We start from the raw sequence: 128,476 nt of genomic DNA, 5'->3' as shown, positions 1-128,476 counted from the left end.
GAAGCTCAAATTCGTTCTTGAAAAAAATAATTAAAAAAAAAGGTGAAAAAAGGCGGGAATAGAAAACTTTTACTTTAAATATTGTTTGTTTTTGGGATTTTTTTATAATTACGTGCTAATTAGGAAAAAAAACGTGAGTACTGCAAGTGATGAAGATATATATGTTGCACTCCCGATTCAATGAAAATGGAAGCTGAAGCAGCAATTAACAATATTTGCCTGAAAATTCTAAAGAGAGATATTTGAATACTTACGAGTTCATGAAGTGGCGAAAAGAAAAACGAGTAAAGTTTTTATCTGAGACTGTATTCTTAACATACTTTAGTGAGCTATCAAAAAAGCTGCAGCCATCTAGTTTGTGGTGCATTTATTCAATGTTAAAAGCAACTATGAGTACTAAACACGACATCAATATCAAGCTGGGCACATAAGCAAAAAATCAAAGGTTTTTGCAGCGCAAGACGTGAAAACATTCATAAATGAAGCCCCTGATGACATATATTTAGCTGTTAAGGTTCGTAAAATAACAAATCACATAATGGTAATACTTCATCATTTACCTTTTAAATTATTACAATCCTATAAAACATACTTATTTTTATATTTCGCTTGTTTTGGGTGGTTTTTATCTTCGGTATAACTGGCGCATGCCGAGGTATTGAATTGACAAATATAACAATAGAGCACATAGAACAACAAGGTCAGTTGTTAGTAATTAAACTACTGAACACAAAAACTAAAATTGGTCGAACATTTATAGTTCCTCAAGAATTCTCTGAATTCGTACAAAAATACAGAAATCTTCGTCCTGAAAAAGTAAACACCAACCGATTTTTTTTTAAGGCAAATGCTACAAACAAGTTATTGGAAAAAATACCATCAGAAGTATGCCGAAGCAAATCGCAAATTATTTAAAGTTAGCAAACCCGGAATTGTACACAGGTCATCGCTTCCGGAGCACATCGGCTACACTTTTAGCCGATGCTGGGGCTAACTTAACCACTATAAAAAAGCACGGTGGGTGGATATCCAGCAAGGTGGCTGAAGGTTACATTGCAGATTCCATACAAAATAAAAGTAAAATTACCAACCAAATAACGGTCAGCTTTCAAAAAATGAAACATCTTTCTCAAGAGATGATCAGCAACCATCAACTTCTGCTGAAGAAAGCTTCATCCCGTCAGATTTTGTCCATGACCAACAAATTATCAACATACCCAGAAAACACCGGTGCCTAAAATTTGAAAACTGTTCTCATTTCACTATAAATTTTAACAAATAAAAAGATTTGAAAACTGTTCTCATTTCACTATAAATTTTAACAAATAAAGTTTTATTAATGTAATGCCGATTTTTTTCTACATACCTCACAATCGAGATGTAAAGCAGAGTAGTTAGCTCGGGTGTAAGCATCAATTGCACCCTCGAACTATAGGCGCCCTGACTGCGCTCGTTCGCCTAAATAGCCCTTGGCTACTAATCTACTATGATTCACTGACACAAATTCTAACTTTCTGAAATTTTCGTCTTCCTGTCTGTTCAAATGTCTATTTATAACTCGAAGTCATGAAATTGACTCATGGATAGGCATTTATAACGACTCTGTGCTGCCCGTGACTTCGTGCGCATAAAACTTCCTAATCTGAACTTTGGGCATATTTTTGTCACCATATTTGATTGAAATTTACTCTACGACCAGACTTTTTACAATATAGAAATGATTATATATGTAGTGGGTATACTGTCAAAGCCGTGATATTATAATTAAACGATAGACTGTCAATCGACTTCATTTCTTACAATTTAAGGTGGTGTTTTAGTGACTATGTAATGTCACGGGAACACTATAGTGAAAATAATAATATATCTAGGCATATTACAAATGAAGTTAAAATTGTGAGACGTCGAGCGTTCTGATTGGTCAATTTTTCAATGCAACATGCAAAACAATAATAGTATGAATTGGAGCGTGTACGCAATTTTCCATCTGAAATTATTGTTGAAATAGAAGTGAACAAGTGCCGATTCGGTTCTGGCACTCGCCGGCCGCTGCCGCGGCACGCTACGCTCAGCTCGTGCGTTGTGTTCAACAGTCTAAATTTGTTTTTGGGACCTACTACTGAACAAAGACCGACTCAAATGAAATCAAATCAAACATATTTTATTTCATAGGGAAATTATATTACACTTGATATATGTCATTTTTTCATACAGCTCATTCGGAAGGCAGATTTCTTTAGAGATGAACGAGCAAGAAAATCTAAGGTTGCTCTTTTCAAAACAGATTAGATATTACACTTTCTTATTTTCAATTATTTTTACTACTAAATTACAAATAATTTCATTTACAATAAATGCAAAGTGATGCAACAAAAATACAGAAGCCCCAATATCTGCCGTGAAGCAGTAATGTGTAAAAATTACTGTCTTTCCGTCTGAAGGGCGCCGTAGCTAGTGAAACCACTGGGCAAATGAGACTTAACATCTTATGTCTCAAGGTGACGAGCGTATTTGTAGTGCCGAATTTTTGTTTTTTATATGAGAAGAGGCAAACGGGGAAGAGGCTCACGGGATGGGGAAAGGTGAGGCAACTGCCCATAAACATCCGCAACAACAGGTGTGGCAAGAAATGCGTTGCCGGCCTTTAAGGTGCTTATGCTTTTTTCTTGAAGGTCCCTAAGTCGTATCTGTTCGGAAAGATCGCTGCCGGTAGTTGATTCCACAAAGTAGCTGTGCGAGGCAAGAAATTTCGAACAAAACGCGAGGTTGTGGAATGCCAGACGTCTACGTGATGCGGATGGTACTTTGCACGTAATGTCCGGTGGTGGAATTCGGCCGCTAGAATCAATCCCCGTGATAAATGCGATAGAAGATGCAGAGAGAACCCACATCTCTACGCAGTGCTAGAGAATCAAGCCGATCGGAGATGACTTGATCGTCGATGATTCAAGCCGCTCTTCGTTGTATTCGGTCAAATGGAAGAAGCTGGTACTGGGGAGTTGGTTTATTCAAGAATCCTGAGCGGTACTGCATTGTAATGGGCAAGGCGTATCAACTATTATCAGCTGAACGTCATGCTCGTCTCGTCCCTTATTTTCAAAAAAATAACTTAAACATCAAATACTAAATGCCTTACACGAGTAAATCAAACAAATGTAAATTATTTAGTAAAAAACACAAGAGTTATTGTTAATTAGTTGATTACACTAATGTACATAACTAAAAAATAATGACTAATATGATAAAAACAAGATACAGACCAATCAGAAACGGCCTCGTAAACTAACCACCAGTAAAATTGTCAAAATATACCCTTACAATAGCACTAGTGTACCGGCGACATTACAATGTCACTAAAACCAGGCCGTTAAATTGTAAGAAATAAAGTCTTGAATGACAATCTACAAAATTCTACGAAATTGTAATTCTTTACACTTTCTAGAAAAAAATAACCCTTTTTAATTTGAGAATTAACCGTAAGAACATAACATGCTCTGTGTTCTCATGTGTTAGTCGAAGCGGACTCCTAGAAAAAAGCTACATAAAAAATGTACCTAACTGTTGGATTAAACAATTTACAGGATGTTTTGGATTTAAGCTAGCTAGCTGCTACATATTCAAATCCATTACGCTTAAATCCCTGTGTAGATAACGGTAAAAGCCTGTGGGAGCTCAGTTTTGGATTTAACGTGCGCTTGCAAATTGATTTATAATATAAATTGAACAAAATTGTTTTTTATTTTTTGCAGAGCGCCGTCGCTGCTATCACGCTCCTAATGAGATTATATTGTGGGTTAATATTTGCGTCGAGTTGAGAATTATTATAAGCCTATCACGGACTAGAAAAAAAAGAAGGACTCCGCGTCGTGATATTAGCAAGTGAAGCACCTTTATGCTAGTGTGTGTGCGGTTACGGGCTATACCAGCTACACAATTTTTTTTCCCTTAGATAATCATATATCCATAAATACTTTTATATTATTGGTTTTATACTTTTTCACAACGCACAACGGCATTTTTAAAATATTTTATTGCGACGCAAACTGATCTGTCACAGACGATGTCAAATCTCATAATGGCGGTCGATCATTTTCCTGAAATAAAGAGTCTTAAGAATCAGTATTATACAAACAGATATAACGATAGCTAATAACATAATATCAAATTTTTTACCTATGAAGGTTAGGCAGCACTATTATATCTTTAACTGATGAATGTATTTAAAAATATATCCTTTAAATAGTGTGAAGAGGACCAGTGGGACCCTTTCCACAGGATGCTGGCTAGATTATGACCGCAACGGTGCCTTTTTGTGTCATAAAGTAGTAATGTGTAAACATTTTTGTGTTTCGGTCTATGGGGTGCCGTAGCTAATGAAATCAGTGGGTAAATGAGACTTAACATTTATATCTCAAGGTGACGAGCGCAATTGTAGTGCCGCTCAGAATTTTTGGGTAATTCAAGAATCCTGAGAAGCACTTCATTATATTGGGCTGCCAATTTAATTGCCACTAGCTAATCGTCCGGCTCGTCTCATCCCTTAGAGTTAAAAGTGTACAATGTGCCTTGTATTGCCATTAATAATATTTATTAAATATTATTGATAAAAACGAAGTTTTACTTTTAATTGCACAAAACTGTACTGTAGGTCAATTTATACCTAGTCTGGCCATAAATACTGTTACAATTAAAAATAAACATGTTTGGTAATGATTGGCATCCTGTTCGATAACTTTTTTAAAGTCGGTCTCATCCTAAATGTCATTTATTATTTCTTGCAGCAACGATGAAGTTGAAAGCCCTACTCTATGCTCAATTCCAAATAACAGCACGTCGTCAATTGAATGTTGAAGAGCGTCTAAAATTAAAAAGCTTCATAATTATATTCGTTCTGGTGATTATTATACTCTATTTAAAGGCAGAATTAGTTTAGACTACAACAATCCAGGTTATCCTAAAGTGTACTTGTTCATATTAGGCTCACCTACTTCAGTCTAGGCTAAACGGGTTTGTCCTGTCTGTTTAGCTCAGAAAAAATCTTTTATTTTAGAAAAATAAAGTAATGTTGCAATGTGCAAGAAACGGTCTAACTCTAAAAGTAATTTATATGGCAAAACAACGTTTGTCGCGTCAGCTAGTGTAACATAAAAATAACAATATTAAATAAGTAAAAGAAATACCTTTTTTCTCAAAATTTCTTGGCATACTGCCAGATAAATGAGACGGTCTTTAAAAACATGCGGCTTAAGTGTACATAGTTGACATTGTAAACATTGAAGTCGTGACTTCATTGCAGGAAGCATTCTGTGTAAGTACTTAATTAGCTGCTGCTTTCATGGGGCACACGATCCATTACTGCATTATAACTATGGGATCTGTACAACCACATGTAGATGCAAACATGGTCCTGTAAATAGAATTAAATCTTTTCTACTGAGCATGCAATCTACAAAATTACGTTAGAATTTTGTTGGACACTCAGTTGAGATTTATAATATTATCTCAACGAGAGACGAAGATTAGCCTCCGACTGAAAATGTTATCCGAGCTGCCCATCTCAAGATGATGGAGCCAAAAGTCTACGTAATACTGTAGTGTTTATCCTCAGCGATTAGCGAGTCTGTACCCTCTCACAGGCATACCACGGCTCACAGAAGTGGGAACGCTTGGGGATTGGTTGATGCAAACCTTTATAAAAACTCTTACTGCAGTTTCATAATATAATAAAGATTGAGGATTTGGGGAAACACTCTCATAGTTCGTGTGGGATGAATTTATTATTTACATTAAAATGATGACCGAAATAATTATTATAGTCCATAAAGAGGTAACTCCAGGCATGCGTAGTGGCTGACACGTACAACTTTTTTACACGCTTTTTATTAGCTTCACCTGTATGTATGTTTGTTTGTAACCGACTCATTTGGGCATGATTGTGACCTACTTTAAAATTTCGTTCAAGCTTCACAGCTTTATCGAGGACTAATGATAATAAATTAATTTGATAAAATTGTTCCATTTTTCAATTTTCAAAATAAGATCTTTGTTAATTTATGTATTTTTTTCATCTATCGTCAATAAGGAATTGATATTCATTTCAACCATTATATTTTCAACCAAAGCATGTTTTTTAGTTTTTTTTTTTAACTATTTTAATTTAAGTTTTGTGATTCTAATCAGGTTAATTTTAAAATCGACTAATCTCCACCAAATCATTGGAGCTAATTATATACCTCCAAATTATGTACCGCAACTTCATCTGCGTACACATATGACTGACCAAGTAGTGCTCAGAAAACCGTTGTTTCTTAGAACTTGAATAACTTTATATTAAATGAAGATATCGCAATATTTTTTTAGATAACGGCCAAGTGTCGAAGAAATAAAACTTAGAAGACTTAATTGAAATCTATCCAGCAACCTTTTTTGTGGTAAGCGTACAAATGAAAACCTCAATCATTTTATCTTAATATATATAAATTACGTGACACGTTGTTTGTCCGCGATGGACTCCTAAACTAATGAACGGATTTTAATGGGGATTACTGCATGGAGTGCAGTTTGGTCCAACTTGAGAGATAGGATAGTTTTTATTTCGATTTGGGACCCATAATTATTTTTATTTTCAATATTTGTTTTGTATAGACATATTTTCTATGAGAGAATTTAGTGACGCACGGTTTGACAGTACCGCTGTGAAACAATTTCATTATAACAACAGGGAGCATTTTTTATGAAATAATTCGTGACATTTTGAAATATTATTGGCAAATTCCTTTGAAGCAGTATTTTTTTTACTATCTACAGAACGTCTGTCGGGTGAGCTAGTTTACATATATATTTCCATATGTTCCTACAAGTAGATTACTTAGAAATTTATTTTATAATATTTTGTCCGTATTATTATAATGTTGGAGTGTGAAAATCGTTCGACTCTACCTTATCTGTGTTGTGTTTAAAGAAATAACGCAGCACTCTTGAGGAAAATAAAAATATGAGTAAAGTCAGCTCGAGACTCTTGGTATTCTATGACTTTGTTATAAGAATAAGATTTTTTAATTTAAAATTCCGAAGTCTAGGATAAAAAGAAATACCTTAAGAATAAAAATAGAAAGAAATATCTTAAGATCCTAGCTTCTTACATTGTACCCTTTAAGTTGGATAAAGCGTTGAATTCAGATTACATTCTATTTAATTAAAGAAATGAATGCCTTTAAACAGAAATCAAGAGATTCCTTTGAGATTTGTGAAACGATGAAGCTGTAAATGTTGATTTAAAAGAGGGCAATAAGTTTCTTTCCACTTCTTCTTATTAAAGCACAACCTTTTCCGAAGTGGTGGTCAATTAGTAAAATTTTTGACATTCATAAGCGTCATTTCACTACATGAATAGTGATTGATTTTTTAATAAGGCTCCTCTATTAAGACGATTTCTTTGACGACCTACATAGCCCAGTGGTTAGTGACCCAGACTACCGCGCAAGAGGTCCCGGGTTCGAATCCCGGTAGATGCAACCATTTTTATGATGAATTTGAATGTTTGTTTCAGAGTCAATGGATGTTTATAAGTATTTATGTATGTTTAAGTAAGTATACTTTATTCACTATATTGTTGTCTTGTATCCATAGTACAGGTTAAAGTGTGTATCTTATATATATTACATTACTAGCCGATCCCACCCGCTTCGTTGGGCGAATTTTAAAAGGAAATAAATGAAACATTAAAAAAATAAGTAGCCATAAACCATCTAGATTCTAAATTTACCATCAAATGGTGGTAGTTTCATGTCAATACGATCAGTAGTTTAGGCGTGAAAGAGCCTTAAACAGAGACCATATATATAATATATTGAAACTATATAATCACTAAAAAAGAAAAGAAATTAATTAATATTGAGATTCTCAATTGATCATGCCTGTCATTTTATTGTATGTGATCACTGTCGCTCTACCTCACTTGCCTCACAACACCACAGGAATCCCAGCAATGTTGTATTTTAGACAGATTTAAGTGTTTGAAGGTTCTCAAGCCTCAACACTCTGGAAAGCCTGCACAAGAAAGTTCATTCCATATTTTTCTTGTGCAGTATAGTCAGAAAGTTCATTGAGAGGCAAACAGTAAAGGAACGACGCGTGTCAGTCCCACAATTAAAATGACGAGGCCAGCCCTTCTGCATCCGGTACCTTAAACAGGTGACAGCTCTATAAATCTCCGTGGTGTGTTATGAACCATGGTGGCATCGTGGTAAAAGAACTATGAATTTGAAATCCTCTGAAGTTGAAAAAGTCGATGCTAAGCGTGGAGTGGTCTGCCGCGATGCTATTTTCCATTTGTCCTTCTCTAACAGCGTATAGGATCTTCTTAGAAAATATATAAAATAACTCTTTTGGGTTTACCGTTTGCCCGTTACTACACGCTATTTTTCCATGCGAGGATGTTGTAGATCCAGCAGAATTCACTCGTTTGTACTGTCGTGAGACAGCGTTATTCTCCCATAGTAAAAAGCCCTTATTTGCCTCTGACAACACAATCGTTGACAGCCTGAGATCTCCCTATTATTTTTACTCCCTCGAGTTGGTACGGAAAGTAAAATAAATATAGATGTTTTATTTTACTCTATTCCTCCTGATACTTACGGTTGGTATTTAAAAAAAGATGAAATAGCTATTTATTTGTACTTATCTTAACGACAGGTTATCCGAACGCAGTATGAATATATCTACTATTACTTACTACTTGATGTTAACTTGATACCTCATATTATGTGCTTGATATTTGAATAATAATGACTTAATTGATAGAGGGACAACGAAGTTCTCTTAGAAGAGTTTTTTCTTTTCTTGGGGCAATGGGACCCTAAAAGAGACATCCAACTTCGGAAAAAGCCCTGTAATTATCATGTTATTATTTTGGTGGATCAAGAGGGCTGTTTACTTTCCAACGGGTAATCCGTATACATGTTTGGCGCTTCCTCCTTTTCCGTGAAATTATAATAAGAGAAGCGTATAGCGAAACTTGTGGATAAGAATTAGCTTCATGTACTTTGAGCAAAGTTATGACTTAGTTATAGTTCTGACTATATGGTACACAAAATTACGAACTTTGTTAAATATATTGTTACACCGCGTTATATGCTTTATTCGTAGATTTTATTATGTACGAGTTTAATATGAATAATTATCACCAGTAATAAGATTAAAGAAATGTCATTCCAAATGTACCACTCAAAGAAATCTAAGTGAGGTGTAAGAGGTGATATAGCCGCGTTTAAAATATAATTATGTAGAGCACCAAAGAGTAAGTAGTGATTTAGTATTAATCTGAACGGTGGACGTGAAACAATGCGAAAAAAAGGTGTAGTATCTACGCTGTCAAAAGTGAGTGAAGTGTGAAAACTTAAGATTCCTTGCAATATGCACACAATGTTCACTTAACCAATAGCAATGATGTGCTGCGAAGTGGAATCGATTGCTACGTTATAATTGAATGCAACTAGATGGAGAAGAAACGCCACATTTTTATGTTATTGATGTCTTTTGTCAGGCTTACGTGAGACAGCTGCAAGTACGCCTGTGGTTGAACAGCATTAGCTTGTGCATAGCCAGATCTATCGTTACAAGATCCGTACAAATAGACCTATTAAAAAAATTGCTTTGGGAAAAAACATAGTCACAACCAAAGAGAATTTAAACGTTCAAGAGACGGGAGTGACATACAAAATAATGAGAAATGTCGCTTGTATTGTATTCAGGGGTGGGAAAGACGCCTTAAAGTGACGTTTTCTGTTAGTTGGCCCGAAAATGAAAGCTTTGGCAGCTGTCACTCGCTTTGAAACTTTTCAACTTTTCTTTAATTGTGTTACTGCCCACTGGTCATAAAATGGCGGCTACGTCTAGCGTTTGCACATGTATGTGGCTCTCTTGTTCCATTTTGCATATTTACACTACTAAATCTATCCTTTATGTTCTATGTTGTGACAAAATTAGATAACTAACTCTACGCGCAATTTCAACTTGGTAAAAAATTGCAATACCTACATTAAAAAGTAGAGTTAGTTATTTAATTGCTTCAGAACATTAAAAATTAAATTTATAATTTCGAGGTTATATATAGTTATTTTCGGGGCCAATCTCCAGATGGCGCCAGCTTTCAAATAGACAGCTCATAATGCGTAGAGAGGGCTCTCTTTTCCCTATATGTTATTATACTCTTTGATTGTATTGCACTAAATATTGATACCAACATAATCACCTAATGACGTAATATCAGAGCTGCCAATATAATAAATATATAGGGTTGGTACCAATACATAATTTTTATCGATAATTAACTAATATATATATTTAATGTCTAATTTTAAGGTTCTCTTTTGTTAATTTTAATATTGACCTAAGCAAAGTCTAACTAGTTTAAACTAAGGGATACGTTTTAGTTATCTCAAAGAAAAAAACAATTAACGTAATTAATATTTTATTAATAGTTTTTTTTTGCGTTGTAGTTTCGGTTTGGACAGTCTTTCATTTTCTCTGAGGGTCCTGAATCTGAAATTATAACAGAATACATATTAGCAGAAGTTAGTAAACCCTAATTTTAAGGCTTTAAATATTTATTTGTACATCATAACCACAATATAATATAATGAAAAGGATGTCAAAGGTAATAAACTTATTAATCAAAAATATAGATACCAGAGATGAATTAAATCAATACTCTATCACTTTTAATCACTTTAAGCATTCTTTATTAGCATATGATTTGTTCATAAGTGCTTACCTTTCTTTATCCAATAAGAATTTAGCCATGAAAATTCTCTTACTCCCATGTGAAGCCAGATTTTAAACCACATATTTAACACATTTTATTACATGGTATAATAGCTTAGAAAGTCTTACGCATTTATTACAAAAAAAAATAAGCACATTACCCTGAATAATACACGAATAAAGTAAAAGAAAACGAAAATTCGTAACAAAAATTATTGTTAACAGTCACTTTTATTTTGAATGAATGGCATGTCACATGACACTCAAACCAAAACAAACAAAAGAGTCGAATATATTATGTTAGAGCGAAACAGCGTTTGCCGCCATTATTTTTAGTGCAATGCCATACATATTCGAGTTTATTAGAGAGTTGCGCCAGGCTGGTCCCAACTATACAGACTGATTTCACGCATTAAAAATTGTAGCTTGTAAGCTGCTAGGTCAAAACAGCCTTGTCTAAATCATTGCATGACAATATAAAGACAAATCTTATATTATGTGGATAACAATAATATAAAGATTACAATATAAGCCAAAATTTAATGCAACTATAAATATCATTAGAGTATTTCCATTTCATAATAAGCATTTTATATGTAGATAAATTTACGTTTTAGCCGACGAAATCTCTACTCGTAAATGTATATATAAGGATTTGATTCTATAAGTGCAATGTCTTTTTCTAATTGTTTTAACTCTTGTTCCATTTTAGTCTTCCGTAGAATTTTCGGGATGGTATCTGTCAGCATTGGCAGTTGCAAGAACGCTTTCTGCATTACTTGCCATTTGTATTTTAAGTCCTGAAAATTAAAGAGAATCTTGAGGAACATCTATAACATTTACAAACTTTAGGTCAAATTATCTAGCCCCAAAGGCATAATAGTCTTTTCTGTGTGCAAAAAACCTTATAAACCCATCTGCGAAAAAAGCTTTTAGACTATTTAAATTTTAAATATCTTTTTAAGTAAATAAAATCTACTGCAAGATTTGACTTCGTCGTTTTGAACAAAGCCAACAGTGTCGTAAATACTGAACGTGTCATATTTATAAGAATCACCAATAATAAACTACCCTCAATATACAGTTTTGAAAACAACAGGAAAATATATATTATTTAAATAGGAGTGCATCAAGCAAGTCAATTAACCATACTCCATATAATATTACGACTGACATACATCAGCTTTAAACATTATTAAAAAAACGAAGTCAACTGCGGTTTCTATGAAAACTTCAGATAAACTTATTCATAAATATGGGCAGATTGGTTTCCTTATTGAATTTCGAACGCAGTATAGCCAGAAATAAAGAAACATATTATAGAAATCTTTAAGAGTATTCTTTTGTCAAAAGGCAATCTGTACAGGATCACACGTGTGATGATAGTTTTTACAAATAAGCTGATCAATAGTTATTAGGTTTGGTGCTAATCTTTAAGTTTTGAAGACCCATATAGCATAGTGATTACTAACCCTGCCTACTGAGCTAGAGGTCCCGGTAGGGGCAAGCTTTTATATGATGAATGTACAATATCCACATTCATCATCATGTTTCCGAGTCATGGATGCTTATAATGTATTTATGTATGTTCGACTATTTATATAGATATACTAGCTGACCCAGCAAACGTTGTATTGCCGATATTAAAATCGCGATACAAAAGTAACTGTTGATCGTAGATGGGTGAAAATTTGAAGTTGTAAACAAATTTAAAAAGAAATTAAAACAAAATTAAAAAAAAAACGTGTGGACCACCCTTAACATTTAGGGGGATGAAAAATAGATGGAATCGGTCAAGCCGTTTCGGAGGAGTTCAATGTTTAACACCATGACACGAGAATATTATATATTAAATATATATCGTATTAAATTTATCGCTGTTTGCACCCATAGCACAGGCTATACCTAGCTTGGAGCAAGGTAATTTATGTAAAAATGTGTCAATCTTAATATATATAAATTACGTGACACGTTGTTTGTCCGCGATGGACTCCTAAAGTAATTAAAGGGGATTACTTCATGGAGTGCAGTTTGGTCCAACTTGAGAGATAGGATAGTTTTTATTTCGATTTGGGACCCATAATTATTTTTATTTTAAATATTTGTTTTGTATGGACATATTTTCTATGGACATATTTTCTATGAGAGAATTTGGTGACAGACGGTTTGACAGTTCCGCTGTGAAACAATTTCATTATAACAACAGGGAGCATTTTTACGAAATAATTCTTGATGTTTTGAAATATTATTGACAATCCTACTAATATTATAAATGTGAAACTTTTGTATGTCTGGATGTATGTTTGAACTTCTTTAACGCAAACACTACTGAATGGATTTTGATGAAACTTTGCAGTAATATAGCTTACACACCAGAATAATATATAGGCTATAATTTATAAAAATATTGTGTGAATTATCTATACATTTAAATAAAATTGGAGTGTCTGTTTGTAATATAGAAATAACCGTTTTTTACTAAATGTATATTATGAATACATATACGGTACATTCACCAAAATAACATTTTTACAATTTTTGTCAGTATGTCTGTCTATTTGTTCCGGCTAATCCGGCGACTTTTATTGGCATGTAGCTGATGTAATAAGGAGTAACTTAGGCTACGTTTATTTTAGAAAAATAAAGCAATGTCGAAGAAACGGTCTAACTCTAAAAATAATTTATATGGCAAAACAACGTTTGCCGGGTCAGGTAGTTTCCTATAAAACAGTATTTTTTTTATTATCTACAGAACAACGTCTGTCGGGGCAGCTAGTATTCTTATTAATTCGCCGACAAATAGCATACCTCTAGAAGTTTTTCCCTTTCTTGCTCGTTTATTAGCTTACACAAGCTTTCTTTGTGTTCTTCTATGTATTTCATTTTTTCAAGATCCTTTTGGATTTTCCGGTTCCTTTTCATTAAATACCCAGGTATTTTACCAAAATCGGGACGCAAACAATATTCCGGCACCTCACCAGACCCCTTTATCTTCTTTATATGGCCGTCTCTAGTGTCAACTAACCTACAAATAAATATGAGGTGTTTACTAATTACAAAATATTTTTATTGAGAAAAGTCGGACCTTAACCTTTTTGTAAGTGATACGCCCTGTACATCACCACGCAGTGCCGCACACGATTCTATTTCTACGATTTGAATATTCTTCAAAATTCTTTTGGACATATCAATTGCGCTCGTAATTTTGCAATATGGCTTATAGTCTAAGTTTTTCCTAAGTCGTTATTATAGTGGACTCAAGTGCGAGCTTAACTTAAGCCTAGTTCGAAATCATGCAATGTTTATAAATACGAACTTCGACTTAACTCGCTAGATAAGTCTTTGTACGCTGTATAGATATCAGCCATCAAATGTTTCGACTCATTAGTCAAGTAAGGGCGCTTATACACGCTATGAATTTTCAGCATGTCCGCTGCAGATAGGACCAATTCATCATGTACACAACAAGAATTTTGTCGAATCTACCCACGAAAACTTCTCGAATATACTGCAGACATGACGAATAGGAACGTGTAAACGATAAAATTGTTTGCAGGCAGTCGTGCTTAGGGTGATGTTATAGACAAGACAGAAACTATCTGAACCCCCTAGCAGGTAAGATTTTTTTCTTCAGCGCCGAAGAAGTGTTTATGTGTAGAAACGACAAGAATTCATGCATAGGCCCGACGACTTTTCTTAACGTGTACAAGCAGCCTAAGAAAGCCAAGCTGAAAGACAATAATGCTGCACAATACAGTTTTACGGTAGACAAAGGCGCCGTTGTAATACCCACTTAGCCGTCATCCTATGCAAAAAAAACCTCCCACTGGTATAATGTGAAAATAGAAGCAGGTACATTAATAGAAATAAAAATACAATCAACTAATCGTGATACTCCTTATCTGTTGAGAAATGATGCATTATGTGTATCTATATTTATAAAAAAAAAATACTTCTTACCTAGGCTGTGGAGGTTTTGCTTTAGTTTTGATGGCCTTTTTTATGTTTTCCACTCTGAAATTTTTCTGAGGCTTATCGGACTTCTTTCCAGGTGGGGGCCGTCGCGGAACTGGTGGCAGAGTTCCTGACACCAAGCACTTATGATCGGATTTCTTTATGGGCTGACCAATCCCTTCACCCTTTTTTAGAAAATCCTCAGGTTTTTTTAAAGGTACTTCTGCATAACCGAAGTCGAAACGAGTTTGAGGTGTTTTCGTTTCTTTCAATTGTCTTTCTAATTTTGACTCATATCTATAAATGTTGTAGTATTATGTAGTTTTCAATGGAAACACAAAGTAGTACTTTAAAAATTATCATAAAAATATTTTTTGTGTGTGTTAAAGTGTTGGTAAGTTTACATATAAATACCTTATATTAGTATATAGGTAATATATAGAATTATTTTTAGTTTAATGAGACAAGCATGAATTTTAACTCGATATTTAAATTAATAGTTATACATGCACTTTAAAAACGAGCAGCACCAATAAATAATTTACCACCTTAATTTATATTAAGTACGTGTACCATAATCAACCGTTTTGAGACACGTTCAACTGTTTGAATTAGATAAATTGCGATCTTGTGAAATTGTTATACTTGTATCTAAAGTAAAAAAAAATTGATTCGTACATATATAACAGCAGAGTAATGGACGAAATCTACTTTTTGCTTGAGGATATTTCGTATTAATAATATAATTATAACACCAATTGGAAGTTACATGAAATAAAACGAAACAACAGAATCGTATAAAATTATATTATATGCCTATATAAATTTTAAATATTATTTATATTTTGTTACTAAGATCATCATTCCTTGAGTCATTATTTAAAAAAAAAAGAGTTTTAGAACAATTAAGTAAATACATCACAGATTAAGATTATATTTAAATGATAATAGATTGCTTTCTAAAGTACAGCAATCTAATAATCTCATTAATCTGTATTATCATTAACTAGCTGACCCGGCAAACGTTGTTTTGCCATATAAAGTATAATTCACGCGATAGTTTTATAAGTAGTAAAATATTGCCTATATTATAGCCTGTACATCATTTTGTTCTATTGTTAATAGTTTTTGCAGCGCACGCAAAAATAGGTTTTCGATTTTACACCTTGTGTTACAAAATAGCAATTTTATTACGGATCTCTAATTTTGAAAAAACATAGCCTATAGCCTTCCTCGATAAATGGACTACCCAACACTGAAAGAATCATTCAAATCGGAACAGTAGTACCAGAGATTAGCGCGTTCAAACAAACAAACAAACAAACAAACAAACAAACAAACAAACAAACAAACACTGCAGCTTTATATATTAGTATAGATTTAACTTAGATTTTAAGTACCCACTCATTATTTTACACTTATAATTTGTCCGAATAGAGGAGAGAACACGTAGCCTCTACTATTAATATAAATTAAGCTTTTAATGTATTTAGCAAATTGGTAAAAATTTTAATTGCCCCTGTGTAAGAAATTGTTTCGTTGCAAACATTACAGAACCTGTCCAGAGTTGCAGAAATTATATTATATGGACTAATTTTGCTGTAGTTAAATAATGCGCGAATTACACTGTTCTTTTTTAATTTTGTTGAAATATGAAACGCTACAAGTAATTTGAATGTTCTTCCTCTTTAATGTTTGCATTCCTTTTGTCATTATCTTTTGTAACCACCTTGTAAGTTTATGCACTGCATACGTCATAGTTGCCTCTTTTGGCACGTGAATTCCTATATTTACTATTTTTTAAATATGCATAAAATCTATATAAATAAAAATTAATTGCTATTCGTTAGTCTCGCTAAAACTCGAGAACATAAATATTGGTCTTGAATTATTTCTGGAAGTCCAGAGAAGGTTTAAAAGGTGAATAAATATTAATATGCTCGGAATTAAAATATAAAAACGACAATTTTGTTTTTCCATCGATGTGTCCCCCGCCGTTTAGAAATCAAATTGAAAGAATAGCTTAAAATGAATAACTAATTAGAATTTATATCTGTCTCTCTCAGGAGGTAAAAAAATAATTTTATATACAGAACAACGTCTGTCAGGTCAGCTAGTACTTAATAGAAATACGGGTTTTCTCAACTCATCTTCAACGTAGACAGAATGATACTTATATAATAATAATACCTAATTTTAATATCTTCAAATTCAAAGTAAAATAACCTTTATTAAGCTTAAAAAAGCGCTTTTGAAACGCCCACTATAAATATTTCTTTTAAATTACTACCTTATTAATAAATAAAATAAATACTAATCTACTACTACAACTAATAACCATATAATGTTCGGAAAAAGTAGAGTTCGTGAGGAGAACACGCAAGAAACTCAACGACCACTCATTTCAATCAAATAGAGTATTTTACAATGGCTGTAATATAGATAACGTTCAAATAATATCAAATATTTCACAGAAAGTAACAAAGAATAAACTGTATAAATATATTATTATCGTATATTGGATGCATCAACCTTGAATCAAGCTTGAATTCATTGTTTGTGTAAGGATGCTTCGTGAACATGATGGTCGTGATTACTGTCACAATTAGTAATCGCAAATACAATGATTTATTAATTATAATACTTCTTATGTAACTTTTGTGAATCCTTGTGGTAGAAGTAGCGATAGAATAGAAGATTAAGCATCCCGCAATATCCCAAGAGAAATTTAACAACACCATCGATTTTGTGACAGTGTACAAAAATATATTATTCCATATCAGAAACACGTACTTTTATTACTATTTTAAAAGTAGTGAACGTTCGTGAAATATTTACCCCGTATTAGGGGTTTAGTTTATTTTTTAGACAATACTTAGTATTTTTTCTATTGAGGAACTTACGACTAACTTTGTTTCATCAAGTCAATTACCTTGGTGTTTTAGGTGGGTCCGGAGGAGGTTTATCTAAAATTGTGTATATAACTTCATCGTGTTGAACGATTTGAACAACAGACATATCTTATTAATAATAAATGTTGTTTAAATGAAAATAAGCAATACTATGCATGGAAGTAAAATCAGAGTTGTTTATTTGGTTGCTATGGCTCTAAGCAAGCATAGAGTATAATTATTAGGTACCTTTGCAACTCTCGTTTAATAAATTTATTTATAATACCATTTTGATAAACTACCCAGACTGTTGATCGTAGGTTATAACTATTCTGCATGGAATTAGGTATATTATCTTATATTTGTAATATCTAAACTAATATTATAAAGAGGAAACATATTTTGTCTTTTTGTATGCATGTTTGCAATGGGTACACAAAGACTACTCAACCGATTTCAAAAATTCTTTCACCATTAGAAAGCTGCATCTTCACTGAATGACACTATTTTATATTTTAAATTAATAGGGATCCCTACAATTCGATTCAATTTACAATGAATGAGTAATTCAATTCATCTGACATACACAGTCGACGCCCGGCATAATATTCAAGGAGATTTTCTTCTTAGTCTTTATGATATGAAAAATATCATTAATTACCGCTTTTGGCTTTTCGTCTTTTTCTTTTTTATAGCTTAACACTAGGCCCTAAATCAGAAATGTAGAATCGTATTGGCAGTTGGCAACACGCTTTACGTAAGTCGTGGAAAAGCAATTGCGGTTAAATTTTCACGCTTTTTCTCTTTTATTGCCTTCAATTTACCCAGACTTTTTGTTTAAGATGTCACGACGGATAATAAAGGTGTAAATGGCTCGGATAGATTTTAATTTCTGCTAACAAGTAAAGAACAAGTTTCTTTTGCAAATTTCACGTTTTACTCGCATTTTCTATTTCGTTTAAATTCACAGGACGACTTCTGAATAATAATCTGATGATAAAAATATGATAAATACAAAAATGTATTATACCTACTTTAAAAAAAATTCGGTGCATGCTGTGTATTTTAATAATAATATATTGGCACACTCTTTCACAAAATACATAAATATAAATAAACATCGATGAGTCGGAAAGAATAATTCATATATATAATAGGTGCCTAAATCTCTTCAAACTTGTAGCACCACAGTCTAACTTCTATAGTATATGTTTTATTTTGCAATATTTTCCTATAAATATTTTAATACCAAAGTTTGTATTCCGGTTTATATTTTAAACAGTATTTGATTATATTGTTGGTAAACATCTCACCGTCTCACGGTGGGAACACTGTTCACACTTTATTATCTTACAGTTAGAATATTAACACTACAGAAGTAGCGTCGGTAACTTTATAACAAAAAGGACAAGCGATATACAACTTAGGCTGATATAGAACGGAACAAAGCTATTGATCTTGACTCTCTATCGCGTAAATCGTATCGGTTAGCTTACGAATAGTATTTCTGTGATATTGAGTTTTTGTGAATTTTTCATTTCGTTCAAAGTTATAAAAGTTTACACTATAGTTGGGTTAGTAATCACGGACTAGTCAAAAAGAAGGACTTTCTCATTTACGTACATTAAACAACATACTACATAGTTTTACACATAAAAAATAAATAAACATAACAAAGACTATAAATACATGTGAATAAAAGTTAAATAACAAGACAATATATATTTTCTGATCATAACCATAGGGGTAATAATTTCATAATAATATTCAGACAACACATAAGACTACTCCTGTCACTGGGCTGTATGGGCGTTGCTCAGCTTTGATGATGAAGTTGAACATAGTGTATAAATTCTCTTTGATTGAAGTCAAAATACGCTTGGCGTTGACACTTGACAGTTTTAATATTTTACAGTCCCATTTGTCCATAGTCGGTGATAGTCGCTAAGCTTACTCCAAAGCTTCGGCCTTTGTGATTTTTAATTTAAATAATATCAATTTTTTAATTTTACTTCTTGTTTCTTTCTGCTTTTAAGTTTGTTGATGTGTGAAAGCTTTAGACTTAACAGTGAAAAATGTAGTCCAAAATGAAAACCTTATGCAACTTGGATCAATAATAATATTTTCGTAATATTGAATGTAATGTAAAAATAAATGGTTTTTGTCAGCTATGTGACCGTGATATATTAAGTGCATTAGTTCATACATTATTTCTATATAACCATATCATTGGAATCTGTAATTCTATCTATTCGTTACTTATATGCGCAGTTCCGCGTCGCGATGTTATCCAGTCATTTGCGACGTCGTATTGACGATATATGTATAGCATACAACTGCATTCGTATTGGGAGTCGCCCTTTGTCTAGTATTGATGCACTTGATCATATAGAAAAGCTTGAAGGTTGCTTAAAATCACTACCAACGAAATCAAAGGTCGTAATATGCGGTGGAGGAATGATGGGGGCTGCAGTAGCCTATCATTTATCAAAGCGTGGTTGGGGTGCAAATACAATTCTCATTGAGAGAGAAAGGTCAGTAACAGTTACGATATTCGTGTTAGAGTAATCTAAACTATATAATATAATAAAAAAAAAAAAATTGTGTGTTAATGTTTTCACACAAAAACTACCAATTTCAATAATTCTTTAACTATTAGAAAGCTGCATCTTCACTGAATGGCATAAGCTATAATAGGGATCCCTAATAAAAATTCAATAATATAACCCAAGGTGTGAAAAAATTTGTCATAAAAAATCTGTCATTGCATGTGCTGCGGTAACTATTGATCTTAGAACAAAAAAATGTTCTACAATATCATATAACATATCAATATCTACGAAAAAGTTTGCAATACCATATGTCCAATTACTGTAGTCCAATTATGCTGCTATAACTGCCCTTTTACATTTTAAAAGTTCATATAAGTGCAGACAATAATCAAACCATATCATTCATACCTCTGTATTAATCCTTATCCTAAAATACTTTTTTAATTATATTATTATTTTATATTTTTATATTATTAAAATCGGACATTCGATTTAAAAGATATGTATAACAAATTTATAAATGTCAATCTAAAGAAAATAATAAAATTATAACTAAGTAAAATAATACTTTTATGTTAAACAAAAATAAATCTACAGACTGACATAGTAGATTTTCCACTACGAGAATGTCAGTCAATAATAATTTTTTTCGGATTCATTCATGAGATTACATCTGTATTTGTTAGTACAATTTGCAAACTTACAAAATTGTGTTAGTAATAAGTTATTAAATCACATATTTAGAAAATAAATAAAATAACAGGCTGGTCCGGGTAGACTTCCCTATGATTACGGTAAATTAATATATGATTGCATGCAGCCGTATCCAACAGACCAGCATTGGGGAGTCCCACCGGTCCGACAGCGTACGCAATATGGTGTTGGGACTGTCGCACATGAGGTGCATGGTAGAAGCGCACCGCTTGCGCATGATGGCCGCAAAGCCATCTGTGTGAGCTGCCGCGAATATAGCGGAGGCGCTGCAGTCCCGTCAGCACCTGGAACACGTTATTGTATTGAACACGCAGATTGCTGTATGTCCGCAGTGTATAGTTAACCCATAGGCTGCAGGTGTAAAATGACTGACAGTACAAATTAAAAAGCGCAACTTTAACAGTGTCTGTGCATCGTGAAAACCTACGGGCCAACATGTTGCATCGGACAGACAGCGATTTGCGCTCACAATTTCTCAGCAGCCTTTGTAAAGCACCAATCGATGGGCTCAGCAGCATCATATTGTCTGCGTAGCTGATATTGTTCACGCACACTCCATCAATATATATATAGACCCTCACCGCTGGAGCTGCTGAGCTCATTAATCAGTCGGTTGACATACAAGGCTGAAGAGCTTGGGAGAGGTCAGCCACCCTGCCTCACCCCGCATTCCAGCCAGTTCTCCTCCGAGGCAGAGCCTGCCCATCTTACGTAGTTCTTTTGCTTCTTATACCAATGCATAAATAATAGCACAATTTCCCTAATTACAGAAGTTTTGATGGCGAGTATAGCACTCTCGGTGGAAAGCCTGGGCCTGACCCAGGCATTTACCCCTCACCATGCCTCTAATCACCGCACTTCACACACACTTCCTCCTCAGTAAAATTAACACTGCACTCACTACCATCCTCAGCATCAGGCTCCTGCCGCGCTGGTCCCAGAGGAGAGTGCACCCTGAACTGGTGGGAGAACATAGTGGCAATGTCCCTAGGCTCGTGCACTCCCACCACGCTAATGTAACTATATAATGATTCATAAATTAAATCATTTATTTGGATTTTTGTTGTGGTTTGGTCACATAAATGCAGTTCCCTGGTCTGAGACCCAGTGATCATGGTAAATATTGATCCTATAATTATATGTTTCACACCTATAATTTTCCAATAGGGTTGGTGCAGGAAGCAGGTGGCATTCATCAGGTTTAGTTGGGGCATTTAAACCATCTCTAGCTCAAGTGAAAATTGCTCAGTCATCAATTCAACTTTTAAAAGATCTTGAAGCTAAAGGTAGACCAACAGGATGGAAGCAATGTGGATCTCTCTTATTAGCAAGAAAAAGAGACAGAATGACTGTATATAGGCGTATGAAAAGTCAATCAGTGTAAGTAACATAATCATTGTATTTATACATTCAAAAAGTAAATACAGTTCAAAATACTGTCCCTTGAAAAATTTTCAAAACCAAAAGTGCTATACACTTTTTTCATAAATTTATTTTCTCAGATAGATCTTGGGGTATTCCTTGTGAACTTGTTAATCCTAAAAGATGTCAAGAAATATGGCCAATGCTGAATGTTGATGATATCCTTGGTGGCCTATGGATACCCGGAGATGGAGTTGGTGATCCTTATTTATTCTGTATGTCAATGATGAGAGAAGCAGTTGAGAATGGTAACTTAAGTTTTTGTGTGACTTAATTTGCCCTATTTATTTCTAGGGTACCCTTACAAGAATTATGTAAATATATCCTACAGATAATTCTATAAGTTTAAGTATACCTAGGTTTACCAGGGTATAACTAGTATTAGCCAAACCTTTTGAGTAAAGTCCGAAAATTAAATCAACTTATTATGTATTTGATGTTGTATGTACTTTGTAACTTATTATGAATTTGATGTTGTATGTACATCTAAATCTACCCAACACTGGCTCAGTGATATTAGAATAATTTGTGGAAAAACGAATGACATTGTTAATATCTATCATAAATCTTAATATGATTAATCTTAAAATGTAAAAGTGAACTTTGGACTTTAGCCACACCCCAACTCATGGTGGAAGGGGTACAGGGTAGGTGGATGGTTAAATGGGCTTCTACTTGGCCTTTTAAGCAACCTAATTAATTATAATTAGAATACAACTACTATTCTTACTATACTTTGTAATGCAACACCTAACATTTGCAGGTGTTGGGTGCACCTCAATGTGTACCCAACACCTGCAAACCTTATACAAATTAATGTTGCTTATATTTTCGAACTTTAAATAAAATGCATGGGTAATGTTAGTTATAACAGAGTGTAAGTTTATTTAATCTTCTAGCATAACCCAGAATGAATATATAATAAATCATTCTACACAGCCATCTAGACAGAGTAATCAATAAAGGCCTCACCTTCCCTAAAGGCCGGCAACAATCCTGTGAATTCTCTGGTGTTGCAAGAGAATGTGGGTGGTGGTGATCACTTAACACCAGGTGATCCGTACACTCATTTGTCTTCCTATTTCATAAAAAAAATCATGTAATAGGTGTGGGGGTGAGGAAACCATATTATGTTCTGGCCTCAGTTGGCAAAGAAAATGTTTTAAAGGACTACCATGTCACAATGGATTAATATATATATATTGATTAAGGTAGAAGCCACTTGTGTCATTTTAAATTGTATGTCATCATTTGCTATAAATGCGGAAATAATTTATCATCCATTTGACAACCACATGATAAAAAGATATTTTAAATTAGACTAACAATAACTCACATTTAGTTAAAGTGGAATATCTTATCTTAATATATATAAATCTCGTGTCACAATCTTTGTCCTCAATGGACTCCTAACCTAATGAACGGATTTTAATGGTGATTAATTCATGGAGTGCAGTTTGGTCCAACTTGAGAGATAGGGTAGTTTTTATTTCGATTTGGGACCCATAAATATTTTTATTTTCAATATATGTTTTGTATGGACATATTTTCTATGAGAGAATTTAGTGACGCACGGTTTGACAGTTCCGCTGTGAAACAATTTCATTCTAACAACAGGGAGCATATTTACGAAATAATTTTTGATGTTTTGAAATATAAAACAGTTGTTTTTTTACTATCTACAGAACAACGTCCGTCGGGGCAGCTAGTAATATATATAAATTACGTGACACGTTGTTTGTCCGCGATGGACTCCTAAACTAATGAACGGATTTTAATGGGGATTACTTCATGGAGTGCAGCTTGGGCCAACTTGAGAGATAGGATAGTTTTTATTTCGATTTGGGACCCATAATTATTTTTATTTTCAATATTTGTTTCGTATGGGTATATTTTCTATGAGAGAATTTAGTGACGGAAGGTATTACAGTTCCGCTGTAATATAATTTCATTATAACAATAGGGAGGAATCTTGATGTTTTGAAATATTATTGGCAAATTCCTATAAAACAGCAGCTTCCTTCAATGTTCCATATACCGAAGAGTAAAAGCTGTAAATATTTTGTCATCATCATTTGCCCTTCCATCTGTCAAGTATATCTATTAATTTGAATTTTCCCATAATATGTCAATGTCACTGTTGACATTTACCACAAGTTCAAACACATGAGTTGTACTGGATATCCCCTTTCTTTATAATGTACTTAGAGTATTATTTACGAAACCAATCTCACAGCATAAGATTATAATTGAAAATAATCATTTGGTTTAATTACAAGTGTGTTCAAATGTGAACCAGATACACTGTTAGCACCTACAAGATAGTGTTTATTTTTTATTTATTAAATTAGATTTACCAACACTGACAATTGCCTGCCTTTACGTACTAGTTCTAGGTTGTTTATTCTAATTAGGTACATTTAACATTTTAAAAAAGAACAGTTTAAGTAACTTGAATATTAATTCTAATATAAATAAAAGTAGAATTAATAAGTACTTAACTATTTAACAATCTAACACAAAGTATTATCTATCGTGGTCGTAATTTTTTCTAAAACTTTTTTTCTATTATGGCCTAAATGTGTTATGAAAAATGTAAATGTCATGATCGTTGATATCGTTAAATGTTTTAGATATTCTATTAAAAGGACTCAATTGTTTCACATTTATTCTAGACTGCCTGACCCGACAGACGTTGTTCTGTATATAATAAATAAAATAATGTTTGTATATGAAATTGTCAATAATATATCATAACATCAAAAATTACTTCGTAAAATATGCACCCTGCTGTCGTAATGAAATTGTTTCACAGCAGAACTGTCAAACCGTGCGTCAATAAATTCTCTCATAGAAATTATGTATGGACACATCAAAGGAAAAATAAATTTGTTGTTTTTATTTAATTTAGCAGCGTTTTCATATTTATTCACCTTTTAAACCTTCTCTAGACTTCCACAAATAATTCAAGACCAAAATTAGCCAAATCGGTCCAGCCGTTCTCGAGTTTTAGCGAGACGAACGAACATCAATTCATTTTTATATATATAGATATAGATTAACTATTTAGAAATAATCTTATAACACATGTTATTGAAATGCTGTATGACTTTTTCTGTTAAATATGAGACAGCTGATCAATGTCGGCCATGTTTTTTGCTATAGAGGGCTTAATATACGTTTATAGAAGGCTACTATAAGTCACGCCAGCTTTATCAAAGAGATAATGAGCGTTTGAGCTCTTATATGTAATTATGAATACCATTTTTTAACTAGCATCTATTAACGATCTTCTAAACCACCGATAAGTCATTATGAATAAGACCGTTAGCTAGTCTTTATCGACCCTTAATAAATGTAAACATAATGAACACAGGTGTAGGTGTCATGGAAGAATGTTCAGTAACGGGAGTCCACTCAAAGGATGGACTGGTGTGTGGTGTTGAAACAACTCAAGGTTCCATTGAGTGTCAGTATTTTGTTAACTGTGCTGGATTTTGGGCACGTCAGGTATGTGAAAGATGACCTCATTTTGGAAACAGTTCTAGTTCCCTTTGTTTCCAAATAATATTTCGATGACCCATATAGCCCAGTGGATAACTGGTTAATGACCCTGCCTACTGAGCTAGAAATCCCGGGTTGGAATCTCGGTAGGTGCAAAAATTTATATGATGAATATGGATGTTTGTTCCTAGTCTTGGATGTTTATAAATATTTATGTATGTTATAGTATGTTATAGTATGTATATTGTATTAATATAAAAAATATATTGTTGTCTTGTAGTACAGGCTATGCCTAGTTTGGTGCTAGATAATTTGTGTAGCAGTGTCATTTTTTTTTTTTCACTTCAAGACTATAATTTTATATGTTAATAGGTGGGACAATTGGCAAAACCTCAAGTGAAAGTACCCTTACTACCATGCGAACATTACTACTTACATACTAAACATATCGATAATTTGGACCCAATGACGCCAGGTATTGTAATAATAATCCATTTCATGAAATATAAAAAGCACTTCACTTGCATTAACGTCATATCTCAAATAAGAATATAAAATATTTTATTAACATTTTTAGTTGTTCGTGATCCAGATGGCTACATTTATTTGAGGGAAAGAGATGGCTGTATTTTAGCTGGTGGATTTGAACCTATTGCAAAACCAGTATATGAAGAGGAAAGTGAGTTTTAAATATCTTAAGAAAACTTAGTTAACTTTTGTTCTTTCTCTTTCGCTACAGCATCTTCTCTAGACCATCCGATTTCATGAACATGAAACTCTTTCACCTGAGTGACTTATTGACTCAATGATATGAAGATGTTTTTTATAGATATATTAGATAGTTGGTTGTTAGTGTAAAAATATATTTGGTATCTCACTTATCTTTAAATTAATTTCGGATATAAAATAAGTTGAAATTTGCATAATTATATCTTATATATGACGAGACAAGGCCGTTCACATGGTCAGTATCTTCGTGGTTCACCAATACTGTGGGCGTTGATTACGCCAGCAAGGAACACCAGTGCCGGATTAGCCATATAGCAATTGTAGCAATTGCTTCGGGCTCCTTGCTAAAGGGGGGCCCGCATGTCCCACTCATCTCGGTCTGAGCATAATTTTTTGAGAGAAACTTATTTAGATATTGAATTACTTGACGTGGCGAAAACGTGAAACGTTACAACTTTTCGTACTGAGTTAGACACTCTGTAACTGACTATTTCCAATATATATACCAAGGGCTCATTGAAAGAATTTCCTATGAGCCCCGCGTAAGCTTAATTCGTTACTGACAAACACATTATATTAATGTGCAACAAACGTTTTAATCGTAGAAGTAGGTACCTACACTTCACTAACACAGCAATGCGACACGACCGCCTCGCTCGATAGTTCTTCCCTGACTGCGCTCGGCGCTCGCTCTCGCCCGCACTCGCACCGCATCCCGATTACACCCGAGCCAAAATGAATAATCTTCTTAATTTGTTTCAAGTCGAGAATACAACTCAGAGATGTCTGCCGGACGATTGGGATCACTTCCATGTGCTACTTCAGGAGTTATTGAAGCGAGTGCCAAGTCTGAACCAAGCTGTGTTACATAAATTGTGCAATGGGCTTGAAGCATTTTCACCAGATTGCAAATGGATTGTTGGTGAAGCTCCTGAGGTAAAAAATAAAAATTACTGCTTGAATAACGAACTGGTAGATCAAGCATATATAAGCAATAACAAAGGCAATTTTACTAATTTTGATGAACGAATTGACCGTTTCGGGTTGAACCACAATATGGTCTATTAAAATAAGTGTTACAAGTTCATACTATTTAATCTTGACTACATTTAACATTTAACCAGTTTAAATTGCACTTTAAAAAGAGATGGAGTATAATTGAGTAATAATCTTACATATTATGTTCTCATTTTTACAATATTTTATTGTTTCTAGTAGAACTGAAGAATCTGTGTGTTGATTGATTCTTACAGGTTTAGTTCGGTGCAACCTAACAATCATTTTATTGATTTATCAATGTATATGTCTCGCTGCCTGATTTTGATGAATTTCAGTTGACAACGAAGGTTTTTATTCTTACGTATAAGAAGTTATATTACGTTATATTAAGGAAAGAAGAAATCAAGACTTAAATAAAATACTTTTTGAAGGATTAAAACGCGTGTGTTGTAACTATGTTTTTACATTAGGTTTTTTTGTGTAAATGTTACATTTTTATTATTACTTTACTTAACACAAGTCTTGACCTTATAGAGCACGTTTTCAGGGGGACATTTTATTTAAACGTGTAACAAAGAAAATATTAGAAATCAAGATGACAAGAGATTGTTTTTTCGAAACGTAGAATGCCATGGGTTTAGCTGTAGTTATCAGTTAAATTCGTGACATTCAACGTTTTGCAGACAATGATAACCCCATGAATTGCGACGGAGTTTTTGGAGTGATACTACATCTATTATCTGGGCACTAGCGCCCACTGCAAGTGTGGTCGGAATCAACGACGAAAGATACTAATACGTTTATGTAAAACGTGAGGCCACCCTTGGAAAATACAACTTACTTCCCAATGATGTTTGTACCTAGTTCTGGCCTCAAGAAGATACTGCGGTTGGTAAATGCCGAAGGGCTTGAAAAAAAGTTATGTATAAGCGGAGAAAACAATGACAAACCGAGCCTTGACTTTCAGCCAAACTCTGCACATTGTTGTTAAATTATTTTGCTTGTACAATTAAACTCAATTAAGCAATTATTTGTGTAAGCATGTCTTTTCAACGTGACGATTTTCATTTTTATTTGATTTCGCTATGTGGAATTTTTGTATGTATTTCAAATTGTTATAGAGTGGATTGTTTGTTCTAAACATTATCCCTTATTCATAATAGTCTTCTAACTTAAAGCATTGCTAATTCTCGCTCTGTCTTCTTCTTTTGACCTAAGTCAGAATGAGAAAAAACACTACTAAGCGGCTGTTTAAAGTTAGTGGACCATTATGAATAAGGGGGTACATCAATACGTATTATAAAACAAAGTACTCCGCCACGTCAGTCTGTCAGTCTGTTCATGATAAACTCAAAAAGTACAGCACCGATTTCCATGCTGATTTTACCAATGGATAGCGTGTTTCTCGGGGATGGTTTTAATATATAATTTGTTAAGTTTCTCTCTACAATTGTGTATGCGTTATCGATATTTGTTGGAGATGTCGGAAAAAAATAAGTCGTCTGTTAGCTTTCAACGGAAACGCTGTTAAGACAGCGTTTCCGTTCCCTTTGAAATAAAAGAATATAATGTATGGTGGAATTACGTATCTTATATAGGTTTACAGAAAAATCCGCGAGGGCAATTTTCTATCTCTTAAGGATAACATACTATATCCATTAAAATACTTTAAAAATTGGCAATTATAAAGCGGTATTGCAACAGCTGTTTACACAAATACACATAGTACCTAATCCTTATCATTTTATTATAAAATTCATTCAGAAACACGTTTTTGTTTCATTTTTAACTCATTAACTTTGATTGCATATTTCCGATGGCTTTAGACTACATCATTCCCAAAAACTTACATCATATTTTTTCCTATTGATTACACAGCGTCTGTCAGATCAGCTAGTAAATTATTTAAAAAAAAGTGCCAATGATCTAAAGTTCTATCTTTTTTTTAATTATTTATTAATACGGCTTTAGTCACAATGTCCAACTACATGATCATCCGTCCACTATGTTGTGAGTACATTTTGTGCACCCGTGGACACCAATAGTGACATAGTGTCACCGCCGCAATCCGCGCTCCCCGCCCTGTCCAGCCGCGCACTACGAGCACAAATCCGCAGTAAGAGACGGGACGTTATCGCGAACCCACTACACTCACCCTGATGAAGTCGCAAACCGAAAAAGCCTGAGTAAAGCCGTATTCATAAATAAATTAACAATGGCTGACGAAAGTTTTAATAATTAAAGTTCTATCTTGGTTTATATAGCAAATGTCATGTCATGTGCATATAAATAGTACAGTAAGAATATACTGGATGTAAGAATTCGTAGGTATGTCATGTGCATATAAATAGTACAGTAAGAATATACAGGATGTGAGAATTCGTAGGTATGTCACGTACAGATAAATAGTACAGTAAGAATATACAGGATGTAAGAATTCGTACGTATGTCACGTACAGATAAATAGTACAGTAAGAATATACAGGATGTAAGAATTCGTATGTATGTCACGTACAGATAAATAGTACAGTAAGAATATACAGGATATTAGAATTCGTACGTATGTCTCGTACAGATAAATAGTACAGTAAGAATATACAGGATCTAAGAATTCGTACGTGACATACGTACGAATTCAATGTAAGAATTCGTAGGTATGTCACGTACAGATAAATAGTATAGTAAGAATATACAGGATGTAAGAATTCGTACGTGACATACGTACGAATTCGATGTTGGAATTCGTACGTATGTCACGTACAGATAAATAATACAGTAAGAATATACAGGATTTAAGAATTCATAGGTATGTCACGTCACGTACAGATAAATAGTACAGGGTGTAATCGTTAAGTGTGACCAGGCGATTATTCCGTAACTATTACATATATCGAAAGTACGTTATCTAATCAGTAAAACGACATCAATAACTTTTTCAAAATTAAACGAGAAGTATCCATAATTTTAATAATAAACAAATTTTGTATAAGGCACACATTTCAACAGATGTTTAATTATCACGTGGCGGCTGGTATGAAGACAGTGGGAATTTCAGCGGCCGGGGGAGTAGCCGAGGCAACGGTCGACGAAATTGTTGACGGTTATTCAAAATACGACATGTATGAGTTGGATATAACTCGCTTCCTGGGATTGCATAACAACAAGAGGTTCTTGAGAGACCGTGTCAAAGAGGTGCCAGGTATTAACCAAATTTATTAAAATGAAAAACAAAATAATTTAGATTACTTCGTTACGCTTTTAAGCAACACTAAGGCTGAGATCTATAGAGTTTAGTTAGACTTTGCTCAGACTTTACTTACGTAAAACTTAGCGAAATGTAAGTTTAGCATAAACTTTGATTTCGTTTTTATCAGTGAACATAGAAGTATATCTGACGCTTTAAAATAGCGCAACTAAAACTATACCATTAGTGGGCAGGGCTTACAAAACTGTACCGGCACGCGGATCAGTTCGGTTAGGGGAGTGAGTAAGGTCGGATGGGATTGTAAAAAGAGATAAAAAAAGTTTTTAGTGGTGCAGAAATTATACGATCGTCGTCCCCAGTGGAATTAAAACACTTTACAAAACAATCACATATCTCTCATCGTTAAGGCAGCGATCATGAGAAACGTGTTTGTTCGACCATTTTTTCTGCCACTTACTTTGCAAATCCGACTTCCAGGAAAAAGTCTTTTCATTTTTATTGTAGACTATAACACTCACATACAATGAGGCTTTCTATTGGTATCAGAATTTTCAAAAAAGGTTCAGTAAATCCAGAAATCACCCCCTAACCAATTAACCTTTACCTCTATAATATTAGTATGGATAAATTTTGTGAAATTATACTGTGCACAATGAAAATTAAAATACAGTGTTTTTTTAGGAGTGCACTATGGTTTACCGTATCCCTGGTATGAGTTTGAAACTGGTAGAAATCTGCGTCTATCCCCTATTTACCCAACGCTAAGGGACAATGGTGGAGTTTTTGGACAAGTCATGGGTTATGAGAGGCCAACCTGGTTTGAACCAGTCGGTTAGTATTAAGTATACTTAATAAAATAACTGCTTATTGAGTAGATATTAATGTATGCGTTCCTTGCAAATACTATAGAAATTCTCTTATATAACTTTTCATTGTTAAATAATAAATCAAAATGTCCCAAAACTCGGTATGGATGCCAGACGTCGATATATTACCGGTGGGAGGCTCCTTTGCACCGGATGCCGGCTAGATTATGAGTACCACAACGGCGCCTATTTCTGCCACGAAGCAGTTATGTGTAAGCATTACTGTGTTTCGGTCTGAAGGGCGCCGTAGCTAGTGTAATTACTGAGCAAATGAGACTTGACATCTTATGTCTCAAGGTGACGAGAGCAGTTGTAGTGCCGCTCAGAATTTTTGGGTTTTTCAATAGTCCTGAGCGGCCCTACATTGTAATGGGCAGGGCGTATAAATCATCAGCTGTTCATCTCGTCCCATATTTTCATTATTAAAAATTCTTACATACATAAATATATAAATACATTAATTACACACCTACATAATCCTCATACCATGTTTGCACGTACCCGGATATCGTATGTAATTACATATTTTAGAATGTAAAACTTATTATATGTGTAATGTATAAACAGATAAAGATGCCGAGAAGCCTCTTCCATTCAAAATATCCCACACGAAGACATTTGGAAAGCCGCCGTGGTTTGAGACCGTCCAGAGAGAATATTGGGCATGCAGAGAAGCAGTCGGTCTCGCGGACTATTCGTCGTTTACAAAAATTGATCTACAGGTACGTGTTCCATGTGTGTTATCAACAACGACAAATTCCTTATTCGACAAATCTCGTCAATAAATATATTTCCTTGAAATACCTTTGTTTCGGCTTCATTCGTAGCAGTAGTGAAAAAATAATTAATTCGCAGCTATAGTGTATTTTTTTATACTATGTACGATTTTTTTACGTCCTTTTTACTTGCGACTGTCTCGTTGCAACGTTCCATCCAGAAGGTTGATCTTGTTCTATGTTACGACAAAAGTGTCAACTGTCAAAATTACCAGTTTAAGTTTTGACATTAGGAACTACATGTGGGCTAGATGGGGGGATTTTTGGACCATTTGTTAGTTAGTTAAGTTTAATGAAGTATTTCTTGTTTAATATATATATACCTCCTGAAATCCCCAGCCCCACTCCTCTACTCTCTAATTTTTACTCCTTTTGTACATATGCTAAATAAAATAATATTAATTTATAACTAACACAATAAATGTTTTGTTTAAGTGATATTATCTGTGTTTGTCCATTATAATCTTACAGCATCTATAATTGTTTCAGGTATGATCATTACTATAAACACTGGTAAATATGTTAACACTGAACAAATAACATGCTCTATGCTTGGTGGTCTACTGAAACGTGACATTGGCTGAATTTTGGAGCCCCTGCCACAGATGTAGAAAAAATATTTTGACTTTCAATAAGTGATGTCACATCCTATTTTGAATAGAAATATTTGAATTTCGAATTTGAATAGAATAGAACTTACAATTGAAAACAATATAAATATTACCCAACGCCATAAACATCGAAACCAGCTATAATTAGAAATAGCCGTTTTTACATAATTAGTTTCTCAATGACTAGTTCAACAAAACATTGGCGTGACCCACAGGGCCTTGGGCTGAGATCTAAAAAGCGTACTTAGTCATTGCTCAGACTTTACTTACGTAAAACCTGATAAAACGTGAACTTGACTTTTTCATTGGGCTGTCTTAGCTTAAGCTCGGCATAATTTAAAGTGTCAAATGACTATAAAATCAAAATCAAAGACTATGCTAAGCTTACACTCAGCTTAATTTTACGTAAGTAAAGTCTGAGCAATGGCTAAGTACGCTCTACAGATTTCAACCTAAGACTAGCCGTTCTTGATAGTTTGTCATAAAGATATTAAACTATGCTGTATTGGTACCAAAATGAGAATAGTATAAGATTAAAGAAATCATGTTTTCTTAATAAATTTGTCCTATTTTATTACTAATTACTTTTTCAGTCAAAAGGTAACGAAGTGGTTGAGTTCTTGCAATATTTATGTTCGAATGACGTCGATGTCCCCATTGGTAGTATAATACACACTGGCATGCAAAATGAACGCGGAGGATATGAAAATGATTGCAGCCTTGCCCGATTATCTGATAACCAGTAAGCTTTATTTGTGATCGTAATTGTAAACTTTATATTAATGTGACATTACTTAAGAGGTATTTTTTTACTCAAAATTGATTCCTTTAGAATTATATTTGATGTCACTTCCAACTACCACCGCTTCGGAAATAAATGGCGCTCTGAGAGAGAAGAAACAGCGCAAGAAACTCTCCCAGCATTACTTCTTCGCGCTCTTATTAATAAAATATATACAATTTTATTCACTTATTACTTTCGTGAGACATTATTAACTTTATTTAGTAACTAATCGGTACCAACACCGTTGAACCGCAGATAAAGCCGATGCTAATAAATATAACGTAAGATTTATAGATAATGCATCATTCGGATGCTTGGCTAAGTGGTCCAAACGCTGGGGCGTAATCCTAGAGGCGCGGGTCCGAATCCCGAATCGGACATAGATTTAAAAGCAAGTCTCAAAGAACAAGTAACCGCATGTTTAATGTTCCAGCTACATGATGATAGCACCAACAATTCAGCAGACCAGGTGCAAGGTGTGGATGAAAAGACATTTACCATCCAATGGTTCGGTAACGCTGTCTGATGTTACCTCGATGTATACAGCAATTTGTGTACTGGGACCATTCTCTAGAAGTCTCCTTGCTGAATTAACTGATACGGATCTATCGCCTTCGAACTTTCCCTTCTTTACCTGTAAAGAACTGGATGTTGGCCAAGCGAATGGTATACGAGCGATGAACCTTACTCACACTGGGGAACTTGGATACGTGCTTTATATACCCAATGAGGTAAATATCGCTTGTACTATACAAGTGCTGATCCGGAAAACATTGTTTTTCCATACAAATTAATAGTAATAATATTGACACACTCTTTCTTACACAAAACATCTTGCCCCAAACTAGGCTTAGCTTGTAGTACGGGTACAAAACAACGATATATTTAATACGATATACTTAAACATAATTTATATCCTATTAATATTATAAATGTGAAAGTTTGTATGTCTAGATGTATGTTTGTACTTCTTTAACGCAAAAACTACTGGATGTATTTTGATGAAACTTTACAATAATATAGCTTACACACCAGAATAACTCATAGGCTATTATTTATAAAACTATCGCGCGAATTATACTTTATATGGCAAAACAACGTTTGCCGGGTCACCTAGTAATTAATAAAAATAAACATCCATGACTCGAAAACAAACATTCATATTCATCAAGTAAATGATTGCACCTACCGGAATTCGAACCCGGGACCTCTAGCTCAGTAGGCAGGGTCACTAACCACTGGGCTATAGGGGTCGTCACAATAACTCGTATTAAGTAACCTGTGCCCACTTATTGTATGAATTGTTGAATATATAGTTATTTCTAAGTAAAAAAAAATATACGTTTCGGATAAGTAATCACCATAAATTATGTACCCTTCCCCGAAACACGCTGCCTTATGGTATAAGTATTAAGAAAAAAAAAGGCTCTCTATTTATAAGTGTCAATAACATTTTGTTTGTATACATTTTTGTGATTTTTAATTTTTATGCACGGAAGCTTACTCTGTTTTTAAAGGTAAAAAAATTAAAACTGAATTTCCGATCAAAGATTATGTAGAAGTGTGTTTATATGTTATCAAGTATTTTTCAATAGACCTATTTTTTTTTTATTTGTGAACGGTTATAATGTAACAAACACTAACTATTTTCAACATAACTCTTAAACTGTTAAATATCTGCAACTTTGATTGACAAAATACTATTTATATAAAAACAATCATTAGTATCAATCTGAGAATGCACATTTAAAATAAACGAATACGTAACATTTTGTAACATGAGACATTTAAAATAATTTGGAGCGGTCAGGGTCGATCACTGCTTATGACGTCATCAGGCAGCATTAATATCGCCATAATCTATGAGGATTACCTAACCATATCTTTATATACGTATATGGCAGCACGACTATCTTAATTATGACAGATTTCTTCATAAGCACGAACAGTTTCCTTTCCTGCACGGCACCGCTTCTGTAATTCCTCTGGTGTTGCTGAAGAATATGGGCGACGGTGAACACTTCAAGTGACCCGTAAGCTGGTTGATCCTTCTCTTCAAAAAATTCTAAATCTATCTGTCTCGACCTAGGCACAGTTTCAATAATTTCTTTATTCAAAACGTCTATGGATGATGATTAGTCTTATTAGCCCTATAATTTCACTAGTTATAGCCTTTTAGACCGAAACACAATAATAATTCTTGCCCACTACTGGCTTGGCGGAAAAAAGCAGCTGTGGTACCCAACTTAACCCACAATCAAGCAAATGAGTATATAAAACGGTAATAAATAAAGCTTGCAATTAATAAAACAATACGTGTGTCGCGCTAACCCTGAGATAGTCAACTGACTGTGGCCTGTGCGATCGTCAACCGGTTGTACCCAATTTCGCCGCGTAAACAAGCGGCCAGTGGACACTCGTAGATGCCACGGATCATTGTAGTAGTGCAACCATTTCGCATAGTTGTATGAAGCGTCGCTGTATCGTATTAATTAATCATGGTAAAAATCTTATATTCGAGTCCGGACTACTTTCGTAGTCTGGAAGTAATCCTGAAGGGACATGAGGCCATTAAAGTTAACTATACTTAGTAACCAATTTCTATATAATCCAATAAAGTATATTTTCAGTTCGCATTGCACGTGTATCATCGTCTTATGACGGAGGGTGTAAAATACGGCATCAATCATGTGGGTTACTACGCTACAAGATCGCTTCGTGTCGAGAAATTCTTTGCGTTCTGGGGAAACGATCTGGACACGATGACGACGCCACTTGAGTGTGGGAGAACATGGCGCGTTAAGTTTGATGTACGTATGAAATATGTTATTTTACCCGTGCTTATTCGTTTTTGCGATTACACTTCAGTGCCGGGTTAAGAAAGCGCGGTGCCCATAACAAATTCTTTCAAAGTGCCCTTGATCTATATTGGAATTGTCGATTAACGAGTGTCTGATGTGGATTGCCTTATTAGGATAGTTTGTAAAGTTTCACGTTTTTTGTGACATCAAGTAAATTCAATATACCAACATCTTAATAAGTTTCACTCAAAAAATTAAGTCTAGAGATGAGTGGGTTTTAATATGCACCTTTTCGCACGGGGCCCGTAGCAATTGCTACTCTTCATTTATGAGACTCCATATATTAACCTTGTATGTGTATATAAGAACGGATCTTAAATGTCATGTTTACGTCTGATAATATCATCAGGAAGTCAGCTTGCAAATGGTACTTTTGATATGTGATTTTTGATCATTGCTCCTAAAGGTGGCGACACTATGTGGGTATTATATACCTACATAATAATATACTAACACGTAATGCGGACATTTTGCACACCTTCTTCAGCGCTCGTACGGAACCCGACACGTCGCGGGTTCGAGTCCCGCATCGTTCATAAATTTTGGTTACAAATTTAATCCGTATAAGCAATAGATTTCACCAAAATACCGCCTAATTCTATTAATTAGTCGTATATTTATAGTTAGTCATATTTATGTAATATTTAATAGATTTAAATAACTTTAATCGCATACTCAAACTGCGTGTTAATTATTTTTACTACCCATTATCTCCTATATATTATATCTTCAAATAATGCACAAAGTTGAAATTCTTTTAAATATCTTAATGTGGAATAGGCATATTATATGAAAAGCTTTATAGATACTACGTGGACATAGAAATTCTGAATTACTAATGGGCTAGATCGTTATAATAATTAATATGATATACTTCTTACAGAAAGACATACCGTTCATTGGTCGTGACGCACTTATGCGTCAACGCGATCGTGGCATACATCGCCAGTACGTGCAGTTACTTCTAACTGATCACGACCATGAATTGGACCTGTGGTCGTGGGGAGGTGAACCTATATTTAGAGACGGAAATTATTGTGGACAAACCACCACTACAAGCTACGGTTTCACATTTAAGAACCAGGTAGAAAATTTGAAGTACTCAATTCAATATATAAGATATCTGTATCACTTAAAATAAAAGGAGGTCCCCAACCACCACGTATCAGTGATTTAGATTTTCCGAATTCATGTGTACCTACGTTTATGAGATGCGTAGAGACGTCGCGTCAGTCATCATAGGAAGATACATCTTCTACCGCATTTATCAAGGGGAGTGTTCCGAAGAGAATTCCACCTTCTCACGACACGCCACAAATTAGGATATCATCCCCACCATCTGGATGTGTAGCATTCGCACAAACAAAGCTGTGGAATGAGCTTCCTTGTGCGGTGTTTCCGGGACGACACGACATGGGTACCTTCAAAAAAAGCGAGCGCACCTTCATTAAAGGCCAGCAACGCTCTCTGTAAGTCCTCTGGTGTTGCAAGAGTATGTGGGTGACGGTGATCACTTAACACCACGTGACCCGTGCGCTCGCTTGCCCTCGTTTTCCATAAAAAGAACGTTCATTTCTTCACGTTTACGTTCTTAACTGTCAAGGAAAACATCATGAGAAACTTTTATAATAAAGAAACAGCCTATGTTTTGTCGCGATTTCTAAATAAATTTAAACCTTATTAAAAATAATATTCCACAGGTTTTTTCTTTCTTAAAATATAATAAGTTTTCAGTCTTATATACTATAACTATACATTACATATAAGCATTAGTCTTCTTTTTCCTTTATTTTCTTTTATTACCAACCAATATAATCCAAACGATGAATCAGGACTGTGGCCATTACTTCCGTACAACATTATACTATTGGGTTTTTTTTTCAAAGAGCAAATAAACAAAACTGAGAGAGTTACTTGCACAATTTCTTCACTGCGGTGGACGATAAGAATTATCAGGGAATCGTTTTTTTTAATAAACGGCATTGTTAAGAGTTGTTCAGGGAATATACACAAACCAAGGTCGAAACGTGCCATACGAACTTCACAGTCCTTACATTCGTGAACAGTGATTATTGGAAGGTGTGCCAGTAATAGCCTAAACATATGGTCGGATTTTGTCCGGCGTCGTACTCGGTACGGTCTGGAAGGTAATAATAATTGTTACCAATACATTTACTAACACATATAGAGATCTCTCTGAATTAAATAAATAAATATAAAAATATTATTTTGTGCCATGGAAAATGCGACACACCATCGAATATGATCCGCTACCAGACCGCGTCCGATGGTTCGGCCGTACCAAATCCGATCATGTGTTTAGGCTATAAAAAGTTTCTGTTTTTGCTTACCTCGCATCACATCGTCATTATTTATATGGCCTGGCCTAACTGACTTGTAGTTTATTTTTAAAAATGATTCAATAACTTATATATTGCAGGTTTGTCTTGGGTTTGTTCAGAACTTGGATAAGGATGGCATGCCCCACAAAGTTACTAATGAATACATCCTGAGTGGTCATTATGAAATTGACATTGCTGGAATAAGGTAAGTTATTTGCAGCATCCTGGTGAAATTCCATAGACATGGTAACTTTCACAACACTAAATCATGAAGTTTTTTTTCTTCCACAATTTAATCTATCTACTTATATAAGTTTGTGGTGTGGTCAAATAAAATATCTTATGTAGCAGTGAATTATCCCTCACTGTTATGGAGGTTATGTTAGATAATCCACCTTTAGCCCTATTCTCGTAAAAAAGAATAGGATCGAAGCGATCTTATGTCAAAAATTTAAATTTCGTATTGACGATTCAATTCCGATTGGCATGAAGTTAAGTCCCGATATAGAGAAATTGTGTGTATTCTCGTAACAGGATCAAGCGTCAATTGTTGGGTGATGCGTATTATCCAAAAAATTTGAAGTTTACTTGAGGTGACAACTTGAAACATGAGCATAGTTAACCCTTTAGTTCGTAGTAGAAATATAGAAAATAGAAAAACGTTCTAGGGATATTATATAATACTAGTGCACACGTGAATAAGATCAAAACTTAACGTCAACGATTTTGAAATTATGAGTCCGAATACTATCATGGTAAAGTCACACACAAGGCTTATGCCATATGAGAGTATCTCCCCAAAAAATTTTCGTACAATGGAATATTTACCTAATCATTATTAATAATAATGTTATTATTATACAAATAGCACAGGTTAGGTTCAGGTGGCCCACTGAGCTACAAGTCCGGGTTCGAATCCCTGAGGGTACACACATTTATATGATTAATAAGTAGTACATAGTACACGCACATTATTATATATAAAAAAAGTATTACTGTGATGCTATAGGAATCCTTGTTTGGTTGTAAAATAGTAAGATATATGAATGGCTATACAATGCAAGTTTACTATACTTAAATTAAATAAGTATTTAATTTTCATAGCAAAGGAGAATTATTTATAACTTTTAATGTTATATTTCTGAAGTATTCAACCAATTGTGACTATGTCTAGGAACATGCTGCTTTGAAATGTATTTTGTAATTTTATAATAATATTGACACACTTTTTACATAAATTATCTTGCCCCAAGTTAAGCATATATTATAGCCTGTGTTATGTGTTACAAGACAATGATATAATTGATACAATATACTTACTTAAACATACACAAATTCTTATAAACATACATATAAACATCCATGACTCGGAAACAAACATCCATATTCATCATATAAATGCTCACCTACGGGGATTCGAACTCGGGACCTCTAGCCTAGTAGGTAATTATTTCATTGTTTTCAGATATGCAGCCAAAGTGCACCTACATTCGCCGAATCTCCCAACAAAGTACCCAGACAAAGAGCGCGATGTTTACCAAGCAACAAGAAAACATCTTGAACCCCAGCAATTTTTAGGACGACACTACCAACCTTAAAGGATACTATAATGCAATTAGGGTACTCTTGCACTTGCCACAATTCTGTACTGAGCCTTATTACATCGTTATTAGGGCCATAAACAGATCTATTATACACACCTGAATAATAATATTGTTCACTAATAAAAATAGAATATTCCCTACCAAGTTACCTAACTGAAAATTGCATTTTATGGCTAAAAATATAATTTTGAATTAGGCTATATGTAATCAATCACCTTGCATTTGGCCAAAAAAAAATTCCTGCCATTTGGCATCACGGTGTGTGATAAATAATTTATAGTTTTAACCCTGGTAAAAATACTAAAAAAAAAATCCTTGCAAGCAACACACTCGAAAGATTTACACCCTCGCCTACGGCTCTGGCACAACCCACAGCCTCGTGTACAATGATCAACTTTGCAAGAGTCCTTGATGTGAAGGATGTGGGGCAACCACAACGGTATACTAAATTCATTCGCAAATAAATTTTAACCATTGTAATATGATTAACATATATATTATATTGTTTTTATTTCACTTTTATTATCATTTGAAATTATACTAATTATTTAGGGTCGAAATTATTTTATTCTAAAAGTTTTAATGATTATGAAATGAGATTTAACACTAGTAATATTAAGTACAATTAATAATTTTTATGTGATGAATAGAATCAACAATGGAAAAGTATTATTAGGTTTTTTTGATAATAAATATATATTTTTAATTGGTATATCTTTTAATTATTCCAAAGCTTAACAATTAAAAAGTCCTCACATGGGGTACTTACTGTTTTGAATTCAGAATGGAGCTTGCCGATTTTTAAGGGCTCGTTGTAATTGGCCAGATAAAATGAAAGCTAATCAAATAATTAATGATCACATGACGATCTATACATATAGACAAATCATATAAAAACAAAGCTGTAATTCAACATGCCACAAATTACTCCATATTAAGCTTCTACTGCTAATAGAATAGAGTATAGAACTCCACATTTAGGTACTCCATTTGCTTAAAATATTCTATGTCAATAATGTAAACCATTTATTCAGTCAGATTTGATTCGAATAGTGACAGTTGACATACAACTAAGGAGAAAAATGTGGTTACACTGTCTCTTAAAGTTTAAGCACACTTTTTGCTGTTCCACTATCAGACTTTTCAACTTGATTCCTGCCGCCGAATTTCACCTTCGCACGACACGCCACAAGTTACGATATCATCCCCAACATCTGGTCCTCCACAGTGCGGTTTTCAAGGAGCTTTCTTCCTCGCACTACGAAGCTGTGGAATGAGCTTCCTTGTGCGGTGTTTCCGGGACGATACGACATGGGTACCTTCAAGAAAAGCGCGTACACCTTCCTTAAAGGCCGGCAACGCTGCTGTGATTACTCTGGTGTTGCAAGAGAGTGTGGGCGGCGGTGATCACTTAACACCAGGTGACCCGTACGCTCGTTTGTCCTCCTATTCCATAAAAAAAAAGACTGCAAATGACTTCCTTATATTGTCATTGGATGATCGAGTCATTTCCAAATAGCTTGATTCTTTGGTATTGTGTGATATTGGGAGTCTATCTGCATCTTGTATTCACTGCATAATATATTGTGAGTTGCTCACGTACATCACATTAATAACAGGCGTTCCACATCCGCGTTTTTTGACTAACACAGCTAATGTGGATGGGATCTGCTGGCTGTTCTGTTTTGGAACCATTACACCTTAGAAACCTACAGGCCAAGAGCATACTCTCTCTGATATTAAAGATGTCCATAAATTCAAAGTAAGGGTCCATATTTGGAATTGATCTTCAGATGTTGTATAGTGCAAATTAAACTGACAACCAACAAAATACCAATCTTATGGTATGGTATGGCGAAGTTAAACCACTTACTTGGGTCTATTTTGCATACAGTGTTTGCCAGTCATTCCAACCAGCCCAGCTCCTTCCAGTAGTACACAGAACTTGCTTTGTGAGTACTAATTTTTTAGTTATCATGCGTAGGTATGCTACAACATGGTTCGTCAAGCTCACTGAATGGCATTGCTTGCGGCGGCGTCGAGTGCCGGGTCGTCTCCTTCTCTCAAATATGTGCAAAGGGAATGATAGCTGGTTCATTCGTCAACTTGTGAACGGGTGCTACTTGTGGTGCCAGGTCGACCTGTTATAGTTAATAAATCATTGTATTTGTTGGATGAAATACTAATTGAGAGTAGGTAATCACGACCATGTTCACGAAGCATCCTTAAACAAACAATGAATTCAAGCTCTAAAAGTGGATGCATCCAATATACGATAATTTGTATTTATACAGTTTATTATTTATTACTTTCCCTGAACATAATTAATATATTGGATGCACCTTACAAACTAATTTGTTATGTATATTACAGCCATAGTAAAATACTCTATTTCATTGAAAAGAGTGGCCATTGAGTTTTGTGTATGTTCTTCGCACAACCTCAGTTTTTCCGGTAGATGAGAGTAATTTAAAAGAAATATTTATAGTGAAGATTCAAAAGCGCTTAATTTAAGCCTATTTTAATTAAGTTTATTTGACTTTGACTCCTGGGGTGTTCACAGACTTCTTGGTGCGGTTGGCCATGCTTGCACATTCCAAGTTAACATGAGTGACCGCTTCGTCCTCGGCCAGACAGCCTCTGCACTTAGAACTGTCTGTTACGCCGATAATTAAAAGGTGCTTATTTATAGTGAAGTGTGACCCGTTAGGGTGCCTCATAATTAAGTCAATGTGTCAATCTACAATATCCTACAATATCAATCTTATTAATTAATTTCAACTATTTAAAAAAAAAGAATTCCTATGAACATGATGACAGATTCTTTACCTATAACTTATTGTTAGATATTATTCTTTTGAAGAAATCTTTACTTATTGTTAATCAATCTTTTTATATTAACCTATGACATTATACATATTACAGTTAAGATGGCCTATTGGCATATTTTATACGTTTATTTCATTTAAAATCATTATAATCTCTATTGCTTATTATTATTTACATCAAAACTGGGTCATGTTTTAGAATACTTCATCATTATATCTAACATGCATAATATACTTAATTACAACCTTGTGGTTGTCACCTGATCAACTCTGTTATATTATTTGTATAATATAACAGAGTTGATCAGGTGTTTGTCCTCCACTTCTAAAGAAAAAATATTTGACCATAAGCTAACCTTCGATGTACACATTTCTGATTTACCAATGAATGACTTTGACGATTCAGATTTGTTATAAGAAATTCTCACAATCTATGTAATGAACTTGTTTTGAAATTGCTCTACAACACTCTGGTACAGAGTAAAATAGTGCTCCTAGAGAAAGTGCAAAAAACCTTCCTTAGGTATAAAACAACAACTACTATCCTTTTGTTTATCCAACCACTTTTCTTCTCGGTTGTCTGAGATACAACTCCCATGTTGTACCTCAGACAACTGATAGACAGTAAAATATTACACGCACATATTGATGCTCCTGATCTTCACAACAATCTGTTATTGTTATATATACCTCACAACTATCTCTGTAATCGAAGTCTTAAACTTTTTGTTGTACTTTTTCTCTATCAAGTTGCTCATACCAAACATCCTCTTTATGTTAAACACATTAGTTTTTATGTGTTTTATTATGTATTTTTTAGCTGTCATAATATAAGAATGTAATAAACTAGTTAAATTTATGTCTAAAATTAGTTTAACGGGTCTAACCATACTTTATAAATTAAAACAAAGATCCTATATTTTTTTCTTAATAACTTTATTATTACAATTTCATTTATCATTACAATTAACATGTCTATTTCATATTGGGTCTAACCAATTGACAAATAAATACATCCAAAAATAATATTATCATTATTAAAACTTTATTTTTTTTGTTAACATTGAAAAAAATCCTATTCAACCGCTTTTATTGTATATGAGTGCATAATTATTATTATGTTATTTTAAGATGGATAATTAAAATAGATTTTAGCCTGCTTCTGCTATCATATTTACCTTGTATAAGGTACAGCGATAGTAAGCAGTAAACTATGTTAGTCAAAAATATATTTAAATCAATATTTATAGGTAGAAACTATAATAAATGAGTATCAGGGAAAAATAATAATGCACCAGCATACACTAAAATGTCAGCTTATAATTAACTAGCTGACCCGGCAAACATTGTTTTGCCATATAAAGTATAATTCACCCGATAGTTTTATAAGTAATAAAATATTGCCTATATTATAGCCTGTACATCATTTTGTTCTATTGTCAATAGTTTTTGCAGTGCACGCAAAAATAGGTTTTCACAAAATTTTGTTACAAAATTTTATTACGGATCCCTAATTTTGAAAAAAAAACATAGCCTATAGCCTTCCTCGATAAATGGACTACCCAACACTGAAAGAATCATTCAAATCGGACCAGTAGTACCAGAGATTAGTGCGTTCAAACAAACAAACACTGCAGCTTTATAATATTAGTATAGATTCAGTATGTAAAATATGTATATACAATGTAATATAAACATGTCAACTTATGTTTTTAACAAGTCCACCAATATACTATGTGTTTAATAACACAGCCAGCATTGATTTTGTTGGTTACACCAAACATTTTTAAAATAGTATGAAAATGTTCAGGCTTGAACCACGGAATGTTTATTTCCATCCCATAACCAACATAATTTTACTGCTATATAGACAAAAGATATTTATAATTGCAATAATTCCAATTTGAAAGAAAAAGTACTTGATACAGTTGGTTTTCTTAAATTAGCTTTGTATATATCACAAGGAGATGGAGTAGAAAAATCAAATACTTCTATATTGCTTTCAATTGATTGTCTTAAATATGGTGCCGCAATTGGTCGTAATCGTGCTGATAATACTCTGCCAAACTCAGAACATTTGCCTTTTTTTATTTTCTTTTTCATCAGATGTGACTTAACAGTGATACAGGGCTTTAGAGGATCAGGGTTTTTCTGTTTTTCTTTCTCATCAATAAAATCTGAAAACTTTGGTTGAAAAAGTGACTCAAATGAACTACTGCTACTAAGGGGTTCTTCACATAATGATTTTGGTTTCATCTCAGTACTAGGTGTCTGTAAAGCTTGCATTAGATCAATTACATAATCATCTTTTTCCTGCACTTTCAATTTTTTCATTTCATTATCAAGCTTTTGTAGTTCTTCTTGCTTTTTCTTTTCTTTAGCTTTAAGCATATTTGATACTTGTTCAGCTAACACACTTGTGATGGAACTTTGGCTTATGTTGAATGTTGGAATGGGAAGTCTTGCATTTTGCAAGAGCAAATAACTTTCTGATGAACTAGTTCCATGTTCATTGTTATGGAAGGGTATTTGGAAAGGCCCTTTTGTACTTTCATTTGACTGACTTTCTTTAACACTGGTTTTAGATAAGTGGCTATCTACTAAAGCGAATAATGAAGAATATTCTGAAGAATCAGACATGTTGTCGTCGTCACTAATTTATTAAGTTAATTTAAAAATCTAAATAAACATTGTCATATTTTAGTCAACAACAACCAAAGTTAAATCAATATTTTTTTTTGGGATTTGACCCAGCTAAAACTTAAGTGAATCAACTGAACCAAAGAGAATTTAGACACTACGTTCACGTTGACGGTTGAACTGGTTGGTATCTTTTGTCTGCATTTTTTGACATCTCAGGTGCCTTCAATAGTGTAAATATTGCCGTGCTTTGTGATGAGTTGTGAATGTTAGGGATACCAGGTAAAATAATAAATTGGATGCAATCCTTTTTGACTGACCAAAAAATATATTGTGTAGAATTAAACATTTGTACGGACCACGATTTTCTTCTCTAGGTGTTTGTCAGGGGGCAATATTGTCTCCTTTAATTTTTATTATGTACATAAGACGATTAAACCTCATTTTGGGGCCAAATATAGTAAACCTACAGTATGCAGATGTCTTAGTCGTCTATGTATCGGGAGTTGATCTGATAAATTTAGCTGCTACTATTAATGAAGCACTTGTAAATTCAAATCAATACTTTTATTATCTTAATTTAAATGTAAATCCAACCAAATCAAAAGCCGTTGTGATTGGTCGTAAACGCATCATATTGTCTCCCATTTTATACAATGGCATTCTACTGCCTATTTCATGTGCAAAACTTTCTTGGAAAAAAAATACAGATAATGTTATAATTAAAGCGAATAAAGCTTTTAATGTATTACAATCTTTGTGTGCAACTTTGTGGGGAGAGGACCCTAAAATATTGTTAATTTTGTATAAATCGCTTAATCGTAGTCATTTTGAATATGGCTTTCATTGTTTCGCTGCAGACAGCAAAATTGTTAATAGTCTGGATAAAATACAAAATGAATGTTTGCGTAAGATATTGCGTGCACTTAAAACTAGCTGCTATGCAAATTGAGGCCAAACTTCCTTCTTTATGTATTAGATTTAGTTCAGTTACTTATTTATATTGCAAAATTTTTCTTCTTTTTTTTCAATTTCTTCAAGATTTTAATATTCATTTGAATAATGATATTCTTCCCTGTCAGGCGGGTTCCTTTCGATGTAAATATTCTGCAATTAAAGTTGTCATAGATCCAAATTTAACTTCAAAAGAGGAGGTTCATGTATTATTGTCAGAATGGTGTATTTATAAATTTGTTTATACGGGTGGCGCAAAAAACATTAATAGTGTTTCTTTTGCTATCTACCATCCTGACATTAAGAACGGTATTGGCTTTAAGATTAATAAACATGCCAGTATTTTTACTGCTGAAGCCGTTGCTATTCTTTTTGCTTTAAAACATATTAAGAAACAACATCAACCTAATAAGAAGTGGGTAATACTTAGTAATAGTATGAGTGTTTTAAAAAGTTTGTCAAACAACAAGTGCTTACATCAATTATCTCATTTTTGCTATAAAGGAATTGTGGTTCGAACTATGTTCAATTGATATTAAATTGGATTTCGTTTGGGTTCTGTCCCATATAGGAGTAGCAGGAAACGAAAACGCAGATTTTCTAAGGATCTAGACATTAACATACCATATACAGATATAATAAGTAATCTAAAACAGCGTATCTCTCCTTATTATGACCATTGTAATGAGCAAAAAGATCAGTCTCTGGATAACATCTCTTTTGATTGTCCGTCTTTTGGCATACAGCGCCTTGTGCTGATTGATGAGCTACTAGAAATTTATGGTGCACCCAATATAATCCCGCTCTCAGTAACAGATCTATTAAAGGACACTTCAACTTAAAATATGTCCTTGTATTAATTTGTATGTAGAAGTGTAAATACATCGTGTAATTTGTAAATACATACATCTTAATTAACTTGTAATAGCGCACTTCGTAAACTGAACAGATAATGTAAATAGGTAGGTATTATTCTAAAAAGGCACATTACACTGGATTCGACTTTAAGAAACGGGGGAAATTATAAGACACTATATTACTGGATTTGGACAAAATAAAACGAAAATATGGAAGATATTCTTTAGAGAATAAACATTATCGGAAATGGTGAAATAACTGATGACTTTGACTGGATTGGATTTGATGAAAGAAACAACTGTAGATGTTCGCTATCAAATATACATAATGAGAAAAGGAAAATAGATTTGATGAAAGATGAAATGAGAAAACTTGATTGAACTTAGTGAAAACAAATACAAAATTAAATGAAAATACTCAAGACAAGGCCGTAAGGCTCCTGGCTATATCCTGTTTGCAAGAACGAATTATAAAAAAAAAAAAAAATTGATTAGTGCGTACGAATTGTTTAGTGTTTACGAAGTTACGATAGAGTTTAGAGATTAGAGACGTTTTGACTTTTCTACGCGTTATTTAAAGACGCTAATTTGTGTTTTGTTGTCAGTGTGTATCATTGTAAAGATGCCTCACAAATGTGCATTTGGATGTAAGGCCACAGGTAAGTCTATCTTTATATCTTAAATATGTTTACCCTTTACTATATTACAGAATGATCCAACCAAAATTTCCATTAAATTTTAATATGAAGGTTTTATTATTTGAAACCTTAACGCTACATTATATTTATGCTTGCAATATGCATTCTTGGTCGGGTTTGCATTAGAATTTCGTATACTGAATTTGGGGTAAAAAAACACTGAAGGATTTACTAAACAGTCTAAACTAGAAACGCAAATTTAAAAAAAACTACCTATCTCCGCGGGGTAAAGCCCCTCTGGTTTTCCAACTAAAATGGCAAACACTAATTTCTAATGCCAACCCTGTCTCCAGGCCTCAGCTTTAATTTTAATATATTATGTTATTTGATTGTTTCCCATTGTAAAAGAAACAAAATTGTAAGGAAACAATTGTAAAAGTAATCAACACATTTATTATTTTTTTATTTCAGATGTGGTGATGCATGTCTTTCCGAATCCTGAAAAATATTCTGAACGTTTTAGAGTTTGGGTGAATCTTGTTGGTAAAAATTTAGCAATGTTATCCGATAAGAAGATTTATAAATTAAAGAGGATTTGTGATATCCACTTCGCTAAAGAACATAGAAATCGATATAAACGTCTCAATGTACTGGCAGTACCATCTCTTCATTTGCCAAGTAAGCTTTCACTCTTTTAATTTGATAATCAACCCTACTATAAAATAGCAATTATTTAATGGTAAGGTTATTAAACCCAGAAGAAGCGTAAGCCGCTTTACTGTTATTTAATAAGTACCCTGTTCAACTTTATCAAACTGGTGTAAAACAAACTAGTGCCTATAATTACTCATCTTACAAACCTCTGCTTCTGCAAAGGTGTTTTTCCCAATGCTCTGAAAGAAGCTATTGTTACTCTGGTGCACAAAGGTGGTAATTATAAACCAATATCAGTTCTAACAACATTTACAAAAATCGAAGACATGATCATTAATAAAAGACATCCCTTTATCTTAATAACTACAACATTAGATTATCAGTTCGGTTTTAGACAAAATAAATCTACAGAAGATGCAATAACAGCTTTGAGTACATTAGTAGTTGACCAAATAGATATATGGAAGAAACGCCTCACCATATTCCTTGATCAAAAAAGGCTTTTGACACAGTCTCTGTAGCTATCCTTGAACATAAAGTGGAACATATAGGTATAAGAGGTTCACCTCTTGTACTTTTTAGAGACTACCTATCAAACAGAAAACAGCATACTAAAGTCCCACTTTAGTACTCTAATATTAATTTCTGAATTCCTCAAGGTAGTGGGCCCTTTTTTCACATTTTTTCTCATATATACTAACAACTTACTTAAAGTAAAAATGTAAAATTTTGTGTTGTGTTGCTGATGACACTTCATTGTGTTGCGGGGAAAACCTGGGAATGAAGAAAGGAACCTGGTTGATTTCTGGTTAAACCACAAATATATATTCCAGTCTATTAATAAATCTATGCAACCACCTACATACTTTAAAATATATATATGTATACATAAGTAATAATTAATTAGTCTATTGCTACCATAAACATTAGAAATGAAAATAAAATTATATATATGTATATACAAGATATATAAAAATAAGGATGGATTTTTAAAAAATTTAAGTCATGTTGCTTCTAAATCTTTGCTTAGTTTAATATAAAGTTCTCAGGTACTGTCAATTTTATTTTATTGCAGTCTGGGGTGGTGCCACAAAAACTAAATTCTTAACTGTGGAATGTTCATAGAGAGCCCTTTTAAAAGTGAAATTTTTAAAGCCAAGACTATCATATTGAACAATTATATAAATACTGTGATGTACTATCTGTTAGAATGTGAATTTATATGTTCTTCATGTTACTCTTAAAAGACACAAAATGTTAATACCTAATCCTTCTTACCTTTTAAACAGGAGTAAAGTGACAGTTTACGAAACAATCAGAACATGTATGTAACCTTATAAATGAAAAACTCAAGATCTATACACTTAACAAAGTGGAATGTAGATGAAGTTTAACCACTTGGTTGAAATCTATGAATTATGTTGAAATGGGAGAGCTATTTAACTACACGGAGTAAATTTTTAAGTATACCTTCTTAATAATACAATTAGTAGTGCCTTACGGAAAGTAACAATCTCACACACAACAACACGCACATAGACACATACTCACACACAGACATCCTATTCGTATAATATTTTTCTATTGTTTGTAACAATTTTATAGACTTATTTTGTGATCCCTAGTTTATGGTACTGTTAATAATAATTGATATGGAAGAGTGTGGCCTTCTGGCACAGGTGTTCCTCACTTAATAAAGGGTCACACCTATTATGTTTGTACCATTTTAGTTATTGAAATAAATATTATATGTTTATGTTGCAATAACATGTACTTTTTTTTGCCATCAGCAATCTATTAAAGTATGTTTATTTTGTTCAAAACATAACTTGTTAACTAAAAGAGAGACTCTCTGTAATGTAACACCTATCACATCTCTGATCTCTGTCACTTATGCAAGTCTTCTTCGGTCTAAAATTCAGTTTTTTTTAATTTCCATGTTAAGTTTTTTTTTTTTATTATAGTTTGTTTTGTTATAATTGTAATGTTGTTGGACTACCCATGGAGGAGCCTATTGGAGTTAGACCTTAGTTTTGAGTTTCGCAGAAATGAGAAGGAAGACAAGACTATGCACAGTTCTGGATGTTGTGATGACGAATTGTAACTAAGTACTTTTTGTAGTTACTTGAAATAAAATAAAATAAAATTCATTATCAGTATTGGTAGTAATTTTGACACAAGAAAACCGCAAATCATATTATCATTTTAGGTTTCAAAGTGCAACACATATGGTTCGAGTAAGAGAGACAAACTTTCTCCAGAGTCAACTCTTTCTCACACCGCGGACCACAGACAAATTTCTTTCGTTCTTTCTTCCATAAGCGCCATTTAAACGCCCTTCAGTTATAGGTACTTCATGGCACGAATTTTAGCAATTATTTATTAGTTTAGGTACCTAAACTGAACTGCAACGGAATTGAATAGCTATTTAGAAGTTGATGGTAGGCCTTCAGGTCTATTCTCTTATTAAACATGTAGTCAAGTCTCTCGACATGACAAAAAACTGCTGATATATGGGGCATATCTGTTAAAATAATAAGTTCAATAATTGATGTCATAGCACCATATCTTGCAATAGTATTTAATAATTGTATTAATCGTGGCGTGTTTCCTGACCTTCTGAAACATATTCAAGTCGGGATGCTCTTCTGACCCGAACAACTATCGTCCTGTGTCGGTTTTGCTGACCCTTAGTAAAATTTTTGAAAAAATAATTTTAAGCCAAATGCTTACTTACTTTAACTCTCATAAGTAATTTCATTTGAAACAATTTGGCCCCTAGTAAATAGGGGACGTTCAACAACGGATGCAGGTGTTGTGCTGATCAAGAATATTTTTGATGCCTGGGAGGAATCGCAGAATGCACTTGGCATCTTCTGTGATTTATCTAAGGCTTTTGATTGTGTTCAACATTTAACGCTGGTCAGGAAGCTATACCACTATGGCATAAAAGGAACTGCGCTCGATCTTCTGACTTCATATCTAAACAATAGAATTCAGAGGGTCGACGTGAATGGCAGGAGATCTCCTGGGACTCCTCTCATTATGAGGGTACCACAAGGGTCTATTCTTGGACCGTTCCTCTTCCTTATCTATATAAATGATCTTCCTAATCTTATAGAGAAAAAACATAAGGTAGTATTGTTTGCGGACGACACTTCACTGATTTTCAAAGTGAAAAGAAACCAAGCTATGTATGACGACGTGAACGATATTTTATCTGACATCGTGTACTGGTTTAGTGCTAATAACCTATTGTTAAATAGCAAGAAAACTAAATACATTAAATTTACCATTCCAAATGTCAAAAATGTAAATGCAAATGTTTTATTAAACGGAGAGGTGATAGAACCGGTGGAATCTGCTATATTTCTTGGCATAACTCTAGATTCCAAATTACAATGGGGCCCCCGTATTGAAGGTTTGGCGAACAGACTTAGTTCTGCAGCATACGCGGTTAAAAAGATTAGACAATTAACTGACATAGATACGGTGCGGCTAGTATACTTTAGTTATTTCCATAGTATTGTGTTCTATGGTATATTGCTATGGGGCAACGCTGACGATATTAATACAATATTTGTGCTGCAGAAGAGGGCTATTCGCGCTATTTGTAACCTAGGTCCTAGAGAATCATTGAGAGCAAAATTCAAAGAAATTAACATCTTGACTGTTGCTTCGCAATATATTCTTGATAATGTAATGTATGTTCATAGGCACATAAGTGAATTTGCCAGATACTGTCATAACCATAATGTTAACACCAGGAACAGACATAAACTGATGATGCCCACTACTCGGCTAAGTCGAGCGTCGAGTTAGTAAGTCTTTTGTGGGGCGATGTATATGCTTTTACAACAAGATCCCAGAAAATGTTCAAAACAAAAGTATTACGTTATTCAAAAGAATTGTTAAAAAAAGTTTTTTTTAGGTTACGTAACCTTTAGGTTACTATAACATAAATGACTTTCTTAATGATACCACAGATTGGGAATGGAGTGACCGCTCTCAGGCTATTAAATAATAAGTTTAATTGTACAATATTACTTTGTAAACATATTTATTCGATGAAAAAAAAAGCCCGCTGAGTTTGTTGCGCCCATTCTTCTCAGGTCTGAGGCATTCATTTTGGAATGGGTGGTAGTTTTTTGACTTTCAATAAATGATGTCACATCCTATTTTCAATAAAAATATTTGAATTTGAAGTATTTATTCATAATCATATTACTTTTAGGTACATCCAGAATGCAGCTGTCTGAAACAGCAACTCATACCCAACCTTCCACTTCAGTTCCCATTACTCCAGGTAATTGTTTTAGAACTCATACTTATATGTATGCAATGTGTGTAAATAAATTAAACTTCATTGCATTAATAACTTGATTGCATTAAATGATCTGACATTATGCGTGTAGATGTAGATATATGAATAAATTATGCATATATAATAATATATGATTAAAAGAGTATATTATGTATGTTAAATTTAAGTGAAATTTTACTAAATAAATAGGCACATTTTATCAGTAGCACAGTGACATTGTATAAATTATTAATTGAGTGGCTTCTTTAGCAGTGAATTAAAGCAAATAAAAATGTATTATGCTATTATTTTTTAGGAATACCTGAAATTATAGAGTTGGACAGTGATGACACACTTCCTGAAGCTCCCCTACCTTCGACTTCTGCATCAGGTAATTTGATAAATAGACAAGTGCTCTGTGAACGGCTGGATCACTTGGCGTTGCGTAGAGACGTCGCTTCATTGTGTGTCTTCTACCGCATTTATCACGGGGAGTGTTCCGAAGAGCTGTTTAACCTGATTCCTGCCGCCGAATTCCACCTTCGCACGACACAAGTTAGGATATCATCCTCACCATCTGGATGTGTGGCGGTCCTCCACAGTGCGGTTTTCAAGGAGCTTTCTTCCACGTACTACAAAGCTGTGGAATGACCTTCCTTGTGCTGTGTTTCCGGGACGATACAACATGGGTACCTTCAAAACAAAGCGCGTACACCTTCCTTAAAGGCCGGCAACGCTCCTGTGATTCCTCTGGTGTTGCAAGAAATTGTGGGCGGCGGTGATCACTTAACAACAGGTGACCCGTACGCTCATTTGTCCTCCTATCCCATAAAAAAAAAGACAACAATATTCATCACAGTTTTAAATTAAACAAGCTAAATAAATCGATTTATACTCATACAAAGATAGCAATAGTTTGGCCATTGAAACAGTTTTTCTCAATAATTTTGAGTCTATTTTCTTAATTTTCTGGGTGGGCACATGTCACTAAAAGGAATTGTTGATAAACTGTTCTATTTGATTTTCCAGGAGCAAGTCATTCCACTTCTGCGCATGCAGAAGTTCTGGTAGACCATAACTACAGTGCAATAAGTAGACCCAGACCAAAAAAAACTTATAAAGGTAATTAGTCTGTACAAATAATGAAAGTTGAAGTGTTGGTTTGTGGATTGAAGTGAATATCAAAACAACATTCTTTTATTTGTACAAACCATTTAAGTTAATCCACATAAAAAAATTAAATCAATTTATAATTTGTAAAAAGTACTATTTTTTATAAATTAAAGTTAAAGTTAATTAATGTATGTTATTGTTTTCTGTCAACATTATTACGTTATTGTTGTAATTAAATTAAGTTATTGTTTTCTATCAACATTATTACTAAGCCTTTATTGCTGCTATTAACAATTAATTATTTACATATAAATAATTATTTATTAATAGGGCTTTACTCACGTTTTTGTCGGTGTCAGTACCGACTAGTTTCGGACCATTCGGAAGTTCTTCATCAGGGTGAATGGGGTGGGTTCGCGATAACGTCCCACCTCTTACAGTCTTACAGGACTTCCGAATGATCCGAAACCAATCGGTACCGACACCGACGAAAACGTGAGTAAAGCCGTAATAATAAATAATTAAATAATGACTCGCGAAAGTTTTAATAATTATGTACATATATTTTAATTTAACAGTGTGTCCTATGACAGTTTCTTCCATATTTTCCTGTCCTTTTCTGCTCTAGTTCAAATAGCACTAATTTTCTGGATAGCATCTTCCCATCTCATGACTTGCCTGCCATGTTTCGTTTTTCTTTTTTCATGTCTTGGTTCCCGTTTGGCAGGCAAACCTGGGCTCTTTCTATAAATTAATCATTTATTACTTGCTGCATTTGCAGGTGCTTCTAGAACAAAATTCTTCAGGAACGATTCAATAAGACAACTCCAGATAAAGATCAAAAGCCTTGAAAACGAAGTACAACGTTTACGCAAAAAGACCCACTTATTCAAAGAACGACTGGGTAAAGCTAAAAGATTTCTGAATAGAAAACAATGCATTTAAACAGATATTTGAAAATATGATTAACACACTAAATTGTTCATAAATATACTACAACAAACAAAAAATAACTGTAAAGGAAGACAATACACAATCAAGGAGAAGATAATATTGAGTCTAAAATTGTCCAAAAAGAGCCCTAAAGCTTATATAAATACCTTCCAGTAAAGCAGTGAAAGAGTTACTGGGTCAGATAAAGATAACCGCTGGATTATTATAATTATTTAAAGAATAAAAGTGTGAGCACTAAATGAATTACAGACAGGATAAGTACTCTTTTTTCTGACGAAATGTTAATAAATTCACAAAATTTTTATACGGCTTATAAAGAACAATTAGAAGGTTACTAAAAAACGAAATGTAAATGTAGGTAGGTACAAGTTTTTATGGTGAAAGGCGTCATTGCATATTTTTTGTTGTTGCCTTATCGGCGCCATTTGGTAATAGCCCACTTGTTTTCTTTTCATTACGACATATATGATAAATCTTTTGTATTTAGTTTATTTCTAATACCTTTCTTAAGATGAGGAAAATGTAAAATAAAGGGGATATGTTCCGTTTATTTGTAAATATATTGCACATAATAATATTCATTTACAATTTCGGTTATGGCACCAACATTTTCTGGGCTCTGGTCACACATAGTGTTTGACACTATGAGATTGTGTTTTAAACACTGTTCAAGGACCATCTTAAAAATATTTTTAATCCAATTTGGTAAGGGCTTTGGAAAAAAAAATATGGAATCAACTGCCTCAAATTATTTTGCCGGCTTTCGTCATAAAAAGTAGTACATACATACTCTGCAAATGTATTTGTTGTCAAACAATGAACCGGTCTTGTCTTTAAAATAAGATTATACTAATTGCGATGACGGAACTTAATAAGTATCTAGCCCCTAATAAGTAAGAAAAGCACAAAAATTATTAAAATAAAAATATATTGTAAGTATTAGTGTTTTATTCTATAATATAAGGACAAGCGATATACAACTTACGCTGAGATAGAACGGGACAAAGCCATCGATCTTGCACCTCTATTGTGTAATCCATTTTATTGTTTGCCACAATCAACAATGTCAACTTTGAGGCAAACAAACATTTGATTTTATGTGAATTTTTCATTTCATTCAATATTATAATAGTTAGCACTAAGGCTGGGTATAGTGTATCTTGATGCCAAAGCCATAAGTAGTTAATGAAAAATTATTCCACATGTTCCAACCTATTGCTTTTCATCTAACGTTTTCAATATAATTTGTAACAAGCTCGTATCAACTAAATATATGAAATATTCCTTCCAAAAGTATTGATTTTTATTCATAGTCACCTATTTCCAGTAAATTTGTCGTAATCTAAATAAACTCATAAAACAGTGACAACTAAAATGTTACCATAGCATAGATATAGTTTTACCCAAGTTATGGGGTAATTATTTATTTTAAGCCTTAATTTATTCAATTTTATTAAAATAACAAACAGTGGGTATTTATTATTTTTACTAATAATTTACAAACTTATATTGGTATGAAGTAAGTAAATTAGAACGATATTTGTAAGTTATCCTGTGATTCATCATTAAATAAGGAAAAGGATGTTGGACAATCTGTAGTAAAAAAATAAAATAATCTATTTCAGGTTTCTATTAGATCCAATATTTAAAAAATGGATAAAAGCAACATGACGAACAGATTTATGGGATCCAAATAAACATGCAAGAATTTCTTCAGTCCACATTGATGCGACACAAATAATAACAAAAAATAAAAACGGCTCATACAAGTTGCAATTAGAATTTATTTATGTAAGTGAATAAATTTCCCGCTCTCACCACTCGTCTCGTCACTGTGCACTTGTGCGACACAAGCACATCTCACCTTTACCTATGTATGTAGTTACAAATCTACCTTGGCTGACACTGACTCCAAAAATAACAATAATTTTAGGTAGCCTAATATTTATCATTTCATTTTACTTATGACAACTCTAAAAATAATTTTAAGTTGAGATTATTAATTTGTAGAAGAAGACGCAATTTATTTTTTATTTTTAGTGCATCTTATGTGGTTTTGGAAAAGGTTTTTTGAAGTCGGATGTTTTGTTTGTAAACTAATTTGTCTGAATTATATGTGAAGACCTACTAAACGTGCTGTTCATATGTGACAGCGCTGTTTAATGAATCCAACGAAGTCAGGGACATACTCCTATCTCAATAGAGGAAATCTACCTCGAGGACAAAAGACAAAAAGGATTCAAAAGCGACTTGCGAAGTGTGCAAAAATAGATAGTACGTTACGTCATGGTGCAATGCAGCAACGAACGTAAGCGCATTGCAATATGATTACAGACAGTTAGAAATTCTGCTACAGATAAGGAGTAAAGTAAGTAAGCCGTTAAGAGGTTCCATTGATCATCATATTCGACCAAGACATTTACTTGAGCATAATGACGTTACGGTAGATGACTCAATAGCATTTAAAAAATTCGAGTAGAATTAATTTGCCCATAAAGATTGAGGATTTCTGTTACTTTGTTTTCTGATTGTTGTTACCATAATTAAAACAATCAAACTACCTTTGAAGTATATCCTTTCCAAGAAAATATCCTCAAAATCGGTTGGCATGATATTGAATCATTCATGACGTACACACACTTGATGAAATTTTCAGACCTATATGGTTTTCTCATGAATGGCATTGTAAGAACTAGACCAAATTAAAATGGGACCGGACCACACGGGAACCCCATCTTTCAAATAAAAAAGGATCATCAAAACTGGTCAGACGAAAGTTCTGAGGTAACAAACATAAAAAGAAATACCGTCGATTTGAGAATCTCCTACTTTTTTTTATGGAATAGGAGGACAAATGAGCGTACGGGTCGCCTAGTGTTAAGTGATCTGATCTTGCAACACCAGAGGAATCACAGGAGTTCCGGAAACACCGCACAAGGAAGCTCATTCCACAGCTTTGTAGTACGTGGAAGTAAGCTCTGTGAGGACCGCCACACATCCAGATGGTGGGGATGATATCCTAACTTGTGGTGTGTCGTGCGAAGGTGGAATTCGGCGGCAGGAATCAGGTTAAACAGGTCTTCTGAGCACTCCCCGTGATAAATGCGATAGAAGACACACAATGAAGCGACATCTCTACACAACGCCAAGTGATCCAGCCGTTCACAGAGCACTGGATCCCCGACAATTCGAGCTGCTCTACGTTGCATGCGGTCAAATGGATCGAGCTGATACTGAGGTGTGCCAGACCGGAGATGACAACCTTTATGAAGTCGGTTAAAAATGTCTGCTTCTATCGTAGGCTGAGTAAACAATAGACTACTAGATAGCTTGCATCTCATTCACACAAAAAAGAGAACAGCATATGTATTAGTCATGTAAAGAAATGAGATAACAACACATTATTTTCAGTTTAATGTACCGTGGCGGTTTTTTCAAGGTCAGCAGAGTACTATGCGAAACAAACGTTGACAGTTCGCCATAGATGCCACGCTTTGTGTCTAAAATATAAAATTAATACACGTTTAAGCACGGAAATGCACGTTGAATTACTTCTCAACTACAAATTATAATTTTTCTATCCAAATTTCATTGAAAAAATGGTGCGATGTAGTTTATTTGGGTGCAAGTGTCAGTGAACATAAGCATCCTGATTTGTCTTTTCACACGTAAGTATATCACATTTTGTATTGTTAGTAGCTTCAATTATAATTTTTTGTACTCAATCAATATACAAACCAACTAAGAATTTTCTTCGGTTTATGCAAAAAAGTTAATTAGTCAAAATATTTATATATGGTGCTGCCTGCTTTTGAAATAATTTTTACCATAAAAAATTAATATGGTTTTTTGGAATGAAGTTCCGTATGGGACGATGCGGAGGGGTACCCTAACCGGGAAAAAACGTCCGGAACGTAACTATCTTCATATACGTCGAAGCATTGCTACGCGACAATATCTTGCTGATTATTAGTATATAAACATAATTGACAAGTAACAATTATTGACATTTGACACATTTATGACAAATCATATTGATTATTTATTTTATTTATTTAGAGTATTGGTAATAAGGCCAAATCAAACCAAAATACAATAAAAGAATATTTAAATCATATTTAAATATGTTTATAACTGGTAAATTACATTGTCATAAAAGCAAAACATATTGATGTTTACAGTACCTTTTTGATGTTATGGAAGATAAACTTCTTTGAATAATACGTTGCGCGCACACAAAGACATTTAAAAATAAAAGTTTTCAGAAATTTTCTGACGCTTGCGATATTTTTTTTTTTCGGTTTCTTTGCTCATTATTAGAACAGGCAAAGGGTTCAAGCGAATACAGCCGTATTCGTTTTTATTTTAGACAGTGGAATTCAGTGAACACCGCCCATTTTTTTAGTATTTCAATAAAATTAATATTTTTATAATAAGGAACTTCGTTCCTATCCGGTGTCCCACGACACCACACGATTTTTTTTAACTTGCACCAAGACTGAATTCAATTATATAATATACAAAATATTGGGTTGTTGTTATATCATACATGGTATCTTGAAAGTCTTCTCAAAGCATTTTCACATAAGTTTTTTTTTATTATGGTTATATTTTATATTATTATATTTGTTAATGCTTTTACCGAGACCATGACTTACAGATACGTTGGATTGAAAAAATTGGACACCGAAAATGTCGTCACGTATATGTTCCACTCGTTTTGAGAAAAATGTCTTAACCAAAAAGAATAACTGTTCTGTTTCCTTAATGACGTTCCAATGATAGTAAGTATTTTTTCTAATCTGAAGTAGGTCCGGTAAGTTATATTTGTTTATTTTTAGTCTACCATAAAATTAATTCAAAAGCTTTAAATAAAGATATGAATGTAGGGTACGTTAGTGATTTAAGATTATTCCACTATTTTTGGTCTATATCTATCCGTATTCACCATGCCACAAAACAATTCGAACCAAAAGATAAAATCAGAAAAATCAACACTATACTTGTACTATTTAAGGGATAGTAATGAAAGGGCTGTAGGTTTCTTTACTGACACTTAAGTACGTAGGTACTAGATTTGCCCACAAAGTTTTAGTTGTTTTAGTGCTTTGCTACGTACTAAGTAGTAAGCATTAGTATGTTACTGTTTTAATACTTACTCTTTGGTTGACACTTGGCTCACAATCGCACTAATTCAATGAATGTTTTTATTTTATATCTCTTGAGTTATGATTATATTGTGAATAAATAAGTTATTATTTATTTAGTGAAGCATTTCTTTATTCTGTATCACCTATATTAATTATGTAGTTGTTACTTGATTTAATTAATCTTATTTAGATAGGGGGATTAAAGGTGTTAAAGTAATTTATGTATACATTTTCATCATGCGAGGTGCAAAATATGAACAGCTGTCTCTAAAAACGGATTCTGAAGAATGTGAAATATTCGAAACTACAAAAAGCAAATGGTTTGATGTGTGTTTCCAGAAAGGCGTATTGTCACTGGGGCTAATTTTATTATACTTTTCCTTGTCTATTGGGCTAACTTTTTATCAGAGATGGCTCCTGAAGGTAATATTTTTTTCTTTTATTTTATGTTATACGACTACTCAACGATAAAAATCTTTACTACTTATCAGTCTGCAAGACGTTTAAAGTTCACATTTATTATATAACATATATAATTATAAAAGTCTACCACATTGCTTGTAGCATGAGAGTTATAAGTTGAATGTTTTGAATATTTAAGGAGCAATTATTGTTAATTTGCCATTTTATTTAAATTTTATTGTATGTATTTCTACCTGCTATTTGTCACACTATCACTTTATTTATGGTTATTAAGATAAAAAATATTACAATTATATCATTATGATAAAATTATACAACTATCATAGTGGTCGAAAATTTATAACACAGATAAAATTTAGCATATTATATTATTATCTCATATCATATTATAATTGCTATTTACCTTTACACTAATCTCTCCTGAAACACCAAAAAAAATTACCTTAAAATATAAATGGTGTGGCTTAGAGCACAGTAGACATCAAGGTACCAAAAGTACACCTGATTTCTTACACATATATTCATATACTATAACTATATACATATATATATAGGTACCATATTACTAATCTTGACATAATATCATATTCATTACTGCACAACAAATAAGTGTGAATGGTTTTAAGTTTGGTTTTCTGTTGCCTTCACCACCTTCATTAGTTGATTAAACAGCACTAGAAAATTCATGTCACAGTTTGCTGCAGTATATTTTTTATATTGCCCATCACACACTTAAATGTGTATGTATCGCCCACCCAATACAGCAAATATTTATGGCCAAGTGATTATATTTTAACTTTGACCGCCTGGGACTTACACAAACTAAGGCTGGTATATGAAATGTATGCCCTAAAACTTGTAAGTAACTACCTTGTTTAACTACCTTGGTCATTAATTTAAATGTGCACATCTCCTGGATTATTTGGAAAACTAACAAAATATTTTATATAAAATGAAAAATTATGCTATATGAAAATAGAACATGTAACTGTAAAAGAATAGTGACAACTTTCAATAACAAAGTTATGAATTTGTTATATAAAGCTGCCACTATTCTGTTTGTTAAAAAAAATCCTTTCTACCATTCAATTTTCTTCTTATTTTAGGAATTTCATTATCCATTGACAGTTGTAATGTACCACCTAATAATAAAATGGATGTTATCAGTTTTTGTCCGTTTAATATTACAACTTATAACGGGACAGCCACAGCTAGTTCTACCTTTTCTAACATGCTTGAAATCTGTGGGTCCCACTGGCCTTGCAAGTGGCATTGATGTTGGTTTTTCAAACTGGGGACTGGAGCTTGTTACCATATCACTATATACAATGACAAAATCTACTACAATAATATTCATCTTAGGTTTTGCTATATTATTAGGCTTGGAAAAAAAGGTAAGTATCTTAAAAACTTTATTGCTTATTTTTCTTGAAATTATTCTGATGAGATGCTGTCTACTTCAATGTATATTTTTGAACAAATTTATTTTTCATCATTTTTACAAAGCATGCTTAATAGGCAAACTTTGTAATGTAATATGTGCCAAGTTGACTTACAATTGATTGATGGCGAATGTTAAGCACTAAAGCATAATAATTTATTCTATAAGTATGTATATTGGGCTCTAAGATATTATTTATTATAATATGCATAGCCTCTTCTGTTTCTTCTTGTGCATAGTGATATTGCGAATTTTAAAGAACTAGTTTCATGTATTAAATGTTTTTTTCAGTCATGGTCACTGGTGGTGATAGTTCTGATGATAGCTGCTGGACTAATAATGTTTACATACAAGGCAACTCAGTTTAATTTGCTTGGTTTTGATTTTCTCATCCTTGCGTCATTTGCGGCTGGATTGAGATGGACTTTTGCACAATTGTTAATGCAAAAGTCAAAACTTGGGTTACATAACCCCATTGATATGGTGTTTCATGTGCAACCATGGATGTTTTTATCTCTACTTCCATTTATGATTATGTTTGAAGGTGATTAAATTGATTGACTTTATACTTAGAAAAAGATAAAATTGCCTTATAATTTTGGCTATTTAATTTGTTTCTCAGTTTAGTGATATTGACAATTTAGTTTTGTGCATATTAATTGACAATCAAATGTATGCTAATTGCTATTGCATGCGGATACATTATTTATTTAAAATTAAATAGTGTGAAGAAAAGTCATCATGGCAAATTTCTCTTTATTTCAGCAAGTAATTAAGCCATTAAGCTAACTATTGCATTTTTATCAATTGACTTTGATTTAGGTATGTGTGATAATGATTGTGTCAATTAGGTCGCTTATGACTTCTCACCTTATAAATCAATGATAACAAGAGAAATCTGATGTTTTCTGAACCTGACATCATTTACTCTTGTTGTTTGACTAATGTTCGCAATTGCCTTATCTTATTGTATATAATATGCAGTGAATGCGTATAAACATGGAAGAAGCATTTTTGACCCTTTAAAATAGCGCAAACACTATACTGTAGTCGGCAGGGCTTACAAACTATACTGGCACTCTGATCAGTTTGGTTAGGTGAGTGAGCACAATCGGATCCTGGTCGGATGGGATTTAAAAGATAAAGCAAGGATTTAAAAGGCATTCGTGTGTTATAAATTGTTAATCATCTCAAAGGTAGTTAAATCACTTTCACGTGTAATTAGACTAATTTGTTAAAAATAAATGTTATATTTGAGGGATGGCATTATGCATACTATTATCAGTACATTTTACTAACTTGACTTTAAATATATGACGTTATAATATGTACATGCTAGTTAGTGCCTTCTTTATTTCACATTATTTTTAATTTAGTTTCCCACAAGAATGGGGTCGTAAATGAGTTATTGATTAAAGATCCAACTAGACAAAGGAAATTGATTAGACACGTAACAATTCATCTAAAATGTGTTAACTTCATTTTAAAAATGGAGATTTCTATTTATGCAAGACGTGAATCACGATGCTTTCTAAAAGCGCTACCAATTTATACGATATTTAACTTCCCGCTAAGAAAATTGAAAATTTTCATAAATCTGGAAGTTATTGGTTTAACTCCGTTTTTTAAAAATCGAATTCTCTTCAAATCACGACGTTCTGAGGATATCGACCGATTTCTTCGCGGTTGGCGCCATTCGAAAGGGTTTGAAGTAGATTTTGAGAAATCCAATCGATTCCAAAAACTAATCAGCTCTTAACCTTCAAAAACCACGTCAATCGTGGATTGACGTGGTTTTTGAAGGTTAAGAGAAAATCCAGTCAAAATGGATTTAATAGTTCGAGATATATCGTGAACGAAAGAAAACCGAATACACTGTTTTTTTGGTTTTACTCCGAATTTCTTAATTCTAGTTCGATCAATTAAAAAAATTGTTTATGGGGCTTCGCGCGAAACTCAGTTCATCCATCCAAAAGTTATTGCAATCTAAAATTTCAAAAAGAAGGAATACACAAGGAGAATAAAATTTTAGGGCTCGAAAAGCTCAAAAACGACGTATTAGATAAAATTTAAGCGCTTAGTGGGAAGTTGCACGGATAGCCTTTAGGTCAACTATTTTCCTAAATATTTTTGCGGTACGTCACGTTACATGTACCTCTGGTTAAAAGGGTTTTCACGAGTTTATAAACACTCGTATACACTACACGCAAGAAGAGACTTCATGCATTACTCATCCCGCCACAATCTAAATATACCTATATTATTTTTAAAATATTGCAAAAATTATCTAAACCAATAATGAAGATTTCTAATATTCTAGTTTTATTCAGTACCCTGTTTTTTGCCGTTAAAAATACGGAATTGATATTTTTCTTTGCACATAATAATAATAAGTATCGGTAGGTATAACAAATAACCCAAGATAAGTGACTGAAATTAAAAAATTTGTTTAAAAAAATATTTCAGTATTGTTTAATAATTTAAAAACTTACAATACGATAAAAATACTAAATTAAAGAATCGTTTTAATTCAAGATATACTCGTACCTCACACAGGCTATGCCTAATTTGGGGCAAGATAATTTGTGTAAAAGTGTGTCAATATTATTATAATAATTTTTTATGAGAGAGGAAGACAAATAAGCGATAACCTGATGTTGAGTGGCCATCGCCGCCCACTTTCTTTTACAAGAGGAATCACAGGAGCGGTGCTGACCTTTTAGAAAGGTGTACGCGCTTTTTTTGAAGGTTCCCAAGATGTACACTAATATAGCTAATATGAGTAGTTCAAAATATCATTTCTTTTATTATGACTGATCCCCTCATACATAACGCATATATTGTCCACGTATGTGACAAACATTGACTATAATGTCAAGTGTGCAAACCATTTAGATACCGTAATCATGTCACGCAGAGAACTAATCACGTTGGGCGGGCGCATGACAGGACGATGGTCGAACCGCTGAGATAACAAAAACAAGATAATAGATAAATATTGGATTCAATACCAATAACACCCTTTTTCACCTCCAGCACGAAAAGGGCGCTATTGCTACGTGAAAACTCGCAAAAAGCGTTTTTGCGTGAGGCAATGTGAATTAAATTTCGAACCCCACGTGACCACACATCCGGGAATTACTCCGCGTTAAAAACATAAACAATTCGATCCGGTGCGTTCCGAAACTCATTTTAGCTTAGCGTATTATCTCATTGTCACAAAAATGTATCATCTTAATTATTTCTCTTACTATATTATATAACCAATAACATTTTTCTCGCTAGTCGAGGTGAAAAGTTGTATGTTTCACACGAGAGCAATTTGTTTTTGTCTCGTGCCTTTAAATCACTCACTACTTCAGTAGTCTGTATTAGAATCATTGACTACTTCGCCAATTCTAACTATGGCCTGTTACATAATAATAAATTGTAATTCAATTTTTCATAATAAATAAATAATATTAATAATTTATGTGTAGATAGTTTCTTCTATTGTGACTTCATTTTGTTACTTCCGCTAATAATAAATTGTAGATAGTATGACAAGACTGCTTCCATGTTTTATATGCGTTCATTGTATATATCTTATTAATCTTGATGTTTGTATGAAAACTGGTTTTCATATGTTAGAATGCTATAATACGGTTGGGGAAAAAGTATTTTTTCATATGAGGTATATGTAGGTACATTGTAATATATCTTTCTGTCAACGGAGTGAATCTAATGAAGAAATTTGATGCAGTAAATTTTTATTACGAAAAAAGAAAAAATTTGTGACGGTCGTCGACCTAAGACAGTGTCAGTAAGAGAAATCCGAAGTTGGTATAAGTGGAATTTTCGACCTGTTACAGATGAATTGGACGCAATTTTTGAAAAATAGGAACCAAATCGGCATAACTATAGACATACAATATACTAACGTATAGATCGCATAGAGTGCAAAAGAGAAAACATCTCTAACGGATATACAGCAACATAGAAAATGAAATCGAATCTATTGGTACTATAACCGATTTTTAATATAAAACCATTATTAGCTAACCTACACATTGATTAATCAAAAATTTTCAGGCACTATCGGGCTGTCAGGTCATATATACGTTAGTATATTCAAGTCCATGGCCATATCAATAGTTACACATATCTGAAGAACTGGGAATTTACCACAAGACAGTTTTGACTCATTTGAAAAAAGTTTGCCTACATCAAAATATATTTGGGTGCCACTAATTGAGCTCACTGAAAGAAACCTAATCAACCGTGTGCTAATTTGTGATTCTTTATTAAGTTGTAGCCAAACCGAACTGTTTTTGAAAAAAAAAGATATGACAAGAACATCCGGAAAAGATTGTGGGTTAAAAATCAAGCTTCACAGACAGTGGCAAAACCTGGTATAATTCGCAATAAGGCGATTCTGTGAGTTTGGTTGTATTTCAATGGCATTTTTCATTATGAGCTTTCACAGCCGGGAAGAACCATCGATTCGGATCGCTACTGCCATCTACTAATAAGATAAAAGCAAGAAGCTGAGAGAAAGCGGCCGGAATCAACAGAAAGGGTATGGACTTCCATCACGATAACGCTAGACCACAGAACTCTTTAGCCACTCATTAAAAATTACTCCGCCATATAGCCCAGACCTTGCACCTTCAGATGCCTTTCGGTCTCTTCAGAATTATTTAGGCAGTATCAGATCAACATCAAGAAAGGACATACATAGCTACTTGTCGCGTTGTTTTCAAGCCCACCAGTGGGAGGGAGGCATCGTTGCACAGGATGCCGGCTAGATTATTTGTATTAATGGCGTCTTTTTCTGCCGAGAAGCAGTTATTTGTTATCATTATTGTGTATCGATCTGAAGGGCGCCGTAGCTAGTGAAATTACTGGGCAAATGATACCTAACATCTAATGTCTCAAGATGAAGAGCGCAATTGTATTGCCACTCAGAATTTTTGGGTTTTCCAAGAATTCACTTTTTCCAATTCAAGTTTTCCAAGAGCGGCACTGCATTGTAATGGGCAGGTCGTATCCATTACCATCAGCTGAATTGCCATAAAAAAGCCTTTCCTAAAAAAACTAACCTACAAGAAGTCAAAGAGTCATTGAACAAAATGGCACATATACCGACTGTAGTTAAATGTAAAAAAAAATAAAAACAAATGTCTGGACTTTTCATATAATATACGAAGAAACTTTTCCCCCAACCTATTATATTTTATTAGCTATTTTTTTTATAATGTTACCTGCTTTACTTGCTAAGTTTTTTACATGTAAGTTTTAACAGGGTTATTCTGTTGCACTCTATAAGACAGAAAACCTTAAACCACATTTATTCTGATACAAGCTTTTTACCTTATTATTTTGGATATATAGGAGCAATTATTTATATAAAATTATGGTAAACACATTATGCTTGGTACCTACGTGGCGGACGAGGGTCAAACCGGGGGCAATGTGGTGAGAGAGAGAGTCACCGGTTGCCTATTTGGTACGCCATCGACGTTTTTATCCATCTTTTCAAGTAAAACAAGGCATTTTCTGTTTTCAAACTATTTCCTATCTCATTATTTATGTTTACAAAAATAAGACGAATAGGTAATACTGAATTATACGATGATTCAATTTGCCACCTCATGGGCTGCTTAAAAATATTTCTTACCGCCTAATTTATTAACTGCCCGTTCAGTCATTTGTAAGGTTCTATTATTTTTTATTTTGCAGAGTACACATACTTTACTGCGGAAATCGTTAATAATTATGCGTTTTGTAATTTTTTCAATCTCCTTAATAATTCCGGTCCTGATGGTTGCTTCCAGTGAACTCCTAAACTAATGAACGGATTTTAATGGGGATTACTTCATTGCATGCAATTTAGTCCAACCTGAGAGATAGTTTTTATTTCGATTTGGAACCCATAATTATTTTTTACTACCACAATTTGTTTTGTATAGACATATTTTCTATGAAATAATTTATTGACGCACGATTTATCTGTTCTGCTGTGAAACAATTTCATTATAACAAGAGGTAGCATATTTTACGAAATAATTCTTGATGTTATGAAATATTATGTGACAAATTCATAAAAAAAAGTATTTTATTTATTATATACAGAACAACGTCGTCTGTCGGGTCAGCTAGTAGATTATATATTTATGTGATCGTTCGGAAATATCTCATTAAATAGGCGATCGATATATCTAGCTGTAGGCGTCCCAAAGTTATGGGATATGAAGGGAAAGTACCTTAAATATCGTAGATAGGGTATTTTACTGAAAGAAGATTTTATGTTATTATTAAAAGTTAGTAATTCTGCATTCAAAGATTTTCTAATAATTATTTGCCTCGTCTGGTAGTCGAACCGACTTAAATGTATAAAAAAAACACCCCTAGTTTTATGATGCCAATCGAAAGAATGGTAAAAAACTTATAACTCTTCTTAAGTAACATAGTATGTATCCCTATCTACGATATTTAAGGTACTTTCCCTTCATGTCCCATAACTTTGGGACACCCTGTATAATAATAATTAATTAGGTACAAAGGGCGAACTTCGAAGGCACAGACTGGATAGTGTTATATAGGTATTTCGCCACTATACAGTGCAAAAGAATAAACCCTGTTTATATTTATGAGTAAAAATAGATTGACTTATTTATAATCGATGGGTAATTATAATATTTGATGTTTGTTTAGGTCTAAAGTGTTTTAAATACTTAATGGAATTACCAAATGCAGAGTTATCACCAACAATATTGAAAATATCCGTGGGTGCAACAATAGCATTTGCCATGGAAATTAGTGAGTTCCTTGTTGTCACATACACTTCTAGTCTTACATTATCCATCGCCGGTATTTTTAAGGTAAGTTATCTAAATAATGTTCTTTAGCAATTCATTAGTTATAAAAATCTTTAAAAATAAACCTTTTTACGAACTAAATTGTATTCTTTCCATGCTCTAGGTTTTTCTGCATATTTTATTCTAAATTTACTAGACGAATTAAAAATATTTAAAATGCTTTTGTCGATGTACTACACGGCCACATTATCTCAGAACCTCGCTGGAACGTGATCTCTCCCCCCCCGTTCCCCTTTCACCCCCTTGCTTTCGTCCTGCTGTGTCAGTACGGGTTGCAATTTCATTACCGTTAGGTACATGTCGTGATATTCTCGTGCTATCACTGCTTTGTTTTTCGAAGTTTTCATTGTTACGTTTTGACTTTTGTTGTTCTATTAATAATAGTTAATAGTTCTGTAGTTTATGTTGTTCTGTGTCGCTATAATAGTAATAATAATAATAAAGCCGTTTATTCAACTTAAAAGGAATAAATATGTAACTTATATAATATCCAGGTTGTCTTCAACTGATAGGCCTCCTCCACCTTTTTAACTCCTTTCTGTCTTTGGCAACCCGGCTCCAGCAATTCGCAGGAGTGCTATAATAATACTGCCAGAAAAATAAATACTTTTTTTACTTAACCCAGATTATTTTATTGATTTTTCGTCATTATAATAAAAATAATCAGCATTACAACACGACACCTTTACATCAATCTATAACACTGACAAAATAAATGTTTTTTATTTATTTATTCGAAATAATAATATCCTAGTGATGCTTTTTTTGCATACCGTAACAGAGTGACCATGTGACATCATCGACGTTTAGTCCAGAGATAATGTTACCATTTCTGGACACTCTTTTTTCTTTATGAATCTAAGGGACGAGACGAGCAGGACGTTGACGTTGACGTTGGACGCAGATGGTAATTGATGCGCCCTTCCCATTACAATGCAGTGCCACTCAGGTTTCTTGAAAAACCCCAAAAATTCTGTGCAGCACTACAACTGCGCTTGTCACCTTGAGGCATAAGATGTTAAGTCTCATTGCACTAGCTACGGCGCCCTTCAGACCGAAACACAGTAATGCTTACACGTTACTGCTTCACGGCAGAAATAGGCGCCGTTGTGGTACCCATAATCTAGCCGGCATCCTGTGCAAAGGAGCCTCCCACTGGTCTTATTACGGAATAAACCAGTTGGATTTTTAGATTTATTTATTACAATTGTTCGATTCCAGGAGATGTGCATTCTCGTATTAGCTGTTGAAGTTAGCGGGGACCAAGTTAGTCCCATAAATATAGTTGGACTCGTCGTTTGTTTGATGGGTATCGTTGGACACATCGTTCACAAAGTGATTTTGATCAAAACTGTAGCTGGATCAGTGCGAGCATTAGAATCGGATGATTTTAAGACGATAGAAAAAAAACGGTCGCCTAAGAACAAAGAGGAACACAAGAAACCATTGCTTGAGGATACAAAATGGCAGGAGGCAAGCGAGGAAAGTGATTTGGATAGTTCTGTTGTTATTTATGAAGTTCTGCAAAGAAGGGATGGAAGCTAAATTTATGTACAAACAAACCGTTTGTATTGTGACGTATTTGTGTGGTACTTTATCGTGTCAAGCATAGATAATTTATACGTCGAGATAGAGCCTCTTGGTGTTTTTTTTTAAACTAAGGGACGACACGAGCAGGAAGTTCAGCTGATGGTCATTAATATGCCCTACCCATAAAAGTGAAAAGCCCAAAAATCCTGAGCGGCACTACAATTGCGCTTGGCACCTTGAGACATAAGATATTAAGTTTCATTTGCCCAGTAATTTCACTAGCTACGGCGCCTTTCAGACCGAAACTGCTTCACGGCAGAAATAGGCGCCGTTGTGGTACCCATAATCCAGCCGGCTTCCTGTACAAAGGAGCCTCCCTCGTGCTGCGAGGCAACCGATGAAAACAGGTTTATTACTATAGCGTGCGTGACGCTATTTGTATATCACTTATTGTTAGCGTGCATTGCTCAAAATAGAGGTTAATTTTCAACCATTTTTTCGACGATTTCACAGTTATCACAGTCTATCTAGTCGTATAAATGATCTAAGGTATCAAGTAAACAATTCGTGAATTGCTACTTAATTATTATTATTATATGTATTGTATAAACATCGAAGAAAAATTTACCAAACGTTGAGACCACTGGCACCACAGTCAGAAGATTATATATGGGACTGAAGGTTGCAGGCAGCCTTAAGTGGGCCCCCCGTAGATATCATTGTTTTGTTATTATATTGTAAGCATTTATATTGTTATACTATATTTTAAGTTTATGACGCGATTTTAATGCGGCGATTGTTTTGCATTTAAGAATATGAATAACAGCAGCCATATTGTATTAAGTTGTACACCAGAAAATAATTACTACTTATTTTGCTTTACTATGTTTTATTAAATTTTTCAACTGAGGATTACAGTGTAACAATCCACTTATCAGTCACTTGACATTTTTATATATGTATATTATATAAGGTATTAATAGTACATATACTATTCTTTATAGTATAAACAATGATTAATATATTCATCAGTAAGTCATATTGCATATCCATGGTACTGGGCCAATATTTATTTCAGATCCAAGTGTACTTTTGAATACTATTGAAAGTATCTCTCCATACAGAAAAATGACGCCTTAAGTAGGAGAGGAACCGGCGCAAGAAGTTAACTGAGAATTTATTCCACGAACGAAAAAATACATATATGGCTGAATTTTATCCTTTATATCTTTTTATTTTAAATAAGGTTTAGCTAGCGTATTTTTTTTGCTTAAATAAAATATAAAATTTTACGAGAACGCAGACGGTCGCTTTTTAAACTTATATTTTAATCATAGACACGATATACTATCGTATACACAAACAGAGCGTGCAAAAGAGAAAAACATCTCGAACGGAGATACAGATATAAAAGGAAAAAATTGTATTACAATTGGACGTAGTTCGAGAAAACGTTCCAAACCACAATCATGTCGAAATTGAGTTAAGAAAACACAACTGGTCACGTGATTCATATCAACGGACTGACAAGAAATGGCAGCCCTACTGCCAATCTTTAAATGACATAATGACTTAGTATCCCAACCCACATGCATGGAATAGATTAATATTTATTAAATTTTAAACACGAATTCCTTAAAATGTGATGGTTGTGGCTTGGAACGTTTTTCTGGAATTACGTCCAATTGGTGGACTGTTACCCCCTTATTCATAATAGTCTGCTAACTTAAAGCATTGCTAATTCTCACTCCGTCTTCTTCTTTTCACCTAAGTCAGAATGAGAAAAAACACTCCTAAGCGGCTGTTTAAAGTTAGCGGACCATTATAAATAAGGGGGTTAGACTCTAATAAAATGATAACAGTTACTTAGGAAATGTATGTTCAAGCGAATTTCGACCTACACGTTTATTATGACTCTAGGAAAATGACATTAAGATGGGTCACGATTCAAGTTTTTTTACGCTAATATATTCTAAGTGTAAGAACAAATAGAGTTTAACACTCACCTTTTAACACAAAAACGTACGAGTACATTCAATTTTCATCCTTTAACATGGAAGTTACCTTAAAAGAAATGTAAAGGACGTAATATAAGTCACTACTATGGCAATGCGCTGTGACTTTTCTCATTAAACTATAAATTAATATAATATCATAATAAACACTAAATATGTAAACCGCCTCCGTCACATAGCATCGTATTCATAAAATTACGCCTTAGAAAAGACAAATATATTTTAGATAAACTTAGTATTGTATTGATACGAACATTGATATATAAAGTTTGGTGAGTGTCAGTTGTTTGGTCAAAGTTCAATAGTTTATATTAAACCACGCGATATTCCATTAAAAGTGCCGAACTATAAAGTTATAATAATCGTAACTCGATAGTTTTTTGTGATGGAGTCTTTAAAATAAGTAAATTATTTAGTTAAAAGACTTTGTACAAGTATTTACATATTTTGCGTGCATTTACATTTTAATATAAATTTTATATACTTAAATGTGACTTTGTATTTTTATAAATGCATAAAACTAATAAGTAAGCACCAAAGACCCGCAAACTGCACAATTCAAATATAAGTAGATTCCGTATTAATTAAGTAATAGCTTTTAAACCATCTGATTTATTAGTATTTTAATGATATCATAACTAGGCAGGTAAAACATAGTTTTTCTTTAAAAAAAAAAACAAAAAAGATGATGTTTACAAAGTACGAATAAAGTGATACCACCACTCGATCAGATTATATTTTGCTAAAACTATCAATGGTATTTTATATATGTATTATATTAGTGTTGTATCTGTATGTTGGTTTATAAGTTCGAAATTATTCCGTTTTAAGCCCTTATAATACATATTATATGAATGCGAGATGACTTTCTTATTCAGTATGTAAATAATATGTCATTACTTATAAAATGTAAGCCTTTGGATGGGCCCACTATTTCCATGATAATACAAAAATAGTAAGTAATAAATAAATTTATTATAGTGTGTAATGTCTTTTCCGTAAGTAGTTATCAGTGTATCTATATCCGATTATAGAATGGATTAAGTATTTAATATTATTTTTCTGCATTTTGTGTTAAAATGTTTAGTAAATAAATGCGTTACCGGCTATCCATAAATGACTTCATATATATATATATTACGAATTTTCATCGGTCAAATGCGACGTCACAGGTTACAATGTCCTTTTATTGAGTGTGCGCCACATGTTTGTTGTTGGATGCAAAACAACATTGTTAAAACTATTATTTATTTAAATCAATATCAAATTCAGTTTATAGAAATATTTAATCCCATTAAGACAAAATAAAGTGACTTACTTGGGAGATAAGTTAAATAAAAATGGTTAGTATTAATTGTATGAATACACAGTGATATATCACAATAGCAAATAACGGTTAATAAATACAGTGTATGAGTGACGAGATTATTAGCGAAATACAAAGTAACAATTAAAATTTTTGGGGTGTGGTATAAGTTATAGGCGTTCGAAAACTCGCAAAAAATAAAATAATTTAAGTTTTTCGTTTACAGTTAATATTTTTGGTTTATATACTTCAGATTATGACTTTATGACCCATACCCGTCAATGTAATATCGCATTTCATTGACCCCACAAACCTACGTCAACTTTATTCAGAAAAAAAAATGTATTCAGCTAGCGAAAAACAAACTTTAAATGCGCGGTCGCAATGGTAATAGTGGGATCCACCCATATATGTTTTATTTAAAATGGTTAAATTATATTGTTTTTAAATATTTATTTAAGTCTTAAATGAAAGTATGGTTTTGTTAATTTAGAAATTAATTCTTTTTTTTGCCCTTATTTAGTGTTATTGTTTACGACATAAAAGTTGTGTTAGGCCGGGTCTACATGTAATAAACGACGATGAAAGTGGAACAGAAGGGAGACCTTTATCCACAGACTTACAATGTACTAGCGTATAGACGAACAGAGCGTGAAAGAAAGAACTTGTCTAACGGAGATACAGCAAGAAAGAAAGGAAAGTTCGTTCGCGGTCACCCTTTGTTTGTGAACAAGCCCAAGGCCTTAAACAAAATATGTGAAGACGTATGATTTACTTAAATTATTCCTTTATTAATAAGTATAAAATGTTATGTTTAAGTATTGTTATGTGAGTTTCCTTTTTTGCAGGGTAATAATTAAACTTTTTGTTTAATAAAACTTTTGTTTATTTACTTAGTACCTACCTATTAAAACATAATATAAATTATACAACTCGAACACGCCAGCTCAATCACTGATGGAGTGATTTAACACTTCGATATATATAGCTGTTTCCGAGGTTGGAATTTTAATTAGTTGGCAGTATAAGACTAAGTAAATTGGAAGTTAGCAGAATTGAGCTTCTGCTATGTTGGAATGGCAGAGCAACATTTTTTTATTATTATGAAAATTAGGGACGAGACGAGCAGGACGTTCAGCTAATGGTAATTGATACGCCCTACCCATTACACTGCCGCTCAGGATTTTTGAAAAACCCAAAAATTCTGAGCGGCATTACAATAATTGACATAAGATGTTAAGTCTCATTTGCCAAGGAATTTCACTAGCTACGGCGCTAGGCTAGGCTAGACCGAAACACAGTAATGTTTACATATTACTGCTTCACGGCAGAAATAGGCGCCGTTGTGGTACCTATAATCTAGCCAGCTTCCTGTGCAAAGGTGACATGTACATACTTACCAATATGACCCTTGAGGACACTTTGTTGCATGGCAACAAATTGTAACATTTTTGGTATTATAAGTACCTATAACCAAAAAAAAGTGTACTTACATATCTACCTACACACGCAAGAAGTTATTTATTACTCTGGCGTAATAAAACAAAAATCCTAAGAAAATTTATTCCTCGTTCTTTTTTACGTTTGTAGAAAAAACAGTATTGTAATAAAGTCATTGGCTGTATTTACAACCAATGAAAATATTATAAACCGCATAAGTCAGTTAAATTACGGGTAGGTTGGTACCTAAACATCATTAAATTATTTTTATAGAATAAGAGATTTTTTTTATTTAATACTAGCTGACCCGGCAAACTCTTGCCATATAAATTATTTTTAGAGTTAGACCGTTTCTTGGACATTGCAAGATTACTTTCTTTTTCTAAAATAAACGTAGCCTAAGTTACTCCATATTACATCAGCTACCTGCCAGTCCCGTCAAAATAGGTCTAGCCATCTCAGAGATTAGCCGGAAGAAACAGACAGACAGACAAAAAAATCAGGATGAATATTAATTGTCTGCGTCTTCTTCTGATTTAAAACTGGCCAACAAAAAAAGAAGCAAAATACGTATAAAAAACTACAGAAATGAAAGCAAAATATACCAGGAGAACTTAGAAATTCTGGAAAATAACACATTTCCCGTACTGGAAAAAAGATGGAGAGTAGGTGCAGTAATTGGACCACCATGCAACTGCAGATTACAATGTAAAAATAAGTTTCAGAGGATCTAAGAATAGAATTTGTAGATGGTTGTCTAACAATCGGACATTAGACTACTTAAATTTGTTAAGGGTTCTGATGGTTTCGACATCATACGCTACAGCGGAATGGATTCAATGAGGTGTGGTGGATTCAAATACATCGGACCTAGGAGACGTTCTAGATGAAATGTAGTTGAAATTACTAATGAAAGTATAAAATTCACCATACCGTTCGTTTTTTATAGAAAAGGAGAACAGCCGAGCGGACGGGTCACCTGGTAACACCAGTGATCACCGCCGCCCACATTCTCTTGCAACACCAGAGGAATTACAGGAACGTTTCCGGCCTTCAAATTTGTACACGCTTTTTTTGAAGGTCTATGTCGTACCGTCCCGGAAACACGGCACGTGGAAGCTCATCCATAGTTTTGTTGTACGTGGAAGAAAGTTCCTTGGAACTGTTTAGGAACGCCACACATCCTAATGCCCACCTTGATATCCTAATTATGTATTAAGTATTGCCGTGTTCTATTTATTACGCTCAGCTTCTTCGAAGCCAATTTGGCTTTGCCCTCCAGATGACCACGGCATTGGTAATCGCTCGAGATTTCGTGACCCAGTATTCCGATACTTGGCGATGCTTGGGTGTTGTCGAAGAGCGTTCTCTTTATTAATTTCGGGCACACCGATACAATTTTTTTACATCAACCACTTTATGTATGAGTTTTCGAGTAAAAATAGAAGATTGATGTATGCATAAAGTAACTAAACCACTAGCTAACGCAAACATTGACAGATCAAAACTATACGCTTGTATAAAAAGTCTATTGGGCAACCAAACGCATTTCAAGCCTTATGATTACATTGCGGGTATCACACATAAAATCAGCTGTTTTGTCAACAAAAAATTTTGGGAACAAAAATTATATATTACTAGTAAAAACACGAGTGTTCTTAAGTGATGACGAACAGCACAACAAAAGAAATGCTGGCTTTAAATAAAATGGAACAATTTTATTAATATTATTTATTGACGACTTAGCAAACTGTTACTTATATATTTTGATCATGGGGATACAGATAGGAAACTCGTTAGTTTTTATCAAAGCTTTAAGCTTAATTCGGATGGCGTTTTAGCGTTTAATTGTCCACTGAGTCTATAGAGTGTCCCATTCAATGTTGTAGCTGCTTCCATTTTTCTCAATACTGCATTTTTACAGTTGGCATTTAGCGTTCTATCTGTTAAAGTTTTACTTGATGCAGAATCCAGAGAATTTATTAGATAATCAGCATCCGTATCCAAATCAACAACGTTAGTTTGAGATTCCTCACGCCATAACTTTTGCAAGTTCAATGCCATTAGCTCTAATTGCACTTGAGACAATTCACGTATCACATCTATTTGAACAGTCATAACGTTGTCGCAAGTTTTCAGTAGAGAGTTTAGAGCTTCTAAAACATCCGCCCTTCTTTTTTGTATAGTATACTGGTTATCGATGTTTTTTTCAAAGAATGCCAAGTGTTCGTGCAATTCAGCTAATTGTAAGCAGCATGATATATATTGAGACGAGTGCTGTTCAAAGTCGTAATAATGCTTAGCTCGCATTAACCATTTATGCGTAAATGCAAAAAGTTTACGAGCTTCTTCGGGGGTTTTTACAGTTTCCGAAGGAACTTTATTTTGGATATTATTCAAGTTTAATGTAGGGAAGGTGAAAATATCATTCAAAGTTGAATCACCTTTGCCACTTTTTTCTGGACCGATATCCTTGAAATATTCCCCTGCATTTGAAAGAGTATCATCTAATCCATTAACAGTTTTCCAAAGATCTGTTTTTAATGTGGGTTGTGAAAAAAACTTATTTAAAACATTCTTGCGTGATAGCTTAAACAATGTTAGGCCATATTTAACCCAATAATGACTGAGTTCCAAAAATTGTACTTCAATATCTGCTTTTTGCACTATAAATTCTTTTGGCATTAGTTTACAGTTGTCATGGAAGGTACGAAGAACATGGTAAGAAGCACACAAATGATAACAAGCATGATCAAGCTGATTAAGATAAGTAAAATAATTACCAAGTCGAGCGGTCCGTAAAGCCCAGTCTTGGGGAGTACCTTCTTTCATTTCCAACTGTCTTCTCAAAACTGTGTGATTGTACATAGTGTACTTGTCAGGCAGATCTAATTTATTATATAAAAAGGCTTGCATTTGAATATTATTTGTAATTACATTATTGATTTTCTCTACATTCATTGTTTTTATATTACAAATAGGCTCGGCTATGAACAAATCCTCTGCATCATAAAATAATTTAGACTCATCAATTTTATCATAAAGTTCTTCAACTTCTTCAAGAATTTCACGAGCATCGGCAAGAAGATGTAGTTGTATAAGGTTATAGCATAAAAGATTCTGTATTCTGAGAAATACAAATAAACATTCTTCGGCCAAAGCATAAGGCCTCATTTTTTCATAGATCGATTGTAAAATATTTCTTTTATCTATAAGTGAAAGAGGCACAGTTTTCACAGTAAGCAACGCTAAAAATGCTTCCATCGCCAGTGATCTCCGATAATTGTCATGATTTTCCCTTCCCAATACAATGATATCTGTTTGTAGGAGTCTTATATCATTCTTCAAATTAGGCAATTTGTCTGGAGAGTTTTTACATTTAAAATTATTCTTCAAAGTTTCGAATGTCTTATTTATACGATTTAATATTGTATCCATACTTGAATTTATTTGGAAATATAAATAATCAACAATATTTTTGGGTTGTAAAATTGTGAATGTCAAATTTTGAAGAAGTAAATTATTCTTTGCTTTCTTTTTTGTTGAAATACATCCATCACCTATTTTTTACTACAAAGGTATTAATGAAAATTTGTGTATTAATAATATCTTTACCTGGCAATTGTATCGCATTCAGGTGTTATAAAAATCCCGTAGCATATCTTAAGGCGTATATTGATATATAGTAGGTAGTGAGAACAAAATTATACACATTTATTTTTAGGAAAAAGTAAAATAAAGATGAAAAATTAAATTAAAACTGTGCCTACTCAATTATGAAAGTTTGGTCGTTTACGACCGCGCGTAACCAGCACTCAATCACCTGTTTTGTATGATCTTTGCTAAAACCACGAAAAAACGTTAGTACCAAAATACATTCTGTGCAAAGTTTCACGGGATCGGCAAGAACCCGTTGTAGCATCGTCGTGTAAGACTTACTGGTGTCAAAAACTGTAATAATCCGGGCTCTTATATCCTCCTCAGTGTCACTGCTTTTGCGTGTCGCCAAAGGTAACGAGCGCCGTCTGGACAGGAGACAAGACTCAACCTCCCCCGTGCCGTTCTCTTTCTGGCAAATATTAAATAAAAGAGATATGCTCGAACGGAGGGCACATTCTCGTCTTGTTGGAACCACATTTGCCTAATAAAAACGAGACTCAGCTCGTCCAATTGCTCGCTCAGCCCTTCACGCTAAATCATAAATAATTCGGCCTGTTAACGTTAACGTAACAAAGCTAAGAAAAAATCAAATCGTAAGTAAGTCTAAAAAAGTGGGAGAAAAAAGATATAAGTAAGTACCTAAAAGTAATACGATAATTCGTATTTTATGTCTATGCCTAATTACTGTCTGCAAAAGATCTATTCTGTGTAAAAGATAATATTTTTAAATAATATGTGTTAGATTGGCCAGCAGTGGGATATTTAAGGTAATTAGTAAAAAGTGCTAATAATTGAGGATTCCCAAATCATTCTTTTTTCAAGTAAGGTAACAATACTTTTAAAGAAGTTACCTACTCATTTTAATATCAAAAAAAGATAATGATCTTATTGTGAATTACTACCTACGAAATTGAGTAGGTGGTATCGATAATACGATGGTGTCGGAACATCCAAATAAATTATGACAAGGGCTGTCATGTCAAAAAAATGTAGATGTCAATTATTACGCAGCGTTCCGTTACACTGATTTTTTAATAGATAATAATAATAATTGAAATCTTTTGACTCCCATATCTTAGCGCCTCAATATTTTTATATAAATATCGTATAAACTTATGTTTATAATTAATATAAACTTGTACGATTCTTGCTTAATTTTTAAATTATGTGGGTCCATTCTCGCGATCCTCCTTTGTTTTACCGTAGCATAATCTGAGGAGTTTTAATTTGCTTCCGACACTTGCATTTTAAATTCCCGTGAGAGGTTGGCAATACTATTTTGCCAATTTTTTACATCAGATTAATTGTTCTCATATTTCAGTGATTGTTAATCGTAAGTAATGTCATTAAAAGATTCAAATTTTAAAGTAGTGGCAGAAATATAGTACTATCCGTAGAAGTAATTTTTTATCAAAAATCATCATCTATAAAGCTCGGGTTTTAAAATTATTATTTATAAATAAAAAAGAATTGAACTTTAGACAAAATACTTTATTAAAAATCAAAATTGACGGCAGGGTCTTCTTCACTCATAATTTAAGACATCTGTGATTATTGAGTTTGGATTAGAGTTAACAAAATAATCGAAAATTATGGAAACACATACTCTCTTATATATATATTACGACAAAACAATACATTATTAGGTTAAACAATTATATCAAATTACTCGGGTACCCATTATTCAAACCAAATAAGTAGGATAAAAAGATAGATAGGATGCTTCACACGAAAAAATAAATGAGTTGTCCTTCTAAAATAATAGATAACACCTTTTTTACAGAAAGCCTGAAAGTTACATTTAAGAATATGAATATCCTAGTGAAATTGTGAATATACAAAATCGCCAGTTTGTATACATACTGCAACAATTACTTAATTATACATACGAGGGGCACACTGAAAAGATCGGAAATAAGAAAAACCGCATGCACGGTATAGTTACATTGTATTTAATTGTTTTTCTAAGTATTCTCCGTTCAACTTAATGCACTTTTCCATTCGTGCAAACCAATAATTAAAACAGCAATTTTAGTCTGAAGTTGATGTTGACAAAATGGCTGATTTGTTCGCTTCCACAGCTGCTTCTGGGTCTTCAAACCGTTGACCGCGTAATAAATTTTACATTCTGGGGAATGTAAAGAAATCGTTTGGGCTCAGGTCAGGATTGTACGGAGGATGGCTTACAGCTCAACGTTTTCCTGCTTCAAAAAATCATTTGTCTTCCGAGCCGTGATGTAAGATGATGCGACGTTTCGGATTATTTTTTCGGAGTTCGGCTATCATTTCTGGCAAACAAACCGTGAGCTGAGTGGTATCTCAGCGGTAACCGTTCTGCGCTCCCGTAAAGGAATATTAGCAACATGCCCCTTTTTCGAGACAAACGTAGAGACCATTTTCTTTGACACGCTGCGGGAGCGAACCACTTTCGTTGGTTTGACCTCGTCTTTGCAGACCCAAACTGCTGACAGATGTTTTCTTTCAGGTTCGTATGAAGAAATCCATGATTCGTCACCTGAGAGGCATAATATATAAACGGCATTTGACCTCCCTCCGTTGAAGCGTTGCAGAGTATTCCGGCACCAATCTACACGAGCCGCCTTTTGCTCTTCGGACAAATTGTGGGGAACCCAGCGGGAAACTAGCTTTCTTACATACAGCTCATTATGTAATATCGACTGAATTGCACTCATTCCGATACTGATAACAGTCTGAATCTGCTCGTATGTCACATGACGGTCATCTAATATAGTTCGCACAGCTACGATGTTTTCAGGCGTGACCGCTGTTCTTGGTCGACCTGCAGAAGAAACCGTGCTGAGCGACACACGACCGCGTCGGAACTCGGCATACCAGCGGTATATTGTCGTTTGAATCGGTGCTTCAACATCATAAATCGAAACAAGTTCGTTGAGAAATATATCTTGAGATAAGCCACGACAAAAATTGTGATAAATTATGGCACGAAATAAATTAACGACGTGTCAACTTTAAACCAACATAAATTTGTTTTTGAACTTTTTTTTAATTGTATGAATGTCATTAAGAGGCCAGTATTCAAATTCTAAAAAAGGTTTTACTGTAACTCAATCCGAAATATTCTATTCCCGATCATTTCATTGTGCCCCTCGTAATTTTTATTGTACTATGTATATACAAAAAAAAAATCATATATCTCAAAGAGAACAGATTTTTACTAGTACCTATTAAAAAACATTTGCAGCAAGAATTTTCGTGAATGTTATAATAAAATTACAATAACACGTGTAAATATCGAAAATTCCCGGAAATATTTTAGACATGTACTAAAGACTGGGAATGTTCATCATCACTATAATATTGTGCATTATCATAATTAGACCAAGAAAAACCTACCTAACATTATCTTATAAAACCTACGCTATTTATTATTCATTTGTAACCCTCAACCACATTTTTATAAATAAAGCAATACAAAAAAAGATACTATAAAAAAGAAAAAAATTATACAAAATACTAATTCTAGTGTCATTATAAAACAAGACATTCGCCAACTTGTGATACAGAATAACACATCCTTTAGGCACAATATGTGCACGCATAAACCTGTAGGATGCATGCATATGCACGGAATGAATGAACGGCATGCAAGGCACGAAACATGTAATATTACACTCGTGCGAAAGTACTTGTTGATCCTGACTGAATAATAGGAGATCATAAAAAATAATCAATGTAATTCTAACAGAAATTATACAAGTGGTATAAAACTTGTATTAAGTTCATGTAACAGGTAAGTTAGTAGTAACTAAATTTGGCTTTTCACATACATACATTGAATCATTACGTTTTGTCATTAAATACCTGTATAAATGTAGTCTTTCCCCCTTATTGATAATGGTCCGCTAACTTATAACAGCCGCTAAGGAGTGTTTTTTCTCATTCTGACTTTGGTCAATAGAAGAAGACAGAGTGAGAATTAGCAATGCTTTAAGTTAGCAGACTATTATTAATAAGGGGGTTAATCTTTAAGTACAAATTTAACCAAAGCATTTTCTATTCTTATATTAAACTATATAAATTATTGTTTTTAATACAAAAATTAATACGCCTAAAAACAGTCTTATAAAAATACAAAACTAGGCTTAGATAACTAACTTAACACTGTGATATCAAAGAAATATTTCAATGTATTCGAGACAATAACATTGGCTTGCGTGACTCTTTGCATTATTGAGATTGTTTGTTTCGGCAAGTTTTGAACCAGCCAAATTATATTACCTAGACCATAGGTTCTCAACGTGGGCGATAACGCCCCCTTGTGGGCGTTTGAGACTTTCGGGGGGGCAGTAGAAGACCCAGAGGAAATTAAATTAAAAATATAGTCTAAAAAGGCAAAAAAATAGAAACTCTAGAAAAAAACATATTCTCAAAGTGGGCGGTAAGCAAAATAAGGTTGAGAAACTATAACCTAGACAATTCGATTAATTATATCAACGAATTAAGTACTTTTCTTCTTAAACATCAAATTAAATGATTATTTATTAATTAAAACTGCAACCGTATTACAAAAGCTGTTAAATATGTCACAGATAGTGAATAGACAGTGAAATGTTACTGTTTCCGGGAAAAAAATATAATGGTAAATCCAGTTTTTGACACGAAGAATGTATAGTAACGTTATGTAAGTTATATTAAGTTACTTACACCATCAACACTCATTCGAAGTATGCAGTTAAGGTACACTTAGTGAAATTAAGTATTCAAAATGAGTTAGGCTGAGATCTATACAGCGTACTTAGGCTGCTCAAACTTTACTTACGTTAAACTAAGCTGAGTGTAAGCTTAGCTTCATCTTAATTTTGTTTTTATAGCCATTTGACATTTGAAATTATGATGAGCTTAATCTAAGACAGCCCAATGCAAAAATTAAGTTCACGTTTTATCGCACTAAGCTAAGTTTTACGTAAGTAAAATCTGAGCAAAGTCCTAAGTACGCTCTATAGATATCAGCCTCACGGCCGTTCCCAATATTCAGTCTCTTACTTGAGATAAAAATCGTAAATATCGTTGACTTTTCTGTCCCAATAAACTTATCGACGGTAACTCACCTTATCCGTACACGCTGTCTGTCAACGGGAGGACGTATAGCTTACAAGCGATAGAAGTTTGTATGGATATTGCAATTCACGCGTCCCAATATAAAGCGATAAGCATGACTTATCGGGTATATTGGGACAGCTAATTACTGGCAGTAGAAGCTAGTAATTTTTCTCTATCTGTAGATAGTATATTGGGAACGGCCGTTAGAGTACGACTGCTACCTTGGACGGCACGGTACCCGTTATTGCGTCAGTTTTACAAACAACAATTCAAACTGTACACAATAAATTTGAGATCAAATGAATTAAAATGCACTCGATGTGATCAAGCAACTTAAACATGTATATATTAATATAATGAAATATAAAAGACTTTAACATGAGTGTGTTGATATCAGAGATGCTGCTAAATATAAAAAATACCGAAATATCAAATACTGTTAACACATTTATTAATCTTAAAAGTAAAAACCAATTGCTTATAAGATTTTTTTTCTATTAGTATACCTTTGATTCAGTTTGTCTCAATTGATATAAGATATACCTCTAAATTATGACAGTGTGAAGATGTACAGGTTACGGACTGTACGTTGGTATTGCTTCCAACTTCTGTTTCACTTCATCCGTCGAATCATCAACTAGAAGCATTGAATGTGAGTAGCCCATAGCAATTTGAGAATATTTCATTCCTGCCATGGAGTATACTTCTTTTGCCCGTGTTGTGGAGCCACAAGTAAATCCGAGACCCTGATGAGACAATACAACAATCAACTTCCATTAATGTTAACACAACTTGCAAAATTATTGATTCCTAAAATCTGACGAGTGTCTACTTTGTAGTTTGACGTGTCCGCTTCTTTTTTTTTTATATTAACTGGCTCCGTCGACTGAATATCGACGATTCGGCCAACGTCAAGGTGGAGAGATTTTTTATTTTAATTTAGCTGATTGAAGTATATAAATAGCTGATTTAAAAGGAAATGATCGGTTGAAATAGCTGTGGTTTTATTGTGAACTGAAGAATAGGCAACAAGAGTTAGTACGGTTAGTGATAAACACCCATAATATTAACTACCTTGTTAGTATCTAACCTAAGTTTAAGTGAGAAATGTGTGAATGTAAGTAGGAATATGTGTCTAATAGAAGCGTAGAAAGTATGGAGGATAGAAATTACAATTTAATCATTTAAGTTTGACAATACCTTGAGTCCACTGGAACGGACATTCGAAATCAATTTATGGCCATTTTCACTAAATAACCTATCTATCCTTAGTTTGACTTACTACAGGTAGCCAAATATATCCTTTTAGGCTTACATACAATTCAATAACCTATCGACAGATAGCATTGGACTATAACTATATTGGACATAACTACGGATATGGACAAGATCTTATCATCTTGTCATTAAACGGTGATAGCAATGTATCCGTAATTAGAAATACGTTATTGAAAACGACCATAAGACCCCAACGCGTCTGAAGTTTTCACATCAAAAAAAAAAAGGATCTAGATTGATAACTTATATAAAAATTTAGTCTACATGAAGACTGAAATGAGCATAATAACCAACATGATGAATGGAAGCTTTCACATTCTAAAATGATTTCTACAGTCTATAATTACATAATGGGAGATTCCTTACCAGTTCTCCATAAGTTGGTGAGGCTCCCATAGCTATGAGTGTATCATCAGCTGCAAAAAGCATTGAAGTGTGGCCTGCTCCCATACATTGGACATTCCAACCTGTTCATTAGCAAAAATGTTAAGGACTTTTTCAAAGTATATACACGAAAATCTGAGAATGTGTTTTTAATTATCTAAGTATATTCATTTCATATTTCAAAAGGGGTTCATCAAATTTTAAGTCATAACTTTTTAAAAAAAATAATGGACGAAACGAGTAGGGCTTCAGCTGGTGGTATTTGATACGCCGTGCCCCTCAGGATTCTTGAAAAACCCCAAAATTCTGAGCGGCACTACAATTGCGCACGTCACCTTGAAACATGATGTTAAGTCTCATTTGTCCAGTAATTTCAATAGCTACGGCGCCCTTCACAGAGAGACACAATAATGTTTACACATTAATGCTTCACGACTAGACTTCTAGCCGGCATCCGGTGCAAAGGAGCCTCCCACTACTTGTAAGTATCTTACAAATAAATTCTGAAAATTATATTGTTTTAAAGTAGTTCTAAGTGAAAATGACTAAACACATTGTTAGATATATATTAAGTATTGGATAAAGATATATATAATGCTTGTTGTTACTTACCCATTAAATCTTGCATTGGCTTGGGGTACATGTTTGCTTCTCCAGTAGGTTTTGGCTGACCAAAGAGGTAGAGCATACCTGAATTTATTCCACAAATTATTAATTGATTACAGCTTACTAGATAATTTAATACTATCATTAAAGTTCCATCAAATTTAAAACATAATTTGCGGAGTGTGTGCACAGGGTTATATTTAAAAATTTGTTTGTTGAACATTGACATATTTACAATGGCTGCTAAAAATTCATTACCATAAATGCAACATCCGTTATGTCAGCCAGTATTACAATAAATTATTAAACTTACCAAGCTCATTTACAGCCAATGTGAATTTAGAGCCACAGTAGACTGATTTGACACCTCGGGATGAACCTTGAAATGATCTGATGAGAAGTGGCACTGCCACATCTTTTGGGTCTGAATGACCTAAGCGACCATAGCCACCAAAACCCCAACTGAATACCCGTTTCAATGAATCAATAGCAACCTGTAAAGAAATTGGTTAAATTGTATTTTGCACTAGCTGACCCGACTGATGTTGTTCTGTATATAATAAATAAAATAATGTTTTTTATCAATTTGTCAATAATATATCACAACATCAAGAATTACTCCGTAAAATGTTATGCACCCTGTTGTTATACTGAAATTGTTTCAAAGCAGAACTGTCAAACCGTGCGTCATTAAATTCTCTGATAGAAATTATGTATCACATCACATCACATAAAAACAAAATTTTTGTTGTTTTTATTTAATTCCGAGCATTTTCATATTTATTAACCTTTTAAACCTTCGCTGGACTTCCACGAATAATTCAAGACCAAAATTTGCCAAATCGGTCCGGCCGTTTTCGAGTATTAACGAACAGCAATTAATTTTTATATATATAGATTATTATTGACACTTGTCACAGTCAGAGCGTTTTCGCACTACGTCCGATCAGAGTCCAATCCGTACCAGTGAAAATACAGGTCTAGGAATCTCGGACCGTATTTGAATATTGCTTACGCACTAGTCTGATCTCTGATCCAATTCCAAGCAATTAACGGGCCACTTTTTTGACATACGGCATTTTACGCGAAGCCAAACCTGCTCCGGTTTGGCTACCGTATGAGTGTGACCTGACTTTCAATTTTATCTTACATCATATAAAAGATAATATTTTGCGACTCGCGAAAACCCAGTCCTTAATCAGAAAATATTTATTCCACTAATAAGATATATTTTTCTAATTTACTTACAGTATGGTTGTTACCACAAGAGAAGTCCACAATTTCAACATTAGTAATGGGGTTCATGCGACCATCCCTTTGCTTTTCGAAATAGGCAGCTATCTTCTTGGGTATTGCTTGTAAATTAAAGGCGAGTCTGTTAGAAGTCATAAAATATTTTCCATCAGTATTATGCCCTGAAAAATAAAGATTATTAATAGTCATGAAATATTTTAAGGCTGCATTTAGTGCTCAATACATCAGCGCTGGACTGAACACAATCATATTATGTTATAGTAGCTATGTATGACTGAGGTCAGTGCGGACCGTCGGTGCAGCACTAAATGCATCCTAAGAAAAATATATATGATGCATTCCCAACCAGCAATGAATATATTGCTTTATCAGATGATATTATATAAACATGGCCAACAATATATTGACTAATTATTATAAGTAACAGTGAAAAACGTTATAAAATTACATCCTTACCTAATTGACCAAATTCTGGCAAGCCAAATGAGTGAAGGGCTCCATTGCAATCTAATATCATTGAAAAATTTGAACCACAACCGGCCTTGACAACTGGTGGTCCTCTGAAAATTGTAAAATGATAATTTGTAGCTGTAAAGTAGTTTTTTCTACTCCTCTACTTTCATTTGTCATTTAGACAGCCACAATCAGAAATATAAGTACATACTTTATTGAGTCTTTGAAAAAGTCTATACTCTATGGCCTAAAAAAGCATTGTTTACTGTAATGTTGTCAAAAAAGCAGTAGTTTTGGTGCCACAGACAACTAAATCAAGGTTGGGTATGGTAGGTTCATATAAATATTACGTAATACATAGTACATACTATATTACATACATATTTTCATGTTTCAATTATTAGATTAAACATTGTAATGTCAACATAAAAAAAAACTTGTTAATATAATCTGCCGATGTTGCTAGGTATATTTTCCCACATTGGCTGTATGTATGTACATTACATTTTTTTAAAAAGATAATAAGGGACGAGACGAGCAGGACGTTCAGCTGATAGTAATTGATACACCCTGCTCATTACAGCTGCGCTCGTCATCTTGAGACAAGATGTCAAGTCTCATTTGCCCAGTAATTGTACTAGCTATGGTGCCCTTCAGACCAAAACCCAGTAATGTTTACACATTACTGCTTCACGGCAGAAATAGGCACCGTTGTGATACCCATAATCATCCTGTGCAAAGGAGCCTCCCTATGGTAAATAGTACAAGTTATCCATTTATTTTTTAGCCAATCATGTGTATCATCAAACATGCAATTAGTTATACTTTTTAGTTATAGTTTAATTATAGAATATATTTAAATACATACAAAGATCATAATAAATTAAAAAACTTACTTGTATCTGATTCTGGTAGGTGTTTTATATTGGGGAGTGTTATTGCCAATACCTAATTGACCATGTTTGTTATCCCCACAAGCATAGACTGTACCAGTATCTAAAATAACAAAAATGTTTACAGTATCAATATGGACACCAGCAGGCATATCTATTGCCATCACATAATTAAGAAAAAAAAAATCAAACAATTCAATAAAAATGACAATACAAAAAAAACAATTTCAAAACAATGAAAAATCTCAGGATATAATATAGGGATGAAAGAGCAATGGCAAAATGATGTGCGCAAAAGTCTGTTTTGCAATTTATAGTTTATTAAAGTAAATGTTAACCATATAAAGACTATTAATCAGCACGGAGTTTGGTTACATGAGTAAGAGGCAAATCCTAACCTATCCTTTCTAATTAATGGCAAAAATTTAATTGTGTAAATTTAACTCAATTTAAATATACCTGTTACAAAAAGACTATGGTGCTTTCCAGTAGCAGCATGGATAATGTTTTTTCCAGTTAGTTCTGGTACAAGTTCTGGAACATATCGTGTGGTGGTGTCACCTAATCCTAGTTGACCATAATTGTTTCGCCCTAGACAATGTAACAGAATTATGTTAAATACAATATTAGGAAATTAATTAAAATGTTAATTAATTACTCGGTGATTTTGTTATATTGTGGTGAATGAATAAAATATTAGAAGGAATTAGAATTCCTCCATCTTTTCAGTTAATTCTCCCCTAGTTTCGGAATTCTATATATAAATGGGTACATAAAGTCAATATTATAATATTTACAATAAATGCTATTTTACACTTACCAAATGTATAGCATTCACCAGAGGTAGATACTAAAATTGAGTGGCCAGAATCACATCCACTAACAATCAGCCGGTACTAAAACATTAATAGTATTGATTAATATTAATTTTGCTAGTAAGTAAAAATATATAAAAGATATACAAGAAAATATTTTGTAATACTTTCAAATACCTTTCTATCTGTGAATTTGTGAAATGTGTAGAGGTTCGGGTGGATGTTTTCTCCATTACTGTCTCTTTTGGCAACATTATCCCAAGACACACATCCAGCAATTAAAAGTACTCCTGGCTTCTTGTAAAAACTCTTCAAAACCACCTTAAAATAAGTCATGAGCGTCATTTACATTTACACTAAGTTTTAGATGTAGTCAAATTTAAACTTTTCATAATTTTAATAGTAATTCCTAATGTAAATATAAACCTCTGGAAATGTCTGTTGTGATTCTTCAGGTAGAGGAGAAGGTACTCTTGAGGCATCTTGATCTTCGTCTTCATCACTGTCAGGTACAAACCGCCTTTTAGAATTTGATTCCACAACTGCAGAACTATTACGCTTACGGCTTCGTTCTGCCATTTTTATTCTGAAATATCTTATACTTTCAAAACATATTACTATTTGTTTTAACAAGGACATGAAGTAACTAATAATTCATTCCTAATTCTTTTATTTATGCATAATATGATTATTTTTAGTGTCATTGCATGCATACAAAACTAAATACATAAGAGTACCTGCAAACCAATTAATTGTAAAGGTTTAGTAATTTCATTACTTTCATGGTTAATAGTCAATAAACATTAACCTTTCAAAATCGGCAGTGGCCCAGGGCACTAGATTTTTCAGATACACCAAAAGTGAGAGTGCCATACGCCACACTATTCACTCATCAAGTTCTGACCCTTGTTTTAATTATAAGATGGTTTATTTTGCAAGGTCTTATAGCATGTTTCAATAGCTTTCAGATACATTCACACAAATAATCCTAATTATAAGCAATCTATTTAATACACACAAAATAATACTCATAGACAGAATCTGAGGCATACCCCTGCAATCAGAGTCTCCCGGAATGGAAAGTTTAAATTATTTAAGTTATATCACTGTATGAAGTAAGCTTGGTTGTTGTCAAGAATAGAGTTGGTTCTTTTCAGATGTATGCAGGATTTCACTATATGGGTATGCTTAGGCAACTTCAAATTTCACTTATTTTTTTTCACCTCTAATATTTTCTGCCATCATGGCTATTTGTGCCTAGCACAATAAGCCAATTTATTGTCTCTTTGGTGGTTAATTTTTGTCATGTTCCATCAAACTGATCTACATGTTTGCTGAATATCTGGTAGTGAATCTATCAGCAAGGTTAGGAATGCTGTGTCTTTTCAGTCTGTTGTATATGACACTACCAGTGCTCTCCACTTGGGAGGCCAAATTATATATATGGCATGATAGTCATAGCTGGTACTTTATGCTGTAGTTGGTGATTTCCTCTTTCAGTGTTCAGTTTTAGATCAGCATGCATCAGCATGTTGCTAATGTACTGGGGAATGTTACACATGTTTTGTAATGTATTACTTTGAAATCGTTGCAGTTTTTCTATATTGCTGTTCTTTGCTGTGCCCCATAGTTGAATCCCATAGATCTATATTGTTTTAAGTATTGCTTTGTAAATTTGATACTGTTTGACATCCAGTACATATCTAATATATATAAGTTATTTTTGTTTGGCCCATGTATTGTTTTCCCCAGGTCAGTCTGTGGTTTAGAGGCATTCCTAAGTACATAGCATCATCGGCTTGAGGCTTGTTTTCGTTATACAGATGAACTGGAGGATATGTTTGCTTATGAAGTGTATAGGTTACATGGACAGACCTGTTTTAATTTGCTTTTAAATTCAAATTTTACTATGGCCCAAAAAAATTTGTACTATAATGGGCTCTCATAAAAGATCAAGGTCAAAATGGCATACAAATACCCCCACTTGTTAAGTATTTCATTCCTACTAGCCACTTAAGTAAATTAGTTATCTTTCAAAAAATTCAGGTCTACCCTTAGCTCCTAACTTTTGTCAGCCAGGTCTCTCCACATCTGCTTAAGTATATACATATGGGATCATCTAAAAAGTGGTTAATATAAGATTTGCATGTGTTTAACCCCAGGTCAACCCAGTTCGTGTTTTTTAAGATTTCAAAAGCACACATGATAATGGCTTGAATGATAAATAATTCATGTAAAATTCCTCAGGCTGCAAGATATTAACATCCTATAGAATGGGATACTATGGAGATTAGGCATATTATGGAGATGCAATGCTGCAACTCACCATGAAGAAGTATGTGTAAATGTGGCCAGCAGATCCCTTAAATTTAGGGATCTTTGTTTCAGGATCATTGTTACGAGAGTACACACTCAATTTCGTACAGGCGGTCGCCGGAACGGGGTACTATAAAAGATACTATCGCAGTATCTAGATTAAAAAGGCAAAAGAGATGTTACGTATTACTCGCATTTGGCTGACTCAAAGTGGGACACGTGCTGTATATTATTTTTGAAAATTAATTTTATACATTGTTATTCGATAATAATTAATGAATCTTACCTTAATTTGTAATAGATGATGAAATTTTAATTAATTGTTTCTGAACTGATTGTAATATTTGCAGAGCAACTGGAATACAGCGAATTTATTATGTATAATTATTATTAATGAGCAAATAAGGAATCACAAATCACAATATAAGTATGGCGGATAGTTCAAACCACAGAACATTCGAACTCCGCAGTACTTTTACATAAAACTCGTAATTCATATTTCTTATCTATGGCCACAGAACACTTTTTTTACTAACGAGTCTATGGCAGATATGGAATATCTACTATACGTACATATAATATCATAAAAACAGGTATACAAAGAGTATAATAATATATAGGGAAAAGAGAGCCCTCTCTACGAGCTCAAGAAAGTTAGCCCCCCAGATTTTTTTTTTATTACATCGTTAGTTCGCCATTTGTTCTTGATTGTTCCCTATAAACATTTGTTTGTTATTAATTTTTTTAAATTTGCAATTCATTAAAATTAGTTAGGTTAGGTTATGTTAGAACAGTTAAAACAACGCACGAGCCGAGCGTAGCGTGCCGCGGTAACGGCCGGCGAGTGCCAGAACCAAATAGTAGGCGTTTCCCCCCATTTTTAATTAATTGTTTTTAAATAAACAACAAAAGAACTAACAATTATTTATTGTTGCTTCTTTACAGCCGCTTGGAAAGAGGCCATACTTATAGGGATTCCTAAACCAGGAAAATCAAGGCTATGGGGAAAGTCTTTGAACGGGTTATTCTGATCCGTATGAGAAAGCATCTCTTGCCAACGGACGATCCTCCCTTAATAATACCCCAACAATTCGGCTTTCGTGCTCTACACTGTTGTCCTCAACAAGTCCACCGCATTGTAGAGTACATCTACAGCGGGTTCTATCCAAAACGTAAGAAGACAATCGCTGTCTTCTTCGACGTCGCCAAGGCTTTTGACAAAGTATGGCACGAAGGTCTAATATACATACTCCACTCTCTAGGCCTCCCATCCCGATTAGTCCGCATAGTGGCTTCTTATCTCCACAATCGTACCTTTCGTTTCAGACACGAAGGTGTCCTCTCCTCCCCTCGCCTGCTCACGGCTGGGGTACCACAGTGCTCAGTGCTCTCACCGCTTCTATACATATCGTATACCAACGATATTCCCATCCCTAGCAATTTAGTCCAACTCTCTCTCTTCGCCGACGATAACGCTCTCTACGTCCAGTCCCAACAAATATCTTCAGTCCTCTCCAGGCTCCAACGCTCGGTTAATGAGCTAGGTGACTGGTTTAGGAAATGGCGTATTGAGGTCAACCCGGATAAAAGCTCCGCAGTCCGTTTTGATATAAAGCGCAGACCTTTCTGCCAGGATCGACCCATTCATATCTTAGGCTCCCCTAACCCCTTCAGGTCCACAGCCAAGTACTTGGGTGTGACCCTCGACTCCCAACTCACCTTTAGGCCTCACGTCCAGGAGGTGACCGGAACCGCCCGCTTCTATCTGTACCGCCTAAACAGTATGATAGGTAGGCACAGTAAAATGTCTTTTAGGAACAAGCGAACACTTTTCAAGGTTTGTATTCGACCGGTTATGACTTACGCCGCTCCAGTTTTCGCTCATGTGAAACCAAACATTATTGATAAACTCCAAACAGTCCAATCCTTTTTCTGCGGTAAGGCTGTTAATGCTCACTGGTGCGTTAGGAACGCAGATCTTCGCCGGGACTTAGAGCTCCCCGCCATCCAACAACACTTAAAGTGCTTGTCTGAAACTTTATTTAAGTCCTCAGACAATCACCCCAATCCCCTGATTAAGGAGGCAGCGAATTATACCGCCCTCCCTCCTTCACGTTATCAGGTCAGGAGGCCCAGACACGCCCTCACCGATCCCCCTAACCAACTCTCGTCTGACCTGGATCGCCTCTTGGCATCCGGGGATAATCAGACGCATTTAGATTCACCTCTAGTTTGTGATCATCCTTCTGATGTCACTAGTCCCAATTAGATAGCACCTTCAGTGCTATAGCACTGAGGTATATTCGGCACATCCGCTGAGGTATACCTCAGCGGATACTCCACAGGGAGTGCCGCTTGCGCCTCTCTCTTCCCAAGAGAAGGTCGCCTTCGATGAAGGCTTAGAGTCAAAGGCTTAGAGTAAAAAAGCCAACTTCAGGTGGTGTTTAGTAGTAGGGTTATGCAGACTTATGCTGCGTTGGTATGCATGAACATTCACCACCTCCCTCCCGTCGTTATCCCGGAGGGTAGCCCTTTCCCTTGTTTGGGCGAAAAAAAAAAATTTTGAATAATTATCAGCAAAGGTCATGTGACTCATTGAAAGGAATTAATAAAATGAGGTCACAAAGTCCAGATGTGCACAATGATATTTAAAATTGCATGTGCAATACAAAATAAGCTATTTTTGTTTTGAATCTGACCAAATTTTTTCTTGCCCAATTTTCCATTATTAAAGTACTTACTGAGTAAAAGTGGTTTGCTTGTACGAGGCGTCACTTATTGTTGTTAATAAAATAGGTACCAGATCACAATATTTCAAAAAGCCCTAAATATATCTTTAAATAGAGAGCCATCTTGTTTTGCACTGGGCTGCTTCGTGCTTTTTGGAGGCTGTGATTCGTTCATAGCGCATCTCAATCCCCAAATTTAAATTTGACTGGGCCTTCGTAGCCTCTTTTAGTTGAATACATTTTGAGTCCACAATTTCGTGGTAATAAAATGGTTGAGTATAAAAAAAAGTCACGGCATAAAAATCCACACAAGGTTTTCTTAAATTATTTATTAGGGTTATAAAGAGACATTTTTCCACTTCTGTTTTTCACATACATACTGCGAATGTGAGCACTGTATTCAAAGCTCTCGAAGTTTTGGCACTACTTTGCTAATTATATCATTTTTATTTCGCTTTGACAATTTAACCACATTAATAACGCGACGGCATCTGTACAGCCTTTTGCCGGCTACCCAATCGTTGCAGGTTAAATTTAAAATTTCTTTTCATTTTCGAGTTAGTGATTTTGATTTCGATATGGTCAGTACAGCGGGTGAAATAAAATCGTGCAAATAATAATAATTTTGTGTGATGGACTATACCTATCAACGAATTTGGTTCGATACCGGACCACATCTGATGGTTGGGCTATACCAAAATCAATCATTTGTTTAAGCTATTACAAACAGGGTAGGGTATCCACATTACTATTAAGAGATGGTATCCAGCTTTTTCTGTATAATATGGTGTTTCATTTTGCCTTTTTTCACATCACATTGAAAGCAAAAGTGATTGCACATGCTGCTTAACTAAACTTACTTGCACTGAAAGTTTAGATGTAATGTTTTTTATTTTAGGCCTCTCTGCTGGCCTTTTACATAATATTAGTCTGCTGTAACACCTGCCATCGACACATGTGCAAAATAATTACACATTGATATTACTTCATGTTGACTGTTTGAAAAATAATTATTATAAAAGGCCATATGCCTATGTTTTTATAATACAATTTTATAATGTCAGCTTCATAAACATAAAATTGAACAGGTGGTGGGTGTGATTTATAAATTTTATTATAATTAAAAATATTTGAATTGTATAAAGAGCACAGGGATAGATAATTGTATAAAATATAAGTTTCATGTTGACAAACAAAAGAATATTTTGATTATAATAATTTATTTATTTTCCATCAATATACAGTGGTAAGCAATACCTAGCCTAAAATTGGGTGTTTCAAACAATATATACACATGGTAGTCGTGTTTGTATCTCCAATGCTGGCGAAATATCTCAATGATGATCCTGCGCTGCAGTTTCTTATCCATTTATTCCAACCATCTTGGCAATATCATATGAGTTTTTTTTATCTATATAAGAGATATAATACATCCAACATACACAGGGTAGCTGTCCATCTTGCTGCTGGCATTCTGTGGTTTCTGGTTCTCATTGCAGGTATTTGATGTGAATCCCAATTTTTATAAAGTATTAATAATCTTAGATAAAGATAAAAGATAGTGTTTTTGTAATATAGCAGTCAATAAAACATGATACTATTTAAAATAGGCCTGTGACATTTGGCTTCAAAATTATGCAGAAGTTCATCAATATCATTGTCCAAATCTTCACTCTGTGTCATTTTTGTGACCAAATCAGTAATAAGAAAAGCTCCTATTGTGGCTTCTTCATGATTATCCTGAATATCTATATTCACAATGTGTACTGGTTGATTGCAAGTGGATCTTCTAGATACAAAATATTCAACAACTTGGTCATAAACTCTCTCCTCACAAGTTATTATAACATCAAATTTTTCTGGTGAGTCTTGCAATCGTTCAGGGCATCGTTTTATTCTTCGATTTCTGTCAAGCATATGCAACAGACCATTTTGTGTATAATATGGTTTATCTTTTTTATATAGATCCTTGTAAATATCATCATAAGGTACTCCAAATTCATAAACATTTGGTTTATCTGCTGAGGTACCAGGTAACTTCACTTTCTCACCAGTCCCGAAAGATTTAACTTTAAATCCCTTTTTAGCAAGAAATGCATGTGCTTCCATGCTTCTGTTCATATTTGATGAACATGTTACAGCAAAGTATAACTCATCCATATTTAATATTTTACTTATACTTTAATGGAACATTTTATTTATAATTTATATGCAAACTTCAATAAAATCAAATAACCTCAATAAAAATGAACCTAATTGATTCAAACCCTATTTACCAACTAATACTGATTCTGTATGTAGGTAGTAGGTACCGAACCAAAACAATAATTTACATTTAGAGATAGACAAATCTTCAATTCGACACGCAATACGTATCACGCAAAATGACTAATGAGTATTGATCAAAGAGAATTTAAACGCTATCGAGTAATGCTAATGCCCAAAGAATAAAGATGAAATATTTTAATTTTATGGCATGGTAACTAGGATTTTTAAGTCGAGTCTTTTATTATTATTTGATTTTTATGCTTTTCATTTCAAAGTTCACTTATCACTTCACTTATTTTATATTGCTAGAATCATAGATGTATTAATTATTATACATGAGTGTGTTAGAGTGAGATAGACAGACGAGAACATTTTCGTACACGGCATCAGCTTGTAACAACATGTTTGTTGTTAGTGAAGTAGACCAATTAAATTAATTAGTCAATAATTCTCTCATAGAAAATATGTCCATAAAAACAAATATTGGAAATATAAATAATTATTATAGGTCCCAAATTGAAATAAATACTATCCTATCTCTCAAGTTGAACTAAACGAAACTCCATGAAGTAATCCCCACTAAAATCCGTTCATAAGTTAAGGCTCACCGGGAACAAACATCAGGACACTGGATTTATATATATTATATGTAAGCTATATTATTGTAATGCGTCAATAAAATACATTTAGTAGATTTCGCGTGAAAGAGCAACAAACATACATCCAGACATCCATACATTCTTACAAACTTTCGTATTTATAATATTAGTAGATACTTGTTGGGAAAGCCAGAAGGTAGGGCTGACATTCTCACAGGACCGTATATCCAGACATGCATACATTCACACAAACTTTCGTATTTATAATATGAGTGGATACTTCCCAGGAAAGCCAGAAGGTTTTAAATTTTATAATACTTACACATTGTTTTACTGGCAATATAAGGTATCAACTTGAAAAAAGGAGAATGCCTATATGTCGCCTAGGTTTTTCTCATGCGTCATGTAATATGTCATGAAATTAATACAGTAATTATTTACTCAATTTTTGCCATAATCCCCCGCTTGGAATCAATGATTTGAACAGAGGATTCAATGTAAAATAAAATAAAACCTCATAAAGACTTACCTGTAAATGGCGGTGATGGAAGTAAAGCCATCAATTTCTTTGACTGTTGTAGATTAGTAAATAATTATTTATTTATTGATTCGAACCGATGTTTTTGTATTAGTTTATTATTAGAATCGATTTTGGCAATATCACATACTCTGAAACCGGTCTCGTAAATCTTTTTTAGGTAATCGAAACTATCTAAAAATTTTAATTTTTATCCGTAAAAGCCCTTATACCACATTATGTGGAGTCGGCACCTCAATTGTGAGTCCCAAATAAAAATTATAATATCGAATTTTTATTTATGACAGTAAGGGATGAAACGAGCAGAACGTTCACCTGATGGTAATTCATAAGCCCTGCCCATTTTAATGCAGTGTCGCGCAGGATTCTTGAAAACCCCAAAATTCTCAGTGGCACTACAACAATTGCGCTCGTCACCTTGAGGCATAAGTTGTTAAGTCTCATTTGGCCAATAATATCACTAGCGACGGCGCCCTTCAGAGCGTAACACGATAATGCTAAAACATTACAGCTTCACGGCAGAAAAAGGCGCCGTTGTGGTATCCATAATCAAGCCGGCTTCCTGTGCAAAGTAATCTCCCACTGATGAATTTTTACATTTCGCATTATCCGCTCAATGCCAATCTGATTGAAACTCTAAAAATTGACCCTTGATTTAATAGTAGTTAGTGTCAGAGATTTATTTTTATTATATATTTTTAGTTGGTTAAAAAAACATTTACCTATGGTCAAATATCGATTCTTCGATCGATTTCAGACCGCCATCGCTTCAACCGCGCAATATTACATGACTGACATACCGGCTACCGCCCGTCCGCCAGAGCCATTACAGTTTGTTATTGTTTATTGGGTAGATCAGGTTTTCACTCTCAGTCGGCGACCCGTTCGATCGCGCGGGTCTCACGACTCGGGTCTTTTGATTTTATCAGTATTATATATCAGTATAGTATATTAGTGTAGATTATGTTAATATTTAGTGTTAATATAATAGGTTTAGTGTTTAGCTAGAGTCCAGGTAAGTTTTTATGTATATCATAATATGAACAAGCCGCCTGACTTGACCGCCCCGGGGGCTGAGATTGTTCCCCCGGCGGCTAATTTTATTACTGTATTGACAGTTAATGAATCGGAAATGGACACGGATAGTTCTGTTTCCAAGCGTACAAGTCGCAAAAGATGTCATTTACATAAAATCTGCAAAACCTGTAAAATGAAAAAGAGGAAGCACGCTCAGGAGGTGGGTGGAAAGACTGGATGTCGTTGTCGAGGCAATGAAATTAGTGATACTTCAATAGAGATTACTAATAAACCTTTAGAAACATCTAATATCACTAGTGAAAATAATCCAATAATTCCCTCAATACCCTCTATTGGTTCAGATCCCAAAAATTACATGTCTAATGGGGGGATAAAGTACAACGAAAATGACATAGCTCCATTTATTGTGCACGTACAAAGAGAAACAAATTCACCAAATGACAGTACCACTCTACACCCTATTTCATTTGGCAGGTTCCTTAAAAAAATATTCGAAATATTTGGTTCATTAAATAAAATAGGTAGGAACAGAATGTCTTTATCTTTCTCAAGTTTTACTGATGCTAACACCTTCATTGATAATTCCAACTTAGAAAAGATAAACTTGAAAGCATTTATTCCATCATTCCAAATAATGCGCATGGGCTTTGTACGAGGTGTGCCCTCGGACTGGTCGATTGAGGATGTTATTGAAAATGTGTCAGTGCCTAGACCACTAGGTCTAACCTTGAGAACCTTACCACAACCATGTGGTAAGGTTCTCAAGGTTAGACGAATAAATTATAAGACTATAGTGGAGGGTTCTGTCTGGAAACCTACTCAAAACGTTGTTCTGACATTCGATGGCCAGGTCCTGCTGGAACGTATATTCGTTTGTTTTAATTCCTTACCAGTAGAGCTATACACATACCCAACTATACAATGTTTCAATTGTTGTCGATTTGGACATACGAAATTGCAATGCCGATCAAAATGTAAATGTTACAAATTCGGTTCTGAACACACTGGTGACTCTTGTAATGTAAATGAGGAGAATGTTACTTGTTGCTATTGCTCAGGTAATCATTTTGCTATTAGTAGATCTTGTCCAGAGTATGACCGTCAAAAACAAATAAAAATTTCTATGGCACAAAAATGCATCTCATATGGAGAAGCAGCAAAATTGATTCCTCCTATTAATAAATCCTATGCTTATATAGCAGGAAGAAAATCAGCTTCTTATAATACTCCAGTTCGTCTATCTACTCGCCCTCATTCATCTCATCAGTCACAGCCAAATAGTTCATATAGGAAAACAATATTTAGAAATCGTCGTACACCCCCTAAATCAAATAATGGTTATGATCAAGAGGCTTATCAAAATATAATCAAATAATTTCACACACCTGCAGCCCAAGATGGCTGTGCATTGGAAAATACTTCCACATTGACTACATCAGATATCATTCAAAATCACATTCAGTCATTAACCCAGTCTAATATTAAAATACCGTAAAACGTTGCATCTATAATCGATATGTTCAAAACAGAAACCCTTAAAAATGGCAGTACTTCAAAAAATTCTACAATGGAACTGTAGAAGTGCAGTTTCTTAAAAATTTAAAATAATATACTTATCAAGTATAACGCTTGTTTATTTGCACTCTCTGAGACTTGGCTTAAACCAGGCTCCCCTTTTAAAATCCACGGATTTTCTTGCTTAAGAGATGATAGGTCTGATGGGTATGGTGGTGCCGCTTTACTTATCAGAAACACTATCTCTTTCTATCCTCTATCACTTCCTAGCAGCACAGATTAATAATATTTATGTAGTTTATATAGATATATTCCTTCCGCTTCTTTTTCAGCTCTTCACTACTTTAACAGTCTTATCACACGTCTTCCTCGTCCTTGTATAATTTTAGAAGATTTCAACTCCCATCATATTTTTTGGGGATTGTTACCCGCTTTATTTAAGGCGCCAGTGTTTGTCTGATCATCTATTTCTTCGTGTTTTACAATTTTCAAATATCCCCTTTATAACCAAATTAAATACTCTTACGGATCTCATTGAATCATCAAGTTATTGGAAAAACAAGCCACTCCCTTGTTTGGTAAAAATCTTATTTGAGGTATAAATCGATTCACTACACGATACATCGATCTCCAAAGCTTGATTTATTTAAATGTAAATATGAAGCCTTACCTACCATACGGACTGTTCATTATATTGCAAATATTGAAAAATATAATGCCAATAATTATTTTAACTCTGCTGTTAAAGAAAAGTGGCCAGGATGGCATGATATTTATACCGATGCGTCAAAACACAAGTCAGAAGATTTTGTAGGAGTAGGAGTTTATCATGTCCAATATAATATTGTCCAAAAAATAAAATGCCCATCTAACACGTCAGTTTTTACTGCTGAATGTCTTGGCATCGCCAAAGAATTAGAATATGTTTTACTTTATAAAACTTAATAATAGTTTAATTTTATGTAATTCCAAGAGTGCTTTACAGGCTCTTTTGCGATTTCCCTTCAAATCAAATTATTTTTTTCCTATTATAGCAGACATTAGAAGTAAACTTTACGAGTGTTCAACAATCTTGTGTAGAATTATTCACTCCATGAAGTAATCCCCATTTAAATCCGTTCATTAGTTTAGGAGTCCATCGCGGACAAACAACATAATTTATATGTCACGTAATTTATATATATAAAGATTAGATGACTATTTTGGCCGCCGCGCCAAATTATGATTTCAACAATATGGATATCGAATCCGAGGTTCTCGAGGCTGCAGACAGCGAATTCAAATTCAAATATTTTTATTCAAAAGAGGATGTGACATCACTTATTGAAAGTCAAAAAACTACCACCCATTCCTAAATGAATGCCTCAGGCCAGAGAAGAATGGGCGCAACAAGCTCAGCGGGCTTTTATTTTATCAAAAATATGTTTTACAATTAAAGTAACATTTACAAAGTAACAAAGTAACATTGTGAAATTAAACTTATTATTTATTAGCCTGAGGGCGGTCGCTCCCTTCCCAATCTGTGGTATCATTAAGAAAGTCATTTATGTTTTAGTAACCTTTACCATACAAACGTTTTTTAACAATTCTTTTGAATAACGTAATACTTTTGTTTTGAACATTTTCTGGGATCCTGTTGTAAAAGCATATACATCGCCCCACAAAAGACTTGCTAACTCGACTTAGTCGAGTAGTAGGCATTATAAGCTTATGTCTGTTCCTGGTATTATCATTATGGTTATGACAGTTTCTGGCAAATTCACTTATGTGCCTATGAACATACATTACATTATCAAGAATATATTGAGAAGCAAGTCAAGATGTTAATTTCTTTGAATTTTGCTGTCAATGATTCCTCAATTCATTCCTCTTCAGCAGCTCAAATATTGTATTAACATCGGCAGCGCTGCCCCATAATATACCATAGGACATGATACTATGGAAATAACTAAAGTATACAAGTCGCGCCGTATCTATGTCAGTTAATTGTCTAATCTTTTTAACTGCGTATGCTGCAGAACTAAGAGTGTTCGCCAATCCTTCAATATGGGGGCCCCATTGTTAGTTGGAATCCAGAGTAATGCCAAGAAATTTAGCAGATTCCACCGATTTAATCACCTCTCCGTTTAAAACACTTGCATAAACATTTTTGACATTTGGTACGGTAAATTTTATATGTTTCGTTTTCTTGCTATTTAACAATAGGTTATTAGCGCTAAACCAGTACACGATGTCACTTCGTCACACATTGCTTGGTTTGTTCAAACTTCTTGGTTTCATTTGCCTCGGCTATAATTGATTCTGGTGTCAACACTTCAGAATCGCTTGAACTCATTTTTAATATTCAAATCTTAGCATAAAAGATTATTACCTTTATTTTTTAAATTCCGTCACAGATACATTACAGATCAGTATCCCGCCAATTTGTCAACTTTTTAAATTTTAAATATAGAATTCACCGCGTAATTGTTGCGGCTTATTCCGTTCAAAGAAGTTTGCGCTAAGTTCACACTAACTGTTTAGAAAGACACATGGCATTTCTTTAGTTTTTTTTTACATAAAACTCTTCATAGCTGTCAGCAGTTCTATTTTTAAAGTTCATTCCGGCCCTTAGGTGGGCAGTAATTTATATGAGTTTTTCCCTCCCTATTTCTCGAAGCAGCATTTTCCACTCAATAATCAGGTCAAAACAACATTACTTTCCGAGTATGAGAAATGAAAGTATGTTATCAATACAATAACTACAATACAAAATAGTTAACAATACAATTTGGAGGTGCCAGTTACTCCAGTAGGCTCTAAGAAAATATTGGTTAAATCATATGATTTGAATAAAGATCTGAATCAAATACTGGTCGTGGATTTTTCTAATAAATTAATATTAAAATCACCACATATCATGATATACTTCTTAGACTCAGATAATTTTAATAAAACCTCCTCCAATACACTTTCAAATAATTCATATACTGCATCTGGGGGGTCTGTATATACTAACAACAATATGCGTGGTGGCTATAATGATAACCCTTATGTCGAACAACTAAAAGTCATCTTTCAGAAATTGTTGTGCCACATGGAAATCAATTTTTGTTAGCCAAAATTTCCAAATTTCAGACCGTTTAATGTTCTGGCCCCAAAATTTAAGTTTTGGATTCACTTCACCTTCTTGGAGCACGATTATTTCCTGTTTCAATTACAACAAAATAAAATAACATTATAACATTTTGGACATATTATTTAAGATTAATTTCTCATATGGTGTTAGCTATTATTTGGTCTTGTTTATTTGTTCGTAAATTCACATACCCCTTAAGGTCTAGCCCGTTATGGAAATTTCCTTGATGTGATTGATAGTTCACTTAAAAATATTTTAGAAATCGTTTTACATTGCGCGTTTACAGAACGTGCATGGTGGTCTCAAGCCTCTTTACCGATACGGTTTGGTGGTTTGCATACTCGTGAAGTTTCGGGCGTTGCCTTACCAGCATTTCTATCTTGAGTTCATAGTGCGCAACCGTAGTTTGACTTTGTCAAATGTTATGAAATAATATTTTAGATGGAATAACAATTTATAAACATATTTTATTTAACATAAAACAAGGTGCACCGGTATGATTAAACTTGCGCAGTTATAGGAAATAGCACAAAACTGTCTTAAAGATATAAGATATAAAGTTTAGTTTACTCATTATAGTTATAATATAACATACAAACAAAAATTAAAAACTTTATTCATGGACTTAAAAACATAAAACACCGCTTAAACCTTTCGAGGAAGAACCTTTGCCTCCCATGTGAAGTTTAAAACCTCTAAATGGTGCCTTAGGAGGTAACTGTTCATCAGCAATCGGACTTGGTGGACACGTACACGTTACATTGTTTATTTTTTTTTTATAATTATTTTTTCTTTCAAGTTTGTCCATACTACTGGCACACGAGCACATTTTGTCATTTATGTTCCATTTATTATAATTCCCGTAGTCATTTGCCAATAATTTCATTGCGTCATCCAAACTCATTTCATTGTTTTGCACTTTGCGATTTATATCAAACTTAAAACCAGTAATACTTTGGGTCATTGCAGACTTAAATTTTCTTATACGCTTATCATCAACCCATATTATTGGATCAAAATCATCTTCAGGTTCTGCCGGAGGACATAAACACGTTACTTTTTTCTTTTTCTTTTTGTCTTTTCCTTTACTTTTTCTTTTCAAGTCATATTTACTGTCTTCATTTTGTTTTACGGATGTACTTTCTTCACAGGGACATTTTCCAGCCCTAGGTATTTCTCTAACTGGTTCATATGAATTCAATAGTTTTTCCGACTCTGTTATACTGGATGTACTGCATGTGCAGTAATATTTTTTAGCAGGATACTGCTTACTTGTGGAAACTTGCGGTGACCACTGAGTTTTTTCTGGAAACGAGAAGCATATAATAACAGAACTTCAAATGTTTACTTAAGTGAAATAATTTATATATTTTTGCTAATTATTAATTAATACAAGGGAATAAATTTACCAACCATACTTTAGCGAAATAATTTTTATGATTGTTAACTTTGACCAAAGTTAAATGAAATCTCGGTTGCTGCAGACTATGTTATCACTAGACACTACACGATCAAATATAATTTTAACACAATAATTACATACTTATGATAGGTTTGATACATCCACGCTCAGAAAAATTAACAGGCCCACTTCCGCAACCAGTTGATACTATTTTCTTGCACACATTTTCTATCATATCTTTAATCTTTTCAAAGTCACATTGACATGATTTATTTTGTGTTGCATCGTTGAGACAGTAGGGAATTATTAGTGGTGAGATTTTATTTTTTTTATTGTTGCAATCTGAACAGCTTCTTTGTGGTGAAATATTCGACTTCCATTTCGGCTCGTTGAAATTATTTCTAAAAGGTTGTTGATTAAAACCTGCAAAAAGCGCAATGGAATAGTTTAAACTATAAATCTTATAGGTGTGCTATTTCGTACGTAAAATCTATATATATATATACATAGATCTTTACCTAGATTTTTTTGTTTATTAGTATTGCAACAGCAGGGTCTATCCTGAGTTGTGTCTGTACCCATCTCATAATATTTGTTACATTTTTGGTACATGTTTACATTAATAGCGTTCTTTATTTGATTGCCAATATTTTCTGCTTGAATACGATTTTTGTGAATTATTTTTTCTAATTCTATGATCTTTTTCATATTGTAATTTTTTGTTTTTGAAGATATAACGCTGTCAGAGTGGGAAGGCCGACTTGTATTACAAAAATCTAAAATGAGAAGAAGAATTATATTATTTTCAGTGAAAGCATCAGGTATAATTGTTAATTAAGATAGATACGATTTCGAGTGTTTGGAGGTTATCCGTCGATTAGCTTTTCAGATTTTATAAGCTTTCATAACAATATAGGAATACGAACTCCTGGATAAACCATGACTTAACAATACTAAACTATATTTTAAGTATTGTTAACTCTAAATATCTTTTATTAAACAATTTAAGTGAAGATTCCGAATGAAATATCGCCTCCTAAGGGATGCAAAGGGACGCTAAGGCGTGTATTTTTTAACATCATGAAATATGAAATAACACTGCGCTCCGATTATATTGTTTTAGTATATAATCAATTTGTTATGATTTTAAAGTGATAACCCTCACTTCTAGGATTAATTAATTATGATTAATTAATTACACAAATAAAATTTGAAAAACAAAATTTTAAGAACGATGCGGGATTCGAACCCACGACCTCCGGCGTTCCGTGCTGGTGCTCTAAACCACTGAGCTAACCGTTCGATTACCTCCTCGTTATAAAATTCTGTTTGCTAAATCTAAAGTAGATCCTGTAGATGAAGCCACAACCTGAGAGTTGAACAAAGCAAACAGAATTTCATAACGATGAGGTAATCGAACGGTTAGCTCAGTGGTTTAGAGCTCTTTTAACTTTAGTTTAACCTCCAAAGGTATGGATTTAAAGGAAACAACTTACCCATCTCATAATTGTATTTCCAAGTATACTGATCTTCAGAAATCTGTATGCATATCGTAGAGCTGAGTTTACATGGTAAGCAATATGTAGAACTGTAATCGGTAGATGAAGTTGATAGAACTACATAGCATGACGATGTTGGAACTGTTACGTCTGAATTGGACATATTTTTCCCCCACATTTTTGAAATCTCTTGACTTTTACTTCTTCTAGGAATTCCATTTTTCCTACATATATCTCGTAAATTGAGTGCGGAAGTACTTATAAATCTATTACCTCTCATACTCTCAGAGGATAGTGCGTCTAGAGCCTGCGTTGTAAGTTCACTGAAAACAAATCAATATAGGAATAAAATAACATCACTTTTCTTTGTTGTTAATAATTAAATGGCAGATCTTTTACCTGAGTTATACAAAAGTGTATAAATACCAACTTATTAACCTAATAAACTAAGCAAAATGACTCCTTTGATTTTTTTTAATAAAATGAGACAAACATTGAAAGTGACTTGAACGAAATGAATTACTGAGTTAAATCCATAGATCATTTTATACGCCTAGAATCTAGATAGACTATGACAGCTGTGAAAACGTTGAGAAATATTGAGTTTAGACCTAACCTCTATTTTGAGCAATGCACGCTCACTTACACAAGTGGCATACAAATCGTATGTCTACGACGTTTCTAATATTCCTGGCCTGTTTTTATCGGTTGTCTAACAGCAAGAGACTATCTTGACGTATAAATTATCTAAGGTTCAATCACTAATTATTACAGAGCATTACTTGCTTTTGTGGAGAAAGCGATTATTGCACCAAAGACTGTCATATCAACATGAGAACACAAGAAAATCAGAAACATAGCTGATGCAGTAAACATAAAAATATTAAATTAAATCTATTCCTATACCATACCTGTATGTTGAATCGGCATAACATTCGTCAGCTAAATGTTCGATATTCTTTTTTTTACATGTAAGATAATCTAATAGATCTTCTAAAAGTTTTTCACTCATACAGCTCGTATTGGAAGAGATATCAGTTATTGAGAAAGATATTACACTGAATGTTTCACTTGATCTGAAGCTTGACGTTGTTTTTAAACTTATAGATGAATTTGTTGTCCCAAAATAAAACATAGTATTTGAATTATTGACTTCTAGAGGCAATTTTATTGGGAAAAATAAATCATTTGTTCTTGTATCGCTTTCTTTACTTTCGATGTAATTGCAGCTTATACTATGTTTGCTGGAGGAACTACTTATATCAATATTATTAGATAAATATTTTCCAGGTAAGGGAAAGGACATACTCCATTTTAAATCAACTATTTTGATACGATTATGATTCATACTGGACGTTAAAGCGTTATTTTCTAAATTAAATGTTGAATTGACTTTTAAACTGATTTCATCATCAACATTGTCAAGCTCTGTCGAACGAAAAGAGGGTGTTACTGTAGCTTGGCCTACTGTCACTTTAATACCTTCGTTATCGGTGAAAACTCCACCTTTTACACCTGGCACACATTCATCGGGACAAGGACAGAGAGAAGATATATCTGGCGATGTAACTCTAATTTTAACGTAACTATGTTTAAATCTAATTTTTTTTCTATCACAACCACAAGCGCGGTCACACGTTGTAGTTTTAGTTATATCTTGTAACTCTTCAACTACGCCAAACTTTGATTTACCAACTCCAATTTGAGTTTCACTTTTCTTCGATTTTGTTATTCCTATCTTTTTTGATTTTGATTTTACCCTTTTTTGAGATGACGGTTCAGGGGGTAGTCCAACTTGCACTTTCACTTTTTTTAACAAGGATTTTTCAGAACGCGTCTTACCCTCCAGGGGCGCCAGAGGAGACATAGTTCCAGCATCTTTTGTCTTTTGTACTTTTGTTGATTGTGTTCGAGCCTCTAGTGAAGGTATACCCATTTCACCTTGTTTCGTAAGAATTTTTTCTTTTTCTAATGACGTTTTGCCTTCTAAAGGTGCTATTAAGCCGACTTCTTTTAAAACCTTATCTATTATTTTTTTCTCTGAGGCAGATTGTGGCTCAGGCAAAGGTTTTCCAAGTAATGCTAATTCTCTTATTATTTTTTCCTTTTCATCATCAGGTTTTCCTTGTAACAATTCAAACTTTTCTGGTAATAATTTTTCAGATTTATCTTTTACAGGTGTCAAAAGATCACAAATACACTCGTCGCTCGGACCTTTCCCTTCTTTCATATATTTTGCACTTTTAATGTCTAATCTCTTTAGTTTTTCAGGAAGCTTTGGGGTACCCTTTTCTCTTTTAGATTTGATCTTTTGTATTAGCGACTTTTCGGATGAACTTCTCCCCTCTGGGAGTTCTAGTCCCATATCAGCTTCAGCTTCAAGAATTTTTGCCTTTTGTGCTAGAGTTTTCCCTTCGAGTGGTTGTATAATGCCTTCAGCGTAAGCTTTTCGATAATTCTGTCTTTCACGTTTTGTTTTTGGTTCTGGAGGTATACCCAAATTTTGTCTTATTTTATTAATAAGTTTGCTTTCAGAAGTTGTTTTAGCCTCTGGAAGGGGCTTGCCTAGCATTGCCAAATTTGTAAGCATTTTTTCTTTTTCAGAGGTCACTATTTTTGATTCAGGCTTTTTTGAAACTCTTATTCTTTCAACTAATTCCTTCTCAGATGGAGTCATGGTTTCAGGTAATGGTAAATCAGCAGCAACTCGACCTCTCAAAATCATTTCTTTTTGTGCTGCTGTTTTGCCTTCTAATGGAGTTATAAGACCTTCTGCTAATGCTTTCCGAAGTTTTTCTGATGGGTATCCTTTTAAAGGCACACCCATTTCTTTGCGAATCCTCTGAATCAATCGCTTTTCTGATGGTGTTCCACCTTCCGGTAGTGGTAACCCAGATTTGGCTAGGTTTCTAAGAATTTTCTCTTTTTCTTTGGATGGTTTACCTTCAAGAGGAGATAGTAAACCAGCCGCCCTTGCTTTTCGTAACTTACTTGCCGTTACTTGCTCTCTTCTCAATTTATTAATTAAATCCTTTTCAGACTGTGTTCGTCCTTCTGGCAGCGGTATTCCTATATCAGCTTGTTTCTTAAGGATTTGTTCTTTTTGTGCTTTAGATTTACCTTCTAAAGTAGTAATGATTCCTTCTTTTTGTGCCTGGCGATACTTTTCTTTTATCAATGAGGTTGTAGGTTCTGGTGGAAGACCAAGATCTTTCCTGACATTGTCGATGACTCTCTTTTCTGAAGCTGATTGTGCTTTTGGCAGAGGGATGCCTAATAAAGCTAATTGTCTGACAATATTTTCTTTTTCAGCATCAGATTTCCCTTTTAAGGGAGTAAGCAGTCCTGCGGCTTTAGCTTTTATCAGTTTATCTGATGGAATAGATAATTCTTTTTGAGAGGTCGATTTGCCTTTAGGTAACGGTAGTCCCTCTGCTGCTAATGTCCTTAATAACCTATCACTTTCATCCAGTTTTCCACTAACAGGCTTAAGCAAACCGGATGCTTTAGCCTTTCTCAATTTGTCAGATATTATTTTTGTTGGTTTTGTTGCTTCTATTTTTTTTATGAGTTCTTTTTCTGATTTTGTTCTACCTTCTGGTAAAGGAATTCCTATTTCAGCAAGTTTTGTTAGTATTTTTTCCTTCTGTGTTGCAGTTTTACCCTGAAGCGGTGTAATTATACCAGCTGCTTGAGCATTTATATATTTATCCCTAATTGACGATGATTTTGGTTCCGGAGGCAAACCCAGGTCCTTTCTTACTTTGTCTATAATTTTTTTTTCAGAATTACTTTGTGCTTTTGGTAAAGGCATACCTAGCAATGCTAACTCTTTTATAATGTTTTCCTGTTGGAGTCTAGTTTTTCCTTCCAGTGGAGTTAGAAGTCCTGCTGCTCTGGCTTTTCGCAGTTTTTCTGATGGAATGGGTATCGATCTTATTTCCGATTTAATTTTTTGTATAAGTAATTTTTCAGATGCTGATTTACCTTCAGGTAATGGTATACCTTCAGCAGCTAAGTTTCTTAATATTCTTTCCTTCTCTTTTTGACTTTTACCAGTAAGTGGTGTCAATAATCCTGCTGCTTTGACTTTTCGCAGTTTTTCAGAGGTCACATTTTTTGGCACTGTTGCTTGTATTTTCTTAATAAGATCTTGTTCTGACTTTGTTCTTCCGTCCGGTAAAGGTATACCTAAACGAGCTTGTTTAGTAAGAATACTTTTCTTTTGATCAGCAGTTTTACCTTCAAGAGGTGTAAGTAGACCAGCTTCTTGAGCATATTTATATTTACTTCTTAAAGATGAAGTTTGAGGTTCGGGTGGTAGCCCAAGATCTCTCCTTACCTTATCTATCATTTTGTTTTCTGATGCTGTTTGTGCTGTAGGTAATGGGATTCCGTGTAACACTAGCTCCCTTAATATTTTTTCTTTTTCAGGATCAGATTTCCCTTTCAATGGAGTGAGTAGTCCTGCTGCCATAGCTTTTCGCAGTTTTTCCGATGGTATCATTGAAGTGGTTAAGCCCAACTCAGATTTAATCTTATGAATTATTTGTTTTTCAGATAATGTTTTACCATCTGGTAATGGTAAACCTTCATGTGCTAAGTGTCTTAATATCTTCTCCTTCTCTTTGGTCGGTTTACCACCAATAGGTGTAAGTAATCCGGCAGCTTTGATATTTCGAAGTTTTTCCGATGTCACTATCTTAGGCACAGTAGCTTGTATTTTCTTTATAAGGTCTTTTTCTGATAATGTCCTACCCTCTGGTAAAGGTATACCCAATTGCGCCTGCTTAGTAAGAATTTTTTTCTTTTGTAATGTTGTTTTACCTTCAAGAGGTGTAAGTATACCAGTTTCTTGAGCATATCTATACTTATCTCTAAGAGATGAAGTAACCGGTTCCGGTGGGAGTCCAACATCTTTCCTTACCTTGTCAATGATTTTTTTTTCTGATGGTGTTTGTGCTCTAGGTAAAGGTATACCATGTAATGCTAATTCTCTTACAATCTTTTCTTTTTCAGGATTGGTTTTCCCTTTTAATGGAGTGAGAATACCAGCAGCTTTAGCTTTACGAAGTTTTTCTGATGGAATAGGTGCCGCAGTTATACCTATTTCCGACTCAATTTTGCGAATTAGTTGCTTTTCAGATGCTGTTTTACCTTCAGGTAATGGTAAACCTTCAGCAGCTAAGTTTCTTAAAATTCTTTCCTGTTCCTTTGGAGGTTTACCGGTAAGAGGTGTCAATAATCCTGCTGCTTTGACCGTTCGCAGCTTTTCAGATGTTACAGCTTTGGGCACAGTGGCTTGTATTGTCTTTATGAGATCTTTTTCTGTCTGTGTCCTAGCTTCCGGTAAGGGTATACCTAGTTGTGCCTGCTTTGTTAGAATTTTCTTCTTTTGTGCAGCACTTTTACCCTCAAGAGGCGTGAGAAATCCAGCTTCTTGAGCATATTTATGTTTTTCTTTTAGAGATGAGCTCTTAGGTTCAGGCGGTAGACCTACGTCTTTCCTAACTTTGTCAATGATATTTTTTTCAGATGCTGTCTGTGGTTTGGGTAAAGGAATACCAAGCATAGCCAAATCTCTTACTATTTTCTCTTTTTGAGGGTCTGATTTTCCTCTAAGCGGGGTAAGGAGTCCGGCAGCTTTCGCTTTCCGCAGTTTTGAAGATGGAATGGGTGCTGCTGTTGTACCCATTTCCGATTCAATTTTGCGAATTAGTTTAATCTCTGAAGCTGTTTTGCCTTCAGGTAATGGCATGCCTTCAGTAGCCAAGTTTCGTAATATCCTTTCTTTTTCTTGCAAAGGTTTTCCAGTAATTGGTGTCAAAAGTCCAGCGGCCATGGCCTTACGAAATTTATCCGATGTGACTTTTTTGGGAACTGTTGCTCGTATTTTATTAATAAGATCTTTTTCTGATTGTGTTCGACCCTCAGCTAGGGGTATACCCATTTCTGCTTGTTTGGTTAAAATATTTTTCTTTTGAGCTGCAGTTTTACCTTCTAGTGGTGTCAGTATCCCAATATCTTGAGCATATTTGTATTTATCTCTAAGAGATGCAGTCTCCGGTTCCGGTGGCAGCCCGAGATCAACTCTCACCTTATCTATAATATTTTTTTCCGATGCTGTCTGTGCCTTGGGTATGGGCATGCCCAGCATTGCTAATCCTCTTACTATTTTTTCTCGTTGAGGATCAGTTTTTCCTTTCAATGGAGTAAGAAGTCCTTCAGCCTTGGCTTTTCGCAGTTTTTCTGATGGAATGGGTACAGCCGCTATTCCCGATTCATCTTTAATATTTTGAATAATTTGTTTTTCAGACGCTGTTCTACCTTCGGGTAGTGGTAAACCTTCAGCAGCTAAGTTTTTTAATATTCTTTCCTGTTCCTTTGGTGGTTTACCGGTTAGTGGTGTCAATAATCCTGCTGCTTTGACCGTTCGCAACTTTTCAGATGTTACAGTTTTAGGCACAGTGGCTTGTATTGTTTTTATGAGATCTTTTTCTGACTGTGATCTAGCTTCTGGTAAGGGTATACCTAGTTGTGCCTGCTTTGTAAGAATTTTCTTTTTTTGTGCAGCACTTTTACCCTCTAAAGGCGTGAGAAATCCAGCTTCTTGAGCATATTTATATTTTTCTTTTAGAGACGAGCTCTTAGGTTCAGGTGGTAGCCCAACGTCTTTCCTAACTTTGTCAATAATTTTTTTTTCAGATGCTGTCTGCGCTTTGGGTAAAGGAATACCAATCATAGCCAATTCTCTTACTATTTTCTCTTTTTGAGGTTCTGATTTTCCTTTTAGCGGGGTAAGGAGTCCGGCAGCTTTCGCTTTTCGCAGTTTTGAAGATGGAATGGGTGCTGCGGTTATACCCATTTCCGATTCAATTTTGCGAATTAGTTTAGTCTCTGAAGCTGTTTTGCCTTCAGGTAATGGCATGCCTTCAGTAGCTAAGTTTCGTAATATCCTTTCTCTTTCTTTCAAAGGTTTTCCAGTAATTGGTGTCAAAAGTCCAGCGGCCATGGCCTTACGAAATTTATCCGATGTGACTTTTTTGGGAACCGTTGCTCGTATTTTATTAATAAGATCTTTTTCTGATTGTGTTCGACCCTCAGCTAGGGGTATACCCATTTCTGCTTGTTTGGTTAAAATATTTTTCTTTTGAGCTGCAGTTTTACCTTCTAGTGGTGTCAGTATCCCAATATCTTGAGCATATTTATATTTATCTCTAAGAGATGCAGTCTCCGGTTCCGGTGGCAGTCCGAGATCAACTCTCACCTTATCTATAATATTTTTTTCCGATGCTGTCTGTGCCTTGGGTATGGGCATGCCCAGCATTGCTAATCCTCTTACTATTTTTTCTCGTTGAGGATCAGTTTTTCCTTTCAATGGAGTAAGAAGTCCTTCAGCCTTGGCTTTTCGCAGTTTTTCTGATGGAATGGGTACAGCCGCTATTCCCGATTCATCTTTAATATTTTGAATAATTTGTTTTTCAGACGCTGTTCTACCTTCGGGTAGTGGTAAACCTTCAGCAGCTAAGTTTTTTAATATTCTTTCCTGTTCCTTCGGTGGTTTACCGGTTAGTGGTGTCAATAATCCTGCTGCTTTGACCGTTCGCAACTTTTCAGATGTTACAGTTTTGGGCACAGTGGCTTGTATTGTCTTTATGAGATCTTTTTCTGACTGTGTTCTAGCTTCCGGTAAGGGTATTCCTAGTTGTGCCTGCTTTGTAAGAATTTTCTTTTTTTGTGCAGCACTTTTACCCTCTAAAGGCGTGAGAAATCCAGCTTCTTGGGCATATTTATATTTTTCTTTTAGAGACGAGCTCTTAGGTTCAGGCGGTAGCCCAACGTCTTTCCTAACTTTGTCAATAATTTTTTTTTCAGATGCTGTCTGTGCTTTGGGTAAAGGAATACCAATCATAGCCAATTCTCTTACTATTTTCTCTTTTTGAGGGTCTGATTTTCCTCTAAGCGGGGTAAGGAGTCCGGCAGCTTTCGCTTTCCGCAGTTTTGAAGATGGAATGGGTGCTGCTGTTATACCCATTTCCGATTCAATTTTGCGAATTAGTTTAATCTCTGAAGCTGTTTTGCCTTCAGGTAATGGCATGCCTTCCGTAGCCAAGTTTCGTAATATCCTTTCTTTTTCTTTCAAAGGTTTTCCAGTAATTGGTGTCAAAAGTCCAGCGGCCATGGCCTTACGAAATTTATCCGATGTGACTTTTTTGGGAACCGTTGCTCGTATTTTATTAATAAGATCTTTTTCTGATTGTGTTCGACCCTCAGCTAGGGGTATACCCATTTCTGCTTGTTTGGTTAAAATATTTTTCTTTTGAGCTGCAGTTTTACCTTCTAGTGGTGTCAGTATCCCAATATCTTGAGCATATTTATATTTATCTCTAAGAGATGCAGTCTCCGGTTCCGGTGGCAGCCCGAGATCAACTCTCACCTTATCTATAATATTTTTTTCCGATGCTGTCTGTGCCTTGGGTATGGGCATGCCCAGCATTGCTAATCCTCTTACTATTTTTTCTCGTTGAGGATCAGTTTTTCCTTTCAATGGAGTAAGAAGTCCTTCAGCCTTGGCTTTTCGCAGTTTTTCTGATGGAATGGGTACAGCCGCTATTCCCGATTCATCTTTAATATTTTGAATAATTTGTTTTTCAGACGCTGTTCTACCTTCGGGTAGTGGTAAACCTTCAGCAGCTAAGTTTCTTAATATTCTTTCCTGTTCCTTTGGTGGTTTACCGGTTAGTGGTGTCAATAATCCTGCTGCTTTGACCGTTCGTAACTTTTCAGATGTAACAGTTTTAGGCACAGTGGCTTGTATTGTTTTTATGAGATCTTTTTCTGACTGTGATCTAGCTTCTGGTAAGGGTATACCTAGTTGTGCCTGCTTTGTAAGAATTTTCTTTTTTTGTGCAGCACTTTTACCCTCTAAAGGCGTGAGAAATCCAGCTTCTTGAGCATATTTATATTTTTCTTTTAGAGACGAGCTCTTAGGTTCAGGTGGTAGCCCAACGTCTTTCCTAACTTTGTCAATAATTTTTTTTTCAGATGCTGTCTGTGCTTTGGGTAAAGGAATACCAATCATAGCCAATTCTCTTACTATTTTCTCTTTTTGAGGTTCTGATTTTCCTTTTAGCGGGGTAAGGAGTCCGGCAGCTTTCGCTTTCCGCAGTTTTGAAGATGGAATGGGTGCTGCGGTTATACCCATGTCCGATTCAATTTTGCGAATTAGTTTAGTCTCTGAAGCTGTTTTGCCTTTAGGTAATGGCATGCCTTCAGTAGCCAAGTTTCGTAATATCCTTTCTCTTTCTTTCAAAGGTTTTCCAGTAATTGGTGTCAAAAGTCCAGCGGCCATGGCCTTACGAAATTTATCCGATGTGACTTTTTTGGGAACCGTTGCTCGTATTTTATTAATAAGATCTTTTTCTGATTGTGTTCGACCCTCAGCTAGGGGTATACCCATTTCTGCTTGTTTGGTTAAAATATTTTTCTTTTGAGCTGCAGTTTTACCTTCTAGTGGTGTCAGTATCCCAATATCTTGAGCATATTTATATTTATCTCTAAGAGATGCAGTCTCCGGTTCCGGTGGCAGCCCGAGATCAACTCTCACCTTATCTATAATATTTTTTTCCGATGCTGTCTGTGCCTTGGGTATGGGCATGCCCAGCATTGCTAATCCTCTTACTATTTTTTCTCGTTGAGGATCAGTTTTTCCTTTCAATGGGGTAAGAAGTCCTTCAGCCTTGGCTTTTCGCAGTTTTTCTGATGGAATGGGTACAGCCGCTATTCCCGATTCATCTTTAATATTTTGAATAATTTGTTTTTCAGACGCTGTTCTACCTTCGGGTAGTGGTAAACCTTCAGCAGCTAAGTTTCTTAATATTCTTTCCTGTTCCTTTGGTGGTTTACCGGTTAGTGGTGTCAATAATCCTGCTGCTTTGACCGTTCGTAACTTTTCAGATGTTACAGTTTTAGGCACAGTGGCTTGTATTGTTTTTATGAGATCTTTTTCTGACTGTGATCTAGCTTCTGGTAAGGGTATACCTAGTTGTGCCTGCTTTGCAAGAATTTTCTTTTTTTGTGCAGCACTTTTACCCTCTAAAGGCGTGAGAAATCCAGCTTCTTGAGCATATTTATATTTTTCTTTTAGAGACGAGCTCTTAGGTTCAGGTGGTAGCCCAACGTCTTTCCTAACTTTGTCAATAATTTTTTTTTCAGATGCTGTCTGCGCTTTGGGTAAAGGAATACCAATCATAGCCAATTCTCTTACTATTTTCTCTTTTTGAGGTTCTGATTTTCCTTTTAGCGGGGTAAGGAGTCCGGCAGCTTTCGCTTTTCGCAGTTTTGAAGATGGAATGGGTGCTGCGGTTATACCCATTTCCGATTCAATTTTGCGAATTAGTTTAGTCTCTGAAGCTGTTTTGCCTTCAGGTAATGGCATGCCTTCAGTAGCTAAGTTTCGTAATATCCTTTCTCTTTCTTTCAAAGGTTTTCCAGTAATTGGTGTCAAAAGTCCAGCGGCCATGGCCTTACGAAATTTATCCGATGTGACTTTTTTGGGAACCGTTGCTCGTATTTTATTAATAAGATCTTTTTCTGATTGTGTTCGACCCTCAGCTAGGGGTATACCCATTTCTGCTTGTTTGGTTAAAATATTTTTCTTTTGAGCTGCAGTTTTACCTTCTAGTGGTGTCAGTATCCCAATATCTTGAGCATATTTATATTTATCTCTAAGAGATGCAGTCTCCGGTTCCGGTGGCAGTCCGAGATCAACTCTCACCTTATCTATAATATTTTTTTCCGATGCTGTCTGTGCCTTGGGTATGGGCATGCCCAGCATTGCTAATCCTCTTACTATTTTTTCTCGTTGAGGATCAGTTTTTCCTTTCAATGGAGTAAGAAGTCCTTCAGCCTTGGCTTTTCGCAGTTTTTCTGATGGAATGGGTACAGCCGCTATTCCCGATTCATCTTTAATATTTTGAATAATTTGTTTTTCAGACGCTGTTCTACCTTCGGGTAGTGGTAAACCTTCAGCAGCTAAGTTTTTTAATATTCTTTCCTGTTCCTTCGGTGGTTTACCGGTTAGTGGTGTCAATAATCCTGCTGCTTTGACCGTTCGCAACTTTTCAGATGTTACAGTTTTGGGCACAGTGGCTTGTATTGTCTTTATGAGATCTTTTTCTGACTGTGTTCTAGCTTCCGGTAAGGGTATTCCTAGTTGTGCCTGCTTTGTAAGAATTTTCTTTTTTTGTGCAGCACTTTTACCCTCTAAAGGCGTGAGAAATCCAGCTTCTTGAGCATATTTATATTTTTCTTTTAGAGACGAGCTCTTAGGTTCAGGCGGTAGCCCAACGTCTTTCCTAACTTTGTCAATAATTTTTTTTTCAGATGCTGTCTGTGCTTTGGGTAAAGGAATACCAATCATAGCCAATTCTCTTACTATTTTCTCTTTTTGAGGGTCTGATTTTCCTCTAAGCGGGGTAAGGAGTCCGGCAGCTTTCGCTTTCCGCAGTTTTGAAGATGGAATGGGTGCTGCTGTTATACCCATTTCCGATTCAATTTTGCGAATTAGTTTAATCTCTGAAGCTGTTTTGCCTTCAGGTAATGGCATGCCTTCCGTAGCCAAGTTTCGTAATATCCTTTCTTTTTCTTTCAAAGGTTTTCCAGTAATTGGTGTCAAAAGTCCAGCGGCCATGGCCTTACGAAATTTATCCGATGTGACTTTTTTGGGAACCGTTGCTCGTATTTTATTAATAAGATCTTTTTCTGATTGTGTTCGACCCTCAGCTAGGGGTATACCCATTTCTGCTTGTTTGGTTAAAATATTTTTCTTTTGAGCTGCAGTTTTACCTTCTAGTGGTGTCAGTATCCCAATATCCTGAGCATATTTATATTTATCTCTAAGAGATGCAGTCTCCGGTTCCGGTGGCAGGCCGAGATCAACTCTTACCTTATCTATAACATTTTTTTCCGATGCTGTCTGTGCCTTGGGTATGGGCATGCCCAGCATTGCTAATCCTCTTACTATTTTTTCTCGTTGAGGATCAGTTTTTCCTTTCAATGGAGTAAGAAGTCCTTCAGCCTTGGCTTTTCGCAGTTTTTCTGATGGAATGGGTACAGCCGCTATTCCCGATTCATCTTTAATATTTTGAATAATTTGTTTTTCAGACGCTGTTCTACCTTCGGGTAGTGGTAAACCTTCAGCAGCTAAGTTTCTTAATATTCTTTCCTGTTCCTTTGGCGGTTTACCGGTTAGTGGTGTCAATAATCCTGCTGCTTTGACCGTTCGTAACTTTTCAGATGTTACAGTTTTGGGCACAGTGGCTTGTATTGTCTTTATGAGATCTTTTTCTGACTGTGTTCTAGCTTCCGGTAAGGGTATTCCTAGTTGTGCCTGCTTTGTTAGAATTTTCTTTTTTTGTGCAGCACTTTTACCCTCTAAAGGCGTGAGAAATCCAGCTTCTTGAGCATATTTATATTTTTCTTTTAGAGACGAGCTCTTAGGTTCAGGCGGTAGCCCAACGTCTTTCCTAACTTTGTCAATGATTTTTTTTTCTGATGATGTCTGCGCTTTAGGTAAGGGTATGCCAAGTAATGCTAACCCTTTAACAATTTCTTCTTTTTGAGTTTTAGTTTTGCCTTTTAATGGTGTGAGAAGTCCTGCAGCTTTTGCTTTTCGTTGCTTTTCTGGTGGAATATATAGTGCAGTTACACCCATTTCTGATTCAATTTTTCGAATTAATTTTTTTTCTGATGCAGTTTTACCTACTGGTAATGGCAAGCCTTCAGCAGCTAAAGTTCTTAATATCCTATCTTTTTCTTTTGCAGGTTTTCCTGTGATTGGTGTAAAAATACCAGCTGATATGGCCTTACGTATCGTTTCAGATGTAATTCTTTTTGGCACTGTTGTGTTGATTCGATTAATAAGATCTTTTTCTGACTGTGTTCTACCCTCAGGCAAGGGTATACCTAATTCTGCCTGTTTAGTGAGAATGATTTTTCTTTCACTTTTAGTTTTTCCTTCAAGTGGTGTTATTATTCCAGCTAGCTGAGCGAACTCATAATTTTTTCTAATTTTTGATGATTTTGGTTTAGGAGGTAGTCCAATTTCTCTAATAACTTTGTTTATCAAATCATTTTCAGAGGTCGTTTCTGCTTGTGGAAATGGGATTCCTTGCATTGCCATTCCTTTTATAATTTTTTCTTTTTGTTCCGGACTTTTCCCCCTCAATGGTGTTAGAAGACCGGTTTCCTTTGCAATTTTGAGTTTTTCTGTTGGAATTTTAGTTACTTCCTCTTTTTTGAAATCTTTAACAATTTTATCAGCTTCTGGTGTTAATAAATCACATATACATTTATCACTCGGACCTTTGCCTTCCCTCATAATTTTAGCAGTTTTCGTGTCTAGTTTTTGTAAATAGTGTAAACGTTTTTTCGTTTTCTTCATCACTTTCTTTATTAGTTCCCTTTCTGAAGCTGTTCTTGCTTCGGGAAGTTCTAAGCCAAAGTCTGCTTGCTGTTGTAAAATATTTTTTTTTTCTGATTCAGACTTACCCTCTAGTGGAACAATTATTCCTGCAGCGTGAGCTTTGTTGTATTTATTTTTTTCTTCTTTGCTTTTTGGTTTTGGGGGAAGGCCTAAGTCATACCTTACTTTATCTAATATTTTTTGCTCTGATTTTGTTTTACCATCAGGTAGAAGATTTCCTTGATTGGCCAATCTTTTAAAAGCTACTTCCATTTCTTCATTTGTTTTTTTTATAGAATCCAGTTTTTCTTTTGTTGTTTCATGTATGTTCTGTATAAGCTCTCTCTCTGATGGACTTCGACCTTTAGGTAAAGTTAATCCAAGCGCCGCCTGTTCTTTTAATAGTTTCTCTATTTTTGACTTAGATTTACCTTCTAGTGGGGTAATAAGGCCAGCTGCATGGGCTTTTTCATACTTTTCTTTTTCTGTTGTTGTAAGGGGAGCAGGTGGTAAACCAATTTCATCGCGAACTTTTGCTATTAATTCGATTTCTGAAGTAGTTTTTCCCGAAGGTAAAGGAAATCCTTGTTTAGCTAAGGTTTTTAAATTCCTTTCTTTTTCTGAATTTGTTTTACCTACTAATTCTTTCATTTCTGTCTTTTCCTTAATTCTATCTCTTAATTGTGATATAAATGCTTTTTCTGACTTAGTTCGGCCTTCTGGTAGTGGGATACCTAATTTTGCCTGATCTTGTAACAATTTTTGTTTTTGCGTTAAAGTTTTTCCTTCTAATGGAGTTATTAAACCTGTCGCTATAGCTAATTTGTATTTACTCTTTTCCGCTGCAGTGCTTGGTTCAGGAGGTAAACCTAAGTCTTTACGAATTTTAGTGATGAGTTTTCTTTCAGAATCCGTTTTTGCCTTGGGAAGTGGAATTCCATTCAATGCAAGGCCTCTTAAAATTTTTTCTTTTTGTTTTGTACTTTTTCCATTTAGGGGTGTAAGCAGGCCTGCTGCTCTGGCTTTTTTTATTTTTGTTGAAGGTATGACTCTGAGGTCTGATGGGACTGATATATCTATTGGATGCTTTGTGCTTTCCCTTAATTTAGTGATGAGAGCCTTTTCAGATGCTGTTCGACCCACTGGTAACCGAATACCAAGTTTAGCTTGCTCTTTTAGTAACTTTTCTTTTTCAGAATTAGCCTTTCCTTCCAAAGGCACTACCAATCCAGCTGCAACTGCTTTTTTGTAGTTCTTTTTTTCTTCTGACGTCTTTGGTTCGGGTGGTAAGCCCAAGTCTTGCCTAACTTTTTCAATAATTTTGCGTTCAGAATCTGTTTTCGCTTTTGGTAGAGGAATTCCATTAATTGCCCAACCTCGTAATACTTTTTCCTTTTGTTCTGGATTTTTACCCTTTAGTGGTGTTAATAAGCCTTCTGCTTTTAACTTATTAATCGTTTCTGATGGTATAGCTTTCTTTTTCATTGAGGCTAACATTTCTGATGGGGGCTTAGAAATTTTCTTGACTTTTGCTATGACAGCCTGTTCAGATGTAGTTCGACCCTCTGGTAACCGAATACCAATTTTAGCTTGCTCTTTTAGTAACTTTTCTTTCTCGGAATTAGCTTTTCCTTCCAAAGGGACTACTAATCCAGCTGCAACCGCTTTTTTGTAGTTCCTTTTTTCTTCTGACGTCTTTGGTTCGGGTGGTAAGCCCAAGTCTTGTCTTACTTTTTCAATAATTTGACGTTCTGAATCTGTTTTAGCCTTCGGTAGAGGAATTCCATTTATTGCTAAGCCTCTAAATATTTTTTCTTTTTGTTTGGGACTTTTACCTTTTAACGGTGTTAAGAGGCCTTCAGCTTTTAGTTTTGAAATTTTTTCTGAGGGTATGCTTTTTACTTCGGAAGGTGCGAATAATTTTGTTTTATCAATTTCAACAGTTTCTTTAATTTTATTAATAATAGCCTTTTCAGATGCGGAGCGTCCTTCTGGTAATGTCATGCCAAGATTAGCCTGTTGTTTTAGTAGTTCTTCCTTTTCTTTCTGAGATTTTCCCTCTAACGGTACTATTAATCCGGCAGCTACTCCTTTTTTATACTTTATTTTTTCATCTTGCGTTTTCGGTTCTGGTGGAAGACCTAATTCTAGACGAACCTTCTCAATAATGTGACGTTCAGATTGAGATTTTCCTTTTGGCAAAGGTATACCATTCATTGCTAAGCCTCGTAAAATTTTCTCTTTTTGTTCCGGGCTTTTACCCTTTAACGGTGTTAAAAGGCCCTCCTTCTTTGCTTTCATCATTTTTTCTGACGGTAGCGTAAGTTTGGATATCTTTCCTTCACTAGGAGGTACATCAATTACAGCTTGTTTCTCCAGAAATTTCTCTTCTTTAACTATTGTTTTTCTTTTGTCAGCCTTTGTTTTATCCTCTATAGAAGGCACGCTTTTCTTTTTAAGTTTTTTCTTCTTTTGTTTTACTCCAATACCAGCCGATGCCAACTCAGCTCCAGACTTGCGCAACTCACCAAGTCTTCTTTCTTCTCTTGGCAAATGACCACAAAGTATGCAGTTGCAATTGTCACAATTTTTCTTTTTATAACAGTCATATAAACTTTTCATAACTTCAAACATTGCGTCAGAATTACAAGAACAACAACAAGTTTCTTCTTTTGTTTTATATTGACATCTATATATGATCGAATTTCGAAGCGATTTGAATGGACTATGTGCCACGAAATTGTTTACATAATATTTGGTATCAAATAAATAATTATTGCTTTTATTTAAATTTTTCAAAGCGTTTGTATACATATTATTACTGATATTTTCATATTGTCTTAAAAATAAATCTGACCTACTCTTTTTAACCTTCAAATTATCTCTTGACTGATGTCTGCTTATCGACATACGGAATCTGAGGTATTTGCGGAAGCTTTTTTCTTTTATTCTATGTTCATCCTTCTTTTTTTTAACTATTACATTTATATCACTAAACCTTGTTAATCCGCCTTCGATACTCGATATTTTAATTTTTTGTTTCAGATTAGTTCTGAAAAAATCCGCTTTCAACGGTTTCTTTTCTTTGTAATGCATTATATACTTAATATCTTTGTCATCTGCCATTTTAACTTCTCTGAAAAATAGAATTATAAGCTGGAAAATAGAACTATGTTCATACAGAAAGGAGACACTAAAGTAGATCGTTGGAAATTTTGTGTATTTGGAATCTGCTGTCCGATTTGAAAATACTTTACGTCAAAAGAATGAGCTCGACAAGATGGTATTTAAAGCCTTATATTTATTCTGTTTTCCTCACAAGGAAAAACGGATTGTTTTGTGATCTCTTGTGAGACGTTATATTAGCCCAGCAGAAATAATTAAAACTTTCAGATTTCTAGAAATGAAATAATCTGCTGATATATGGGGCATATCTGTAAAAATGATAAGTTTCGTAATTAAAGTCATAGCACCATATCTAGCAATGGTTTTTAATAGTTGTATTGAACATGGCGTGTCTCCTGACCTTCTGAAAAGTAGTAAAATTACACCAATATTTAAATTGAGACACACTTCCGACCCAAACTATCTTTCTTTAATTAAATTAAAAATATTGTAATCCAAATGCTTACTCACTTTAACACTTATAAGTAACTTCATATAAAACAATAGTTTTACCAGGGGACGCTCGACTACGGATGGTAGAACTGATGGTGGAAGGTGTTGAACTCATTAAGAATATTTTTGAGGCCCGGGAGGACTTCTGTGATTTACTAAGGCTTTCAATTGTGTTCAACAATCAACGCTGGTCAGGAAGCTATGTCACTATGGTGTAATAGCATCTGCGTTCGATCTTCTGATTTCATATTTAAATACTAGAACTCAGAGGGTCAATGTGAATGGCAGGAGATCTACTGGGAGTCCTCTCAGTATGGGGGTACTACAAGGGTAGGGTTCTTGGACCGTTCCTCTTCCTAATTTCCATAAATGATCTACCTAATCTTGTAGAAAAAAACACAAGGTAGAATTGTTTCCGGATGATACTTCACTCATATTCAAAGTGAAAAGAAGCCAAATTTTATACGACGAAGTAAACAATGCTCTATCTGACATTCTGTACTGGTTTAGCGCCAATTACCTATTGTTAAATACTCATAAAACTATATAATATATGAATTTATGTAAATATATTAAAATTTACTGCGCCAAATGTTAAAAATGTAGACGCGAATATTTTATTAAACGGAGAGGTGGTTAAACCAGTGGAATCTGCTATATTTCTTGGCAATACTCATGATTCCAAATTGCATTTTGAAGGATTGGCAAATAGGCTTAGTTCTGCAGCATATGCGGTTTAAAAATTAGACAGTTAACTAACATAGATACGGCACTACTACATTAATTTATTTATTTTCGTAGTATGGGGCAGTGCAGGCGATATTAACTCCATCTTTATGCTGTAGAAGAGAGCTACGCACTATTTATAACTTAGGTCCAAAAGAGTAATCATGAGAAAAATTTTAAAGAAATAAACATTTTGACTGTCGAATCTGAATATATTCTTGATAATGTACTATATGTTCATAAGCAAAATAAGGAATTTGCTAGACTATTTAATTATAATTAATAATAACTTTACTGTACAATATTACATTCCAACCCATATTTTTATAAAACAAAGCCCGCTGTATTTCTTGCGCCCATTCTTCTCAGGTCTGAGGCACATGATTTTGAATGGGCGGTAGAATGGGTTTAATAAGTGATTTCAAATCCAACTTTGTATAAAAATGTTTTAATTTGAATTTGATTATCAAACTTCATTGGAGTTTTTGATGTAAATCCAATAAATCTTAGAAAATTAGAATCTCTCACATTTCGTAGGGCAAAAATTAAAGTATAAGAATATTGCTCAACACCGCCTGTAAAACAGAAGAACGAATATAATTCGTAATGTTTAAATAATTTTTTTATGGGTACTAATATATGAATATATAATTCATAATTTTTGTCACAAAACAGTCTTCGACATTAATTTGAACCCTGCGATACTTTAATAAAATTGTATTCTGCTCGACAGGTTATAACTAAGATCAAAGCTATATCGTAGCAGCCATATTGATTTAATTTTACTTTTATTCATTACTTTATTTATGAAAATATCAAGATGTACTTGATCTAAAATATTTATTTTTATATTTTACTGATGCAAGTTTAAATAGGTATAGACGTAAAAACATTATATATATAATTCGAGATCGAATCAAAAATGAGGAGATTCGTAGGAGAACCAAAGTCACTGACATTGCCCAAATGGTTGCGCAACTAAAGTAGCAGTGGGCAGGGCACATAGCTCGATGGACAGATGGCCGTTGGGGCAGTAAAGTCCTCAAATGTCGACCTCATACCGGAAGACGTAGTGTTGGTAGGCCCCCCCATAAAATGGACGGATGATCTGGTCAAGATCGCGGGAGTATGTTGGATGAGGGCAGCGCAGGGCCGGTCGTCATGGCGATCTTTGTCCAGCAGTGGACGTCTTTCAGCTGAAATGGAATAAAACTTTTTATATGAAATGCTTGATTAACAGTATAATCTAGATAATCTACCACCACGACGGAAGAGAAATCCCCAGGCCTTAAGAACGGGTGCAAGAAACTGGAGCTATATCTCTTTTAAATTGTATACTTTAGTATGTATAGAGATCTATTAGATAAAACGGTCAGTGATCACTCAGTTACGATGATGTGATATCGTCAGTGTTTTTAAGTGTTCACAAATCATTCACTCATCATTTCTCAACAATACAGTGCATTTTCTTGAATCATTTTTAATAGAATATAATATGGGCCTAAGGAAATACTTACGAACTCGACTTAGCCTAATATAAGTGGGGGCACGTACCTAAGTAGAGAGAGCGCTGACCGTAATTGCGCAGAAGTCAAAAGTAAGGGGCTAGAGGGATGAAGGGCGAGCTTGCGTAGTGCCGATTGGCTCGCCAGTCGCCCCCTTACCGTTTCGGCTCCCCGGACACTTCCAGTGTACAGTCACGTTCTAAATTGTATTGTTATTTGCTGTTATTTTTATTTGTTTATTGTACGATCACACACACACACACACACGTTCTATTGTTGAGATTTTTTTTGACGACTCTGGCACGTAATTAGCTTTGTACAGAAGTACCTACTTAATACTTTAAAATTAAATATTTTTCAAAGATTTTGCTAGACTAACTATTTGTCATTACATTTAAATTGTCATGAATATTATTTTACTATTAGTTAATTAAAGTAATATTTCTAAATCGTGCGCGACAGTACCTACCCATATGCAGATATCCCCTCCACATTTCGTTCAGCGCTAGACTCACGTGCCGCTACTCATAACAAGCGTGACAAGTTCATATTATGTATACTTACATATAAAATGTGTTATTATCAAGAATATATTATGAGGCAATAGTCTAGTTTAATATTTTTTTTCTTTTACTATTATTTTTCGGCCCTTAGGTATAAGAAGATCTTACTGCCTTCTGTCGCACACAAAGAGCTATTAATATCTGCTGCATCATAGGAATACTGCTAATATCATGGTATCATACCTTCACCATAGGATATTTTTTCAAATAAATAAGGGCTATTCTCAAGAGTAATAAGAAATTATTTGGTATTAAATGTATATTTAATCTATACATATAAATAAAATTGGAGTGTCTGTTTGTAATATAGAAACAACCATTTTTTTAACATGTATATGAATATATATACGGTACATACATCAAAATAAAATTTTGTTCTTCTGTTTGTCCGTCTGTCTGTTTGTTCCGGCTAATCTCTGAAAAGGTCCAGCCTTTTCAGAGATTAGCCGACTGATTTTGGCAGGGAGCTGATGTGATAAGGAGCAACTAAGCCTACGTTTGAATTAGAAAAATAAAGTAATGTTGCAATGTTCAAGAAACGGTCTAACTCTAAATATAATTTATGTGGCAAAACAACGTTTGCCGGGTGAGCTAGTATATAATAATCTCTTGATTTAAACAATCAATCACAATTTTCTACTTCTGAATTTAGAGTAGATTTAGTTTGCTTTCTTTTATTATGGCTGGTTTCGTAAAAACACAATTCTCCTACCTAATAGGTCAAGCAAATACTAAGTACTCTGTTCTAGACTATTATAACTTATAAATTCCGCATTGAAAACGCACTAAATACATTGAATATTATATTCAAAGTAATTAAATTTGAAAACTACTTACTCAACAATAAATATCTCTTAACGCATATTATTTATAATGCTTTTTCCATTTGTGAAGAAGTATTTAATTCACTGCAACCTCATCTATATGAGTTATTGTTTTACATTTTATAAAATTATTTTATTTCAATTAATATATAGTTACAAAAATTTACACACGCATTGATTTATTATTATGTATGTCAAATCAGCTTATGAAAGAAGTCTGATAATAAAAAAAGAATTAGCAGCCAGGATCAGGTAGTTAGCAATATGGGCAGAGATTGCAATACAAATCTGACATGAAGACAGCAAACGTCGCTAATATGTAGGTTTGGCGTATGGGCACTTGGCCCGTTGGGCCCAGATGCGCGGAGAATATACAAAATACTATCTACGCGCCTCAATAGAGCTAGAGGAAACCCAAGCGCTGGCAGCTATTTCGGATCGGATATTTCAACGGATTAGCCAGTATTCTTGGTATACTTCCCCGTAATGATAGTTTTAATATAATGTAATCATAGATAGTATTGTAATATAATTATAAAATTTGTTATGTTTTAATAAATTATACTATGGAATCATATATTGATATTAACATACAAGAATATATCTAGTTTATTTGTATTTAATTCTTCTTCTGCAGCACAAAA

The 128,476-nt window shown here is 34.2% G+C and overlaps 9 protein-coding genes across 12 annotated transcripts; 3 read left to right on the top strand and 6 right to left on the bottom strand.

Moving 5' to 3' along the window:
• Positions 1 to 11,301: 11,301 nt before the first annotated feature.
• On the bottom strand, positions 11,302 to 17,815 carry LOC126979110 (enkurin). The gene is made up of 4 exons (XM_050828320.1): positions 17,651 to 17,815; positions 14,725 to 15,015; positions 13,573 to 13,789; positions 11,302 to 11,564 (listed from the first exon to the last, which is right to left on the bottom strand). Exons 1-4 carry the CDS (start codon positions 17,734 to 17,736, stop codon positions 11,394 to 11,396), a joined length of 765 nt encoding a protein of 254 aa, XP_050684277.1. The 5' UTR covers positions 17,737 to 17,815; the 3' UTR covers positions 11,302 to 11,393.
• Positions 17,816 to 19,537: 1,722 nt separating this feature from the next.
• LOC126978952 (pyruvate dehydrogenase phosphatase regulatory subunit, mitochondrial) lies at positions 19,538 to 41,284 on the top strand. Of its 2 annotated transcripts, XM_050828079.1 has the most exons (16): positions 19,538 to 20,143; positions 22,043 to 22,255; positions 22,382 to 22,545; positions 25,674 to 25,807; positions 26,174 to 26,276; positions 26,379 to 26,480; positions 27,294 to 27,466; positions 30,536 to 30,728; positions 31,416 to 31,565; positions 32,168 to 32,322; positions 33,581 to 33,729; positions 34,205 to 34,502; positions 36,402 to 36,581; positions 37,516 to 37,716; positions 39,073 to 39,179; positions 40,440 to 41,284. In XM_050828079.1, exons 1-16 carry the CDS (start codon positions 19,893 to 19,895, stop codon positions 40,570 to 40,572), a joined length of 2,706 nt encoding a protein of 901 aa, XP_050684036.1. In that variant the 5' UTR covers positions 19,538 to 19,892; the 3' UTR covers positions 40,573 to 41,284. The 2 variants fall into 2 exon arrangements, with proteins under 2 accessions (XP_050684036.1, XP_050684037.1); XM_050828080.1 differs by lacking the exon at positions 19,538 to 20,143 and having other exon boundaries at positions 22,124 to 22,255; positions 22,378 to 22,545.
• A 3,039-nt stretch (positions 41,285 to 44,323) lies between these two features.
• LOC126978369 (uncharacterized) lies at positions 44,324 to 46,166 on the bottom strand. The gene has a single exon (XM_050827130.1). It carries the CDS (start codon positions 46,044 to 46,046, stop codon positions 45,288 to 45,290), a length of 759 nt encoding a protein of 252 aa, XP_050683087.1. The 5' UTR covers positions 46,047 to 46,166; the 3' UTR covers positions 44,324 to 45,287.
• A 2,177-nt stretch (positions 46,167 to 48,343) lies between these two features.
• On the top strand, positions 48,344 to 56,458 carry LOC126978372 (uncharacterized). Its single transcript, XM_050827133.1, has 6 exons — positions 48,344 to 48,516; positions 48,967 to 49,173; positions 53,384 to 53,455; positions 53,769 to 53,843; positions 54,482 to 54,574; positions 55,347 to 56,458. The coding sequence occupies exons 1-6, from the start codon at positions 48,480 to 48,482 to the stop codon at positions 55,508 to 55,510; spliced, it is 648 nt and encodes a 215-aa protein (XP_050683090.1). The 5' UTR covers positions 48,344 to 48,479; the 3' UTR covers positions 55,511 to 56,458.
• A 4,249-nt stretch (positions 56,459 to 60,707) lies between these two features.
• Positions 60,708 to 72,872, top strand: LOC126978363 (solute carrier family 35 member C2). Its single transcript, XM_050827121.1, has 5 exons — positions 60,708 to 61,092; positions 62,199 to 62,486; positions 62,825 to 63,077; positions 69,230 to 69,396; positions 70,615 to 72,872. The coding sequence occupies exons 1-5, from the start codon at positions 60,907 to 60,909 to the stop codon at positions 70,936 to 70,938; spliced, it is 1,218 nt and encodes a 405-aa protein (XP_050683078.1). The 5' UTR covers positions 60,708 to 60,906; the 3' UTR covers positions 70,939 to 72,872.
• A 4,528-nt stretch (positions 72,873 to 77,400) lies between these two features.
• On the bottom strand, positions 77,401 to 79,172 carry LOC126978345 (KIF-binding protein-like). The gene has a single exon (XM_050827097.1). It carries the CDS (start codon positions 79,120 to 79,122, stop codon positions 77,491 to 77,493), a length of 1,632 nt encoding a protein of 543 aa, XP_050683054.1. The 5' UTR covers positions 79,123 to 79,172; the 3' UTR covers positions 77,401 to 77,490.
• Positions 79,173 to 80,814: 1,642 nt separating this feature from the next.
• LOC126978352 (protein RCC2 homolog) lies at positions 80,815 to 92,866 on the bottom strand. Its single transcript, XM_050827106.1, has 12 exons — positions 92,712 to 92,866; positions 90,536 to 90,695; positions 90,287 to 90,430; positions 90,115 to 90,190; positions 89,754 to 89,885; positions 89,298 to 89,397; positions 88,405 to 88,508; positions 87,943 to 88,109; positions 87,008 to 87,188; positions 86,701 to 86,778; positions 86,071 to 86,171; positions 80,815 to 85,172 (listed from the first exon to the last, which is right to left on the bottom strand). The coding sequence occupies exons 2-12, from the start codon at positions 90,686 to 90,688 to the stop codon at positions 85,002 to 85,004; spliced, it is 1,407 nt and encodes a 468-aa protein (XP_050683063.1). The 5' UTR covers positions 90,689 to 90,695; positions 92,712 to 92,866; the 3' UTR covers positions 80,815 to 85,001.
• Positions 92,867 to 96,357: 3,491 nt separating this feature from the next.
• LOC126978373 (RNA polymerase II subunit A C-terminal domain phosphatase SSU72-like) lies at positions 96,358 to 97,556 on the bottom strand. Its single transcript, XM_050827134.1, has one exon. The coding sequence runs from the start codon at positions 97,312 to 97,314 to the stop codon at positions 96,736 to 96,738; it is 579 nt and encodes a 192-aa protein (XP_050683091.1). The 5' UTR covers positions 97,315 to 97,556; the 3' UTR covers positions 96,358 to 96,735.
• A 7,121-nt stretch (positions 97,557 to 104,677) lies between these two features.
• On the bottom strand, positions 104,678 to 128,010 carry LOC126978330 (uncharacterized). Of its 3 annotated transcripts, none has more exons than XM_050827065.1 (7): positions 127,846 to 128,010; positions 116,987 to 123,732; positions 108,043 to 114,646; positions 107,129 to 107,454; positions 106,151 to 106,408; positions 105,774 to 106,055; positions 104,678 to 105,535 (listed from the first exon to the last, which is right to left on the bottom strand). In XM_050827065.1, the coding sequence occupies exons 2-7, from the start codon at positions 123,720 to 123,722 to the stop codon at positions 104,856 to 104,858; spliced, it is 14,886 nt and encodes a 4,961-aa protein (XP_050683022.1). In that variant the 5' UTR covers positions 123,723 to 123,732; positions 127,846 to 128,010; the 3' UTR covers positions 104,678 to 104,855. The 3 variants fall into 3 exon arrangements, with proteins under 3 accessions (XP_050683022.1, XP_050683021.1, XP_050683020.1); XM_050827064.1 differs by having other exon boundaries at positions 108,043 to 116,738; positions 117,909 to 123,732; XM_050827063.1 differs by having other exon boundaries at positions 108,043 to 123,732.
• Between the last annotated feature and the right edge of the window lie 466 nt (positions 128,011 to 128,476).

The sequence above is a fragment of the Leptidea sinapis genome, chromosome Z (assembly GCF_905404315.1).
Source record: "Leptidea sinapis chromosome Z, ilLepSina1.1, whole genome shotgun sequence".
NCBI lineage: Eukaryota > Metazoa > Arthropoda > Insecta > Lepidoptera > Pieridae > Leptidea > Leptidea sinapis.
The sequence above is the reverse complement of the archived record's forward strand: the minus strand, read 5'-3'. Positions and strand labels throughout refer to the sequence as shown.

Excerpts from the sequence above, each read along its gene's own strand:
- LOC126979110 (XM_050828320.1), bottom strand. The coding sequence starts at position 17,736 with ATGTCTGTTGTTCAAATCGTTCAACACGATGAAGTTATATACACAATT. Across the intron at positions 15,016-17,650 it reads GACCCACCTAAAACACCAAG|ATATGAGTCAAAATTAGAAA; the intron begins GTAATTGACTTG and ends CAACATTTATAG. Across the intron at positions 13,790-14,724 it reads GCAAAACCTCCACAGCCTAG|GTTAGTTGACACTAGAGACG; the intron begins GTAAGAAGTATT and ends ATTTATTTGTAG.
- LOC126978952 (XM_050828079.1), top strand. The coding sequence starts at position 19,893 with ATGTTATCCAGTCATTTGCGACGTCGTATTGACGATATATGTATAGCA. Across the intron at positions 22,256-22,381 it reads CGTATGAAAAGTCAATCAGT|ATCTTGGGGTATTCCTTGTG; the intron begins GTAAGTAACATA and ends TTTCTCAGATAG. Across the intron at positions 26,277-26,378 it reads TTTGGACCCAATGACGCCAG|TTGTTCGTGATCCAGATGGC; the intron begins GTATTGTAATAA and ends TAACATTTTTAG.
- LOC126978369 (XM_050827130.1), bottom strand. The coding sequence starts at position 46,046 with ATGTCTGATTCTTCAGAATATTCTTCATTATTCGCTTTAGTAGATAGC.
- LOC126978372 (XM_050827133.1), top strand. The coding sequence starts at position 48,480 with ATGCCTCACAAATGTGCATTTGGATGTAAGGCCACAG. Across the intron at positions 49,174-53,383 it reads ACCATCTCTTCATTTGCCAA|GTACATCCAGAATGCAGCTG; the intron begins GTAAGCTTTCAC and ends TATTACTTTTAG. Across the intron at positions 54,575-55,346 it reads ACCAAAAAAAACTTATAAAG|GTGCTTCTAGAACAAAATTC; the intron begins GTAATTAGTCTG and ends CTGCATTTGCAG.
- LOC126978363 (XM_050827121.1), top strand. The coding sequence starts at position 60,907 with ATGCGAGGTGCAAAATATGAACAGCTGTCTCTAAAAACGGATTCTGAA. Across the intron at positions 61,093-62,198 it reads ATCAGAGATGGCTCCTGAAG|GAATTTCATTATCCATTGAC; the intron begins GTAATATTTTTT and ends TTCTTATTTTAG. Across the intron at positions 63,078-69,229 it reads ATTTATGATTATGTTTGAAG|GTCTAAAGTGTTTTAAATAC; the intron begins GTGATTAAATTG and ends ATGTTTGTTTAG.
- LOC126978345 (XM_050827097.1), bottom strand. The coding sequence starts at position 79,122 with ATGGATACAATATTAAATCGTATAAATAAGACATTCGAAACTTTGAAG.
- LOC126978352 (XM_050827106.1), bottom strand. The coding sequence starts at position 90,688 with ATGGCAGAACGAAGCCGTAAGCGTAATAGTTCTGCAGTTGTGGAATCA. Across the intron at positions 90,191-90,286 it reads ACAAATTCACAGATAGAAAG|TACCGGCTGATTGTTAGTGG; the intron begins GTATTTGAAAGT and ends TTAATGTTTTAG. Across the intron at positions 86,779-87,007 it reads ATTGGCTGTAAATGAGCTTG|GTATGCTCTACCTCTTTGGT; the intron begins GTAAGTTTAATA and ends GAATAAATTCAG.
- LOC126978373 (XM_050827134.1), bottom strand. The coding sequence starts at position 97,314 with ATGGATGAGTTATACTTTGCTGTAACATGTTCATCAAATATGAACAGA.
- LOC126978330 (XM_050827063.1), bottom strand. The coding sequence starts at position 123,722 with ATGGCAGATGACAAAGATATTAAGTATATAATGCATTACAAAGAAAAG. Across the intron at positions 107,455-108,042 it reads TATGCCGATTCAACATACAG|TGAACTTACAACGCAGGCTC; the intron begins GTATGGTATAGG and ends ATTTGTTTTCAG. Across the intron at positions 106,056-106,150 it reads TAATAAACAAAAAAATCTAG|GTTTTAATCAACAACCTTTT; the intron begins GTAAAGATCTAT and ends CGCTTTTTGCAG.